Source organism: Triplophysa dalaica, chromosome 3 (genome assembly GCF_015846415.1).
Source record: "Triplophysa dalaica isolate WHDGS20190420 chromosome 3, ASM1584641v1, whole genome shotgun sequence".
NCBI classification, from domain to species: domain Eukaryota; kingdom Metazoa; phylum Chordata; class Actinopteri; order Cypriniformes; family Nemacheilidae; genus Triplophysa; species Triplophysa dalaica.
Window position 1 is genome coordinate 19,336,978 of NC_079544.1, and position 120,655 is coordinate 19,457,632.

At 38.9% G+C, this 120,655-nt stretch overlaps 7 protein-coding genes across 12 annotated transcripts; 4 read left to right on the forward strand and 3 right to left on the reverse strand.

Moving 5' to 3' along the window:
* Window positions 1–2,494: 2,494 nt before the first annotated feature.
* LOC130418499 (tripartite motif-containing protein 16-like) lies at window positions 2,495–6,299 on the reverse strand. The gene is given in 7 exon segments (XM_056744701.1): window positions 2,495–2,970; window positions 2,973–3,197; window positions 3,329–3,379; window positions 3,503–3,662; window positions 4,002–4,235; window positions 4,521–4,616; window positions 5,727–6,299. Coding segments are annotated over 7 exon segments (1,680 nt in total). The 3' UTR covers window positions 2,495–2,629.
* A 24,979-nt stretch (window positions 6,300–31,278) lies between these two features.
* LOC130418481 (NACHT, LRR and PYD domains-containing protein 1 homolog) lies at window positions 31,279–37,903 on the forward strand. 2 transcript variants are annotated; one of them, XM_056744666.1, is made up of 10 exons: window positions 31,279–31,948; window positions 32,449–32,487; window positions 32,622–34,281; window positions 35,613–35,696; window positions 35,792–35,959; window positions 36,133–36,213; window positions 36,317–36,463; window positions 36,593–36,751; window positions 36,971–37,096; window positions 37,221–37,903. In XM_056744666.1, exons 1-10 carry the CDS (start codon window positions 31,597–31,599, stop codon window positions 37,354–37,356), a joined length of 2,952 nt encoding a protein of 983 aa, XP_056600644.1. In that variant the 5' UTR covers window positions 31,279–31,596; the 3' UTR covers window positions 37,357–37,903. The 2 variants fall into 2 exon arrangements, with proteins under 2 accessions (XP_056600644.1, XP_056600645.1); XM_056744667.1 differs by lacking the exons at window positions 36,971–37,096; window positions 37,221–37,903 and having other exon boundaries at window positions 36,654–36,752.
* A 13,904-nt stretch (window positions 37,904–51,807) lies between these two features.
* Window positions 51,808–58,760, forward strand: LOC130418484 (NACHT, LRR and PYD domains-containing protein 1 homolog). The gene is given in 12 exon segments (XM_056744669.1): window positions 51,808–51,831; window positions 52,194–52,445; window positions 52,604–52,722; window positions 52,855–53,733; window positions 53,736–54,528; window positions 54,603–54,686; window positions 54,785–54,952; window positions 55,027–55,107; window positions 56,583–56,729; window positions 56,841–56,999; window positions 57,243–57,356; window positions 57,458–58,760. Coding segments are annotated over 10 exon segments (2,751 nt in total). The 5' UTR covers window positions 51,808–51,831; window positions 52,194–52,445; window positions 52,604–52,652; the 3' UTR covers window positions 57,714–58,760.
* Window positions 58,761–59,116: 356 nt separating this feature from the next.
* On the forward strand, window positions 59,117–66,226 carry LOC130418480 (NACHT, LRR and PYD domains-containing protein 1 homolog). 2 transcript variants are annotated; one of them, XM_056744665.1, is made up of 12 exons: window positions 59,117–59,380; window positions 60,119–60,370; window positions 60,748–60,798; window positions 60,890–62,618; window positions 63,408–63,491; window positions 63,791–63,958; window positions 64,134–64,214; window positions 64,348–64,494; window positions 64,599–64,757; window positions 65,055–65,177; window positions 65,271–65,386; window positions 65,776–66,226. In XM_056744665.1, the coding sequence occupies exons 2-12, from the start codon at window positions 60,178–60,180 to the stop codon at window positions 65,811–65,813; spliced, it is 2,889 nt and encodes a 962-aa protein (XP_056600643.1). In that variant the 5' UTR covers window positions 59,117–59,380; window positions 60,119–60,177; the 3' UTR covers window positions 65,814–66,226. The 2 variants fall into 2 exon arrangements, with proteins under 2 accessions (XP_056600643.1, XP_056600642.1); XM_056744664.1 differs by having other exon boundaries at window positions 59,117–59,372.
* A 3,474-nt stretch (window positions 66,227–69,700) lies between these two features.
* LOC130418509 (tripartite motif-containing protein 16-like protein) lies at window positions 69,701–72,885 on the reverse strand. The gene is made up of 6 exons (XM_056744717.1): window positions 72,235–72,885; window positions 71,894–71,989; window positions 71,477–71,710; window positions 71,208–71,367; window positions 71,064–71,123; window positions 69,701–70,868 (listed from the first exon to the last, which is right to left on the reverse strand). The coding sequence occupies exons 1-6, from the start codon at window positions 72,823–72,825 to the stop codon at window positions 70,348–70,350; spliced, it is 1,662 nt and encodes a 553-aa protein (XP_056600695.1). The 5' UTR covers window positions 72,826–72,885; the 3' UTR covers window positions 69,701–70,347.
* Window positions 72,886–73,029: 144 nt separating this feature from the next.
* Window positions 73,030–98,897, forward strand: arhgap12a (Rho GTPase activating protein 12a). 4 transcript variants are annotated; one of them, XM_056744676.1, is made up of 18 exons: window positions 73,031–73,472; window positions 82,295–83,014; window positions 89,718–89,963; window positions 91,576–91,674; window positions 93,208–93,339; window positions 93,622–93,708; window positions 94,074–94,142; window positions 94,767–94,828; window positions 94,953–95,034; window positions 95,133–95,231; window positions 95,342–95,440; window positions 95,659–95,761; window positions 95,865–95,984; window positions 96,117–96,215; window positions 96,516–96,593; window positions 96,901–97,035; window positions 97,117–97,222; window positions 97,618–98,897. In XM_056744676.1, the coding sequence occupies exons 2-18, from the start codon at window positions 82,364–82,366 to the stop codon at window positions 97,790–97,792; spliced, it is 2,442 nt and encodes an 813-aa protein (XP_056600654.1). In that variant the 5' UTR covers window positions 73,031–73,472; window positions 82,295–82,363; the 3' UTR covers window positions 97,793–98,897. The 4 variants fall into 4 exon arrangements, with proteins under 4 accessions (XP_056600657.1, XP_056600654.1, XP_056600655.1 ...); XM_056744677.1 differs by having other exon boundaries at window positions 73,033–73,472; window positions 89,721–89,963; XM_056744679.1 differs by lacking the exon at window positions 91,576–91,674 and having other exon boundaries at window positions 73,030–73,472.
* A 358-nt stretch (window positions 98,898–99,255) lies between these two features.
* zeb1a (zinc finger E-box binding homeobox 1a) lies at window positions 99,256–118,837 on the reverse strand. The gene is made up of 11 exons (XM_056744756.1): window positions 118,722–118,837; window positions 108,721–108,876; window positions 108,413–108,460; window positions 107,330–107,476; window positions 107,015–107,217; window positions 106,767–106,872; window positions 105,494–106,608; window positions 104,922–105,437; window positions 104,256–104,807; window positions 103,918–104,092; window positions 99,256–102,689 (listed from the first exon to the last, which is right to left on the reverse strand). The coding sequence occupies exons 1-11, from the start codon at window positions 118,777–118,779 to the stop codon at window positions 102,124–102,126; spliced, it is 3,642 nt and encodes a 1,213-aa protein (XP_056600734.1). The 5' UTR covers window positions 118,780–118,837; the 3' UTR covers window positions 99,256–102,123.
* Window positions 118,838–120,655: the final 1,818 nt, after the last annotated feature.

Genomic DNA, 120,655 nt, shown 5'->3' on the forward strand with positions numbered 1-120,655 from the left:
TCTCCCTTACCTGTCTAAAATGCTAGAAAAGTAGTGTCTACTATATGATATGCACGATAAATTTAAGCAAGGCAACTTACCTCTACTTGCTCCCCGGGCGCTGCATAATAGCTGCCCACTGCTCCTTGTGTACGTGTGTTCACTACTCTCTGGATGGGTTAAATCCAGGTGTCAAATTTCGGTCATGGGTCACCATATCTGATAAATAGGTCACTCTCACTTCACTTTCATACATAGACATACAGGCGCACACACACACACCCACACACAGACATACACACTATTTAACACATAACACGGCGTTTGCATTATCATGTGATAAGAAACTCAAAATCTCTAATTTGCCCCTACTTGTTATATTTAAGATTACAAAATAATAAAAAAGACTGTAAAAATAATTTAATGAATATAATCATATAAATCTTGATTATATTAGACAATTATGCGTTAAATTAGTGTCAGTTTGCTTTTAAATAAAATCTTTATAATTTCTGCTTGTGTGACAGTCAAAACCGGCAGACACAGTTCATGGAATACAATGTAATTGTATTCCTTATATCATTGAAGATATAAAACATTGGCTGACTAGTAATTTCCTTCTTTTAAGTTCTAATAAAACAGAAATATTACTTATTGGACCAAATACACATAAACAGAATATTTTGGATTATAACCTGCAAATTGTAGGCTGCACTGTTACACCAACAAATGCAGTTAAAGTCCTTTAGGTGCTATATTAGACCATAACCTGTCATTTTGAAATCATATCTCAAAAGTCACAAAAACAGCCTTCTACCATTTTACAAATGTTGCCAAATTGCGAAATATTCTATGTGTTACAGACGCACAAAAGCTCATGCATTTGTGACCTCAGGACTTGACTACTGTAATGCTCTACTTAGTTGTTGTCCTGCATCAACAATATACAAACTACAGTTAGTTCAGAATGCAGAGTTCTAACCAGGTCAAGAAAATACAAGCACATAACCCCATTTTTTCATACCTTCACTGGCTACCCAGCATAAACTCCAGACTTTTGATAACACCTAGAATAACTAAATCCACCAAAGAAGTAGAGCTTTCTCATACGTAGCACCTAAACTCTGGAATAGCCTTCCCGATACTATTTGAGGGTCCCAGTTTAAATCCAGATTAAAGACACATCTTTCAGCCAGGCATTCACTTAATGCATAATATGCTAATAAGAAAAATAAATGAATGAACAGCGGCTACAATAAATATTCTCTTTCTTACCTCCTCCCCCGCCTCGGGATGCCCATCCAGTCATTTACGTTAAAGGAGTGTTACGATCTAATTCTTAGATCACAACAAAGTAAGGAGACGCCACACAACCACTGCTTAAATCATAAGATTTATTTAACTTAAATAAGAATTATGAAATGTCAAGTGATCAGTGTAAATGTATGTCAGCATGTAAATGTAAATAGCAAGTTCAAATGATATCAGTTCAACCAAACATAAACAACTAAAGGTCCAAATCAAACATAATCGGAGAAATAAATCACATGATGATGACTCCAACGAGGCTATGCGTCTCCCGTAACCCACACATCCCGTCAGCTCTCCGGTAGTCTCAATGACATAGATGTTAAGCTATGTTGCGTATAAATGATTTAAGGTTAAAAATGCTCTATTTTCCACATACCGTACATGTTTGTATCTCATCTTTGCCCCGCCTCTCTGAAACAAGCAGATTTTTTACAAAGCTCATCGCTCGGAAAAGCGAGATGTGCTATGATTGGCCAGCTAACCAATGCGTATAGTGATTGGTCGAATACTGCAAGCGTGTGATGGTAATGATGAAGCATGTAACGTCTCTTACCATATTTGGAACATCAGGTTCCAAATTAATTTTACTGACAGGTGCGCCCACCTTACTTGGGTATACATTCGGGCGATCTTAGTCAAATCATACCACGAACTGACGTAGATTTGTGGGGGGAGTGTTTAGACGAGGCATTTCAGGCAGGTCTGGGTGATCAATCTCTTTTGGATATAATGCATCTTTTCGTACGATACTTAAATATTTGCAATTGCATGTGTCTAATACATGCATGTGCAACTAACAACACGCCAAAGACACAGAAATACACGTATTCGCGTCATATGACCCCTGTAATAATACAGTCCACACACAATCAGTCATTTGGTTCCTTAGCACTTAAACATCTTTCCTACCCATAATGCTTCTCTCATTTGTTTGTATATTTCTTCAAGTCAGCGCCTCTTTGTTTAATAAATGTTTATTTGTTAAGATTTTAAATATACTGAATGTTTGAATGAGATGGCATACAAATGTGAAATAAAAATATTTAAGTGGGCAAATGAATGCCTTAAACCAGCACATCATATGGTTTTAATTATTTGTTTTGAATTAAGCAAATAATTGGCTTTTACAGAAATAACTATAAATACTATTTGTGCAGATGGTCTTGTTTATTCCCACTTTTACATTACAGACATTGATTAAGTCAGCTAATTTATTGAATTTACACAAATAGTCTTACAATTTATTTTACTGACATGAGTTAAGTTACTATTGATTGGAAAATAACAAACTTCAACATTTCACTCATTCATCATGGATGATAGTAATTGTCGATCAGTATCATTCTGATTCTGAAATATTCACTTTGTTAATTTCACAAAGTTTTACTTTTGACAACAAAAACAGTATAGTTGAATAATCCAATCTAAACCCAGGATAGAGAGGTTGAGTGAATGTGGTGTGGACTCTGTGTATGAGGGTCATTGTGTCAGAGACGCTGTAGAAGGACAGAATTCCTGCACTTTGATCCACATACACTCCTATTCTAGAAGATCTGGAAACTGCAGGGAGTTTAGTCTCAATGTTATTGTGCCAGAAGGAATAACTTGAGTGAGAGCAGTACAAACTCCAGGATTGATCATTTCGTCCAAAAAAACAATCATCACCCCATCCCTTCTGCTGATGCTCTTATATGACACTGAAATATCCACCCGACCACTCCACTCAACCTCCCAGTAACAGCGTCCACACACACTCTCTCTACACAACACTTGAGGATGAACATTAAATTTGTCCGGATGATCAGGATTGAGCTGAAGTGCGCCAGTGTTAGTAATCACTCTGTTTCCCTCAGACAGACAGAGATATTTATACGCAGTGATATATTCCATTGTGAACCGAAAGGAATCTGAAAATAAATTATGAAAATGCTTTTGAAATGTCTTTATTTCAGTGCCTTGTTTGAGATTATTAGTGTGTGTGTGTGTGCGTGTGTGTGTGTGTGCGTGCGTGTGTATACACTTTAAAATTGCAACTTACGCTGTAGGAACTCCTGCCTGCTTCGGGGACCAATTATTTTAACATTTGACACTATGGAAACAACAAATAGCTTCAGTTGCAGTTTTAAGAAAAATAACTTGTTTTAACCTCTATTTCTCAATCTTACAAGATGACTAATGCCTCTGTAAGTATAAATTAATTATTATGTTTTACCTCTACCAGAGATCTTTTTTATCGCTTTTGTGCAGAAATTCTCTAATTTCTCTCTCAAATGAGACACCAATTTTCCTACTTCTTCAAAAGAGGGGAGAGAACTGACAGTGATGTTGAGTGAGTCTGTAGATCCAGGAGGAGCAGAGAGAGACTGGAAACTCTAAGACAAACAACAGAAACATTGGTCACACTTTAATTTAAGGTCCAATTCTCGGTATTAATAAACCATTAACTATGACTTTTGCCTCAGTAAACTACTAGCTTGTTGTTTATTAATAGCAAGTAAGGTAGGTGTTAGGTTTAGGTACTAGGATTAGGGAAGTAGAATATGGTCATGTCGAATATGTGCTTTATAAGTACTAATAAAAACACCCAATATGCTAAAAATAGGCATCTAATACGCATCTAGTTAATAGTAAGAATTGGTCCCTATACTTAAGTGTTACAGAAACATTTAATACAAAAATAGCTCTTGTTCTGTTTTTTAGATCTCTGTTACCTGGAGGAAATGGATGTGATCATCTGTGTGTAAAAGCTGCTCCAGCTCAGCATCTCTCCTCTTCAGATCATTCATCTCCTGCTCAAGATGTTTCAAGATTTCTTCAGCTTGACTCACTTCAGCCTTTTCCTGATCTCTGATCAGCTGTGTCGCCTCAGAGCAATTTATCTCAATGAGAAAGATCAATTCAGTAAAGATCCTCTCACTTTCCTCCACTGCTGCCTGAGCAGAGCACTGTTAGGAGCGAGAAAGAGAGAGAGAGAGAGAGAGAGAGAGAGAGAGAGGGGAGCCTCGTAAATCCATTCATTCAGCTCTTACTGGTCCCTCACACATTCTGTTACATTTACATTTACGCATTTGGCAGATTTACAATGCATGATACTATACATTTGTATCGGACTATGTGCAATCCCTGGGATCGAACCCATGACCCACTACTCACTAAAAGACTGGAGGAGAGTGCTGAGTGTGAAACATCTCTTCCAGCAGTCAGCAGTTGATCTTCTGATCAAAACTCACCTTATAAGTCACTACAGCATCTCTCAGCTCTTGAAGATCCTTCTGTTTCTCCTGAATTCTCTGCTGGTATTTCTTCTGTGTTTCTATCAAATGGCTCTGCAAATTAGCATCAAATTAACACTTAAATTACTATTTAAACTATTTATTTACTAGAAGCAATTGCATGTTTGTCTTGTTTAAATGTGTCTTTGCTTAAAGCTGTTAGGAAATGTTTGCCAGCTCATTCAGTCTTCGCGATTAATGATAAGCGAAAGTTAGCTTGTTGTCCTTGAAGGAGCTCAAACCCCGGAGCTCAGTTCGAGCTCCGAGCTCAACACCTCCCTTCCCTTAGATTTGACAGAAGGAAGAGTGAGGAGGCGTTGGGGATTAGGAGAGATGCCAGAAGAATCGTAACTGGAACGGTAAGGGGAACTGTCCTTTATTTACTCTCGGTAATGATGATTGACATAACTGAACGATTAGGCTCCTCCCCCATCAAGCTGCAGTTTTTATGGGAATTAACATGTGATGTTATTTATATTAATACTGTTGTTCTTTATTGATTCATGTTTTCACCTACTAAATCAATTATTTGAGGGAATAAAAAAAAGTTTTTTTGCAACATGTGAAGTTTAGACACATTTATTACTTAAGCCAAACATGGTTCAGGAATCTAAATACAAGCCTGGTGAAGTAATTGCATGACTGCACAGATGTATTTGACTGCTCAGATTTACATGACTGCGCAGATATATTTGCACATATATATGACTTCCGGTCTTTAAGTATTGTTGGTTGCTAAAGGTGCCTTCCAATGGGATTAATGATAGTGGAGGTGTCTTTTTATGATCACAGATTTTAGCATTAACTTAAAATAAAACATATGGCAAGTGAAAAAATGTGATATATGCTTTTACGCTATAGACCACTTTGGAATATGTAAACAATGGTGGACAGTCACCATTAGGAACAGGAAGTGGGCGTGTCTAGCAGTGCGAAGAAGTTCAACTATGCAAATTATGAGCAATTTTCAGGAGCGACTATGGGAGTAAAGCAGTAGTGTATTTGAACTCAGTGTAAATAGACACTCTGAACATTTCTTTTTATATAATATTTTACCAAATGTCCAGCATATTTAAGCAACAATTAGAATATTCTACATCTACTGTATATAGAAACTAAATTAAAATTAGAGCAGGCCTCCAGAAATGTAATTTTAGATCATACCTCTTTTTCAGTCCGTTCTACTCCAGCGGATACAGTTTCATGGTCTTTGTGAATATCCATAATACAGAGTAAACAAATCAATTGTTGGTCGGTACGACAGAAAATATCCTGCAGTTTACGATGCTTAGAGCATATCCTCTCTTGGAGTTTTTCAGAAGCATCCATCAGTTTGTGTCTTTTATGTTCAAAGAGATTTTTATGTTGTTCCAGATGATTTCGACAGTAAGAATCAAGACATTCAACACAGAACTTAACAGCCTTGCGTTTTCTCCCAATGCAAACGCCACATTCCACATCCCCAGGTCCAGCATTACAGTCAACAGTATTAGCAATCTGGAACTTCTTCACCATGCTAGCAAACAACACATTCTTACCTAAAACAGGTCTTGGATTGAAGGTCTGTCTGCACTGAGGGCAGCAGAATCTCTTCTGATCATCCTGATCCCAGCAGTCTGTAATACACCTCATACAGTAACTGTGTCCACATGGAATAGTCACTGGATCCTTCAGTATATCCAGACAGATTGAACAGATAAACTGATCCTCAGACACTGAAATACTGGCTTCTGCCATTTCACTGAACACGGACACATACAGCAGTTTAATAACAGTGAAGATAAAGAAACTGACAGTGACCAGTAGAATCACACCTTCGCTAAGCAGGAAGTAATGTTAAGTTTTGTTTTCAATAAACTGAGCTAGGTGTGGTTAAAAGAGCACTAATGAAAGAGAAAGAGCGAGAGGTTGACTTATTTCAACCAATATTTATTTATTTATTTATGTTATAAGTTCTATTTAAGTTCTTATTGAAGATTCATCTTTTAAATGAATGTTTGATTAATAAAGCTCGGGAGGAACATAAGCATATAATCAGCCCGCTGGTCTATCATCAGCGATCACCTATCAACTCGAGCATGCGACCTCATCGCAATTATCTCGGCTGGATCACCATCAGCAATCACTGCATCAAGCCGGACGCTCCGGTGGGCTAATTTAAGCCCATTAATGAAAGAAGCTAATCGGTCATACACAGACGCTGCTTCATCACTTGACATCCCTTGGGCTGCGCGAGAAAATGCAGAAGAGCAAGCTCACTCCGAGTCAGTCTATAACGCATCTGGGGGTAGGTTTCGGAGATGCGCGCTCGCCTCTCTCCAGAGCGGACGGAGTCCATCGCTTCAGCTCTACATTTGCTCAGGCCGGGTAAGTCTGTCCTGTGAGGGAGTTTCAGAGGCTTTAGGGTCTTATGGCATTGGCGGTCTGCCATCTGGGTTTTCTGCACAAGCGACCCCTACGGTTTTGGCTGAAGCCTCGAGTTCCATGGATGCATGGTCCTCGGGTCGAGTCCAAGTCCCGGTTACACTCAGCTGCCTTAGTGCCCCGAGTCCGTGGCGCAGCCCGAGCATGTTCAGTCGGGGAGTTCCCCTGGGGCTGGTGATGAGACATACAGTCGTTATGAGGGATGCGTCGTCCTCGCGAGTCAGACTCGCGTGATGCTAACGCTCAGAAAACGGTTTTCCCGGTAAGGGTTTTGAGGGCTTACATTGATCGCATGGCTGGGTTTTGGCAGTCTGAACAGTTCTTTGTTTGTTTTGGTGGGGGAACTAAAGGTCGGGCTGTCTCTAAACAGAGGCTCTCTCACTGGGTGGTGGACACTATCACCTTGGCGTGTGAGAGTCAGGGACAGGACTGCCCCTTTTGGTATCAGAGCTCATTCAACTAGGGCTATCCCCTCTTCGTGGGCCTGGTCTATGGGCACTTCTATTCAGGACATATCCTGTGCGACTTGCTGGTTCTACAGATTGGACGTGTCCTCTTTAACGTCTCAAGTCCTCTTGGTGAGTGCTGATCGCTCGTTATCTTCTACATTATAATCACTTATGTTACACAGTTTGTACCGTGTTGCTGATAACTCTGTGATTAGTGTACTTTTATGTTCACCGTTATATCCTACTAGGATTACTTGCTGGCTCTTACTGTTGTGGTGTCTGCCCTGTCTCAGCGCAGCCCGTTGCATTTGTTGGGATTGGATGCAAATTTGGCAGGAGCCCGATCTAGCAGTTCATTGGCCTGTTTCAGTGATCTAGGAGTTCATTGGCCTGTTTCAGTGATCTAGGAGTTCATTGGCCTGTTTCAGCCAATCAGCTGTTGACGCTCAGGGCGACCTCGCGAATGGTTTAATGTGTATACTTATCCCATGCTTGGTCTGTTTAAACTCTGTTTGTCTTGCTGATTTTGCTTCCTCTCACGGCAGGATTGTACTACCTTTCCAAATGTGGTTCTCCCCTTTTTGACCGCTCTCGAAAGGGACCGTCTCCGGTCAGTTCCCTGAGAAGCGGGAATGAGACATTGCGTAGATCGCCGTGTTCGCCGCTCATCACCTGCACAGTGATGTTCTCACATAGATTCTGAGGAATTGTGGTTAGTATTTGCATAGTGTGGCATGATTTGCGACAATTGGCCAGTTTTTTATTATATACTTTTTTATTGAGATAACTCAAAACAAAATCAAAAATATTTACAGAAATATTCTGATCTCTTTTACATATTAAAGGTAGAAATAAGAAAATAAAGAAAAGAGAATAAAATAACTTTACAATAACTTATACAGAATGTGGAAAAACAATATCCAATTAACATGTTAAAAAAAAAAAATATATATATATATATATATATAAAAAAAAACTGTATATACATTTATAGAAATAAATATACATAATCTCATAGCTAAATAATAATTGGCCCAGGTTGATACAGAGAACTTATATAGTACAATTGTGAGAATTAGGAAAATACGAAATGTATAAAAATGTAACAGAGACATAGACAGGTAAGCAGGGTAATGATACTTTAAATGTAATGTTGTCTAATCGCCTTCAACCACATGTTCCTTAGATCTAAGTTCAAAATAAAGGATACAAAGGGTTTTCAAATATTCTCAAAATATAAAAGTTTCCCTTTTAAGGTATATGTTATCTTTTCCATAGCTAAACAGAAGGACATATTGTTGATCCACTGTATAATAGACGGCATTTCTAATCTTTTCCAATACAAAGCAATTAAACGCTTAGCCTGAAGTATGCCTATGTCAATCAATTTATGGATTGCTACAAAGTACAATAGGGTCTGGATACTCCAAAATAAAAATCTCTGGATCCATTGGAAGATTTACTGAGACCACTTGGTAAATTAATGCTGCCACCTTCCTCCAAAATTCTCGCACCTTAGGGCAACTCCACAAACAATGTAGAAGAGTACCTTTGTCAATTGAACATTTAATGCATGTGTCTGGAATATTCAGGTTTATTTTGTTCAAACTCACTGGTGTAATGTAAGTTCTCATTAACCAGTTATATTGTATCAGTTTAAGACTGCTATTGAATGTTTGCAATTGTGCTTTCACACATATTTCCTCCCACTTGATTAAAGGGATGTTTGATTTTAAGTCCTCATTCCAACGACTCAATTTATCTTACAATGATTCCTTAGAATTTAACTCTAACAATATATAAAACTGAGATATTAAGCCTTTAGACTGTGGGTGTTTAGAAAATAAGTTTTCCAGAGGTGTCTTGGTAGGTTTTGTATGCTTTTCACACGGATTAGAAAAAATATAACTTCTAAGCTGTAAAAATTTTAAGAAATGTTTTGGGGGGATATTGAATTGTGCTACCAATTCTGAAAAGGACATTAAATCTTTTTCCTTATATAAGTCTTTGTGACGGGTGAAGCAACGACACATACACCTGAAGTACAATATACCATCCCCGAATGGTCATTTATTGAAAAGTATGGTGACTGTCAAAACTATCTGTAGGGTTGTCCCGATGCGGGCTGGCGTAACATCTCGGGGGGAGTAGCTTTCCTTCCTCTTCCTGAGGCGTTGTAAGAATGTCTGCCTCGATCAGGTTACTTCCGGGTTCCTAGATAAGCGGTGCTGCCGGTCGTTAAGCGTCGGCTCCTGTAAAGACAGAGAAGATACTGAAGTCAGTAGCATTCAGCTCTGAGGGAGACGTTGCTCACCTTCCTCTGTTTGAGAAGCGGCTTTTGTAGCCACTGAGAATTGGCGTCAGGTGGTATCGACCGGCAGCTGTGCCGAGCTGATTGTCTCCGTCTCCGTGGCGACGCTGATTGCGCCAGGCGGGGTGACTCGTCACAGTCCTCAATTGTTTTCAGTCCTTTATCATACCAAAGTTTAAATCCAGAATCCATGCTAGCGGGTTTAAAATATTAATTTCCCCATATTGGAGTAAAACATGATAAAGTATTGGACTGACCTAAATATTTGTGTAGGTCAAACCAAACTTGAATTGTATTCAAAAGAATCGGATTAAAAGATACCATCTCTTTCCTTTTCCTGATATTTTTTTGTCACGTCCGGACGGACAGAACCCAAACGCAGACAGTAAAGCTGGGGTTAAACAATATTTAATAAGACACAAAACAATAATCCCACGATGGGGCAAAACAGAAACTAAATAATAAGTCCAAACACGAAGGGAAACAGGAATAATGCAATACAGATGGTGGAGACACGAAGGAGTCAGTGACATCGACAATATACATTTGACAATGAACCGACAAACAGTAAGGGAATGAGGGACATTAAATAAGGAGAAACTAATGAGGAGAGATGACAAAGGGACCGGGACGGGCAGGTGACAAGACTTAACAATGAGTACAACTAGCTGGAAGAGGCACAGACAGGTGAGGGAAATGAAACACTAATGTGACGCTAGACAGAGAGACAAGGGGGCGGAGCTACACGGAAGACACGCGGCGAAATGTCATAACAAACCGCCACGTGTCCACACAAGACGAAACACACACACACAAGACATGATATTGTCACGGCTCTGTCCCCAATGCCCGAATACTCATGACAGGAAGGACAGGACCGTGACATTTTTATATCTGTCGAGTATAGATAAAGATTAAGGGGCAAGTTTGATTTTATAAAGGAGGATTCGACATCCAACCAAGGAGTACTTGCTTCAGAAGAAAAGTAATGTTTTTAATAATATTTATAAAAACTGGATAACGCCAGATTTTTACTGCCGTTATCCAATAAGACTTCAGAAAAAGTGTAAAAGGGGAGGGGTTTCAAATGCAGTGGGTGGCCAGGCGATCCCTTAGAGATAGGGGGAGAAGCTCGGTCACTCGAGAGGAGCTCAGAGTAGATCCGCTGCTCCTCCACATCGAGAGGGGCCAGCTGAGGTGGCTCGGGCATCTTTTCCTGATGCCCCCTGGACGCCTTCCCGGTAAGGTGTTCCGGGCATGTCCCACCGAGAGAAGACCCCGGGGAAGACCTAGGACACGCTGGAGGGACTATGTCTCCCGGCTGGCCTGGGAACGCCTCGGTGTCCCCCCGGAAGAGCTGGAGGAAGTGTCTAGGGAGAGGGAAGTCTGGGCATCCCTGCTTAGACTGCTGCCCCCGCGACCCGGCCCTGGATAAGCGGTAGAAAATGGATGGATGGATGGACTTCTCTGTAAGAACATCAGGTTTTACCAGAAATGCCACTTTCACAAAGTTTCCAGGGTCTTTCTCAAGGGCACCACTAATCACTTATCTAACATATATTCTTTGTTGCAATCTAGACTCTTAATAGAAGATGTAGACTTGCCATGATCCAGAATAACAGTTAATTGCTGAAGTTCATCTTTCAAACCGAACAGCATGGAATGCAATACTCATCAGGTGCTCTTGCTACCTTTAAATAAGTTTATTCTACTGTTATTAGTAACTTTTATTTACATACGGTTATTCTAGAGAAGAAAAAAGTGTAATACATGTCAATTACAATCTTGTATGTATTTCTCAATTTAGTTGTAGGACAATCTGATACTTTTTTAATATTCATATTCTCTTCTCTGACTCAGATGCTGTGAACAGGTGTAGCCAAAATGCAACAGATTCAGACTTTGAAGCAATGGCGGAACACCTTAAGCAAGCTGGGGGTGGTGGATATAAAAATGAGCCACAACTTTCACCAACTCTTAAGACATTTTTTCAACCATAATCCAGTATTTTGCTGTTTACTTGTTTTATGGCTGTTTTAACAGTAATACTAGACTGTAAGGAAATAATTTTGTAGTGCCATAGTTCTGACTTCCATGCATCAATGGTGGAACACATGAATTAGAAGAAGATTCCTGGAAGAGCTGGTGATCGAGAACCAAGAAAAGGAGAGTAAACATTTTGGAAAAAAATGGAAAGAAGTAGTTACATATGTGTTTACTATAATAAAATACTTTTGTTATTTTCATGTTTAATTAATGGCTGCTAAACATCAATGTTAAACTCCATTGCTATCGAGATTCTACTTTTTTTCCTTGTTTGAATAGTAGCTGTCTAACAAATGGAAGACAATTCAAAAATGTGATGTTAACTATAAAATTGTTAACATGCACTAGGACCATTCCAGTCCTAGTGCAGGCTCTAGTCCTGTCCAGATTGGACTACTGCAATGCGCTACTGGGTGGACTTCCAGCTTGCACAACCAAACCTCTAAAGATGATCCAGAATGGTACTGAAGAGAATTCATGGTACCTTGCACACGCTGAAGCTTCCCAGTACCTGCAGAAGCAAAACAGCCCCAAAGCATGATTTACCCCCCGCCATGCTTCACAGTAGGCAAGGTGTTCTTTTCTTCATAGGCCTTGTTCTTCCTCCTCCAAACATAGCTATGATCCATGGGCCCAAACAGTTCTAATTTTGTTTCATCATTCCACAGAACACTATCCCAAAACTTCTGTGGTTTGTCCACATGACTTTTGGCATACTGCAGTCGACTCTTCTTATTCTTTGGGGACAGCAAGGGGGTGCGCCTGGGAGTTCTGCCGTATTGTCTGAGCAGAAACTTCAGTACCCACATCTGACAAATCTTTTCTCAGTTCCTCAGCAGTCACACGGGGACTTTTCTCCACTCTACGCTTCAGGTAGCGCACAGCAGTCGAAGTCAGCATCTTCTTTCTGCCACGACCAGGTAGCGTTTCAACAGTGCCCTTTGCCTTGAATTTGCGAATGATGCTTCCTATCTCTTGGTCTCTTGTCTCTTGGTATGTTTAACATCTTAGCAATCTTCTTATAGCCATTGCCCTTCCTGTGAAGAGTCATCACCTGTTCTCTTGTCTTCCTGGATCATTCTCTTGACCTCACCATGTTTGTAACCACACCATTAAATATCTAGAAGGAGCTGAGTATTACAGTCATTTTAAAGCTGCCTAATTGGTGCTTATTAGGCTTTATTGCTGCTCCCTGATATCCACAGGTGTTTTCAATACCTGATTGAAAACACTTCATTGAACCTCTGTTCTTCAGAGTGCTAGTTTTAAGGGGTTGGTAACGCTATGCAGCGTGAAGTGCTGCTGTTCTTTCTATTCCCTTAGGGGCCGTGCTGCGTCCCGCTGATTGCTGATTGGGGGGTTGGGCAATCACTATAAAGACGCCCTATTTGATGTCCGGAAGAAAAGGGCTCGCTCATACTCACTATCAGCTCCAACTGGTAGACTTGTACGTCTCGCTATACTTTCGTGGGTTGTGTTGAGAGCTGGTGGGACTTTGGTGATGGGTTTCACATTGTTTATTTTAGCGGTAGTTTAGGGTAGCAGCTAGAGGAACCGGAAGACTCACCGTGGACTTGTCTTTTGTTTTGGACGGGAGGTAGGCAAGTTTATCTGTTCCTTTAGAAATGTGTAGTCAGTGTTGTTTTTTTTGTTATTTTCTCACCATGCTCTGTTTATGTCAAAATCGTATGTTTCATTAAACAAACTTTTGGTACCTCTATGGTCTCTTTATGTGTTATGTTATACCATTCCTCTGTGCATTCAATGGTGACGTAACATATAAATGGGGGCTCGTCTACTTGGGTTTTGAAATATTAATATACATTAATATTAATATACAATATTAAATACATTTTCGTTCAGGGTTTTGGTCTGATTTTCCTTTTCTGAAAATATTTTCCGTGGTGGTCGCACTGCGCGCTGTGAGTGCGCATTTGTTTGGATCGCCCTTTTGTTCCTTATGGCCGTAGTTTTTTGGTGGTTTTTCCTTTCCCTTTTTTCTTGTTTAGGGAATTTTTTGTCATTTGAATGTTTGATTTAGACGCGTTTATTCTTGCTCCTTCACAGGAGATTTTGGTAAATGTTACACGTGATGACCTTGTTAGAATCGCTGGCCACTATAAGCTTGAGGTGAGTGGTAGCCCTTCTAAGGCTGATCTGCAGGAAAAACTTATTGAAGGTTTGCGAGAACTTGGAGTGTTTGGGAAAGTGTCTCCGGATGTATCTACGTCACCCGAGCAGGGTAAACGTCCTTTTATTGATCCTTCACCTAGTAGAGCAGCAATAGAATTGAAACGTTTACAGTTAAGGGAAAAGGAAATTGAATGGGAACGCGAAAAAATTAAGTGGGAGACTGACAGACAGACAGCACGAGAACGAGAAAAAAGAGAACACGAGTTTAGATTGAAAGATCTTGAGTTTGCGCAAGCATTACGTATTAAAGAACTCGAGCTGAAAGCCTGTGAGGCTGGTGTTTCATTCAAGTCAGATCAATTTGATATAACTCGTATCATTCGCCTCGTTACACCTTTAAGTGAGAGCGAGGTTGATAAGTTTTTTGCACATTTCGAACACGTAGCGACAACATTCAAATGGCCCAAAGAAATTTGGACTATGACATTACAATGTGTTTTCACCGGGAAAGCGCAGGAAGCTTATTCCTCACTAACTCTTGAAGACGCAGCAGATTACGATAAAGTTAAACATGCTGTTCTACATATCTATGCTCTTGTGCCAGAGGCTTATCGACAAAAGTTTCGTAGTTATTATAAAACGGAAGCTCTCACCTATGTCGAGTATGTTAGAGAGAAAGAAATGCTATTTGATCGCTGGCTTAGTTCTCAGGAAGTAACAACTTTCCAATCTCTTCATGATTTAATTATTCTTGAAGATTTTAAAAACGGTCTTCCTAAAACAGTCGCTACCTATGTTAGTGAGCATAAGAACTTGACTCCTGCTCGTGCGGCGGTGCTTGCTGACGAGTATGTACTCACACATAAGCGGGTTCCTTCTACTCCTAAATTTTTACAAAATGTTTCTAGCCCACCAAATGGCTCTAAGATGTTTAGAGAAAACGCGCCTGTTTCTGCCCGCTCGCCAGACTGGAGTTCGTCGGTATCTAACGCTACAGTTCCGACCTGCTCCTACTGTAAGAAACGTGGTCATGTTCTGGCTGAGTGTTATTCTCTTAACCGTAAAAATAAGTCTGCGAGTCAACCAGCTTCTTATCGATCAGAGGTGGGTTTGTGTGTTTCGAACTTGCCCGTAATTGGGGACGATGCTAATACTGACCGTCACAGTTTTGCGCCTTTTATAATGGATGGCTTTGTCTCTTTGCCTGGTGGGTCGGGTGAGTGCTTAAAAATTCCAGTAAAAATTCTGCGTGATACTGGCGCTTCACAGAGTTTTATCGTGCAAGATGTGTTGCCGTTCAGTGAAAAGACTGCTACTGGTGATAGTATTCTTGTACGTGGATTTGAAATGGGTTATGTTAATGTCCCTCTGCATGAGATTTGTCTGGTATCGGACTTAGTTACTGGCAATGTTACCGTGGGTGTACGCCCCTCCTTACCTATTGAAAATGTAGCAGTGCTACTTGGTAACGATTTGTGTGAAAAAGTTCTGCCTTGCCCAATAGTGTCTCAGGCATCTCTGAAAACATGTCCTGATGACTTGTCAATTAATTTCCCCGAGGTTTTTTCCTCTAACGTGGTTACGTGTGCTATGGCGAGAAATGAAAAAAAGAGTGAAATTGAGGATCAACTTAATCTTAGCGATACTTTTATAGCTCGACCTTCACTCTCTAACGACAGTGATTTACTCTTGAATTCTGTTTCATTGTCGTTTACTTCTGATGTTCCAAATTTTTCTATGAGTCGAGAGCAGCTTATTAAGGAACAGAAAACTGACCCATCTTTGTCTTCTTTCTTTTCAGAAGCTAAGTCTGAAGAAGACATTGAGCATTCGCCGTATGGCTATTTTTTACGAGATGGTGTCTTAATGCGCAAGTGGAGACCTCTTATGGCCTCAGCGCAAGATGAGTGGAGAGTTCTTTCGCAAATTGTTATTCCAGGCTCTTGTCGTGATAAAGTGTTGAGTCTAGCTCATGATCATCACTATGCGGGTCATCTTGGCGTAAATAAGACCACTGACAGAATTTTACGCCATTTTTTTTGGCCAGGGATTAAGAGAGATGTTGTGCAATATTGCCGAACCTGTCATGTATGTCAGGTTATTGGTAAACCTAACCAGGTGATTCCGCCTGCGCCTTTAAAGCCAATTCCTGTTTTGTCTGATCCCTTTGAACACGTTATTTTAGATTGTGTTGGTCCATTGCCTCAAGCAAAGTCTGGGAATCAATGGTTACTCACCATAATGTGCAGCGTGACTCGTTTTCCAGAGGCCATTCCGCTCCGAAAAATCACAGCTCCTGCCGTCATTAAGGCTTTGTTCCTTTTTTTCTCTCTTTTTGGCCTTCCGAAAACCATTCAGACAGATCGCGGTACTAATTTTATGTCCCGGGTATTTGCTAAGGCTATGCGCCAGCTTGCGGTCCACCATGTTACATCCAGCCCGTATCATCCGCAAACTCAGGGTGCACTCGAGAGGTTCCATCAAACTTTGAAAAACATGCTCAAGAGTTTTTGCCTCGAGTTTCAGTGTGATTGGGACGAAGGTGTTCCGCTTGCTCTCTTTGCTGTGCGCGAGGTAGTGCAGGAGAGTTTGGGTTTTAGCCCTTCAGAACTTGTTTTCAGGCACACGGTTCGTGGCCCTTTAAAGATGTTGAAAGAATCGTGGCTCACGGAGCCAAGGAGTGTCTTAGTCTGTCTGATTACGTGTCCAACATGCGTAACAGGCTAAGTCGTGCATGCCAGTTGGCTAAAAATAATTTAGGTCTTTGTCAAAAGAGGATGAAGCAGAGATTTGATCAGAAGGCTGTTTCTCGAAGCTTCAGTCCGGGGGATAAAGTCCTTGTGTTGATTCCTGGGATGGGTTCTGCTCTGCAGGCTCGCTACAGTGGACCTTACTGTGTGGAACGGCGAGTGAATGATTTGAATTATGTAATTTCCACTCCAGATCGAAGGAGAAAGACCACACTATGCCATATTAATCGTTTGAAATTGTATTGTGATCGAGAAGGTTCCATTTTTGAACTCAAATCTCCCTGCACTTCTACTGTCAAAACTGATGCTCGCGAAATAGAAGTGGCGCTGTCCAAGACGTGTGGTGTTGAAGTTGTTCCCTCATTGGTGGTGGTGAAAGCAGCTAAAGATGTCTCTCTGTCGGCACAGCAGGCTGATGTGGCGAGCGCCTTGTTGGAGAATGAGGGTCGTGTTCCATCTGTGGAAATTAGTGAAGGGAGAATGAAGAATTCTGAGGTTCTTAAGGACCTAGATGTAGGTCCTTCTTGATGTAGGTTCCACATGCCCAATCAAACAACATCCTTATCGCACAAACCCACATAAAAGGTTGTTGATTCAGAGTGAGGTAAAATTCATGTTGGAAAATGGCATTGCAGAATCTACTAGCAGCTCATGGAGTTCGCCATGTTTACTTGTTCCAAAGAGTGATGGTTCCATGCGTTTCTGCACAGATTTTAGAAGGGTGAATGTCGTTACAAAACCTGACAGTTACCCATTACCGCGTATTGACGATTGTGTTGATCGCCTGGGTTCAGCTGTATTTGTCAGTAAAATTGACCTGTTGAAAGGTTACTGGCAAGTCCCGCTGACACTCCGTGCCAAAGAGGTCTCCGCCTTTGTGACGCCAGACCACTTTTTACAATATACAACCATGGCCTTTGGCCTTCGAAATGCCCCTGCCACCTTTCAAAGGCTTATCAATGGCGTTCTTGATGTGTGCCTAATTGCGAGGCCTATTTGGATGATTTGGTGATTTATAGTGCCACCTGGCCTTTGCATATGACCTATCTTTCAACTGTGTTTCGCAGGCTGTCGGAAGCCAATTTAACCGTTAACCTGGCTAAGTGTGAGTTTGGCCAGGCTACTGTGGTATATTTGGGAAATGTGGTTGGCCATGGGCAGGTGCGTCCTGTCCAGTCTAAGGTTGAGGCGATTTTGAATTATCCTCCTCCAACAACCCGTCGCGAACTCCGTCGTTTTCTGGGCATGGTAGGTTACTATCGGTCATTTTGCAAAAACTTTTCAACTTTTGCCTCACCCCTCACTGATTTGCTCAGTTTGAAAGTCGCCTTCAACTGGACTACACAAAGTCATGCTGCTTTCGAGTCTGTTAAAGCTCTGCTGACTACTGCGCCTGTGCTGGCCGCTCCTGATTTCTCCCAGCCTTTTTCCATCGCTGTTGATGCGAGTGACTTGGGAGCGGGAGCCGTCCACTTGCAAAATGACGGAGATGGTCTTGACACCCGTCTGTTTCTTTTCGCGCAAATTTAATCGAAATCAGCGTGCTTATTCGACAATAGAAAAGGAGGCCCTTGCTCTTGTACTCGCCGTCCAGTATTTTGAAGTTTATGTCGGAGGTGCTGCCTGCCCGGTTGTGGTTTATACAGATCACAACCCATTGGTTTTTCTTGATTGCATGCGCAATTGTAACCAGCGCTTAATGCGCTGGAGTTTGATTCTTCAAGGTTACAGTTTGGAGATTAGACACATCCGAGGACGTGACAATGTAGTTGCCGATGCATTGTCTCGTGCTTGAGGGAAATATTATTCTAAATAAATTGTGGGATTTATATATATAAAATGTACTGATTGCACATTAGTACATGTGTGTGTATATATATATGTATTTTATTCAGGTTAACAGGTGGTGGAGGCTTAAAAAATGTGTTAATTTGTTAATTATATAGTTAATTTTGACCCAAATTTATTTTTTTTAAGGGTGAGGGTGGTACGCTATGCAGCGTGAAGTGCTGCTGTTCTTTCTATTCCCTTAGGGGCCGTGCTGCATCCCGCTGATTGCTGATTGAGGGGTTGGGCAATCACTATAAAGACGCCCTATTTGATGTCCTGAAGAAGAGGGCTCGCTCATACTCACTATCAGCTCCAACTGGTAGACTTGTACGTCTCGCTATACTTTCGTGGGTTGTGTTGAGAGCTGGAAACGAACGCTCTGCAAACAAACACCGTCTTGTGGTGCCATCCCATAAAGGTAAAAAAATCTCTCTCGCGCACCTTCTCCGGATTTGTTCCACCTATGTGGAATGATCTGCCCGCTGCTACAAGATCTGCAGATTCTGTAGCCATCTTTAAGAAACACCTGAAAACACATCTCTTCCGCCAACATCTCACTGATCTGTTCTGACTCTATTTTCTACTCTACTCTTTTCTTCTCTACCCATTAAAAAAAAAAAGTATGAATGAATGATTCTGTAAACTGTGTTAGGCTATATGAGACCAGTCTTCTTTTTGATTGCAATTATGCTTTTGTTGTACTTGTGCTGTCCCAATTGCTTCCATTACCTACCCCACTTGTAAGTCGCTTTGGATAAAAGTGTCTGCTAAATGACTAAATGTAAATGTAAAATATGCTGTGCTAAATGAAAACCCTTATTTTTGCCACAAAAGTCCACAAAACGTGTCATTGTTTGTGATGTAAATGTGATTGAAACATTTTATAGATGTTCAGGTCAGACCGGACCGATTTTGGACCTTTTTTGAACCTAAGTCAATTTAAGACACATAAACCTGAAGACATGACACAATGTAATACAACATGAGTTTGAATGTATTAAACGCATGCTTATGTTTACGCCTACATTAAGCAGCAACAAATCTAATAATAAAAGTCCAGAAGAAGACAAATTTGGACCTCCAGGGACGAGCAGAAGAGACGTCGAAATCACGTTCAGATGATGTCCGTGTAACTTTCATTTTGCAACAATTTTTCAACCGTGATGGCACGTGTCGGACTGACATCTTTTCAACGGTGATTGAACTTCCTAATGTTTGTTGGAGTGTGCTTAACAGTTTAGAGGGTGGGCTAATTAAATTATAAAATGAATAAATTCCTTAGCTAGGCAAAGTAATTTTACCGTTTAAATACAGAACAGTATCTTAAATATGTAGTTGTAGGCAGCAGCCTTCTCCCATGGGTGCACTAAGTAATAATTAATGTTAATTAATAACTTTTTTTTACATTTTAAAACAAGCCTGCATTATATGCAATGTAATGTGTAAAATGGCCTACCTAGGCATTTATAAAAAAAAAAATGAAGCAGAATACAGCAATGAACCTACACGTTGGCTACTGTAACGTCCATTCGGCATATGGTTTTATTATTAATAATATGGTTAACATATCAATGTAAATTTATTTTAAGAAAAAAATGCAAATCCACAAGCACAAGGTTCGAGTCCTTTCACTAGCCTAATCATTCCTTCTAACATTGTAACCAAAAGCAAGTAATCGACCGCGAGATTCTCGAAGAGCGGTGGGCGCGATCCCGCACTCACGCAGCGCGCATGCGCAAAGCGTGCGTACTCCGAAGTCCGTGCGAAATTACCCCAAAATGAAAAAAAACAGTAATTAGGGTCATTATTTCGTTTAGGTTTATTTCTTCATTGGATTTCCCGTTTCAAGCTGAATTAAGAAGAAAAACATAGTTTGTAAAAACACCGTAGTTCCGGTCTCATTAGAAGCGGTCGCACCTATGAAGTCAAAAAGGATTAATGGAAAGATCATAGCACCATGGTATAATAACACCACTCGCGCCCTAAAAAGAGAAACGCGTAAACTGGAGCGAAAATGGAAATAAACCCAATTAGAGGTCTTTAAAATTTCATGGAAAGAGAGTGCAAGCTGTTACAAAAAGACACTAAAAGCAGCAAAAGCCGAGCACTTCTGTAACCTCATAGCAAATAACAAAAACAGTTTTTATTTAGTACAATTGCTAAACTAACAAACAAACCTGACTTCACCTGACCTGGGTATTCCACCGCACCTTGGTAGCAATGAATTCATGAAGTTTTTACTGAGAAAATCGAAATAATACAAGAAAACATAGCTAAAACCAAACCTCCAATTGTGTCGGAAGAATTAGTTTCAACCGTCACCCAAAAAGAAAAGCTAGTGTTTTTCTCCTATAAATCAGGAAGATTTAATTAAAATTATTGCAACATCCAAACCGACGACATGCTTATTAGACCCCATTCCGACTACTTTATTAAAAGAGTTACTACCTGCTGTAATTGAGCCCATTTGTAACATAATCAACTCGTCAATTAATCTAGGACATGTCCCAGGGCCCTTTAAGCTGGCTGTAATTAAGCCTCTTATCAAAAAACCAAATTTAGACCCCAATGAACTTGGAAACTATAGACCGATTTCAAATCTCCCGTACTTGTCTAAAATACTAGAAAAAGTAGTGTCAACTCAACTGTGTACCTTCCTAAAAAATAATGACATGAACGAAAAGTTTCAGTCTGGCTTTAGACCGCATCACAGCACTGAAACTGCGCTCGTTAGAATTACAAATGACCTCCTTATTGCTTCAGATAAAGGTAACATCTCACTCTTAGTCCTGCTTGACCTTAGTGCTGCTTTCGATACTGTAGACCATAAAATACTACTAGATCATTTACACAATTATATCGGTATTCAGGGACAGGCACTGCAATGGTTCAGATCTTACTTAACAGACAGATATCAATATGTCCATTTAAATGGGAAATCGTCAAACCTTACGCAAGTAAATTATGGATTACCTCATGGATCGGTTTTAGGACCCTTGCTTTTCTCCATATACATGCTTCCCCTCGGCAACATTTTTAGAAAACATGGAATTAGCTTCCACTGTTATGCAGATGATACTCAGCTATATATCTCATCAAGACCAGATGATTCCTTTAAGCTATCCAAACTGGCAGAGAGCATCGAGGACATAAAACATTGGATGACTAGTAATTCACTCCTTTTAAACTCTAGCAAAACAGAAATATTACTTATAGTACCAAAATCAAGTAAACAGAATATCTCCGATTACAGCCTGCAAATTGAAAGCTGCACTGTTACTCCAACAAATACTGTTAAAGACCTATATTAGCGTTATATTAGACGGATCTCAAATATCACAAAAACAGCCTTCTTCCACCTTAGAAATGTTGCCAAATTACGAAATAGTTTATGTGTTGCAGACGCAGAAAAGCTTATTCATGCATTTGTGACGGCTCACGGCTTGACTATTGTAATGCTCTTCTTAGGGGTTGTCCTGTATCATCGATAAACAAACTACAGTTTGTTCAGAATGCAGCTGCATGAGTTCTTACTAGGTCAAGAAAATACAATCACATTTCCCCAGTTTTATCATCGCTTCACTGGCTACCCATTAAGTATCATATTGATTTTAAAATTATTTTAATTACTTACAAAGCCCTGAACGGTTTAGCACCTACTTACTTAACCGAGCTTTTATCACGTTACAACCCATCACGCTCTCTAAGATCTCAAAACTTAGGACTTTTGACAACACGTAGAATAACAAAATCCACCAAAGGGGGACGAGCTTTCTCATACGTAGCACCTAAACTCTAGAATAGCCTTCCTACTATTCGAGGGTCAGACACACTCTCCCAATTTAAATCTAGATTAAAGACACATCTTTTCAGCTAAGCTTTCACTTAATGCATAGTTAATGAACAGCAGCTACGCTAATTATTCTCTTTATTCTCTTTCCGCCTCTGCCTCGGGATGCCCATGTCCAGACGACCGACAGATGCCCATCCCAATTTGAGATTATGCCAGCTACAGCTGCAGACTGACTGACCATCCCAGCTCCATCTAAGGCAATTCCACCACCAGCCAAGAGAAACATGACCATCAGACCATCCCAGCTCAGACAACTACATCCCCAACCAAGAGCAAAGACGGACTATTTGTCTTATTAATAGTGGAGTTACAATATTTGGTATTAAATGCTAAATTTAAATCACATGTCACCAGTTTGAGTGCAGTTATGACACGTCAGAGTGCTTTTCACCATAGATGAAGGAAATGCACTGGCTATGCAACAGGTCTAGATTGTGTCACTGTACCGTTTTAACTGTACTACATACATAGTACTGACGACTGCTAATGCTGCTGCATACCCTGTGCTGGTGCCACTGAAACCTGGATTATAGCCTGACTACGTGCTAGAGCAAAGTGACTGCTAGAGCTGCAACATTTCCTGTGTTGGTGCCACTGACACCTGGACTACTGCCTGACCCTGTGCAAGATCGAACTCTGTGTCTCCTGTCCTCAGGGATCGGTTGGTGGCTGGGAGAGTGAAGCAAGCCTTGACTAAAGGGGGGTAATGTGCCATACTGAAGTGTATTTATGGTTTTATCAGAATAAAGCTTTCATACTTGTCCCTGTGGTGTTCGGTCTCTGACTCACATTTGCCTGGTTGTTACACTGGTGGCAGCGGTGGGACGACAGGCAATGGAGGGCAGAGAGGGACACCAGAAGGGCCAAGCAGGCCCATCGAATGTTGCCATTTCGGCGACCGTACCTTTGTCAGAAGCCACGGCTGCATCAGCAATCAGAGCTTTTTCACGCCCTATATTTATGCCAGAGACTTTCACTGGCATGGGACGGGAGTGGTCTGATTGGAAAGAGCAGTTTGAGATGGCAGCTGTGGTAAATAATTGGAATAATGGGACGAAGCTTAAATTTATGGTGCTTTCATTGGCGGGTCGGGCTCGAGATATCTATAGTGGCCTCCCTTTAGAGGCCAAGCATAGTTATGTGTTATTAAAAGATGCGTTGGACAAATGTTAAGGAACCACGTGAAACCGCAGAATGGAATCGAGTAAGTTTTTCGTCGCGTAAACGGCAGCCGAACGAAACTGTGCGTGAATTTGGTAATGTGCTTCGGAGGTTGGGGGTTAAAGCATACCCGGCGGTAGGGGCAGATACACAGGATTTACTGGCCAGAGACCATTTTATTACACACGTAGGGAATGGAGAAACTCGCATGCAGCTCCGAAGCTTTAACCCCTTACGTTAGAGGAAGCGATTAATATTGCTGTAGAATTCGAGCTCATCCAGGGATTAGAACAATGTACGGTTCATCCCGATTCAAAAGTGCGGGGGTTGCATGTACCTGAAGTAGAGATTAAAGTAGATGTGCTGACCGGGGTCGTTGATGTACTGCGGAATGAAGTGCAAACGTTGAAAAACACTGTACAGCAATGGCTGGAAGTTGCTCCACCGCTAGTTAGAAACGCACTCCTGCAGAAGAATAGCGGCGAGTCCTTGGTAACTACGATGAGCGGAAGTAGACCGGCTCCGCCGTTAGTGGGGGGGTGTTGGGAATGCGGGTGCAATCGGCATTTGAGGAGAGAGTGTCCTTATCTACCAGGAAACGGGAGGGGGCAGGCACGTTAGGCCAAATGCCTGCCCCAACCCGGGAACAATTTTGTCAATTGGCCTCACCGTTCCAGAGCTATCCTGGGGTCTATCTGGCCGCCATAATAGGTGGGTGTGATGTGAAGCTTTTGGTTGATACAGGTGCCCAGGTTTCAATAATACCCAAGCAGAGGTGGCTGACCATTACTGATGGAGGGGCTCGACTTGAGCGCCATGATGGTGTGGTCAGGGTGGTTAGTGGGGGAGAACTGCAGATTTTGGGACGTTGGCAGACTGTATGTCAGTTTGACTCAGTAGGGGTGATAGCAGAGTTTCTGGTGGCAGATGTGGAGCCACAGGAAATTCTGCTTGGTGCAGATTTTTTGTTAAAATTCGGTGCTGTTATTAACCTCGAGCAAAAGAGCTGCCGATTAATGGGGAAACAAATAACTCTTATTTTTGCTAACGATAGGGATGCACAGGTACGCGAGGTTATAGTGCACGTGGATACATCTGTTCCCCCTCGTAGTGAGGTCTTAATCACAGGGGCGGTAGAGGGGGTCGTTGATGGTTCGCAGGGCATGTTGGAGCCATCTACCTCTCTTCATGCACACTGTGATCTTTTGGTGGCTAGAGTGGTGTGTAAGGTGGAACAGGGTCTTTTGCCCGTTCGTGTTATTAATGTTACAGAGGATACTCGTATTTTAAAACGTGGAATGAAAGTCGGGACATTATTCTGTGATGCTGAGGTAGAGGAGGGAGGTGGGGATTGTGGGAATCCTATGAATACGGTGGACATGCTGTTAGATCGGTTAGGCTTACGGGAAAAAGGGTTTGGGGAGAGTGAGATGAGAGGTACTTGGTAAATTACGGCATGCGAATCTGAAGGTTAAGCCATCTAAATGTGTGATGTTTTCTACACGGGTTAGTTATTTAGGGCATGTTATAACTGCTGATGGAGTACGAACTGACCCGGCAAAAATAGATGCGGTAAAGCAATGGCCCATACCGAGAAATCAATCAGAGGTGCAAAGTTTTGTGGGTTTGGCATCTTATTACCGGCGATTTATCCAAGGATTTGCTGAAATTGCACGGCCATTACATCGTCTTACAGAAAAGGGCCGAAAATTTAAATGGGATGAGGAATCCCAGCATGCATTTGTACAGCTTAAAGCAGCTTTGGTGACATCTCCGGTTCTTGCCTACCCTGACCCGCGGAGACCATTTATTTTAGACACAGATGCCAGTAATGTGGGCATTGGGGCCGTTTTGTCTCAAGAAATAGATGGGGCGGAGCGGGTTGTGTCGTATGCAAATGGAGCGTTAACGAAGCAGGAGGGCAAGTATGCCACCACAAAGAAAGAGTGGCTTAGCTTGGTGGATTTCACCAAATATTTCAAACATTATTTGCTGGGTAAGGAATTTATGTTGCGGACGGACCATAGTTCTTTGAGGTGGTTGCATATTTTCAGGGTCTGGAGGGGCAGTTGGCTAGATGGATCGAACAGTTAGCTAACTTTCAATATAAAATTGTGCACCGGCCGGGGAAGAAACATGCTAATGCGGATGCGCTTTCACGGTTGTCCCAGTTGGATGCTAAGTGGGGAAGTGATCAAGACTGGGGTCTGGGAAACACCTCTGTTCAGGCTGTGCGTGAAGTGACTCCATCTGAAGAGAGAGAGACCGATGATGAACTGGTTATGGCACAGAGGAAGGGTAAGATTTTGCAGGTGGTAGCACAGTTACGATTGAAGGGGGAGGAAGGGTGTGTGGAAGCCCAGAACTGTGCGGAGGTGAAGGGATTTTTATCTGTTTGGGGGCAACTTGGTTTTGAACGAGCGCGACTTGTGCGTTATCCGCTGTGACGGGTTAAGCAACGACACGTACTCGTGGAGAGGTTATAACTCCCCAAAGGGATTTCTTTAATTCAACAAATGACGAAAGTTTTCTGAAGTCCAACATAAATACACCACGCGTGTGTGGTCCACAGGCGTGGGGGAGAAGAACGTCCTTCCTGTCTTCCTCCACAGGGTGGATAGCCGTCTTGCTAGACACTGTTGCTTCCCTTACTTCCGGGTTATGGGTTCACGGTCCTGCCGGTCGTAACTCGTCCGAGCCTGAGGAGAGGTAAGAGAACGGCCTTTAAGATAAGCATGTCCGAAGGAGATCTTGCTCACCTTGCGAGCTGAGGCAGACTCTCTTATAGCCGCCGAGTTGGTCTTGACTCGTAACGACCGGCAGGTGTGCCTCGCTGATCCGCTTAGTCTCCATGGCGACACTGTCTGCGCCAGAGGTGACTCGTCACACTGCCGAGAAATACAGTTGCGGTGTCAAAGGTCCTTCCAGAAGGAATGATTCCAGATGTGCTAAAGATGCTACACAATTCTATCACCGGTGGCCATTTAGGTGTGCAAAGGTTTACAGGCAAAGGTGAAAGATCGGTTTTATTGGCCTGGCTGGTTTGGGGATGTGAGGAAGTGGTGTAGGGAGTGTACAGAGTGTGCTTCTCGGAAAGGGGATGTCCCAAATCGTCGTGCCCCTTTGCAATCTACAATTGCTGCGCGGCCTTTTGAACGTGTGGCAATTGATATTTTGGGACCCTTACCTTTGACTGGTTGAAAGAATAAGTACATTGTGGTGATCGGGGATTACTTCTCTAAGTGGACTGAAGCGTTTGCCCTGCCAAATCAAGAAGCAGTGACAATAGCTACAGTTTTGTTGAGGGAGTGGGTGTGTAAGTTTGGGGTCCCCCGTAGTATCCATTCGGATCAAGGGCGAAACTTCGAGTCCACATTATTTTTAGAGTTATGCAGGTTGTTGCAGATGTATAAGACAAGAACTACATCATATCACCCGCAGTCAAATGGTATGATCGAGCGGTTTAACCGTACTTTGCTTTCTATGCTTTCTTTGTTTATAGAGAATAATCAGCAGAATTGGGACACGCTGTTGCCATATGTGATGATGGCTTATAGGAGCAGTACACACGCTACGACTGGATTTTTACCATATAAGGTTCTTTTTGGGAGGGAGATTGTTCTGCCAGTTGATGTTGTGCTGGGAGTGGGTGAAATGGAACGCTTCACATCAGTTAATTAAATATTTGGTGAAAGTAGCGGAGAGTTTGTCTACAGTAGCGGAGGCTGTAAAAATTCACCAAATGAAGGCTTCAGGGCGTCAGAAACAGAACTTTGATTTGAAAGTTTCGTATCAGGGGTATACAGAAGGAGAGCTGGTGTGGGTGAAAAATACAGCGCGTAAACGGGGGGTGTGCCCAAAGTTACAGAGACGTTTTGTGGGGCCTTTTGTTGTCCTGGAGCGTGTAACGGAGGTTCTGTATAGGATAGCGCCTCAAGAAAAGGGCACCGAGAGGGTTGTGCATTTTAATCGCCTCAAACCATATGTTTCCAACTCATTTGCAGGGGTACCGGAGTGGCTGAGAGATGAAGGTTGGCGAATGACTGGTGGAAATGCAGAGAGGGGGCTGCTGTCCGATACTGAGCGGATGTCTGACCCGGAGATGTCTCAAGACACTGAGTTGCTTCCCGACGAGGCGTTGAATGCTGGCCCGGTGCTGTCTACGGATCCTTCATTGGCTCCCGACCAGGCGGAGGAACTGATTCCACCTCCTGATTTGGCGCTGTCTGGGGATGTGTCTTGGAGTTCATTTGGGGTGGGGACTAAGGTAATTGAAGTGTACAGGTGATGCGGATTAAAAGGCTGATAAAAAGACTTGTTGGAGAGGCTGCTGTGGCTGTTCGGGAGCTCGAGTTTGGGTGACACGCTAAACGGGCGCTCGAGATAACTAGTGTCTCCGCAATGAACACAGGTTGCTAGATACAGGGGTTAATAGAGCTAGTCAGCGAGGGCCTTCTTCGTTGGTTAGGAGAGCTCCGGATTTGTAGCGAAAGCTGACGACTGCTAATGCTGCTGCATACCCTGTGCTGATGCCACTGAAACCTGGATTATAGCCTGACTACGTGCTAGAGCTAAGTGACTGCTAGAGCTGCGGCATTGGACTACTGCCTGACCCTGTGCGAGATCGAACTCTGTGTAACAACCTGCATAACCCTTTTCACACTCGACTGCAGACCTGTGAATGGACCTAACTCCTTCATCAAGTTCGCAGACGATACAACAGTGATTGGTCTCATCAGCAAAAACGATGAGACTGCTTACAGGGAGGAAGTGGGGAACCTGGCCACATGGTGCTCAAACAACAATCTGCTCCTTAACACCTCCAAGACAAAGGAGATCATAGTGGACTTCAGGAAGGCGAAAGGAGGCACACACGACCCCATCCACATTAACGGGATGGCTGTTGAACGTGTTTCCAGTTTTAAGTTCCTGGGGACCCATATTTCGGAGGACCTGTCCTGGACCACCAACACCTCATGCCTGGTCAAGAAGGCTCACCAGCGTCTCTTCTTTCTGAGGACACTGAAGAAGACCCAACTGTCTTCAACTATCCTGGTGAACTTCTATCGCTGCACGACAGAGAGCATCCTGACCAACTGTGTCACAGTCTGGTACGGGAACTGTTCTGTTGCTGAGCGCAAGGCACTGCAGCGGGTGGTGAAAACAGCCCAGCGCATCACAGGGACTACACTCTCTTCCATTGAGGACATCCAAAAGAAACGCTGTCTGCGTCGAGCGCGCAGCATTCTCAAGGACTCCTCTCACCCCGCTCATAGACTGTTTACTCTCCTGCCTTCCGGCAGGCGCTTCAGGTGCCTCCGGACAAGAACCAGCAGACTAGGAAACAGCTTTTTTCCCAGAGCTGTTTCATTATTGAACTCTGCTCCCCACTGATTCCACTACCCCTCATAACTTTAACTTTAATGCTGCTATTACATTGTTTACATTGCACTACAGGGCTGCCATGCATGACTGAACTGTACACACCATTACTTCATGTATCTGCTCTATCGGACTGTTTACACACACAGCATCATTTGCACTCTATACTGCTCACTTGCACACCAGGAATATTACACTCAATGCTCATTTGCACTAATGAACTACTCTCATAACTAGATTAACCCATCTAGTGCACTGTAACTTTCATAACTGCATTACCTCATCTACTGCACTGTAACTTTCATAACTGTATTACCTCATCTACTGCACTGTAACTTCAATAACTGCACCAACTTCTCTACTGCACTGTAACTCATCTATTGCATTACTGCATCTATTGCATAACTAACTGCATCTACTCATCTATTGCACTATAACTTCAATAACTGCATTAACTCATGTACTGCACTGTGACCTTAATAACCGCATTAACTCATCTACTGCACTGTAACGTCAATAACTGCATTAACTGATCTACTGCACTGTAACCTTAATAACCGCATTATCGCATCTACTGCACTGTAACTTCAATAACTGCATTAACTCATCTACTGCACTGTAACCTTAATAACCGCATTATCGCATCTACTGCACTGTAACTTCAATAACTGCACTAACTCATCTACTGCACTGTAAATGTATAGCTGCATCTACTCATGTATTGCACTATAACTTCAATAACTCATGTACTGCACTGTACCTTTAATAACCGCATCAACTCATCTACTGCACTGTAACTTTAATAGCTAATGTCTGTAACTAATGCACACTCAAATCACTTGCACTATTGTATAGTCTATATTGTTATCTGTTCATAACCACCTGTACATTAATGTTCACAGTATATAGCCTTCTGTTTATATTGTTCATAGTACATACCGACTGTCATATTTTCATAGTACATGCCCATTGTATAGTATTTTCCTAATATTGTATTCTGTATTTATTCACACTGTATATCCTGCACTTGCTAATTGCACTTTTGGTTAGACCTAAACTACATTTCGTTACACTGTACTTGTATATGTGTAATGAGAATAAAGTTGAATCTAATCTAATCTAATCTAAAAAAAGCTGGTCAGAGCACTAACTGACTCAATTATCCGACTATGCCTGGACCAGGGCCGGCCCTAGTATTTTGGGGGCCATAAACTGAGGTCCCCCATCATCTAATGTACACAACATACTATCCTCAGACAGATTATATCACATTACAATCTGACAATGTCAAATTAACAACACAATATTATCCCTTTACACCTTTCCTGTAGCTCAGTGGTTAGATCATGTTTCTTTTCTCATCTTCTTTCCTCTTCTTCCTCTTCTCTGCACCAGACTGATAGTGCCGCCTTTTCATTTTTAATCTTTGCACAGTTTAAAGCTAACGCACATGATGATTGACACTGACACAACGAGCAAGAACATTAAATTTTTACGCACGGCAGGGGCCCCCCTAGTGGCCACGGCCAAACCTACGTGTGCTATCTTGGTAGCTGCCGTTTTCGATTCCCATTTGATTCCCAGTTTTACTACAGATTTTAATTTGTTGTTTAGAAATTTACACATTTTTCATGCAATACAAATATTTAAGTATTTTTAAAGAATACTGTGAGTATGTTGTAAGTGTAAATGACAGGCAAATCTCTAGAGAGCAAACGTAACTATTTTTTCTTTACTTTCTAATGTACTCACATGTCCTATTGTTGCTACATCTATTATCTTCCCATTTAATGTTTAATGCATGTATGCTATAGTGCCGACAGCTGTTTAATATCTGTAACCGCTTTAAACAGACGTCCAAGTTTAAAATATGCTTTATACATGCAGCGTTCTTCACGAGCACAGTCGCACACTCTCACAGCCCTTCCCAACATACAAAGTGGTGTTTGATAAACACTGGCCTACACCCATAAAAGCTGAAAACACACAGATGAAGATAACTTCCTGTTTCTCATGCAGGTTTGGGCGGACAAACTCCTCCACTACATTTAGGTCGAATTCGCATCTACTAGGAAGACTTCCGCGACCTTTAAAGTTAGATGCGGGTTGCGCGGTTTTATATCTGTTTGAAAAGTTGCTGTACTCGAGTCTCCTTGCGCTTTTAAAAATACTTTTTTAACATGAGGTTGGGAAAATCTATTTTCATCTCAAACATTTTGATAAACTATCCCAAAGTCCAAACCAGGGTTTTCAAAGGGGCCTCACATTTACGGTTTAATTTTAAAGTAATTTGATAAAAAATAAAAGTTAGGCATCAGTAATAAATGCATGCAGTAATTATTTCAAGAAGGGCCTTAAGGAGGCGTAACAGTTCAGCTGAACCTTGGATTCAACACACAATAATATGTATTAACTAATAGCTGGAATACACAACTTTTAAAATCTGAACAGATTTCTTTTAACTAGATGTAATAACACACTAACAAATCTGCAGACTGGCACAGACTTTCTGCAAGAAGTCCAGACTGAAAATCTGAGCAAAAGTTTGTATTTTAGCCTTAAGTCATCCCTTAACCATGTCTGTACTACAGTAAACCCAGTTTAACTGTTGTATTTGTAGTTAAACCATACCCACAAATGTACCATTGTCTCACTACAGTTACCATGTTCTTACCATGATTTTCCACCTAAAATTATGCTTAAACTGCGGGTAATTTTTGGAGGAAGATATTATGTAGTTAATTTACCAGATTATTGCAATACCTATCCATCTTTGTTATTAATGATCCACCAGGTGCTCAGTTTGTGGACTGCTCACTGGGCGACACTCGTTCAGAGGGTGGGCATAGCGGTGATGCCAATAGCAGATGAGCTTTGGTCAAATAAAATGCTGGGAAGCGAGTCATACAGCAAGATCAAAGCAGCTGCTACCTACCAGGAGAAAATGAGAGTGTTGGGTGACGTCTTGCACTCCGGAGGAAACGCTGTTAAATCTGCTTTTTATTCTGGACTGGAAAAGCATGCAGCGTGTCTGCTTAGAGATCTGAGTAAGAGCACTTCTTAAAGATGTCTGAAACAAATGATTCAAATGTGGCCCGGTTAAAGTGCCACTAGGGGGTTACTTTAATAGCGAAGTGGAAGTGATCTGTTGCATGTGCTGTCAAGTGAACAAATTTCAACCGTGTAGTATACTATATATTAAATACATGTGTACATATATGGAATTGTTCATCCAAAAGAGTAAATTATTTTAATGTCACATTTACTTGCCGTCATGTTGTGATAAATCTATAAGTTACTTTTTACCTATAAATTACAAAAGGCAGAATGTGAATGTTAAAGAACATGAGTTTGAAACAACTTGAGGGTGAGTAAATGACAACAGTTATTAATGTTCGGGCAGCCTATCACTTTACAGGTATAGTTCACCCTAAAAATGGCACAAATGACATAAGTTTTTCTCATTTCCAGTTAAACTATTCTTTAATGTATGCATAGGATCTATACTATCTAAATAAATATATTAATAGTCTTAAAACCTTCATAGGCCTCAACCCAACTGCTGAATGTTATCTAGAAAGTTTAGGTGAGTGTTTACTGTATCTTATCTTGTTTATATTTTTATCTCTGATGCTTAGACATACCTCTTAAAGAACAGTGCTCACCAAATCATAGGACATTCATCTTTTATTACTAATGACCTTCATGTGTTTTGCACAGATGAATATAAGAAGTGGATCCAGAGGGAATATGAGTTTGTGACAGAGTATAACTCACTGCCTGGTGAACATGTGCTGCTGTCTGAGCGCTACATACAGCCTCTGATCGTAATGAGACACAGAGAGAAGAATGAGAGAACACAAGAGTTGTGCTTTAAGGGAGAGGGTTTCCAACAGTTCATAAGCTCAGAGAATCATGCAGAGAAGGGAAACAATGTCCTGGATGCTCTTTTCAGTGCAGATAGTAAGGGAATCTGCCCTGCTGCTGTCATTCTTCAGGGAAACTCTGGGAAAGGCAAATCCTTCACAGCACAAAAGATCATGTTGGATTGGGCATCTGTATGTCTCAGCAGAGAAAACTTTGATTGTGTTTTTCACTTGAAATGCAAAGAACTGAACCAGATATCTGAAGAGCAGAGTTTGGTGGAGATCTTGAGCTTCAACTCGAATTTGAAACCCGATCAGATCTTGCAGATCCTGCAGTCGTTACCAAAAAGAGTGCTGGTCCTCATCGATGGATTTGATGAACTTAAATTTTCGCTTAGTGACGCATCCAAAAAGTCGCTACCCAACAATCTGTCTGAAAAAGCTCCACCTGACGCATCACTGACGGCCCTGTTGAGAGGTTGCATTCTGCCAGAATCTTTCCTGCTGGTCACGTCCAGATCTACAACCACAGACACTTTGAGCGCTCTGCTTAAGAAACCTCAGCGTTTTACTGAGATTATAGGCTTCTCTGAGAGGGAGGTTGAGGAGTATTTCCAGAAGTTCTTTCAGGATGAGGAGCTCTTCAGGAATGCTTATGAGTCTGTAAAGGCAAATGAAAATCTGTTCACTGCCTGTTCCAGTCCTGTTATCTGCTGGATCATCTGCACAGTTATCAGAGAAAGATTCAATGATGGTGCAGATGTAACAAACATATTGGAAACAACAACATCCATATATGTTGGCTTTGTGTTCACTCTACTGGAGCATCACTGTCAGGGATTGAGTGAGTCTGTACCGACCCTACTGAAGAGTCTGGGTCAACTAGCAGAGAAAGGGTTGCTAGAACGACAAGTTCTGTTTGATGAGAAAAGTGTGAAAAAAGCAGTTTCAGACCAATCTGGGAGTCCATTCCTGGGCAAGTTACTCTTTAAGAAAAGAACCCGACAGGAGACGATGTTCAGCTTCATGCATCTCAGCTTTCAGGAGTTTTTTACTGCTCTTTACTATGTGCTGGATGAAAAAGAATTTGATTGTAAACTAACAAAGTGGTTCCACTCAGACCTTCCTGAATATCATTTTTTCCCGGTGGTTCAGTTTCTCTGTGGTCTCTGTAATAAGGAAGTGAGTGGCTTGCTCAAGGAAACACACAACGTATCTGTCCCACCTTCTGTACAAGCACAGTTGAAGGAATGGATCCTTTATTTCAGACCAACACATTATTTGCGCTATATTCTCCTATGTCTCTATGAGCTTCACGAGAAGGACTTCGTGCAGGAAGCCGTTGAATCTTGGCAGGAGATGGACATGTCTTGGGAAACTCTAAGCAGGACTGACTGCTGGACGTTGGTGTATTGCCTTGAGTGTTGTCCTCACTTCAGAAGACTGAATCTTAGTTTTGCAGCAGAAGAGTTGAAGATGCTTCAGTCTGTGCTGTGCAGAACTCCAGAACTAAAGTGAGTGTGAAAGTCCAAAAAAGTCTAATGTTGTTATTACACAATACAATTGATGGGTATATTGATGGTCAATAGTCTGATGGACTGTTTTTAAATAATCATTAGAGCGTTTTTAGCAGAAAGTACAAATAACACTTGTTGGGTGAATTCTGGTTAATTCCGAATTAAATTGCTCAGTTGTTTTACCTGGATTTTTTCTTCTGCAAAAGGTAAAGATAGTTTTCACTGGAAACATACGGCCCCGTGTCATAGACTTGCAGAATCCGTACGGTCACGTATTGTATATACAGTATCAAGGTTTTTTTAAATCATTTTCAGTGGATCCAGTGTGGATTTTATGTACAGGAATACAGAATGACTAAAAAAGGAATACAGATATTTACATTCGATTTTGACTAATGTCTACATCAGAGCCTTTGAGAGCGAGAGTCGCGTCAACTCCATAGACTCCAATGAAACAGTTCTTTCACTGCAATGGCGGTTCATGGAGCCTCTCTCGTAATAATTAATAATAATTCATTACATTTATATAGCCCTTTTCTGCCTGGGCACTCAAACATTGGCACATTTTACATGGTAAGGGGATATCTCCTCAACCACAACCAATGTGCGGCATACACCTGGATGATGCGGCGGCAGACATATATTGCTCCAGAACGGCCACCACACACCACACACCAGCTTATTGGTGGAGAAGAGACAGGTTTTTAACCGAACCAATTGGTATACATGCAGATGATTAGGAGGCTATGATGTTTAGAGTCGAAAGGGGCAAATTTGGCCAGGATAGCGGGATTACACCCCTGCTTTTAATCGAAGGACATCCTGGGATTTTTAATGACCACAGAGAGTCAGGAGCTCGGTTTAACGTCTCATCCGAAGGACGGTACTTTTTGACAGTTTAGTGTCCCAGTCACTATACTGGGGCATAAGAACCCACACAGAACATAGGGTTAGCACTCCCCGCTGGCTTCACTAACATCTCTTCCAGCAGCAACCTAGTTTTACCAGCAGTCAGCGGGAAACCAGTCTTGGGCTACAGGGTGATATGGCTGCAGGCATAGAGCTCCAGCAAAACAGACCAATTGATCTTAATTTTCACCACATTTAAAGACGTAAGGTGTTTAATGAATAAAAATATGAAGGAAATAAAGAGTTAAAAGAAAAACATATCACTCAAAATATTCAAACTCCCTCTCACAGGCTGTGATCTACATCAGATTTTTTTAAACTTAAAGTTTAGTTCAACCTCTTCTTCGTTCTGATTCAGACAGCAATAACAGTAAGAGTTGTAAGAACACACTAAGTGTTTTTATTGACTGTTTTCGTAGGCTGGATGTCCAAAACCTTGCGGACACAGATGTTTCTGATTTGATCTCAGCTCTTGGAGAAGAGAAGTTACTGAGAGCATTGCGGTAAAGATGTTTATGATGAGCAGAGAGAACCTAAAGTATCTGATATACATTATGTTGAGGTGTCTGTTATGAATACACTATGTATAATTTTTCAGACTAGACAGCAAAGGTCTATCAGATCAAAGTGTTCGGCAGATTCTTCATGCTCTACACAAACAGAAGACTGTGGGTGGACTTCAGATTGCCGTGAAGAACATCTCAGCTGACACTGTCCTCCTCCTGACAGACTTCATACAGAACATAGAGAAATGGGATGAGATCGGGTATAAATAGCCACAGAAACATAAAATCATCTCATTCTGTTCATTTAATTATAAATGTATTTAATTAACCTTTAAGCATTTAATTATAAATGTATTTAATTAACCTTTAAGCACATAAGATGATCACTGGTTATATATATATTAATATATTGATTGTTGACTCTGATTGGCAGTTTATGGACAAATACAGATTGCACGAATCCAGAGAGTCTCTGCTCAGGTTTACAACTTTTTAACACAGATGGAATATTTGCGTAAGGATTTCTGTCAGATTTAAGTCTCAATCAGTTCCTATATGATCTGTGTAATGTTATATGCTCTTCACTAATAAGTGTAACTTCTTCACTTGATCTACAGGTTGCATGCGGTGTGGTTGTGTTTAACGCCACAGAAAGCACCATCACTGTCTGAAATCATTTTGAGATATCCACATTCAGAGAAGTCCAGTATGAATCTGAAGAACTTCTTACAAGACTTCCATGATATAAACTGCTTAACGGAAGAGTATGTTTGCAAAACTAATTCTAATTTTCCATTACACACTGTTTGTATTGAAATAACATTTAAAGTTTATACTGTAACTTCTGTCCCTTTACTGTCTTTCTACCCGCTCTTTCTTTTCTATATCTGTAGAAGTGCAGGTTTTGATCAACTGGTGAATTCTCTGTTGTCTCCTTTCTTCTCTTTGTCTGAGTTGACTGTGATAGTTTCTGCTCCTCTCCTGACTGAGAAATGGGCGTCCAGAATTATCTTCCTCATTCAGTCCTGCAGCAGCAGTCTGTTATTATGCGTGTAAGAATTATTACCTATTTGTTTAAAGTAAAGTAGGTATGTGTTTGGTATTTGATTTCTGTTTGTGTATCTGTGGAAAAAGTAATAACACTTATACAGCCAGTCAATTGGACTACTTTATTTCATTAAAATCTATTTCACTGCTCCCTAGTTATAGAATCACTCAGTTGTCTGCTGAATCTGTTTTTGAGAATATGTGTGCATTTTTGTTATATACAGGATATTTAAAGCTGGTTTTCTGAGCTCTGATGGTGCAAATTGGCTTCCTGGTCTTTTAATGGAGGAGGGAATCAGATTGCTGCAAGAGTTCCCTAAACATCCTTGTTGTACTCAAGTCATTGAAGGGTTTGTAATTTACATTTTCACACATTTCTTTTTAACATAATTTAACATAATTTAACATAATTTAACATAATAACTCAATGTAATCTAGTACATGTGTGGTGATTAGTGCTGTGTTTCTGTAAAGACTCAGATGCTGTAAATCCACTGGCTGCCCTCACCAGACTGATAAGATAAAAGAAATCGACTGCAACCAGAGTGTGGACATTGTTATCAGTAGGGCAAACTGTACAGAAGACTGTTCTGATCAGGAGTCCACTTAAAAACGGGCAGTAACTTTGTTGAATTTATGTGATATGTTGTTATTTTAAAAGAATGTGTGTTGTGATGTCACAAGGCGTGTATGATCTTATATCAGCCCTATTGGAACGATAGACAGATTCATCTAATAAGATAAAAAAATCATAAACTGTTGTGCCCTATAAAATGCAATAATTATATCTGCCAAAATAGTGTCTGAAAAAACATGAATACTGATATTTGTAATAATATTTTGGACAATACTTTACATTGTTGGCTATTTTTTTGTAATATAAGATCATTTAGAGTTCCTCTGATATCCTTTGTATTTTTGTAATTGTGATAATGTTTATATTGATTATTTATTAAAAAAATGAACCGGCAGAGAACAGAGACCAGGGGCCGTTTCAAAAAGGATGTTTAGTGAAAACTCTACTTATATATTAGTATATAAGTATATTAACCCTCACTGTAAAAAAAAAACACTGAAAAAAACGAGCAAATGCATGGCAGCACAGGGTGCCAAACGTTTGCCATTAATGAAAATAACGGTAAAACCCCATGAACTGAAGTAACATGTTTACACAGCAACATGAAAAAAGAACATTGACCATACAGTACTACAAAATGTTTAAAACGTAATCTGAAATAACATATTTTGTCTGTATAATTGCAAATACATGCATAGACCATTAAATGTAATGGCATTATTTGACTGTAAGTTCACGTAACATGTTTAAACCCTTATTTAATAAAACATGTTTTAACTGTAAATGTAAAAACATGGTGTAGCAGTTGTTTAACTAAACATGATTTGAATGTAGATATAAATGTCATGTTGTTACCATTACTTCATAAAGCATGTTTTGACTGTAAACTGAAATCATGTTTTAATCATTATTTAACAGAGTTTGACTGTAAATTGAAATAACATGTGTTGACCGTTATTTAAAATAACATGTGTTGCCCATTTTTTTAAAAAATTGACTGTGATGGAGTTGTTACCATTACTTCATAAAGCATGTTTTGACTGTAAACTGAAATCATGTTTTAATCATTATTTAACAGAGTTTGACTGTAAATTGAAATAACATGTGTTGACCGTTATTTAAAATAACATGTGTTGCCCATTTTTTTTAAAAATTGACTGTGATGGACCATAATTTTGAAAGGCATGTACAGCATTTTGATTTTGGCTTACAGATAATTTTATATGCAGTTCATGAAATGTATCTTATATGTCATACAAAAAGTCATTAGAGAAAATCATTTGTATTTGTCCCTTTTTATTTCTTCTGTTACAGTAGTTTCCATTGTAAATAACAATAATATTAAAAACTTTAAACAGTGCTACAGTACCATCATCTAAACATTGCTTACATGCTTAAAATATAACATTGACAATTCAAATTAATTTCATCATTGCATCTTCCACAAACTACACTTCGAACAGAACAATGGTCTCCAATTCAATCTCCATGTTGATGCCTTTAAAAAATAAGAGAGAAAATGATTATATTTCATACATCACATATCTATATTCATTATCATGTCTGATCAGGTTACTCTTTTTAGATGTTCTTGAGTTTCTTACATAAAAACATTATGTTTTTTTGTTAAAAATATTTGTTCATTAAATATGAAATGCACTTACAAATTTTATGATGGTCCACGACACCTTACTTCTTCTGACAGTTTAGTGATATGACCTCACCCACTGACAAGGCCAAGGGTGCACTGCAACAGCAGAAACAACATAAAACAGTAACACTTGTTGATTACAATTTTATATTTAATATTACATGCCAGCATATTTACCCAGTATGAATACCTCACAATGTCGCAGGAAATTTCCCCTTTTGCTTTCTATGGCAGACATTTTTGGTGTGACTTTGTTAAGTAGCTTTGTGTGTAAACGTGACCGTTTAGACAACATATTCTGCTGTATGAATGCAATATATAACAGAGTGACAACAAAACAATCACGGACCTCGATGTCGAGTGGTGAATGGTAAGTGTTTTAAAAAATCTGTTAACGTGTCATCCAACGTCATTTAAAAGTTAATTGGCAACAGGTGAACACAATTACAATGGCTAATCACATTCGTTTTTAATTCTTATTCTTAATGTTTCATGCAAGTTGCATTAAAAAGAACTAGGTTTCAGAATTGTGTTGTTGTTGTTTTAGAAGGTTGCTTGCCTTTCACAGTCATTTAAGAAAACTCATATGCATGGACAACGGATTTCATCTTATGAGGTTTGTTACCTTTAACCACATGGATGATGATGTATTCGTGCAAATTTTGTGATTGCTCTCTGAAGACAGTTAAGGGATATGTTAATCATCAGATCTTACACAGACATGAAGCAAATGCTCAATTTCCATGTTGCTTCCCAGAATGCAAAGTTAAATTCTCAAAATACAATGCTCTCAAAGCTCATGTTTATCGCCATCACAAAATACCACATACTCATTTTGATGATTCGACGGGCACGTTTGTTTGCAACAATACAGACTGTCAACAACTATTTACAGACATGAACAATGTCCTTTCTCATCTCAGGTCACATTTAACCAAGGGAGAGGTGGTGTGTTGTCCTTTTGAAAAATGTGACAAAAAATTCAGTTTAAGATCAAGTTTCACTGCCCATGTTTCACGAAACCACAGGACTTGTACATTTGCACAGTTACAGATTATGGATACCTTATCTAAGCAACCTTCTTCAGCATTTTTTGTTGTTACTGAGGATGAGGTTGATGAAAGTGAATTCACAGACTCACTGACGAAATGTAACGCAAAGTCATTGTACATGAAAAATCTCTGCCTGTTTTATATGCAGCTACAAGCCAAATACCTGGTGCCATCATCAACCATTCAGATGATTGTGGATGAATTCAGTGGATTAAATTATATCTGTCATCAGTACACACAGAAGATGTTCAGGGAAATACTCAAGTCAAAAACGGCCCTCTCACAATGTGATATTGAATGAGACTTTGCAAGGTCAAGATTTACATTCATCTTGTAATTCATTACTTTCCACAGAATACCAAAGAAGACAGTATTATTAGAAAATTTTTTCGTACGTGCATCCACAAAATATGTATCTTGGTCGTGATGAGAACCGAAACCAACGTTATGCACAGTATATTCCATTGAAGAACACTTTATAAACCATGTTAATAGACCCAGTGGTGTGGGAGCAGTGTGCCAAACATCAGCATGTACACTCTGGTGTGTTCTCTGACATCTGTGATGGCTCTGTATTCAAATCCATTGACTTGTTTAAGCAGCCTGAGATTACAATCCAATTTATTTTGTACCAGGATGCCTTTGAGATTGTGAATCCCCTTGGGTCAGCTAAAAAAAGACACAAAATGATTGGAGTGTATTTTACACTTGGCAACTTTGAGCCATTTTACAGATCATGCATTGATAACATTCAGTTATCACTTTTGTGTCATGAGAGAGACTTTAACTATTTTGGTCAAACCAAGATTTTTGCTAAATTGTTGGCAGATGTCAAAGAACTTGAAGAGCATGGATTTGTAACATCTTCAGGTGACATAGTACGTGCAACTATAGTGGCTATCATCGGTGATAATTTGGGGTCCCACTGCATCGGTGGTTACTCACAGAACTTCAGTACTGCCAAGCATTGCTGTAGGTATTGCTTGGTATCTCGCAGTGAACTTCAGAATGTGTGTGTAGACTTTCCCAATCGCACAGTTGAGTCCTATAAGGCGGCAGTGGAAACTCTAAGGACGACCGAAGAAAATGTTGTAAATGGCTTGAAGTTTGACTCCATGTTCAACTCTCTCAAATATTTTCATGTTGCTCAGCCTGGGCTTCCCCCATGCATTGGCCACGACTTGTTTGAAGGCGTTGTAGCTATTGATCTTGCCATTTTCTTGGAATACTTTGTAAAAAGGAAGTGGTTTTCATATACACGGCTGAACAGGAGACTTGCACAATTCAAATATCTGGATTCTGATGCTGGTTCTGTCCCCTCTCAGATATGTGAAAAAGGCAGAAAGTTAGGTGGTCAAGCAGCTGAGAACTGGTGTCTCCTCAGATTTCTTCCTGTCATAATTGGAGACAGAGTAGAGTCACAAGACCCTGTATGGCAACTGACTGTTAAATTGAAAGAACTGGTTGAGCTAGTGTGTGCTCCCAAGATTTCCACTGCACAGATTGCATATCTCAATGTCTTAATACCAGAATATCTGGAAACAAGAAAGGAGCTGTTTCCTGGTGAAAATTTGAAACCAAAACATCATTACATGCTTCACTATACGTCACTCATTTTAAGTCTTGGACCTTTAATTCGTTTATGGTCATTGAGATTTGAAAGCAAACATTCCTACTTCAAAAGAAGTGTGAGAAGAACACAGAACTTCAAAAATGTATGCAAGACATTGTCACACAACCATCAACTTCTTCAAGCATATCTTCACTCACAGTCATTTTTTTCACCAAAGCTTGAAAGTGTTGACTTGGCCACATTCTCTCCTCATTTGTACAGTGATGCTGTGTGCAAAGCTGTTGAGACAAGCTTGCTTAATGAACCAGACTTTGTTTCAACACAGGTAGAATACAAGGGTACCCTGTACAGGAAAGGAAACTTAATTTGCCTTAAATGTGAAGAGGAGTTTTCTATTTTACAGTTTGGACAGATTGAGCTGATTTTTGTGAAAGATGATGAGATGACTTTCCTTGTGACTCCCCGCCCCTCAGTGTATTTGCATGATTATGGACTTCATGAGATTTTGCCTGCGACAAAGGAATTAATTTGTGTAAATGCTGAGGAATGTCTGGATTATTATCCCTTAAATGAATACAGTTTTATGGGACTGAAGGTCATTACTCTGAAGCACAGCGTTGTTCATCTGTAAAAAGGATAAACTGTCCTGTCCCAACAGAAATGGATGCATTGTTGACTTTTATTGAGAATGTGTTCCCAAACCCTATAACTTCAAAGCTAGCCATAGAGGGTTTGAACAGCCTAGGTGTGGAGACCATAGATGACCTACAGTTTTTGAAAGATGATGATCTAGGTGGCTTTCTGAGACCGATTGAAGCAAGAAAACTAATAGCCCAAATCCCAAGTAAGTTTTCAAATTAATGGTTGTTTTTACATATACACTAGTCAACATTTGAAGCGGATCAAGAAGTTCATTAAGTTCACAAGAACAGGTATTGGTTTTAAGACAATTATTATGAAAGGTTTGATCCACTTTAAATGTTGACTTGTGTACATGCATACATTAGATGAACTGGAAAAACAACACCCCGGTCTCTTTCATTCTGTACTTTGTTAGCTGTACTCTTTACTTGTATTACAGTATGTCAATGTGTTTCTTGTTTCTGCAGTATGGTTTTTAATGCAGTTTTTTGTTTATGCCATGTAGATATTGCTTCCACTCTGCAAAACACTGCCAATGATTTGTCTGCTGAATACACTTCCGATGCATCAGGTTCACCTGCTCCTGGATGCTCAATTTCACCATCCACCTCTTCAAGTGGAAGACGTGAGTAAAACGCTGATACAACATTAAACAATCCACAAACATTTTGAAAGCAAAACATGTAATTTGTCAATTCTTGTTATTCATATACAGAGAATTTGCAATGTGAGCATGCCCAGCCTTTAGCACGCCTGGCAAACAAATTGTGCCACACGTGCAGTTTACAGAGCCGTATATGTATATGTACAAACCCGATTCCAAAAAAGTTGGGACACTGTAGAAATTGTGAGTAAAAAAGGAATGGACTAATTTACAAATCTCATAAACTTATATTTTATTCGCAATAGAATATAGATAACATATCAAATGTTGAAAGTGAGACATTTTGAAATGTCATGCCAAATATTGGCATGTTTTTGGATTTCATGAAAGCTACACATTCCACAAAAGTTGGGACAGGTAGCAATAAGAGGCCGGAAAAGTTAAATGTACATATGTACAAAGTTAAATGTACATTATTTTCCGGCCACTTATTGCTACCTGTCCCAACTTTTTTGAAATCGGGTTTTATATGTATATGTGTATATGTATACAAATCTGCAGATTTATTGTACACTAGTCAACATTTGAAGAGTTTTGGGTATTGGTTTTAAGACAACTATTATGAAATGTTTTGATGATCTTAAAATTTTGACTAGTGTAGTTTGATGGTACAAATCAAACTGTGATGGCACGGGGCCTCAAAACATTGATTTTGGAAATTACAAACATTGTGATCCATACATGTGCCACTGTGGTGATTACCTGGTGCATGAATGGCCAAACCGTCTCCAGTTGAGTCAGCAGCTTATGCCAGCGGAGTGTGAAGACTGTTGTGCATTGTTCAGAGCAACTACAGGGCCACAGTGCAGCAAATCACCAGCAACACGTTAAATGTGCCCATTTTATGCTAGTGATTTGCTGCACTGGGGTCCTGCGGTCCCTGTGAAAAATGCACAACAATCTCCCCTAACAAGTCAAGGACAAAAAACAAGTCTGTGCACCACTTTAAATGCATACTCTATATAGTGGCACATGAACAACCCACAAAGCCACATGCCATCTCTGTTTGTCCGTTATTAAACTTCAATAAATCTGCAGCTTGGGAATAGGCAATTTTGCCAAAAAAATTCAGCTGCATGAAAAGTGTTCATCCTGTAACCTGTGGACATTGGTTTATCTTCTAGGTGACAGTAGCTGTGAAACTTCGTTTTATGACCATGACTGGCATTATAGTTTTGATGTTCCATGGCAAAAAATGCCAGCAAGTTTTATGGAAAAGTTGCGACATGGCGAAAGGCCAAATTGCTCTGAGAGAAGACAGTTGGTCCGCATTGTTGCTTCTGAGATCCTGGAAGTCAGCAAATGTCCAGCAAAAAAATGTGTATCAGGAATAGCCCGACAAATGGTGATTGCATACCCAAAGTCTTCAGAGATGAGATTAATTCCCAGGTTGTAGGAAGTGGATATGATTCTCTCCTCAAACAACTGGTGTGTAGAATTGACAATTTTAAAAGAGCAAAAGCTATTAGTACACCACTTTGTGGTACTCTAGAGGTATCAACACAGAAACGAAAATTGTTATATGGTTGTATTAGTTCTGATCCACAACTGCTAGTTGGAGAAACATCCGAATTGCAGCAGGAAAAGAAAGAGAAGTTGCTAGTAATGTTTCAAAATAATGAAAGTGATGTAAAGACAATCTATGGCTTAATGACTTCTACTTACACCTCTCAAAGAAACAACATCCAATCTGGAAAGGAAACCAAAGATTTACTTGATGAGTGGCCATATCTTTTTCAGCCAGCAGGAATGAAAGCACACTTTAAAGAGCTCACTGGCATTGACATAAACAACAGCTTTGAAGAGTCTGCTTCCAGTAAGTTCAGAAGAATATTGGAGTACTTTCAATTTCAGTGCACAGAAAGAGCAAGCAGAGCAGGGAGAATCCTCACAAAGTATAGAGCTGGAGGGGATCATGTTTGTGGGGCAGTGATGTTGCTGCTAACCCATTTCAAAAATGACCAAGACCACTTTCTTGTGATGGTAGACACGTCTGTTACAAGTGATATATGCTCAGAACAGCTTCCAGCAACACCATGTATAGTAGTGTGTGGTGGGTATTATTTACTATGATCTTGCAACACAATAATTCCTGGTTTCGGGTGACCAGAACTCACATTCTGTTAAATATTATGTCTAACTAATTTTGTGTTTGTTCAAAGGAGAGAACCCACTGACAGCCAGTGTGTACATGGTAGCAGTAGACCAGATGATTGTAAATGACCATCTCTTGAGTTTTACAGAAGCTCTGTATCTGATGTTCTCTCTTTACTATATATTGAACATCAGTTACCCTGTAGAACTGGGAGCCACACTAGAATTCTTGCAAAGGTAATTCATAGACTGCATTCCTTTAGTTAAGAAGCATACAACAATTATTTAAGGATATTGTTTGTGTTGTGTTTTAAAGGTGCATCTTTAGGATAAATCCTCATAAAGGTACCAAGGTGGAAAAGAGAGAGAAAAAGAGAGCGTACTCTGTCAACCCCAGAGTATTGAGTCTGACGTCAAAAATTTCTGCATTTGACTGGGGAGAGTAACAGGTATAGAAGCTCTGTTGTCTGTTGTGCACCAAAGGACAATAATTTTTATAATTAACTCCAATAAATGTGATGTAATTGTCTGTGGCCAAAACTGAGAGTATTTGGTTAAGGCTTCTTGCTGTTTCTGCTCTTATTTTGGTTTGGGTTTTAATTTTAACTGTTTGTGTCCCCACAGATGTGGTCTTTCAGAAGATTGATATTTCGCTGAAGAACAGGACAGACCGACTTTTTGTAAATCAGTGCAGCGCTTTGTTCATTTTTATTACCTTGTGATGTGATAAACTTCAAAACTATCAGACTCCAGGCCCAGTGTTTTTGTTTATTTTAAATTGAACACATTTGTGTTCTGAAACATGCTTTATCCATTTTCCCCATTTGACATGTTCAGAATGATAAGAATCCAGGTCGACTTTTTTTTTTTTTTTTTTTAATTGAACAAATTTGTGTTCTAAAACATGACTTTTGCTGGGAAGTGTTTTTCCATTGTTTGATCTTGAAGGTTTGCTATATAATAAAAGCTGAAGTTGTTTACAGCAATACTCTGGCTACCATAATTTATTTTACATATAACATTTTACAAAAGTTTGTATTGTAGTATTTCTTAATTTTTTTTTATCATTGCTTCTGTCACAGTGTACAAAGATGTCCCTGTACATTTGGTTTAAATGGGGGTGCACGCTGAAGAAGTTTGATAACCACTGGCTTATAGATTTGGCTTTTTTGTGATTAAAAAAAGCCATTTATTTGCAATGAAAATTTAGGAAATGTTTGAAAAGTGGTAATAAGGTGCTTTATTAAGAGAAGAGTGTTTATTAAAAATAAAGTATTTATTGGGTAGGCTTAGGGGTCCGTGTAGAAGGGCTTTTATTCTCACAACAATGTAGCATCCATTTAAATTTTCTAATAAATTTAATCATTTTCACATTATTATTATTGGATCCTGTTAATCTACAAAAATGCTAAGGTGCAACTATCTGCCAATATAGATAGCATCTAATTAGTATTTACACTTACTGCAAATTTGATAATTATAGTTATTAAATGAAAATTATTTACACCTAATGTAAATAGCATCATGTCAAAATGCTGATATTGTCACTTAGTGAAAATAAAATATATCTGTATTTTTCTTAGTGTAAATAGCATCTACAGATGGTTATTTCAGATTTTGATATGGAAATCATGACTATTAGCTTACCTTAACAATAAATGGTTTTCCAGAAGTGGTGTAACAAGTGGGTTGGACAGGAGTGTGTGTTTGGATGAGGATACCAATAAGGGAAACGCATGCTCGAAATATGACCTACAAAAAAAAACTACAAAAATATGATTTTATAAACAACACAGTCCAGCGCCGGATCGCCTCTTTAAAAAGCGAACGGTAGGGCTATGTATGACATGTATAAAATCAAAAGTAGGCTAAACACTGACTAAAAATCAAGGAAACAACATAGTACATTGTGTCGGATCATCAATGAAGTTTATAAAAGATGCGCAACTTAATTGAATGTCTTCAGTGGCAAAGCCACTAGTGTGGAAGCCTCGTTTATTTGATTCTTGTCAAGTCCTTGGTTCGAATCTGTATTTTATACATTTTGGTATCACAAATCACTTCGAAAAGGCATTTATTTTCAACAAAAATGAAGTAGAAATAAAGTGTCTAATGAGTGTTTAATAAAACACTTTATACTGTATCCTGTTAATGTATACAATTACCGAGATGCGAACAGAATCTGCCAAAATATAGAATATAGCATCTAATTACTATTTACACTTATTGCAAACGATCGCGACATTTACATGATGTAAATAAAATATATATTTGTTTTTAGTGTAAATCACAACTGTTGCTTTTTGCACTTAGTGCATAGTCACTGCCTAATTCAACTGGAAAAATTTTAGCTATATTTGGTGTTAATGTATGCAGTTTTAGTGGAATTTCACTGTTCTGATGAAAATGTGATATGACTGTGAAATTCTATTGGTTTTCTCTGTAAAACTAAACATTTTTCAACTCTGACCAAAAAATATACAAGAATGTTTTTTTAAGGACAAGTCAGGATAACAATAGACAACAATTACTGTTATTTAAAGAAAAATGTCATTTTTTTGCATTAACAAATTTAAATAGTTAAAAAACAGGGAAAATGTACATAAGATGTGAAAGTTAGCATTTTTATGGAATTTCACAGTTCTGATCAAAATGTCATAATACTGTTAAATTCTACCGTTTTTTTCTGTAAGAATACATTTATTTTTTACAGTGCTGAAATGAAGGAAACTCTTGGTTTTCCGTTTCAGTATGCATGGTACTTCATTCAAACCCGAGAAAGCAGGGTAATTCAAGCCGTTTCTAAAGGAGAGGTTACTTATACACAGAGTCCGTAACACAGGGCCTCATTTATCAACAGTACGTAGAATAGGTTCTATATTTTGTCATACGAATGAAATTTAGAATGTCTGTAAGTACAATCAAATTTCAAACATAAGTACACGGTTCTTACACACTCCATTGAGTAATCATTGTTGATAATCCCACATGTTCTTAAAAGCCATGGTCATTCATGGTCATTTGCATTCAGAAACGCCCCCAATGAATCATTTATGGTGATGAAAAATTCCTTTATATATCACGTGAATGTACTCTGTGCTCTGATCCCAGCGGTCTTTGAAAACACATGCAATGCATGATTTGCTCAATTTGTTTTTTTTTGTTAATTTCATAGTTATTTATAGGAGATTTATTTTGCATGAATTAAAACGTTCAGAACAGAAACCGAATTTGCAGTTCTTTTATTTGTTGAAATTACAATGTTATTACGATTTGGTAAACCGTAATGGAAAAGCAAGAAGTCGTTAAAGAAATAATTAAATATTTGTTGTAATATTGATAAATATGCAAACCTCTTTTTGTTTCATTTTCAGTTTGTTTGAATCCTTTTTTCTTTTATATAGTTTTTCATATATTGTTCTGTTAAGTGTGTTTTACATTATGCTTTCAATAAAAGGTTTGCCAATACAACCAGCAAAATCATTTCAAATTATTTCCCATCTGTCTTTTGTAGCTTCCCACACCAATTAGACAAATGTCTAGCTTGAACTATGAATTTACTAGTTGAGTATTTGCATATAAAGGGTACACAAGGTGACACTTGCTTTTTGTAATATCACTGTTCTACCACTAGGTTTTCTGCGTAAGCATGCTCAGAGGTATGTGTGTAATTACGCACATTTCTACATATAGGTACAAATTTGTAAATCCCACACTTTGGGTGAAACTGTTCTTATGCACTCACTACGCATACATCTGAGTGTACCTACTGTTGATAAATGAGGCCCCTGGTCAGGCGGAGGTTTTCTTTGGAAAACCTACAGTTTCTTTTGAGAAACACCATGCACTGTGCTGTGTTTTACCTTTTCTGTTCTTGCTCTTTGCCCCTGTAAAGCTGCTTTGGAACAATGTACATTGTGAAAAGCGCTATATAAATAAACTTAAATTGAATTGAATTGAATCTCCTCCCCCTTTTTGGTGTACCTCATTGATTGATTCATTAATAAAGTCATCATGGCATACATTTTAATTAACACAGAGACAATCTCAGTTTCTAAAATGTCAGTAAATAATATGTCATATGCGCTTTTATACAGGATCCTGTATTTGAAGAGGCTGCATTACTTCAAACGGGATGTCGTTTCCCTGTGCATTTTTATTAAAACTGTACAACTTTTCTCTACGGTGAATTAGATATATCAAAATATATCTCATCCATTCTTACATCAATAAGATCAGAACATACTAACATACTGATCCTGAACATACTAACATCTTTAACAGGCCTAATAAAAATATTGTAAATAGGGCCTGGACCCATTTTACAAATCGTATAAAAGACACTTAGGGTGAATTGCCCTAAAGTGGGACACTGCCTAATGTGGGACAATTAAGGTGTAATGTTTGTAGCTCCCCCCTAAATAAATGAATGAAAGTGAAACTATTGGTTAGTCAAAGCTGTGGTGTCTTGTGTTCAAAATCACATGAGCTCTAAGATGTCCAGTCATATTTGAGGGCGGAGCAATCACCAAACAAAAAGCACATGGTGTGAAGACATATAGTTTTGACAAACTTGATATTAAGAAGTAAAAATTCATTTTAAACAAAGCAGTCCTGCTACTTTTTTGTCTTATGCTTATGAAATGTTTGTCCATCAAAATGTAGTATAACTTTATATGTATAAACCTTATTTTTTTTTTTTATTGAATTTCCTAGTGTTCCACTTAAGGACTCGTGGTTTCAAAAAGTGGGACAGTATGATTATCCTAATGTGGGACAGAACTTCAGTCAGTCAAAAATTTGTGGTGGAGCATGGTTTGTGGGTTAATATATTTTATATATTTTTTGCATTCTGTCATTATTTACTCACTGTCTTGTCATTTCAAACCTGTACAACTTTCTTTCTTCTGCAGAACACAAAAGCAGATATTTTGAAGAATGTTGTCAGCAACCCTATGCATGCTATGCATGTTGTTGTTGTAGCCTGTGTTTGTTAAGTGAAGTGAAAAAGTAAGAGATCAGTAAAGAAATTTTGAATGTGCATTTTCTGTGCAACTTATTTATATCATAACAACATAGGCCTATCATAATAGTTGCTTAATGTCTTTATAATAAATGCATCATATTGTATTATTTTTAGGATGTTCAAGTTTCCATTTTCAACCATCCATAGCAAAGAGCATTTTACTGTTGAATCAAGGAGAGATTGTCCTTTTCAGTGTCCCACATTAGGAAAACCACTGTACCACATTAGAAAACTACTCATTTTCTCAGATGATTTGCACAAGGAGCACAAATATGTCTATAATATATTTCATGAACGTGTTATCTGCATTTTCTTTCTTTTTTTATATTTTTTATTTTATTTTGTATTGTAAAATGGTATTGGTTGTGCATGTTATGTTTAAGCTAGACATTTCAATATTTCACAAAATGTCCCACTTCAGGGCAATTCACCTTATTGTTTCTAAGAAATAGAGATTTTATACACATACGCTTATAATTTAGATAGAAACACATTTTTAATTCAATAAATAACTTTTTAAACATTTTTAAATTAAATTCATCAGTTAAGTCCAACGAATAACATTTATTCACATTGCGACAAATCTTCAGTCAAAGCCGGAGCCTAATCACAAGAAAATAACAAAATATATCTACATCTTCTTCAAGAAATATATTATCCACATTGAGCAATGTTGTAACCTACAATATTTTTTTTATTCAGCTCTCTTTGAGCAAATGATAACATTTTAATATGCTTAAACTTAATTATTTCCAGTGCTTTCGACCAGCTAGAAAAGCCATCTTTTACAAACGCTGCATAGGATTCTAGCTAGTGTGTGGTAGATGGGAATGGGGCACGCATTTCTTTGGCTTTACAGCAAAGAGTTCATAAAATACATTGTTTTTGGAAGCATTGTATGCTATCCAGGGATATGTTTATTTCCATTTTTTTATATGTTCGAGACTTCTGCTTCCCCCTTTTGCCTTTAATTCTGGTGCCGCTGTCATTACTTGATGATGTCAACATCAACGGCTGTTCACTTGAAGAAATAGCAACAATGCTACTTCTTAGTGAAGAGATGCTAGGGTCAACTGAGGTTTTCATATTAACCTGTCCATTTGTACACGGGATATAGAGACGAGATGACATTATCGCAACCATAATGAACGATTACCCAAAACCACTGCTGTTTGCAAGGTCAACCAATCAGCGCGGCACCCGAATTTTAAAAGCATTTTTGATTGGTTAAAATTGATTGAGAAACATATGCCATTTTCCCGTGTGTGCTCGGCAATTTCCGTGGGTGCTCGAGCCCCGGAGCACCCACAGGATCGGCGCCCATGCTGTAAAGTGTTTACAAGCCCATACATGACCCGAATGTTTTCTGCTGTGCCAAAGATTCTCACTCTACAGTCTACCACACATATAAAAGCTGAAAACACAGATGTTGACTTCCTGTTTTGGTTCGCCTCTACGACAAACTCAAGGAGTACGACAAACTCACATTTTAGTCAAATTCGGATGTGAAGACTTAAGCAGATAAAGACCTTCAAAAGTTAAATGCGGGTTACATGGTTTTATATCTTTGTTATTAAAGTTTCTATACTCGAGTCGCCTTGCCTTGCACTTTGAAAAGTTATCGGACTGATGTTTTTTGGGTCATTTTCCGGACTACATGCTATGCTGAGCATGGTTATAGTTTCGTAGGTGCTTGCATCACGAAATATGAAATATGTGATTTAACATTTAATTTTACGTGGATAATTTCAGACAATTTCGCCAAAGAAACAGTTTTGTTGTGAGACATGGATTATGAAGAAATTCGTAAGTAATATACCTTTATGATAAATTACTTTAAAAAAAGTTAGGTAATAGCACTGTGAATGTCAGTGACTGTAATAATAACTTACAAGTTTGCTCTGTAACATGAGGTTGAGAAAATATATTTTTAGATAAACAATCCCATCAGTTAAACACTGTTTGTGTAATTGTAATAAACCTTCAAATCGTAAGCAAATTTTTCTGTGGTTTTCACTGCTGTATAGACTCATTCACAAAAATACAATGTTTAGAGCTTAATAGCATTTAAAGGAAATGATTTACAGACACAAAACTAAATATACAGTGCTCATTATATTATGTAGTAAATGACCATGATTATTGCCATCTTTGTTATGATTCACCAGGTGCTCAGTTTGTGGATGCTCACTGGGCGACACTCGTTCAGAGGGTGGGCATTGCGGTGATGCCAATAGCAGATGAGCTTTGGTCAAATAAAATGCTGGGAAGCGAGTCATACAGCAAGATCATAGCAGCTGCTACCAACCAGGAGAAAATGAGAGTGTTGGGTGACGTCTTGCACTCCGGAGGAAACGTTGTTAAATCTGCTTTTTATTCTGGACTGGAAAAGCATGCAGCGTGTCTGCTTAGAGATCTGAGTAAGAGCACAAATTATTAACAAATTAACAAATTTCAACCATGTAGTGTACTATATATTCAATACATCTGTTAATAAAAGACATAGTCCATTTAAAAGTGTTAGTTCACATGAACGACAAGAGGGTGAAAAATTAATGAAAGATTTTTTTATTTTTAGGTGAACTATTAATTGAATGTATGAACGTAGGATTACAACATTATGTTAAATGTACAAATACGTTAAAACCTTTACAGGCAGCAACATACCAACTGCTGAATGTCTTGTAGAAAGTTTAGGTGAGTATTTATCAATTTTTTTATATATTATTTATCTCTGACGCTTAGACATATCTGTTAAAGAACACTCCTCACTAAATTATTGTATATCCATATTTTTTTCACTAATGAGCTTCATGTCTTTTTGCATAGATGAATATAGGAAGTGGATCCAAAGGGAAAATAAGTTTGTGAAAGAGTATAACTCACGGGCTGGTGAAGATGTGCTGCTGTCTGAGCGCTACATACAGCCTCTGATCGTAATGAGACACAGAGAGAAGAATGAGAGAACACAAGAGTTGTGCTTTAAGGGAGAGGGTTTCCAACAGTTCATAAGCTCAGAGAATCATACTGAGAAAGCAAACAATGTCCTGGATGCTCTTTTCAGTGCAGATAGTAAGGGAATCTGTCCTGCTGCTGTCATTCTTCAGGGAAACTCTGGGAAAGGCAAATCCTTCACAGCACAAAAGATCATGTTGGATTGGTCATCTGGATGTCTCAGCAGAGAAAACTTTGATTGTGTTTTTCACTTGAAATGCAAAGAACTGAACCAGATATCTGAAGAGCAGAGTTTGGTGGAGATCTTGAGCATCAACTCAAATTTGACACCAGATCAGATCCTGCAGATCTTGCAGAGGTCACCAAAGAGAGTGCTGGTCCTCATCGATGGATTTGATGAACTCAAATTTTCATTTGGCGACGCACCAATTAAGTTAACAGCATCTGTATATCTGCATAAAAAAGCTCCAATTGAGGCTTCTCTGACGGCCCTGTTGCGGGGTTGCCTTTTGCCCGAATCTTTCCTGCTGGTCACGTCCAGATCTACAGCCACAGACACTTTGAGCGCTCTGCTTAAGAAACCTCAGCGTTTTACTGAGATCATAGGCTTTTCTAAGAGGGAGGTTGAGGGGTATTTCCAGAAGTTCTTTCAGGATGAGGAACTCTTCAGGAATGCTTATGAGTCTGTAAAGGCAAATGAAACTCTGTTCACTGCCTGTTCCAGTCCTGTTATCTGCTTGATCATCTCCACAGTTATAAACAAAGACTCTGTGATTGTGCAGATGTAACAAGCGGTCTGGAAACAACCACATCCATTTATGTTGACTTTGTGTTTATTCTGCTCAAGCATCACTGTCAGGGTTTGAGACTGAGTGAATCTGTCCCGACCCTACTGAAGAGTCTGGGTCAGCTGGCGGAGAGAGGGATGATGGAACGACATTGTTTGTTTGATGAGAAAAGTGTGACGAAAACGGTTTCAGACACTGCTGGAAGTCTTTTCTTGGTCAAATTCCTCTTTAAGAAAAGAACCCGGCAAGAGACGATGTACAGCTTCATGCATCTCAGCTTTCAGCAGTTTTTTACTGCTCTGTACTACGTGCTGGATGAAAAAGAGTTTTGTGGTAAACTAAAAAGGTGGTTCCAATCTGAATGGCATGGATATAATTTTTTACCTGTGGTTCAGTTTCTCTGTGGTCTCTGTAATAAAGAAGTGAGTGACTCCCTTAAGGAAATGCACAATATATGTGTCCCACCTTCTGTAAGAGCACAGTTGAAGAAATGGATCCTTCACAATAGCCCAACACGATTTTCTTTATGGCACTTGATTCTTCCAAGCCTCTATGAGCTTCATGAGAAGGACTTTGTGCAGAAAGCCATTGAAGTCTGGCCTGAGATGGACATGACATCGTTTCCTCTGAACAGGACTGACTGCTGGGCATTGATGTATTGCCTGGAGTGTTGTCCTCACTTCAAAACGCTAAAGTTATGTTTTGCACCAGATGAGTTAAAGATGCTTCAGGCCGTGCTGCACAAGGCACCAAAACTAGAGTGAGTGTGACATTTTTAATTTTAAAAACATTTTTAGAGTTCTGATTTTAAATGGACCGATTTTGTTTTCAAAGGCTGAATATCCAAAATCTTGCAGACACGGATGTTTCTGATTTGATCTCAGCTCTTGGAGAAGGAAAGTTACTAACAGAGTTGCGGTAAATACTTTTATGATCAGCACAGAGCATTTAAAATATCCAATATATTTGATGATGTGTTTATTACGAATATACTCTACATCTGTGTGATTTTACAGACTGATGGGCGAAGGTTTGTCAGATCAAAGTTTGATGCAGATTCTTAATGGTCTTGGTAAACAGAAGACTGTGGGTGGAGTTCAGATTGCAGTGAAGAACATCACAGCTGACACTGTCCTCATCCTGACAGACTTCATACAGAACACAGAGAAATGGGAGGCGATCAGGTAGAAGTAACTTCAGATGTGTATGCTTTTATTTTTGGTTGTTAATATATTGACTTTTGAATCTTGATTGGTAGTTTATGCACAAGTGTGCTTTGCAGTAATGCTGAGAGTTTCTGCTCATCTCTTCATCTCCTGAACACAGATGGAAATCTTGTGTAAGGATTTCTCATCAATTCCTATTTGATCTGAGTAATGTTATTTATTATAGAAATTACTACTAAATACTCACACAATTGACCTATCGGTAGAGAACAGTTATTTCGTTTTGTATGCAAGCATGGGATCGCTAAATTTATTATTAGCTAGTTTCGCTGAAGTTTTTAACGTTGATGATATTGACGTTCTGCCGATGAAATCTGTAACCTAACAAGATAGTTCACCCAAAAATACAATTTCTCTCATGAATTATTCATGAGCACAAAGAAAGAATTTGAGCAATTTTCAGTTCTGGGACATCATCCACTACCATAGTAGAAAAAAATTGGATGGTATATTTCTTTGTTCAGTTGAGCAAGAAAGTAGATATTTTGAAGAATTTAGAAAAACATATAGTGGGCACCTTTGACTACCCTTTATTTTTTTTTACTATGGTAGTCATTAATCTAACGGAAATGAAAATTGCGAACATATGAACATATGATATTTATTAAATCAGGGATGCGCCAATTTGTACATTTTGGCCAATGACAATAACCGATATGTCTTGAGCATTGGAATCCGAGAAATGATATATCGGCCGATAGAGGACCTAAATATTAATACAACATTTTCTGAAAGTGAAAATTATCTCCCCCCCGGAAAATCATGTACGAAGTCTAACTTTTAAACTTTTCTGGTTTCATTTTCTTTACTAACAAGTAACAGATGTTCTCCCAGAGCAACTCAGAAAGGTCTTCTAAATAGCCAAAAGTCTAACAGGTCTCAAGACAGAAAGTATTTAGACAGCAGTCAGCTTCAAACAATACGCTTTTGTTTCAATAATTTAATCATTCATATATTTCTACACATACTACATCAACAATGTTTTGCTAATGGCAGTAAGTGAATGATCGTGACAGAAAGACAGTACTGTACAGGAGCAACGTGCAGCTGAAGTGATTCAACCAGAGGAAAGATTCATCATTAATCGGCTTTAATATATCGGCCTACATTTTTATTATCGGGCCGATACGATAACATTAAAACGATTGTTTATCGGCCGATACCGATATGGCCAATAATTTATCGGTTATACCTCTATAAAATAACTTTAAATTTTATACAGGTATGAAATTATATGGGGACGAGTAAATTATGACAGAATTATTATTTTTGGGTAAACTGTGACAACCATATTTACATTTATGCATTTGGCAGATGCTTTTATCCAAAGCGACTGACATTGCACTTTACATTAGTGTCTGACTATGTGCAATCCCCTGGGATTTAAGCCATGGCATGGCATTGCTAGTGCCATGCTCTTTCCACTGAGCCACAGGAAAGCTCTTTTCTGCTCTGTTTTGTTTGGGTTTAGGCAATTAAATAAATCAATTCCATTCCCCATCTGCGTTCGAGAGGAAGGGCTTACCGATAGGTCAATTGCTACACAAGCTCTTCTCTAACAAGTGTTACCTCTTCACTTATTCTACAGATTGCATGTGGTGATGTGGTGTTTAAAGCCGCAGAAAGCACCTTCACTGTCTGAAATCATTCTGAAATATCCATGCTCAGAAATGTCTGGTATGAATCTGAAGAACTTCTTACAGGCCTTCCATGATATAAACTGCTCAACCGAAGAGTATGTTTGCAAAACTAAACCCACTTTTCCATTACACAATGTTTGCATACATAATACATACTTTAACTTCTCTTTGCTGTCTTTCTACGCCCTCTATCTGTATATCTGTAGAAGTGCAGGTTTTGATCAACAGCTGGATTCTCTGTTGTCTCATCTCTCCTCTTTGTCTGGGTTGAGTGTGATCGTAATTTCTGCTCCCCTCCTAGCTGAGAAATGGGCGTCCAGAATCCTCTTCCTCATTCAGTCCTGCAGCAGTCTGACATCACTCAGGTAAGAATGATGTGCTCTTTACATTGTGTATGATTTTGGTATTTTGTTTCTGTGTATGTAAGTGTGCAGGAGCAATAACACTTTTACAGTCACATCCAACATTTCTTTATTAAGTGCTTTTTGATGATTAAAAGTGAATTATTGTACTTTTTAAGTAAACTGTATTTCACTGCTTGTGGTTACAGCATCACTCAATGGTCTGCTGAATGTTTTTGAGAATGTGTGTACACTTCTATCATATAGTTTTAATGCTGGCTCGTTGAAGGATAATGATGCACCGTGTCTTTTAATGGAGGAGGGAATCAGATTGTTGAAAGAGTTCCCTAAACATCCCCAGTGTTCTCTTAACATGAAAAGGTTTGTAATTTACAGGTTCAGACGTCTCTTAAGATTTTTAACATAGTTAACTCAGTATAATCTAGTACAGAAGTGGTTATGTGGGCTGTGTTTCTGTAAAGACACAGATGTGAACCCAGTAACTGCTGCCGTCATCCGACTGATCAGATCGAACAACTCGACTGCAACCAGAGTGTGATCATTGGTATCAGCAGGGAGAACTGTGCAAAAGAAATCAGGTCGAGCTGCCGTTTGATCTGGCACTTTAGAAGCTTCTCGGGCTACAACCACACACTTCATGCTTTAGGTATTTGTGCTATTCGTGGAGTGCAGTTCGATCGGTGTGTGGTTCCATCGGGAGTACTTGCAGTCCTCTGACTGTGCTGATGAATAGCACGATGGGAAAGAACAACACAACTTAATGTTTTTTCATCTCGCTTGAGTTGTTATTGAGAAGAATTACAGAATAGAACAGGAACATGTAAACTTTATATTATCGTAAAATGACTCCAGATTATGTTTCTCTGTCATTTCATTAGCACCAATCTTCTTATTTCTTGACCCAAGTAATACTGTTTCTGGCGTCATATCACATCACCCATTTGTTTTTATAATCTCACTGTAACTCTACAACCTCCAGGCTCAAAGAAACTCATATTTTAATAATAAGAAAAAAATGAATGGCTGTCTTGGCCATATGGTATTTCTTTCTGGAAACAAATGTTTTTGTGGTGTTTATATAGTTTTAATGCACACCGGGAGTGTTCAGGTTGAGATGTCCATTTTTTTTTACTTTTGATTAGTTTTTTTTATATTAAAAAGGTGTGCATTATACCAGACACCTACATGTCATCCCCTTGAAATGCTATTGAGCTTTAAATTTTGGTATATTTTCTGCATGAGTCCATGCTGTATTGAAATACATGGCAATATTTACATATGATTTGGCAGTTTACTTATGTCGATATAAAAAAATCGATCCCCTGAAGTTTTCTGTTTTTTGGGTAATGTTTTATTAATGTTTAAGGATCTTTTCCTGAACCCAAACCAATTACTGTTTGATTTATGTAACATGTAACATCTATCAGAAATCACTACGAAATCACACATTTGCTACTCTTTAGATTCTACAAAAATGTTCAAATGTACTGGATAAATAAACTTGATTTATCCGCTAGAAATAATACATGTGCATTTCTATAACTTTTGACTTGACTAGTAACTGTAAGTACAGTGACAGTAGCCTATATCTCGAAGTGTTATTTCCTTTATGATGAACACTGAACGTCTCACTGTTGTGCTCTTTAACAAGATTCGTTATGTCAGGTTTGTACATGAGGACTGTTTGTGTCTGATCTACTGATCTAGAGTTGACGAAGACAGATCTCACTGTAAAGCTGCTGAAGTAAAAGAAGATCCAGAGGTTCAGCAGTCATCCCACATGTAATACGATACTCAGCTTTGTAAACATTATGACTTGAAAACATCAGACACTATTAACCATAACATAATAAAACACTATTAAATCCTTCTGGAATAAGACTCGAAACACTACTTTACTGTTTTTTATGATGGTGAAGTCTTATTGGTTTTGTTTTATTCTTCATCAAGGGTGGAAGTTATAGGCCTACATATACAGTTATATGCAACATTTTATAATGTTATTCTGTTGAGCAGTCTATTATATGATCTATTCTACACAGTATACACCCATAAACACAGATGACGTAATAATGACGTCTTGTGTCGCCTGTGGGCGGAACCAGAGGTCTGGGCGCAAAAACTCCTCCGCTACTGTAAGGTCAATACAGTCGGATCTACAATTAGAAGACTTCGGTAGATAATGACCTTTAAATGTTAAAACAGGTTAAGCGATAGTCTCTGTTTTTATATCCATGCTGTAAATGCATTGTTTTAACTCCGCATGCTGGGAGACATCGCGAAATACAGCTGTGTGCTTTTAACGTTTCGTTTTCCTTGGAAAATCTTAGACGACATTCCCGAAGAAACGCTTGAGAGACATGGACCGTGACGCAAGTAATAGAGTAAAATACTTTAATAATAAAACAGACTTTTATCATATTTATACAGTACAAGTGACAACTAAACCTTACGACACCCGGTGAATCATTGACTGTAAGACAACAAGTTTGCTAGATATTAAAGGAACATTCACTAAGGTTTTTTGTGAAGAGTGAAAGTTTAGCAACCACGTTTTGCGGAAGATTGGTTACCGTTTTAGTGCATATCATGAATAAACTGAAATCGCTGTTGTAGTTTTAGTACAAATAAACAAAGAATGACTACAGTTGAAACTGGGTTAAAGGGATTGTTCATCCACAACTTAAATCATAACTTTTCACCCTTATGTTTTTGAATCTTGTACAGGGCTGTAAGTCAGTGAAACCCAAGAAGATATTTTGAGAAATGTCTCAGTGGTTCATACAGTGGAAGCCAGAAAGTTGTTTGGTTACTATTTTCCTTCAAAATATCCGTGTTTTGCGGAACCCAGTAATACATGTCACATTTGTTCATTTCAGTTTTCATTTTTGGATGAACAATCCCTTTTTTAAAAGGATGGCAATTGAATGTCCAAAGATCTTGAAATGGGGCCGCCAATTACTGTTTAGTTTCAAAGTATTTTAATATATAAACGGAGTAATCATTTCAACCAGGGCTAGAATGAGGACGCTAAAGTTCAGCTAAACATTGCAGTAGAATAGTATAGTAAACTACTGTAATTAAAGAAATGTCCATCTATCTTTGTTTTTTTTGTCCACCAGGTGCTCGATTTGTGGACTCTAACTGGGCGACACTCGTTCAGAGGGTGGACAAAGCGGTGATGCCAATCGCAGATGAGCTTTGGTCAAATGGAATGATGGGATGGGAGTCATACAGTGAGATCAAATCAGCAGATACCAACCAGAAGAAAATGAGAGTGTTGGGTGGAGTCTTGCAATGTGGAGGAAATACAGTTAAATCTGCCTTTTATTCTGGACTGGAAAAGCATGCACCGTTTCTGCTTAGAGATCTGAGTAAGAGCACTTCTTAAAGATGGCGGTCACAGGGAGCAAAGTTTCAAAGAGGCAATGTCATAGTGCCAAAAGTGGGTTATTTTAGCACAAAATAGTACCTGTGCTCACAAGTAAAGACATTTTTATGAAGCATACTATATATTTATACATCTGACAATGGAAGATTTAGTGTAACATTTTTTAACTTAAGTTACTTTCTTCTGTAACAAAAAGCAGACTGAGAGCCTCAGCCTTGAACTTTTGTTTCACCTCTTGTTCTTTAATAGAAAAAGAGGAGTCACTTATGTTACGTTATATGTTTTGGCAAACTATCTCAAATATCTATGGCATTGGATCTGTAGTCGTTTGTTTAATATATAATGTTAAAACCTTCTCAGGTACCGACCCACCAACTGCTGTAGATCCTGATGCTATAGCAAAGAGTCTCGGTGAGTTAATTTTTTTTAATCTTTGATAGGCTTACCAGAATCATAGGACATATTTCTGTTTCTCACTAATGACTTCATGTGTTTTGCACAGATGAATATAAGAAGTGGATCCAGAGAGAATATGAGTTTGTGACAGAGTATAACTCACTGCCTGGTGAACATGTGCTGCTGTCTGAGCGATACATACAGCCTCTGATCCTGATGAGACACAGAGAGAAGAAAGAGAGAATAGAAGAGTTGTGTTTTAAGGGAGAGTTTTTCCAACAGTTGATAAGCTCTAAGAATAATGCAGAGAAGGGAAACACTGTCCTAGATGCACTTTTCAGTGCAGATAGTAAGGGAATCTGTCCTGCTGCTGTCATTCTTCAGGGAAACTCTGGGAAAGGCAAATCCTTCACAGCACAAAAGATCATGTTGGATTGGTCATCTGGATGTCTCAGCAGAGAAAACTTTGATTGTGTTTTTCACTTGAAATGCAAAGAGCTGAACCAGATATCTGAAGAGCAGAGTTTGGTGGAGATCTTGAGCATCAACTCGAATTTGACACCAGATCACATCTTGCAGATCCTGCAGTCGTCACCAAAGAGAGTCCTTGTCCTCATCGATGGATTTGATGAACTCAAATTTTCATTTGGCGACACATCTATAAAGTTAACAGCATCTGTATATCTGTATAAAAAAGCTCCTCTTGAGGCTTCACTGACGGCCCTGTTGCGGGGTTGCCTTTTGCCCAAATCTTTCCTGCTGGTCACGTCCAGATCTACAACCACAGACACTTTGAGCGCTCTGCTTAAGAAACCTCAGCGTTTTACTGAGATCATAGGCTTTTCTGAGAGGGAGGTTGAGGAGTATTTCCAGAAGTTCTTTCAGGATGAGGAACTCTTCAGGAATGCTTATGAGTCTGTAAAGGCAAATGAAACTCTGTTCACTGCCTGTTCCAGTCCTGTTATCTGCTGGATCATCTCCACAGTTATTAAACAAAGACTCTGTGATTGTGCAGATGTAACAAGCGGTCTGGAAACGACCACATCCATTTATGTTGACTTTGTGTCCACTTTACTGGAGAATCACTGTCAGGGTTTGAGTGATTCTGTACCGACCCTGCTGAAGAGTCTGGGTCAGCTGGCAGAGAGAGGGCTGATGGAACGGCAAGTTTTGTTTGAGGAAAAAAGTGTGAAGGAAACAGTTTCTGATCCATCTGGCAGTCCATTCCTGGGCAAGTTCCTCTTTAAAAAAAGGACCCGACAAGAGACGATGTACAGCTTCATGCATCTCAGCTTTCAGGAGTTTTTTACAGCTCTGTACTACATCTCGCTGGATGAAAAAGAGTTTCTTAGTAAACTAACAGAGCGGTTCCACTCTCCCTGGCAAAGCTACGGTGTGCAGTATTTGGATGAGAACTGTCCACTCAAGTATGGCTGCCCTGAATTTAATTTCCTTCCTGTGATTCAGTTTCTCTGTGGTCTCTGTAATAAAGAAGTGATCGACTTGCTCAAGGAAACATACAAAGTATCTGTCCCACCTTCTGTACAAGCACAGTTGGAAGAATGGATCCTCTTTATTAGCTCAAATAGAGACTATAACTTTTTACCCTTTATTCTCCTCTGCCTGTATGAGCTTCATGAGAAGGACTTTGTGCAGAAAGCCGTTGAAGCTTGGCAGGAGATGGACATGTCATGGGATACTATGAACAGGACTGACTGCTGGGCATTGGTGTATTGCCTGGAGTGTTGTCCTCACTTCAGAAGCTTGAATCTCAATTTTGCAGCAGAAGAGTTGAAGATGCTTCAGCCAGTGCTGTGCAGGACACCAAAACTAGAGTGAGTGAGTCCCAAGAGCCATAGATTAAAAAAAAAGTAATATTCGATATATAGATGGTGTACACTTTCCTGTAGCTCAGTGGTAAGAGCATTGCGTTAACAAAGCAAGGTTGTTGGTTCGATCCCAGGGGTTTGCACATAGTTAGAAACAAATGTATGGGATATTGGATAAAAGCGTCTGCCAAATGCGTAAATGTACACAACTATTTAGTTGTGTGGGTACTGTTTAATTCAAGACTTTTTGACGTTAAGATGACAGATAACTAAGTTTTACTTGCTTTATCCAACTAACATAATTTAATTGGAAACGATAATGCCCAATAACATAGGCTTAAAGAAATGATATGGTCAATATACAAACCAAAAAAATAAGTTTTGTTTTAATTCTTGTCTTGTTCTACAGTGCAAATATCTAAAAGAAAATCCTTAAATTAAAGGGAAAGTTCACCCAAATGGAAATTCTGTCATTATTTACTCACCCTCTTGTCATTTCAAACCTGTATGATTTTCTTTCTTCTACAGAACAGAAAAGAAGATATCTTAAAGAATGTTGTTAACCAAAACAATGGCGGTACCCATTGACCTGCATTGGTTTTGTTTCTAAACAATACAGTTAAAGTGAATAGGGCCCAAGGTTGTTCAATTACCAACATTCTTTAAGATCCCTTTAACAACTTTAAGATCTACTGCTATATTAAAACATATATTCCAGACAATTATTGCAAATGTTTCTTGCAAGCTCTTGTCATGCTGAGTTAGTGGTTTGTCAGGGTCTGTTCTTTGTTTTAGGTTGACAGTGCAAAACCTTACAGATGCAGATGTTACTGATCTGATTTCAGCTCTTGGAGAAGGAAAGCTACTGGGAGAGTTTCGGTAAGCACCAAACTTGTATTTGCCTTTAAAGCTCCTTTGGGTTAGATTAAATCATCAAGATCTAATATTTGATGGTTTATGGTAAACATTTAAGTCATTTATTGGACTAAATTATTTGGCAAAAAGGAAGACTAAAGGAAATCAGGTAATCAAAATACAAAAAAAAACGGATAACATTGATAGCAATTAGCAATAGCAATTATTAAAATTCATTGATTCTTTCTTAAAGTAATATTGTAGCTCTTCCCTTGCACATGTGTTGTTTGTAATTTCTTGACGCTTGTATGTGTATTCTACAGACTGAACAGCAGCGGTCTGTCAGACGAAAGCATGAAGCAGATTCTTCATGCTCTACACAAACAGAAGACTGTGGGTGGACTTCAGATTGCAGTGAAGAACATCACATATGACACCTCCCTCATCCTGACAGAATTCATACAGAACACAGAGAAATGGGAGGAGATCAGGTAGAAATAACTCAAGAAACACAAATCGTTATTCTGCTCCTTTAATTACGAACTTATTTAATAAACAAGATAATCATCAGCTGGTCCATTGCCAGGCGAGCTGCTAAAATCCAGTGTTAATGTTTTAACATTTACAGTAGATATTAAAATATTAAATGTTGATTCTGATTGGCAGTTTAAGGGCAAGCGCTGAATGCAATGATGCGGAGAGTCTCTGCTCATCTCTCCGACTCTTTAACACAGATGGAAACCTTGTGTAAGAATCTCTTTCACACTTTGCTTTCTATCTTATATCTTACACTAATTCCTTACCTCCTAAAATCAAAAGTACGGGATAAATAAGACTTGTGAATAAGATTTTGCTTTTCTTATTTACCCTTGACCTACAGGTTGAATGTGTTGAGGTGGTGTTCAAGCCCACATAATGTACCATCACTTTCAGAAATCATTCTTCAATATCCACGCTCAGAGATGTCCAGTATTAATCTGAAGAACTTCTTACAGGCCTTCCATGACATAAACTGTTTAACTGAAGAGTATGTTTGCAAAACTAATATCACCTTTCCACCTTTATTTGTTAAAATTACACCTTAAGTTTATACTCTAATATTCTGTCCTACTTGTTTTTCTGTGTCTGAAGGAGGGCAGGTTTTGATCAACAGGTGGATTCTCTGTTGTCTCATCTCTCCTCTGTTTCTGGATTGAATGCGATGAATCTCTCTGCTCCCCTCCTGACTGAGAAATGGGCCTTCAGAATCCTCTTCCTCATCCAGTCCTGCAAAAGTCTGAAAGGGCTTAGGTAAGGATTATTGCTATTATATTATTTGCTATTATTGCTAAGTGTGTACAGTACAGTATTTGTGTGAAGACAGAAAGAGAGAGAGCACAGTAACACTATTACAGTCACATTCAAAATGGATGTATTATATTTGGCCGATTCTTGATAATTTTCAGTCAATTCTTTTAGCTCACAAATTCATCGGGCTACTTTCATGTTATTATTTTTATATTTTGTTTCACTGCTCCGTGTTTACAGAGTCATTCAATGGTCTGCTCAACCTGTTTTTGAGAATGTGTGTGCATTTTTGTCATATAGCTTTAATGCTGGTTCATGGAGCTCTGATGATGCAACGTGGCTCCCTGGTCGTTTACTGGAGGAGGGACTGAGGTTACTGAAGGAGTCCCCTAAACATCCTCAGTGTACTCTAAACATTAAAGGGTTTGTAACTTGCACATTCACACATCTCTGAGGCTTTATCATGATTACATCAGTTTGATCCAGTACAGAAGTGTTTGATGTGTTTCTGTAAAGGTTTAGATGCAGTAGATCCACAGACAGCTGCACTCATCAGACTCATCAGATCAAAGAACTTGACTGCAACCAGAGAGTGACTTTTATATTCAGTGGGGAGAATTATACAGAAGAAAGTGAGTTATAATTAGGAGTAAATCCACTTTTAGTGTGAATTGCTCTGATCATTTAAATTAACATTAATTTGTGTGATACGTTGCTGCTGTATAAAGTGTTTGTAAGTACCTAGTATCGATTTAACATTTCTTGTCACGAGAGTCACTGTGCTTGTCTGCTCGCGTATTGGCACTAGACATGAAACCATTTATAATAACAATAATATAGGAAATATTTTAGATATTATTTTTAATTGTTTGATAGTTTTTTGGTAATTAGGATTATTCAGAGTTCCTTGATTGTGTTTAAAATGGTGAATGCTTATTTAAAAGCATATCAGATTTATAAAATGATTCAACATATTTCTTAATTATCATCGTATTGATTTTCATTTTTGTTCCTGTCCCAGTTTCTCCCAAGATTAAACTTTGCGACATTTTGGGATGAATCAACCCAATTTGAATTCAGATGGAAGACACAAAATAAGATGGAAAAAGGAAAAGGTTTTGGGTATTCTGATGGAAAGACACTGGGTGCCTCTCAACACTCAAATTGATGCTTCCTTGTTGCCTTGTTCCAGCCGTTGAACCTGAAACTGATCTACAGCTTCTTTGACACAATGACACTCATCCACAGATTCCACAACACATTACCTCAACCTCTCTACCCCGGGTTTAAATAATAAAAAATAAAAATCTAAATGAAACATCGTTTATAGACAATGAGACTGTGACATTAATATTAAGGAGCTGGTACAAAGTTTTAATGTTTTTGGTCCATGATTAATCTGTAAAAGTGAGATGAGTTTCAATAAATAATCGATTCAGTAGCTGAATTTGTGTCAGTAAAATAAAGCAAGACTTTCTTGGTGTAAGTATTAATTAATGACTGTAATGTAATAGGGAAACTATGAATGTAGAAACCACACAGCAGTCGACACCATCAACACAAATAGGCCTAATATTCTATTCCTAATATTATTCTATATATATATCTGCCATCATAATTTATTGCTTATTGTTTTGTGAAAACAAAACAAAGGAAAGCATGACAAATGTTGTGTTGTTTTATCTAAAACACTTTCTTATTTGAGTAGTTCCATTTCATTAGTAGTTTTAACTCTAAAAACATTCAAAATCTTTTTCTGACTAAACATTTTTTGGGGAGCAGAGGTGTCTCATTATACCGGTATTGGATGTTAAATCCATGATTACTGATTATCTTTATGTATATGCTCATCTTTATTTACACTGTTTTCTCACATCTTGTTGCTCCCATTTCTTACAAGAGCACATCTTATTTCTTATTTGTGCATACTCCTTTCCTTTGTTCCTTAGCCCCACCCCCTTCGGATGCAAAGATAAAAAGTGAGGATGGAGGAATGAAAGCAAAAAACACAATAGGTTGGTTTCACGTGACGTCACGCTGCTGCATCGCGAGAGCGCGAAATTCAGATGGAGGGCAGGAAGTGAAATAGCTGAGGATCTGCCAGTGCCGTCTGAAAAAATGCCAATGTTTTGTGTAGTGTACGGATGCTCCAATCGTTCAAACCGAGAAAAGGGAAAGGGATTTTACAAAGTACCAAAGATTGTCAATCATAAAGGTGAGAAATATAAAAAGCTCACAGAACAACGCCGTAAAAAGGGGATTTTTAACGAACGTCTGCGGTTGGGAGGAGCAGAGTCTGTTAATGCCCGTGTCTGCAGCGACCACTTCGTCGGAGGTATGTTAGCTAGCCAATTAGTTTTTTGTGTCTGTGTTTGTATAGCCTTAGGTTGTCGTTAAATGTTCATTTACTTAGTAATGATTATTAAGTTACCGGCAGTCTAATATGGACTTCATTGGGGCTTTTTAGGCTGCCCTAGCGCTTTGGGTGACCTTGAGTCGGTAGATTGGGCTCCGACGGTCAACCTAGGGTACCAAAAAACTAAACCCAAATCAGAGGCGTCTCTTAAACGAGAGCAGAGGATGAAGCTCAATGAAGACCAACAAAGACGGTCGGAATGTTCTTAGGCTATGTTGGATCTCCAACAGACAGATGAGAGCCCGGATCTGACACAGACAGCCGAAAGCTCCAAACCGCAGCAGCCAGCTGACAACAACCCACAATCAGAGGGGATCAGTGGGAATGGAACATTAAAGGATCAAGGTGACCAGCATTATTATTAATTATTATTAATTGTTACAAATGTTGAATGTTGTAAAAACGTTGTAAAAAAAGATTACTTCACATAATTAATATTAACTTAAATCAACCTGTATAATTGGACCAGAAAACTTGCATGTTTGTAAAAAGGTTGTTAAAAAGATAACTTAACAGCAATTCGTATAATTCATATTCATGAATTATGTAATTATGCTCCCCACTGATATGTTGCAGGCTATGTAGATGCCGGATGCCAGACTGCACTTACAATGGATGACATTGAGAAGATGGAGGATGTTCAGAGACAAAACACAACAGAGCTGGGAGATCTTCGAGCCAAAGCAATGGACACACAGTTCAACAAGGAGTCCTTTGGAAAAAAAAATGAAGAAAAGACAAGGGGCTCCCAAACTTCTTAGTTTTAATTCCGATTTTTTTAATTACAAACATCACCATACTGTACAATTTCTGATTGGTGTTGCACCCCAAGGCTATGTCACTTGCATATCTTGTGCCTGGGGAGGGAGAGTCAGCGATAAACAGATCACAATAGAGAGTGGCCTCCTAAAAAACCTGTTACCTGGAGATATTGGCCTAGCAGACCGTGGGTTCAATATTTGTGATAGTGAGGGATTTTACTGCGCTTCACTACAGATACCTGCATTTACCAAGGGAAGAAAACAGCTGTCAGCGTATGAGGTGGCAGACACAAGAAAAATAGCGAATTTGCGTATTCATGTTGAGAGAGTTATCGGTTTAGTCAGAAGAAAATATCAGATTCTGCCCATAGAGCACATGGCCACAAAACAAGGTTAGGCACTAGCATTGATTGACAAGATTGGGGTTATTTGCTGTATCTTGTCTAATCTTTCGGAGTCTGTTGTCCCATTGGAGTAAGGAGGAGGGAGAGATAGGGATAATAATCAGTCAGTCCAGTACCTGAGCCCTCACACATGTAGTGTCCAATACCTGAGCCCTGCTTCTTGGCTCTGATGATAAGTAAGAGGACAGGGAGTAGTAGTACCTGAGCCCAGACATGTATCAGTCTGTTAATATGTTTTCAACAAGTGTAATCTAGTCCAATTGTACTGGCTATATGTATTATATAAAATGGATTCTAATCTGTTGTTGCACACCGTGTTCTTATTATAACAATTGTTGAAAAATCTAATCTTGTAAATAAACCACCATTTATAATTCTGTCTTCTCAATGGCATTTATTGTTTTCATTTATATTACATAAAAAGCCAGAACCACACAAAAGTCAAAAAAGTTGTACGCCTCCAGTAGTACGATGTCTGAAGGACCAGATAGTTGGTGATGTCAACAGCCTCCACTGTCGGCAAATCTTCAAGTTCGACCGAAAACTCACTCATCTTCATGAGGAACGGGTCACGTCCCACATATCGGTTTACTAACTCCTTGTATCTATTTCTTGAAACTGGTTTAAAATTCATACAATAGGGACTATCCGCAGCGGTTTCCACCATAGACGTATTCTCCATGTTTACTTCCTGCCCTCCATCTGAAATCGCCCCGCCTTCGCGCGTCATAATAATCACGTGACTGAAACCCAGCTATTAGAACATTCTTGCTTTCTAAACAAAAATCAGTCTCTATTATCAAATACCAGAAAGTACAACAAATTAAGATAAACATATTAACCAAATAAGAGAAGTCTTAAAAATAGTCTATGTTAAAAACATACCTAAGTAAATGTATATGGCATATGTCAAATCTCAAATATATTAGGATTAAATATGTTACCAAAATAAGTGTACATTTACAATGACATCATGCTGAAAATTGAATATGAAATGACCCTCTGCTATGATCCATATACACTCAGTTCAGTCTTGTGTCTGAATGAGCAACTAGAGTCATAACAGCACCTGCTACATCAGCACCTTTTTACATGAAATAAACATTAAATCCGTATGATCAGAATACAGCTGCACTGTGCCAGTGTGATTTTTAATAAGACAGATGTGTTTATAAACTGAGGAGAATCAGATAGAAAAAACAATCGCTGTAAATAAAAGGAAAGTTTATGTTGTAACTATCTAACTGTTATTGAGCTCAGATGTGTGTATAAGTGGCAACATGTCTGTGTGCCTGAGTACATGTGTGCTTGTTTTCAGTGCAACACATATTGTACAAACTTCTGCCTAAGTAAGAGTAGTCTGCACACTTTAAACAAACAAAAAGTAAATCATTTTATTTTAAATATGCATGTGTATAAAAGTGTATTAAAACAAATATAAGAGCAGTTCTTTCTTATTCAAACCTTAATATCACTAGGTTTTTTTTTCCAATCACAAAATAAATGAATTAACTTGACATTAACCCATAAAATAGAAAAAACAAAGATGAGATATCTAATATTTTAATTATTCTTCTAGATATCAGAAATGGAGAGAAAACTAAAGCTTTTGATAGAATATCCTGTGTTTGCGTCTATTTCCCCTGAAAAAATGGCTTGAAAATCTCACAAATGTATCTATTAGTTTCTCAACAATGTCACATACTGAGAGAACAACTTTGTCAAGTCTGCAAGCAAAATATAATATTAAAGATTACAATACCATTTCTCATCAAATGTACCCAAATCTATAATATTTTACCTCTAAAATCTACATTCATTTAACAGCTGCATCCTTATCAATTGTCTAATTTGTTTATATTTTTATTTCTCATAAAAAGTATTAACTTCATTAGCTCTCCAAAGGTCTGAAAAAGCAACATTTTCCCTTGGATATTTTCCTATTGGAGAGGAGAGCGATTAAGATTAAGATTACTCTGTAACTCTCATTTGTGGAACCCCTGGACAATATATTAAACTACATCACATAGTTTTATTTTTGATCCTTTACGCACTTCAAACCCAGGATAGAGAGGTTGAGTGAATATGGTGTGTACTCTGTGGATGAGGGTCATTGTGTCAGAGACGCTGTAGAAGGACAGAGTTCCTGCACTGTGATCCACATACACTCCTATTCTAGAAGATATGGACATAACAGGGAGTTCAGTCTCTTTGTTTCTGTGCCAGAAGGAGTAACTGGAGTCATAGCATGACAAACTCCACGACTGATCATTATATCCAAACACAGTCTCATCACCCCGTCCCTTTCTGCTGATGCTCTTATATGACACTGATATATCCACATCCTCACTCCACTCAACCTCCCAGTAACAGCGTCCACACACACTCTCTCTACACAACACCTGATAATAACTATCAAATCTGTCTGGATGATCAGGATACGGCTGGATTTTTCTAGTGTTAGTAATCATTCTGCCCTTCTCAGACAGACGTTGATGCATTGTGTTTGGATCCAGAGTGAACTGCCGATAATCTGGTGAAGACAAAGCAAATAACTTGTATGTAAATTAGAAAATAAGAATTTCAGTAATTAAAAGAAAACATCAAGTCTTATTTAGAGGTTTTTCAGTATATACATTATGTTTTTAAGAAAAATGTAAATGCATGTAAAATTGTTAACATCTTGAATTGCAAAAACGTAAATTGATTGTTGTTAGTTGAGACTCACATCGTTGGAACTGTTTCCTGGTCACGGGTTTAGGGGTGGGAATAATCTCAGTACACATTACTATGGAAACCAATATACATTTTCAGTAAAATTGATTCTGAAAATAATTATATTTAGATGGTGATAACAAAATATGTTCTTTACCTCTGTCAAATATATGTTTTGTGTCCTCTATGCAAAAAGTCTCCAGTTTATCTCTCAGATGGGACACATGCTTCGTTACATTATTAAAAGAGAGGCGAGAACTGACAGTGAAACTGAGTGAGTCTGTAGATCCAGGCGAAACACAGACAGACTGAAAACTCTACACAGACACAAAGAAAAAAAACAGAAACAATTCATAAAAATACAATCTCTGCTAAACATTCTCTTCTGTTCAAATATCACTGTTCTGTTTTTCAGATCTCTGTTACCTGGAGGAAATGGATGTGATCATCTGTTTGTGAAAGCTGCTCCAGCTCAGCATCTCTCCTCCTCAGATCATCAATCTCCTGCTCCAGACGCTTCAAGAGTTCTTCAGCTCGACTCACTGCAGCCTTTTCCTGAACTCTGATCAGCTTTATCATCTCAGAGCGACTTCTCTCAATGGAGCGGATCAGTTCAGTAAAGATCTTCTCAGTGTCCTCCACTGCTGCCTGAGCAGAGCACTGTTAGGACACACAAAGTGAAAGAGAGAAAAGCATTAGGATCAGCTCTTACTGTTTCCTCACACAGTCAGTTACACGCAGTGGACTTCACTGGGACTGTAAAGTGCTTCAGCACTGGACTCCTCACTGAGTGTGAAACATCTCTTCCTGCAGTCAGCAGTTGATCTTCTGATCAAAACTCACCTTATGAGTCTCCACAGCCTCTCTCAGCTTCTGAAGCTTCTTCTGTGTCTCCTGAATTTTCTGTTGGTATTTACTCTGTATCTGCTTCAGTTGTTTCTGTTGGAAATTATGATACAAGCTCATATTAAAATCACATAATTCTGTATTTAAGTCAAAAACTGTTTATATTAACCATTAATATTGTTATTCTAGGTCTTGTGTTCTTAAAGTAAAAAGAGATGTTTGTAAAAACTATTTTTGTAGCATTTTATAGTGGTTCAGTTTCTATTCAGGGACAATGTAGAAACATTTGTAATAGAGCATTAATGTTGGTATAACCATAACAATCTGTGATTTCATACCTGATTCTCAGATCTCTCTGTTGCAGTTGATACAGTATCATGTTTTTTGTGTTCATCCACCATACACAGATAACATATACAGCACTGATCTGCACGACAGTAAATCTCTAAAAGTTTATCATGTTGAGGGCAGATCATCTGCTGTAGTCGTCCAGTGGCATCAATCACTTTGTGTCGCTTTCCAGAGTGAAGTTCTTCATGACGCTCAAAATGATTTTGACAGTAAGAGCTGAGACACACCAGACAGGACTTGACAGCTTTGTGTTTTCTCTCAGTACAGACGTCACACTCCACATCTCCAGGTTCAGCATAACAGAGATCAGGACGAGCAGCTTGTAGTTTAGTGTTCTTCAGTTTCTCCACCACTTCAGCCAGCATTGTGTTTTTACCTAAAACAGGTCTTGGAGTGAAAGTCTGTCTGCACTGAGGGCAGCTGTAGACTCTCTTCTGATCATCCTGATCCCAGCAGTCTGTAATACAGCTCATACAGTAACTGTGTCCACAGGGAATAGTCACTGGATCCTTCAGTAGATCCAGACAGATTGAACAGATAAACTGATCCTGAACCAAAGGAACACTGGCTTCTGCCATATTACCACACACATATACAGTAGCTCGATATCGGTGAAAAATAAAAAACAACACAAAGAAATCGACTCCTTAGATCATTAGTCACACCCTGACTAAGCAGGAAGAAGAGATCAGTTTCGATTTCGATGAACTTATGTGGGCGTGGCTCATATAGATCCCAAGTGAGAGAAGGTTGTCAGAAAGGCGACACATAAAACTACTTAAAGTTACAGAAGTATCGGTGCTTTTCCATCATCATTCGACACATTTTTTATACCGTTTTGATTTTTAATAAACTAATATGTTACACAATTATATTGACACAATGAGTGTTACTGCACAATCCTCTGTTTTTTGTAGTTTGACAGCGTGTTTATACCGCAATTTCCTCTGTGTGAATTATTGAGAGCGTTTCCCATCTCTCGCCTCACGATGGCGTCAGAACCCCGTCAATCATCCTTTCACACTCCAGGAAAGCTCACAGTCACCGGCTCAGGTAGGAGCGCGTGGGAAAGCAGCCGCGGGAGTGCGCGTGTAGGGAAGTTCGCTCGCGCCGCTGCTCAGGAATCAGGAACTTCGACGCTCAACTCCTTAACGAGACCAACGAGTCTCATAGTTCACGGATTTTTCAAGCTTTCATCCATGAAACACCTACCGCATCGTTTCAGGTACGTTTATTTCTCGGCAAGGTGCATAAATGTGTCCGGTTAGAGGTGTTTCATTCGGTTTGATGGAGATTTGTAGCGTGTTAGCAGATTAGCAGGTAGGAATGAGAGCGAACCAGTTTCCTCAATTCTGCTCAATTTCTTCGGCGGAAATAAACGTACAATATAACCATTGACGCTAGATTTAATGAATACAAAAACGTTTTTATACGACGTTTGTAAGAGACATAAAGAGAATCAATAGCCAAGAGTGTCTGTCACAGGTAAACCCCCTGAGAGAAGTAAGTTCACCTTTTGAGTTTTCAAAGTTTTCCTTTTAAAGGGTTTACGTTGTTCCGTTTTTATGTGTTTTTTTGGAGTTTTTGGGCATTTCCGATTCTTGCTGGAATCGGTTTGATTTTAATGTTTGTTACTTGACATTTGACATTGCTGTGTCATTGCATGAAGTATGTGTATGACGTTATATTGCACTTTTATGCCGTGTTTTGAGGAATGTGACATGGAAATGACACGTTTTGCGATATCTAAATGGACACTGGCAAAGGGATGATAGGTTTTACGTGCTGTCATTCAGTTAAATGGTCTTAAATTGCCTTTCTTTAAATTCAATTATGGGTTTTATAATTTATATAGATTTGCCCAGCATGCTTGTGTTTGTGTTATAAGGTTTCTGTGGGTGTAACTTCTGTCACATGCTTTGGTCTTACATGCGTTACTGTTTTTTTATTTGGCTTTACTTAACAGAAACCTTCATCTTTGTATAAATATCTTATATTTCATTCACTGCAGGTTTCCTATGTTGTATGTTTGTGTAATGAAGGGTGTTGTATAATAGTGTGTTTATTTTTGTCTGTTTGTCCATAGTCAGTACTGTGAAATGAAAAACTGTGACTCATCTGATCCCTCATAAAGAAGCTGGTTTTGTCTGGGTGAATGAAATTTGGCTGCTTCAGAAGCATAAAAGAAAGCTTTTGATGTCTGTCCCATAACTCTGTTCTCTCCCTCTCATTAAAGTGATAGTTCACCCCCCCCAAAAATTCAAACCTTTATGACTTTCGTTCTTCCACAGAAGCCAAAAAGGATATATTGAAAATGTTGTCACTGCCACCAATTCACTTGCATTGGTTTTGTGTCCATACGATAAAATTGAATGGGTGATGCTGCGGTTCGGCTACCAACATTCTTCACAATAGCTTCTTCTGTGTTTTGCTGAATAAGGAAAGTCACACAGGTTTGAAATGAAAAGAGGTTGAGTGAATGATAACAGAATTTTGATGTTTAGGGACATTACTTTCATATAAAAAACCCACAATATGTACTAGGGCTGTGTATTGGCACGTGCCTCCTGATATGATACATATCATGATAGATAGGTCATGATACAATCGCTATGCATTTCGATACGATACACATTTGCGATATATTGGAATAGTATTAATAGAAAATGTAAAAAGTAGAGCTAGAAATACGCCATGCTGTGCAGCACCTGGGGTTTTCTGTAAGGATATGTGTTGAAACATCCTTAGCTCTGCAGAGCGCCCATGATGTGCGATGCATTGACCTTTAGATAAGAGGTTTGGGTTCACAAACTGTGGACTGCGCCCCTCAAGTGCGTAGCACAGGGGAATAAGATGGGTCATGCAAGCCACTTGGCTGTTGTTAGCATTAGAGTTAAGACATCCGTGCTGCATATGCGCTGGTGTCACATCCGTGGAAGCGCAATAAATGTCATTGTTACTTTTTGGAAAAAACTTTTTGTTTAATGCACTGCAGTAGCCAAGTGACTTGGTGGGTCATGGCTTGCGAAGCTTACAAATAGCATTTATTTGATATAACTTATCACTCCATGCCTTTTTTCAAAACCAAAGCACACCCACACATCAACTCCGAGAGCTCGAAGCGTTCTTCCTTTATTTTCCGCCATGCTCGCTTCCACTTACTTTTGGCCGTATGTATATGACATGAATTAATAAAATGTTGTGATAGTAGAGTTATCACTATCGATACACTGCTGTACATTAACTTTTTTGTACATAGAGATGGTGATACAGAGGTTTGAAGTTTTGTAGCACAAGCCAAACAGTTTTACAAGTAGCACAAGTATAAAACGTCTGTTACCATATTTAAAGAAACAAAAAGGCAACTTATCACATAAATAGACTGGTTAACAACAAATGATATTAATGTTATATACAAATGGATCAATTAGAGCCATATCATTTTTAGTTACCTATTTTTAATTGTTCTGTGTTGTCCATTTTTTGGCCTATACTATAGTATTTACTGGGCCTTTAGTAAACTGCAGTAAAATTTGTCGATAATATAGTGTTTTTGAAGCTTACTATAGTAAATATAAAGTATTCTACAGTTGATCAATTTACAACAAGAATACTACAATTTGCTTGATCAAATCCTAGAAAACTACAGTACTTGAAACTGCTTGAGTTTCAGTTTAACTAGTTCAGTGGCGATAGTTTTTCTCAAACAGTGAAAGCTGTTAAAGGCGGGATGTCCAATTTCTTATAGCCATTGTTGATGTTCAAATCACCAAAACAGACACACCCCTACCCCCATCTTGAGCTTTCATCAGCGCTCGGCTCGACTAATGTCCATCCTGTGCACTGTGCTCCTTACTGCTGACTGGCTACAAGGTTGTTTTGGTACTCGGCCCAACTTTGTCTAAACAAGCGTAATTCAGAAATCGAACAACCTTTAAGTGCACCTGAAAACTCTGGACAGCTAGGGGTGGGGAAAAATCGATATGGCGATTTATCGCGACATTTCAGCCAGCGAGACGCTACCGAAACTCTGCCACCAAGTATCGATTTTTTTCAAATACAAAAGATCGAAATTCATACATACACTGTGCTTACCAGAAAGGCAGTACCCACATATTTCATGTGGTGATGCTCCCAGATTACGGATGGTCAGATGAACGGAAATTGTAATTCACATCAGAGAAGAAATACGAGCATAATGGCAGTCCAACAACAAATTAGAGATGCTCCAGCGTCTTTTAAATCAAAAGTTTGGGCACACTTTGGATTTCGTAATGAATGTAAATAAGTAGGCATGGTTAACTCGGCGCTCTGCAAATTGGGAGTACTCTTTTGACCTTCTTTCAGAAAAGCTTTAATAGTTTTTATAAAGTTCAACTTTAGGCGAGCATAGGCGAAACTTGTGTTGAGATGCACGATGATGCTCATAGCGTGAGCGCTTTGACGGGACGCGCTGCAAACCCCCGTCTTGGGAGACACGTGTGGAGTAACCAGTGACTCACAGTCCAAAGACAATCGCAAGAATAAACAAACCTAAAGACAGAGTGTCGAAAACACAACATAAAAATGCTCATCTAATAGATCCTTTTCCCTTAATTTACTGATGTAGTGATGTATTGTTATAGAATTGCAAAGCGATATTTCGATTATAGCAGAATTGGCGCATTGTGATATTATCGGTATGGTAAGCCCTGTAATATCGGTATCGATTATCGAATCGTATTTGGAGGTACCCTGCGATTCCCACCCCTACTGGACACTCTGGGTAGCACTGGACATGATGTTCGTGTCCTCATACAGAGAGCCACATACAAATCCATGAGCGTCATGCTTGAAGCACGTTAAGGTGTGCAACACATTCACTTAGGCACGCAGAACCTGCAGAAAAAAATCTGTAATAATCTATTCTCACCCGTCACTATGCTGTAAAGTGGAGTTACGTGTAAATTAGCATTTTCGTGACGTCTTCACGCTGTACTTGCGTTTACCCTCTGAAAATTCTATATTTGAATGCAACGGCTTGTTTATATTAATTTATGTTTCTGTTGTTAGACATAAAATGATAATTACAGACAAATGTGTATGTTCATATGTCCAGTCAGTAACAATGACAAGTGCTTGTAAATGGTGTTTTGCACTCACTCACTCACTCACTCACTCACTCACTCACTCACTTACTCACTTACAACAAGTAAGCTGTAGTTTGATCATGAATGTGCTGCTTCACTCACTGAACAGAGAAGACGTAAAAAGAGACATTTTTACACTCACTGAAAAGTAATGTTTATCCAAAAATACGCTAGTCTCTTTTCAATAGATAAAGGCTATATGAACTCAATGCAGCTGGGAATTTCAATTCTAAAAATGGTAACAAAGTAAATTAGCAGTGCGGCATGGATTAACGTCACTCACAAAGTTTTGGCCCTTCTTTCTAAAGTCACCGTGCAATTAAAAATGATAATACAAATTTTCTTGCACAGCATTGCAGTGGGATTTAACCATGCACATCATTTTTTTGTTAAACACATTGGTAACACTTTACTATTAGGTGCTGTTAGATAAAATACTAAGCATTAGCTAACAATGAACAATTTAATTTTTCAGTATTTATTAATCCTTGTTAATAGTTCATGTAAATACAGTTATTCATGTATGTTCATGCTTCATGGTGTAGGGAGTCATGAACTGGCCTTTTTTATTAGTTATACTTTTGTTTGCGGTCTACCTCTGACGTTCATGTAGTTTTTACATTCAAATACATCAAAATCAATAAATAAAGTAACAGGCTATTTTCTACCCTGGTTTTGAGGCCGGCGGGCCACAATAAAGACATGGAAGTTAACGCCCACTGCTGTGATTGGATAACAGTTCCAAAAGACAGCAGTGTGCCATGTGATGTACATTTCTGTGTGTCTGTTTGACAAGCTACCTGCATAGTTGGAGCTTTCTGTAAACTTGGTTAGACAAGTAGGTTTACCATAATCAGGACATATAAAGCGGTCTCTAACAAACCAATAGCGACGCATCGTACATATATTTTTACTCCCACAATGTCCAACACATAAACACAGCGCGTATCAGCGGTTTAGTTTAAACTGACAGACAAACCTTTAGCCAAAGATTATGTCGCTATGGTTACCAGTTTGTCAATCATCACACATGCGGGAGTGTGTACTATGTGTACATGGCTTAAATCATTCATGAACCAGTGGGTGGGGCTAGAGAAGTAGTCGTTGATATTCTTCTGTGGCGACGATGTTCAACCTATCAATGTCATTGATATGTACATTCCAGGACCTGGGTTCGCTGGGCCTGGTGTCAATAACAGATGTAATTTCTGTAACAAGGACTACTTCAGTTCTCACACTTGCAGGATAATCGTTTGAATACGATTAACTTTTATACAACAAAAGCTCAGGTTAAATTTCTTAATTCATGACACATTTAACAGTGACAATGTTGATTATAATAATGAATTAGTAAATGCTGAAATTAACATGAATTAATGTTTATAAATGCTGTATAAGTATTTTTCATTGTTAGTTCATGTTAGCTAATGCAATAACTTATTGTTAACACATTGCACCTTATTTTAAAGAGTAACTAATTAATTTGCACTTGTAAAGATTAAACTCCTCTCCCCCTTTAAACTACAACTGTAATGCCTGAAAAGAGGTAGGACTAAACTGACTGTCCAACGAGGACCGGTAGTGCAATAGGCCAATTTACAACAATCCATTTAATTAGGGGAGGTAGACATGTAGTCTTTTTTCATTTCGAAAGCCGTTTCACTCTGATGAGCATCACAATACGGAAAAGAAGACAATCGCAACTTCTGTTTCATGGTGACTTTAATTCCTCTGATGTCATCACTCAGGCGTGTGTTCAGTTAGCTAGTGTTAAAGCGAAGTTTATACTCGAGCGTCGGACCTATGCAGTAGCCTCTACAACGTAACCCATATGTCGGTTTTCATTTATACTTCTACGTCGTTGTCCGCGTCGACAGGCAATGACCCCTAGGCATCAGTGTCTACGCACGTGTTGCTTGTGTAACCAAGGCAAGAGCCGAAGAAGAAGCAGCTAGTTTGAGAAGCATTAGCAATGATAACGGCAAGTAAACAGTCAATTTTGTTGCAGATTTAATACAGAAGCACAAATATTTTACTTGGATAATTCATTCGGAAATGCGTTTGAGTAAACATGACTCTATCGCATAATTTTTTGACCTGAGGGAGGGGTTAAAACAGACCAGCCCCAACGCATGTGTGGGGTGCGCATTGAGTTGACGCGTTGTGACATTTTTGGAGAGGTGCGCGTCAGGCTATGGCGTAGGGTACACGCGGCTCTGCGTAGGTTACTGCGTAGGTCCTACGCTCAAGTATAAATTGAACTTAAGTTGCGATGTTCTACGATCAGTGGCTGACCAAAGGATTATTTTCACCAGATTTTATTGTAGAATTGATTCATATATAATTTTCCAAGGTACAAAAGACGACCACAGTTGTGCCTATACATGGAAATTTTATAAAGATCCATTCATAAGAGAAAGGATTACAGTAATGTTGAGTCACATTCTGTGGTGAACAATTTTCTGCTTGCAGTGATTATGCTTTGTGCATTTATCCAAATTATAAAAGGACAATGACTTCCTGTATCTAAGGGTGGCAGGGCTCACCGATAGGTCAATTGTGCAGTATAACTACCGTTGACAAATACCCTAGCAATTCTTTTTTGCAGCGGGTTAAGTGGAAACTCAGACAATTATGTGATTTTTTAACTATTGGTCTTGTGCTGTTGAACAAGCTTTCTTGTGGTTGCTTTTGTTTCTGCATACTTGTGAAGATGTATACTGTACTAATATATTAAGTTTTGAAAAGAAAGGAAATGCAGCTGCGGTGAATGTATGTAGGGTGAGTAGAGCGTGTATGTTTAAGCGTATAGTTTACATTTACATTTTTATGCATCTTTTATCCAAAGCCATTTACATTGCATTGTACTATACATTTGTTTCTGACTATGTGCAATCCCCTGGCATCGAACGCATGATATTGGCATTGCTAGTGCCATGCTCTAACCACTAACCACAGGAAAACTAGTTTAGGATAGTTCCATCAAAGATACAAATTCTGTGATTTTCTCACACTCTAGTTGTTCGAAACCTTTGTCATTTCTTTGTTCTGTTGAACACTAAAGAAAATATCTTAGAAGAATGTGGAAACCAAACAGTTTTCTGCAGCATTGACTAGGCCTGTCGCGATAGTCGATAAATCGATTAATCGCACAATAAAAAAAAATTACCTCGATAATTTTTACGGCCGCGATAATTTAATTTGCATACTTGTTTGTTATTCGCAATTTAATGACAACTCTCGTTTCCTTAGCATAGGAGAAGTGAACCCTCTTGTCAGTTGCATTGTCTTTTGTGTGGGGAGGCGGCTCTTGTCAGTCACATGGACATTGTGTGGGAAGGTGGGAGTGTTTGAGGCGACTGCAGAGAAGAGCGAAAAGACGAGACGCAAGTTAAGACATGGAATTGGTTTCAAAGCCAAACGCGACAGCTGCAGTGTGGGAGCACATCGGATTCAAACCAAATGACTGTGGTGAACCACTTAACATGAGCAAGCCGGTATGTCGCATTTGTTTTAAAACAGTATCGACTAAAACCGGTAACGCAACAAACATGCACATGCACCTAAGACACAATCATCCGTTGCAGTTTTCCCAGATGGGAAAAAAAAAAGCTACAACAGACTTCGTCTTCCCGACAGTGCACCATAACTGGGGCATTTAGTCGACAAACAAAGTACAAACAGGACAGTGCAAAATGGTGTGCACTCACCGACAGTGTAGTTCGCTTGATTGCTAAAGAGATGCTGCCCTTTGGTATCGTCGAAAAGCCGGCATTTCGACCAATGCTGCAAACATTTGACAGCCATAAAATCTCTATCTCTCTCTCTCATCATTGGTGTAAATAGACTGCAATTCACTTTTTTTGCTGGAGAAATTATTTTTCAAAAGTTTTTTGCATATGGCTTGAGGCTTTTTTGTTTGTTTGTTTACAAAGGTCCTAACAGGCAGTTTTACCTGTTATGGAATGCATGTTGCGCCTATTGTTTAATATTTTTTGAAGTGCAATTTTGTTTACATCCATTTTATTTATTGTTTTTGGTATTTATTCAAGTGCATTTTTTGTTAACAGAGACTGAGTGTCCATTGCTTTTATTGTTTTTGGTTGTTTTGTTCATTGTTATTGTGGATATTTAAAAAAAAATTCCATTTTCAGTGTTAAATAGTCTTTGGAAATAAATGTGTATTGAATTTTGAAAGGTGAATGTGCATTATTATGCCATTATCATTATTCTACATGAAAATGGTCTCAGATCGACAATATTATCGTTTATCGCGATAATTTCTTGGACAATTTATCGTCCAGCAAAAAAAATTATCGTGACAGGCCTAGCATTGACTACTATAGTAGTTTTTTGACAGTATATTCATTTTTGTACAAACTATCCCTTTAAAGGTGTCACTTGTAGAAAATGACTGCAGTACCATTTTTGTTTATTTAAAAATTTCTGAGGACGACTGTGGAGACTTAAAGTGTGTTCATTTACCTTAAACCTTTGTTTCAAAATCCTTCAGCGAGAGTGGTTTGTTATGCTTACAAATAAGTTTATCATATTTGTTTGAGCTTGTTATACATATTGAAAAACGATTAAGTCCCTTCAGTAGAGGACCACGCTGGTCCAAAAAAATTCTTCTTTCAGTTTTTTCAACTTTTGAAAAAATATAACAAACAGAACATTACCGAATCAAAATGTTAATCCAATATCTTTAATAATATATGTGAAATAAAAGAAAACTGAAACTGGAAATGCTTCTGTACAAGTGTTTAGATTATGCAAAGGAGTCTATGGGTAGTTTATCATAATTAGAACATTGGGGACTGGATTTGCAGGCTCATAGAGTTAGTGAAGACAGTCGAGTCTTGTTTAAGTGTGGTGGATTAAAGTATTAAAATAAACTGATCTTCTTTTTCTTTTTTAGCTGAATCCATATCAACATTTCACCTCATCATGCTCTTCCTCTGATATTGACATTTCACCTCTGGCAGCAATGGCGGACCGTACTTTGGCTCCAGGTCAGACTTACATAGAGGTAGAGCATGATTATGATTACAAATCTAAAGATCGTTCGATCACGATTAAACAGGGAGAATGTTACCTGTTGATGAAGAAAACCAACGAGGATTGGTGGCAGGTACGCAAGGATGAGAACAGTAAGCCCTTCTACGTCCCTGCACAGTACGTGCGAGAACTACGGCGGGCTCTCATGCCCCCTTCCAAACCCCTCCCGCATACAGTGCCCAGCGCTGGGGCCCGTGTGGGAACCATTCGGCCTACTGCCCTGGAGATCCCGAGATCAGATGACAACAGAAAGAGCCCGTGTCCCTCGCCTACCATTGGGCATACTGCGCTACTTCCTCCCAGGGATGACAGAGGCAGCCCGAGCAGCCCTACGGGGACGGTCCCACATCTACAGAAAAACACATCCCAGGGCTCGCTGCCTCGGACCAGAGCGGAGTCCCCAAGTCTCAAAGCGAATGGAGAGAAGGAAAAAAAACGAGAGTTGGAAAAGAGGGAACGAGGAGTGGAAAAAGGTGCAGTTCAGGAACAGTTGGCAGGAGAGGGTGGTGACTCGGATAAGAATCGGAATGACTCTGAATCCGGGGAAGAGCTCAGCAACAGTTCCAATGACAACCTACAGGTGAGACTAACAGAATAACGTCACCAATGTATTTCCCTTTTTCCAAAACACTTATTTGACCTCCGTCTATTATTCTTTTGACCTTCTTTAAGAATGTCAACTATGTATGTGATTGCACCACATTTCTAGTAAATGTTAATATGGCCATCTGTGCACTAGTTCTGCTTGTTTTCCTCCATTTGTCGACATCCAATAACACTATTTAATTAATACGTTGAAAATTTACACTAAAGTGGTCACTGGAGCCTCATTTCAATTACTTCATGCAATGTCTTATGATCATTTCAGCCAAGACAGATCTTGCGTAACCTGGTCCTCTCTCACACTTTCACATGGAGTCACACTGCCTCCCCTCTTTCTAAACCATTTATTTTCTTAATTTCCTCCCACAGTTTTTCTGCCTTTCCTCTTGCTGTGTCATCACATAATTTCTGCCAAACAGCACATATTTTGTCATTCTGGCATGTGTAGGATGACGTGAATGTGTTATTTTGAATGCTGAACTTGGTTGACGCCAGCAGTTACTTCTTTACTTTCCGTGCTGCCATTGTTTTTCTTTTCCTCTGTTATGGGCTGTGTAATATGTATTGTCAGCTATGTAGAGAAGTCTGACCACCAAGGGCATTCGCTTAAACATCAAAATAGGTCTTTGCCTATTCATTTCGTTAGACTACTCCAAGCCATTGGCGAAAACTCTTTGAAACTTTTAAAACCAAGCAAGGTGTGTTCTGTTTATGTGAATCTGTCTGTTAACTTGTGTGACCAAAGGTCGCTTCGAGGGAAGTTGAAGGATTTCATGAACGGCATACCATGTATGTCTATTTTTGTCCCTCTCTGTCTTCATCCTCCGTCTGTGTGTCTCTCATCTGTTTCTCCATATCACCCTGCTAACACGGGAGTTTGATAGTTGAAAGCGAAAACTCTTTTCACATTATCATCAGAATTGCTGTTTGTGTGGAAGCAGAAGGATTGTCTCTACGTTTGTATGAAGATTTACTTAATCTCTCGGAGAACAGAGGGATGTGTGAGAGAGAGAGGGGGTTTGTGTCGGGATGTTCAGCGTGGTGTGACTGTTGAATGGGAGGGGCGAGGAAGTGTTGCTGATGTGTGTTAGCACTGTGTGAACTGGCTCTAGCATCCTGTATCCTTCAGCTTCAGTATCAGAGTTGCTTGCGGACACATTTTTCGCTTTAGGATATTCAGTCCTGAACAGCACTGCAAAGACACACCATGTACCCTGAGGGACCGGTAAGACACGCACACTCCTCCTGGTACCCTATGTTATTTTTGCATTTACCACAACCATACTTGTATAGACAGTAAAATACTTATCATAAATATATTTTTTCTGTCTCTTGCAAAGTTTCTCTCTTCCCTCTTTCCCATACCTTTATGTTACAGGAGCATTATGATCCACCCCTCATTTCTCTTAGTCATGCAAAGGCAGATGTGCTGATGTGTGCATCACACACTGTCACACAGTTCTACACATACACAAACAAACACACGGCAGTTGTTTTCAAAAGAAACACACAAAGCAGGAACATGATGTGCTTGTATTAGTGCCTGAGGTACTGTGACTGTGATGTGCATGTGTTAAGGTTGTGTTGAAATGAAGTGTTTGCGTCTTAGCATTGTTGTTGTTGTTGTTGTGTGTGAGACAAAAAATTATCAGTAGGTTTAGGATAAAATATTCAGTTTGTACAGCATAAAAATCATTATGCCTATCGACTGTCCCCACGGTGATGTGTGTAAAAGATGTGCACTGCTGTATTACATAAGCTCTGCTACATAACAGCTCGGTGGACAGCTGGCCTAGCGAAGACACACACACACAATAATAAGAATACACTTGTGTAACAAATTTACACGTGGAGTGGCGCTCCACATGGATGCAGAATGTTTTTTACATTTGGCTTTTCCTTAAACAACTGGAAAAAAGCCATTTTATTTCTGAAACTTCTGCCGTGATACAGATGAAATGCATAATCTGTTTCAATCTGTTTGCTCTGTCATCAAATCGCATGATATATATCAAGGTCCCGACTCCCAATGAATTAACAATTTACCTTGTTTATAAAGATTTACGTTGTCATCTGTGGAAGTCTATACAAAAATAAAATCTCTAATTTAATTTGATTTGAAACCTCATTGTGCTCCAAAGTAGTACATTTATTATGATGAAGTTATTCCTTGACATAAATATGTTAGTGTATCCCATTTTAATTCTCTTCCTTTTAGAATCTCTTTCAGTGAGCTCACGGTTTTAAGATGTGGAATTGAATTGTCTCGAAGATCCTGAAACTAAATCATGTCCCACATCAGTGTATTCAGTGCTTGATCTGCATTTTGAGTTTTAGAGTGTATCTGAAAAAGCAGTTGTTTTACCTTTTAGGATTTTTGCATTTTCAGAAATAGATGGGTTTTTTGTTGTTGTTTTTTTTCAGTAGGCAGACGACAAAAACAGATTTTTCTTCATAAAAAGTGGAGCTTTCCAGGACTAGTCAGCTAGCTGTGACTCTGAGTGGATTAAGCTTTAATCATGACGTGTGTGTGTGTGTGTGAGTGTGAGTGTGAATGTGGGATCTTGGAATGATCTCTGATGACCGGCTTATGGTATACATTGCACAGATCAGCAAAATGACTGAGATGAATAAAAACTGTGCATGATTGTTGTTCAGAGATGACCCTTTTGTCACCAAGAGGTACAGTGACAACATAATTAGATAACTAGGTTACATGTTTTGTGATGCATGCTGGGATACCTTGGTTTATACCTCTGGATTATTGTAAATTTCATTCAAAAAGTTAGGACGAAAAGTTTCTGGACAATTACTTTTGCACGTAATTTATCGTAGACCCGTGAATGAGGAGTTTGCTATCTTTCTGAGCATTAGACTTATTGGATTTTATGTTGTGTTGTCTCTCACACTCTCTTACACAGTCTTTTTCTTTTATTTGTTTTTGTTTTTTCTTTCGTGAGCAGTAGAAGTGTGTTCCAATTACAGGGAGACGTGTAAGCTTTGGACACGTCTGAAGGAGTGACTTTAGGACATGTTGCCACACAGTGTTCAGAAACACAGCGGTGTATTGCGGGAAAGAGGGATTCAAAGTGAAGCTCACCTTTACCTTGCATCCCTCTTTCCTGCAATACACGGACAACATTTGGTAGAGAAAAAAGATAAGATGGAAACTCTGCTGTTTAGAAGGAGAACAAATAGCCAGGTCAAGACGAGAGAACCAGAGGGAGTTATAGAGAAAGAGAGAAAAAAACAGAGGGAGTTATTGAGGTACCATTGCCTGCTTCTGCTTAACAGGGATTGTGTTCTGACATGATCACATACTCTTCCTCATTCCAACACTCACACCATCTTACCTACAATCCTATTCACATACCTGCACACAAACACACATGTAAAGAGATATTCTTTGTACCTGTCTTTCTGTAGCCACGGCTTTGTGCACTACAAAGATTAATGCTGAACTGTGTTCTGCTTTTGGCTTACATTGATGTTGACTTACTGTAATGCTTGATTTTGATACCATTGTGTCATGAGCTGTATCAAATTTTTTATTAAGTACAGATATTGTGTAGCTATAAATGAAGGGCTTCAAGTGTGATAATAAAACTAAGACTGCGGAGGAATTGTTATTTTTGGTGTTTTTTTTGGACAAGTTTTGTAGTCATGATTAGAGCTTTAGCTATTGCAGCAATGGGTTTGTCAGAGAAGTCGTGGTTATTTGTATATTTTCATGACCTCGGTTTTATGATGAGAAGGCTGCCAGTTTTTTATATGAGTGTTCTCAGGTCCTGCCCTTTGTAATGCGAATTCACAAAACAGGGTGAGCATTACGCCACCTGCTGGCTATTCCATGTTATGTCTTAGTCTGATTACTTTCACACCCAGACTCTGTAATGCTGTAAAAGGAACAGACTTTAGTTATTATTTATTACTTTATTATTATTATGGAGGCTTACGCAACACTGCGGTTTAGGGTCACCTTTTTTATATCTCTCTCTGCTTGTCTGTATATTGATTACAGCCTGTGTTTCTGAATTCAGGTTGTCGTTTTTTTCTTTTTTGTGTGTGTTGAACTAAACAACATTGGTGTGAAAAAGTTTTGGCCCCTTCCTGATTTCGTATTTTGTTGCATGATTGTCGCACTTTAATGTTTCAGACCATCAAACTTATTTAAATATTATTCAAAAAATACACGACATGCAGTTTTTAAATGAAAGTTTTTATTATTAAGGGGGGGGAAAATCCAAAACTACATGGACCTGTGTGAAAAAGTGTTTGCCTCCTAATCCTAATAACTGGTTGGGCCAAGGTTTTCAAACATGAACCGCCTTTTTAAGGGTCAAGCCACAGCATCTCAATAGGATTCAGGTCAGGACTTTGACTAGGCCACTCCAAAGTCTTCATTTGTTTTTCTTCAGCCATTCAGAGGTGGACTTACTGGTGTGTTTTGGATCAGTGTCCTGCTGCATAACCTAAGTTTGCTTCAGCTTGAGGTCACAAACATTCTCCTTCAGGATTTTTTGCTAGACAACAAAATTCATGGTTCCATTCATCACAGCAAGTCTTCCAGGTCCCGAATCAGCAAAACAGCCCCAGACCATCCACTTTTGAGGATCTTTTGGTCTTCTTCACTTTGTCAGGCAGGTCCTTTTTAAGGGATTTCTTGGTTGCCAACAGGTTTGGCAGTATTCAGGCATGGGTATGGCTAGAGAAATTGAACTTTGATAAACCACAGTCAAGTTAAGTTTTAATATGGGGGGGCAAACACTTTTTCACACAGGTCCATGTCGTTTTGGAATTTGTTTTCCCTTAATAATAATAATATTCATTTAAAAACTAGATGTTGTGTTTACTTATGTTATCTTTGACAAATAATTAAATTTGTTTGATGATCTGAAACATAAAAGTGTGACAAACATGCAAAAAAATACGAAATCAGGAAGGGGCCCAACACTTTTTCACACCACTGTATATGTGAAGTGAACAAATGGTTGCCTCAGGCTCCATCTTTTCATGTGCCATTACATTGTTTCTTTTTTAACAGACACAATGGGGTGTTTTTACAACAAATTACAATGTTATTTTTTCACATTTTTTTGTTTTTCTTTTCTTAATCATTTAAAAAACCTGCCGGAGCACGTGAGAAGGAGAGTAACTGTCCGCATCCTGTGTTACAGCAGGTTTTGCCACTTGCAGTTTTAGGATCAGTTCTGATTTAATACTAAGAAATGGTAACAATCCATGTAATCGTCTCTTTTTCTACAATATACTGTTGTCTTATGCTAAAAGGAACAGTTAAACCTTAAAATGAAAATTCTATCTTCATTTACAGAGAAAGATATTTGGAAGAATGCTTGTAACCAAACAGTTCATGGCCACCTACACCTAGATGTCTACGTTCTTTTAAACGCAAACAAAGATATTTGAAAGAATGTAAAAAAGCAAACTGTTTTGGGGCACTTTTGAATCCTATCGTAAGTTTTCCTAGTATGATAGTCAATAGTGGCCAAGAACTATTTATTTTCAAGCATTCTCCCATGTATCTTTATTTACTTAATTTATACAGATTTGGAACAACTGGAGAGTGAGGAAATTATGACAGAATTTTTATTTTCAGATGAACTGTTCCTTTAACTTCTTGCTTTCATCCTGTCATGACTGAATGTAGTCGTAGCAAGTTGTGGTGATAAATTAAAAATGGCTTCATGATTGTTTATACATCAAGCTGGTTCAACACCCAGCATTGATCTCTTCTTTGGACAGTATTATTCTATCTCTAATATGGTCACACAGAAATATCATCTATTTAATATTTGCTTTATACATGGAGTTCTCTCTGCATTACTTGGGCTCATTAGAGTTCCGACTCTTTTTTTAAATTGAAGACCCATTACACTCTCCAGTTTCTCGAGGTCACAAGTTTTTTTATCTGACAATGATACATGCTGGGATGCATAGTTCTGTGCAATCACTCCTTGTATACCCCATTTATTTGCATTGTAACTTTATTTAATTGAACTTATTGATGATAAACCCTCAATAAGAAACCTCATCATGTCAGACCTGTTTCTCGCTTTCCCTTTAATGTGCTTTGTCATAATTGAATTATTCAGGAGGCTGTTGTTGTGTAACGGTCCTGTTTTACACTACTGACATCTTATGGACTTCACCAACAGGATCCCATTACTCACTTTTTCTTGGACTCATACATAACTACATTCAAGTATTTGTGCCAACCCAGTCCGTGTTTTTCACTCAGTGGTCAGCGCTTTGTTCTTAAATATCTATGTGGTGCAGGTTGTTTTAATTTGTGCCTTTTCTGTCCGTTGTAAATCTTATTTAAAGGCCTTGTTGTAGGAAGTGAACATTCAGGTGTGTGTGTGTTTGTTGAAAGGGTTTGGAATGTGGTTGAGCAGGATCTTCTATAAAAAGTGACAAGTATCTCTCTCTTTCTGTAAGACAAACAGTTGGTCTCTGTCTCTTTCATTCTATTGTTATTCTACCTTAAAAATCCTATCGGTGGTTTACAAAAATGTAAACAAACCCAAGCAAACCCCTTTAAAAAAAATGAATAGCGCTTCGTCCAGTCTAGCCTGCAAACTTACTGGATTTAATATCCCTTCATTAGGTTTGATGTTTTTTTTTTGTTTTTTTCTTTCTTTTTCCGTTCTCTGGTAAAGCAGCAAGGTAGGCCAGACTCTCCTGTCTACACAAACCTGCAGGAGCTAAAGATCTCTCAGTCCTCCAACCCTCCGCTGCCGTCATCCTCTCCGCTCCACAGCAATGGCGACTGGGAGACTCACAAAGACCAGAACGGCAGATACTTCTACTACAATCGCAGCACGCAGGACAGGACCTGGAAACCGCCACGGGTGCGGGACAGCCTCACCAGGAAAGAGGAGAAACAGGAGACAACTGAAGCTGAGGTACATAACCAAAACATCTTCAATGCACATAAGACACACACCTGAATGTTCACTTCCATTACCACATAGGCACTATGAGGGGTGTTTTAGCCTTTCATCAGAACTTGGAAGCTTTTCATAAAATGGGAAATTATACCTTTAATTTCTATTAGAGTCTGATGCCATTGTTTGTGCTAAAATTGCACAAACACATTCTATTATGACATTGAAAACAGTATTTATACCAATTGTTTCAGTATTTATATTGGCATGTTGGTATTGATGTATCCTTTGTTTTAAATGTACACATTTATGTATTTGAAATGAAACAATTGGCTTGCTAATGGATAAACAGTTTCCCTCCATTCGTGACAAAATGTTTTCACTGGCCGTGACAATTACATAATGGGATAGCTCGACTTTTTCTTAACCCGAGCTCTATGCATCGTAAGCATTTCTGAGGGATTTGGTTCTGTTGTTCTTTGGGCGAAGTGATGATTCTTTCTCTTCTGTCTTGTATCTCTTTTCCTTGTCTCACTTCTCATTACGGATTTAACTCTCTTACTTTTCTCTCAATCTTTCTGTATTTCTTTCTCTTTGTTTTCCACCTGTGATTGGTCATGGGGAAGGCTCTGTCATCTGAGGAAAACTGTCTGAGCAGCCAATCAGATAGCCAGTACGGTTCGCCCCCTATTGGCTGGTCTGAGGAAATGGATGAGCGTGGATATATGTTTTATGTGTCTGACTTTACTAAGGAGAAGGTACTGTTTGACTAGACAAACATAACTTCTGTTTGTTAATCTACTAATGACAAGATTCACATGTCCACAAACACTTTAAGGGGTCATATGATACGGCTAAAATTAATATTGTGGATTGTTTTAGATGTAATGCAATGTGTATACACACGATTTAGGGTTAAAATGCTTTATTTTCCACATACCGTGCATGTTTGTGTCTCCTCTTTGCCCCGCCTCTCTGAAACGTGTAGATATTTAACAAAGCTCATCGCTCTGAAAAGCGATGTGTGATATGATTGGCCAGTTAACCAGTGCGTACTGATTGGTCGGATAATGCAAGCGTGTGACAGAAATGTAACCCCTCTTACCATATTTGGAACATAAAGTTCCAAAGCAATTGAACTGACGGGTATCCCCACCTTACTTGCGAATGCATTTGGGCGGTCTTATTCAAATCATACCACATACCGCGGGGTGTGGCTACACGAGGCGTTTCAGGCTGGTCTTGGTGAGCATTTGCTTTTAGATAGAATGCATCTTTTGTTCCGACACTTACATTTTTGCAATTTAAAGTGTCTAATACATGCATGGGCACTTATAACACAGCAAAGAAACAGAAAAACACATATTCACGCCATAAGACATTGCATTATACTATATATTTGTTTCTGAATATGTGCGACCCCTGGGATCAAACCCATGATCTTGGCGCCATGCTCTAATCACTGAGCTACACAAAAGCCAGCGGAAAGCCACAGAAAACACTTACATATTTAACAGATGCTGTATGTGTGTTCCGGGATCAAACCCACGACCTGCTACCACAATGCTCTACCAACAAAAGATGTATTTTATTTGGAAACACTTATCATGCTGTATGTGTTTGTGTATAGTGGCTGCGAAACACGGATGAGCGAGGCCAGCTGTATTATTACAGTGCTGATGGCTCCCGGTCTGAATGGGAACTGCCTAAAGTTGGCCTCAAATCACAGGTAATGATTCAAGTGCTTACCAACATTAGAAAAGCTTCAATTTCGTACTTAACAGTAACTGTTAGAGATGTAACCAGGGCTTGACATTAAGTGTTGTCATGTGGTTGTCATTCGGACAGTTAATTTGTCATTCACTTGTCCGAGTACAAAAATTACTTGTCCAAAGATAAAACAATTATATATCATTTGAGTTATAATATAATATAATCACTATAATTGTTTCGGATTTCGATTGATCAAGTTTTCTTCTAAGCATTTTAATTAGTGTCCGCTTTTGCAGCCTGAATCTGGTTAAAGGCCTACTATCCGTGACTGCTATAAAACAAAGGCAAGAAGATATTAATATTAGTGTTAAGACTGTAAGTTAACTTTTTTTGCACATAGCACTGGTGCTAGAGAGGCTTTAAGTTTGGTAGCACAGGCCAAACAGTAGTAGTTGTCACAAAAATATATGCAAATGCAGTTCATCATTATTAGGCAGGTAACTGACAAAAGAAATGTTACATACAGATGGATAAATTAGAGACACATCATTTTCAGTTTACCTAATTTTGTTTTAATATTTCTAAGTTCTGTGTTTTTCTGTTTTTACTATACAATAGTGGTATATTTGTCCACATAAATTACTGTAGTATATTGTAGTATTTACTATAGAAACTGCGGTAAAATTCCTAGATACTGTAGTGTTTTTGAACTTTACTATACTATACAGTGTTTATCAATTCACTACAAGGGCACTACAATTTTCAATAGCAAATACTATAGTACACAACAGTATTTTTGTCTGAGTGTTCAATTTAACGTGACTTTACTTTGACGGGCTTGAGTTTTTGTGTGTTTGCCGATAGCTTCACTCAAACAGTAAAATGCTCATAAAATAAACTCTCAGAGCAACTCTGGAGATATATTTCATGTGTTCTTATCCTCATACAGTGCAGACGTAGATAAATCCGCGACCATCACTCGTGTTGTATGTTAAACTGTGCAAATTTTTCACTCATACATGCAGAACAGCCAGATGACATTTAAATAACAGGATTCCACGTGCACATCTAGTTACATACACTCAAAACAGTGCACAATTGATTATTGTCACACACAAATAAGCACAAGCTCCAGGGCCGGCCCAGCCTCTGATGGTGCCCTAGGCAAGATTTTAGATTGACACGTTCGTGAATGTACACTGGTCTGTTACTGCAGGGACATTTCCAAGAGCTCTTACGCATCACAAACCAAACGTGATTGGTTGCTTCACCTGTCAAACTTTTGGCCTTTTGGGCGGGCCTTGGCCAAGTGAAAGGGGCTTTAAGTTCCAGACCTTCAGTATCTCGCTGCACGAGACTACATCCCTAGTAACTGTGAAACCCTGTTTGATCTAAAACAGTTAATCCTGGTTTCAGTGCCCTGTGATACTTATATGAAAGCGCATGCATGAGGTAAATGACATTCAGTTAAAATGTCTGCTTATTTGCTATAAATGATTGCCAGTCCTAATGATTCCTATTCTTTTATCTCTTGTCCCTTCTGTTTTAGTCTAAGCACTCCCCTCTGCTGCCAGGGGGCGGAGACAACCACAAAACCCGTAGTCTTGACCGGAGATTGCCAGATCCTATTCCAATCAGTAGGTCGAGACACAGCACGTACGCAATGGATTGCAATGACAAGGTACACAAATGCACAGACACGTACCTAAGTTCTGCACATCACTACCCCCGTTTAAAATAAAGTGGGTTCACACAGCAGACAATGACAACACCTAAGCTTATTTATTCATTTTTATTCATTTATTCTATTCAGCTATCAAACTGTATGCCAATTCTGAAACAAGCACCACTCAAACGTCAGTGCTACTGATAAAAAAACTGAATTCATTTGGTTGTTTGTGATGTAACAAAATCCCGCCCAAGGTTTGGTCATAATCTTCACGTTTGCTTTTATGTCTAAAAGAAGTTTAAAAAGAAGTCCACCAAGGACCGGCGAGTCCTCTCCACAAGTCGCAAAGGCACCACTCGCTCTCACCCCTATAGGCCACAAGTCAGTGCAGCGCCACCCATAAAACCTCAGCAACCAATCATATCGAATTAAATCCTGCATGCGCACCTCCAGAGTGATTTCTGAACATGCCTTGGACAATGTGGATCCCAGTAATGTTGCATGTTAAATTACGGTCACATTTATCAACCTGCTTAATGCTTGTTTATCCTTATCAATCACAAGTGATAAATCCTGCATGTCGATTGATGTTTTGCCTGACATTAATCGGAGTTTGATGGCAGTGATATTATACTGTTTTGACACATCAGATTACTGCAATAATAGGTATTTGTTGGTTTATTACAGGTGTTTCTAGATTTGCAAATAAGTTTACATAAATTACAATTTATCATTCTTTTGTCTAGGAATCATCCAAAGCAGGCTCACCGGACTCCGACTCTTCCTGCCCCTCCTCTCCCAAACCCCCCCACTCTGTTAGTATCAACAGCATCAATCTTTTCTGCCAATGTCTCATCCTGCCCCTCAACTCGTACCTTTTTATGTGTGTCTTTGTTTCCCTGAGTGCTGACTGTGCTTTGTGCTTTTTGTATTTCTCTCTGTTTGTCTGCGTGTGTGCCATAAATGAATAATGAGGATGTGTGTTAATGTGTTAATACAGTCCATAAGAAATTATATATGTAGGCTATTTTGAAGAACTTCTTTGTCGTGGTGCATTCATTTTGAATTAATTTGTGTGGTCACAGGTGTGTTTAATGGTTATAAATTCCTAATGTGTCCTAATCCGCTTTGCACTGGGGTTGTCTAATCCGATTTAAGTAGTGGCATCTGTTTTATAGGCTTAATTTGCTGGTTGTGTCTCCTGTGCTGGCCCTCTTCTAATATAAAACATGTTTACAGTCACATAATCACACTATCAAACAGGCCTGAGTATGTTTTTAATTCTCATGGTGGATAAAATTTTCATTCCTGGTCTCTCTGTTCTCTGCTTATTTGGGGACTGCTTTCTGCCCATCATACTTCTGCTTTCTGTTTTGATTTGTATATTTGTGTCCACTTTGTCATTTCTCACATCTGTTTTTTATTCTTATTCCTGACAGCCTTCAGAGAAATGTGGCACTTTAAACATGACTAAAATCACAGAACATGGCAAGAAGGTCAGGTGAGTAAACATAAGATGCAGATGGAGGGAATTCATTCAGATGAATGAGTGAATAACCATGATGACATTCTCTGAGTGTTTGTGATGATCCAACTGGTTTCTTTGTCATACGTCGTTCCCACAGGAAGAACTGGACCTCCTATTGGACAATTTTACGGGGTTCTTCATTGCTGTTTAATAAGAGCCAAGGGGGCGGAAGTGGTTGGGTGAGTGACAGTGGATTCCTCATTACTAGTAAAACACATGTTTTACATGCATATTGTGTTTTGAATGTGTGTCTTCATGCATCTCTACTTCTGAACAGTTTGGAAGAGAGCAGAAGCTGGAGTTCAGTGTGGATCTGAAAGGAGGATCAGTGGATTGGGCATCTAAGGACAAATCAAGCAAGAAACGTGTTTTAGAGGTAAGTGGTTTTAAGACTGGTACACAGACTGGATTATTTAACTTTAGACGTGTGCTTTCTTAGTTTATGAATTCTAAATAAATTTTGGTCAATTTGATGTGTCGGTGTAGCTGAAAACTCGGCAGGGCATGGAGCTCCTCCTGCAGTCAGATATTGACTACTGCATCAACGACTGGCACAAATGGCTGACCGAAGCCGTAAACACACACGTGAGTACAAACACACACACACAAAAACTTTCTTCCAGTTACCTGTGCAGTCAGTGTTTCAGATTTTAGGTGTTTATGCTAACGGAATTTCAAGGTATCTGACCTTGAATAAAATTCTCCATTATTGACAAAACTAAACAAATAAGTAAAACTGAACATAGAATGTATTCTCAGAGTTTAAAAGATGCGTGCGTCGTGTGTGTGTTCATGGGTTACAGGCATGGGAGTCTGATGAGGCCATTGAAGAGGACATGCCAGAATCACCTGACCCTGAGAAGCATGACAAAGACAAAGAGCACAGAGACTCCAAGAAAAGCAGAGGTGTGTGTGTGTGATTCTGTGTTATTTGTTACCTTTAACTTTCAGCAATTGGCATGTGAACTGATCATTCCTTAAATGCACTTCCTGACCTGTGATGCTTTAGCTATGAAGAACTCCATCAGCATGGATAATTCAGACCAGAAGCTCAAGAAGACGAAGCTAAAGAAGTTTCTCACACGCCGACCCACTTTACAGGCCGTCAAGGACAAGGGCTATATTAAAGGTACCGCACTTGAGCTCATAAACACATACAGTATCTGGTGGACATGGGATACAGTGCTTTATAAAAGTATTGTTAATTATAGGTTGTGTTCATTTGTCCTTTGGATTGTCCTCTTTCTCTCGCTCTTTGTAGATCAGGTGTTTGGGTCCAGTTTGAGCAGTCTTTGTCAAAGAGAGAATTCCACCATTCCTCATTTTGTGTCACTTTGTATCGATCATGTGGAGAACAACGGTACATTTTCGTCTAACTTTCCCCTAATGACTTAATTGACTCCTACCACCAAGAATGAAATCACCCCTGTTATTACTGAAAATTGCCTTCATAATTCTATTATCACTCATCCCACCCCAACTCAGGTCCCTGTATTTCCAATACATGTTTTACAATGTTTCTCCAGATTTAATAAGATGCTTTGATGATCATATTACTTGCAGTAGCAATGGTAGCCTAATGATGGCTTTTTAAGTTGCTGGCTATAACCTTGCCATTACACATTTTGATGTGTTTTTGTGCTTTTTGTCTATACTGTAGGGTTAGGAGTGGATGGTTTGTACAGAGTCAGTGGAAATTTAGCCATCATACAAAAACTGCGGTTTGCAGTTAATCATGGTGAGTCCTGTCTGCCTTCACAGCTTCACTGATAGCACAAATAGTGGGAAATATAATTATAAACTTGGTAAAAGTAAGGTTAAAATCAAAAATTGGAATACCTATGATTATGTATATTCTTTTATAATATACTGCATATTATGTTCTCAAAATAAAAAAACATCAATTACAACTTCATAGAAAAAATCTTTGACATTGATGATTTGCTCATCATGTATCTCTATTCATTTTTATTAATCATACAGTAAATGTTTTTGTTGAGTATCTGATGACTGTGATTTGGTGTTTCTCTTGTTCAAACAAACAGATGAGAAGTTGGACTTAGGAGACAGTAAATGGGAAGACATTCATGTGACCACTGGAGCCCTAAAGATGTTTTTCCGTGAACTACCTGAACCTCTGTTCACCTACACTTTCTTTAATGATTTAATCACCACCATCAGTGAGTGCAGACAAATCACACTTCCTGCTATATGTTGTAACGTTAGACACATTTAACACATTTGTGTGCATGATTTTGTAGAAATGGCAGATTATAAACAGAAAGTTCAGGTTGTCAAGGATCTGGTGAAGCAGCTGCCACGGCCGAACCATGACACCATACAAGCGCTCTTTAAACACCTGAGGAAGTGAGTAAATCGAGACTGTCTGAGGATGATAATGAAAGCCATTGCTTTGTTTAAAAGCCAGACATGTTTAGTTGTTGATAAAAAAATGCATAAAACGTTTAATCTCGCTGAAAGAAAATGGTTGTTTCAGGTCCATTACATAATTTGCTAATGAGATCCAAGTTGTTCATGTATCATGTGTTGTAATATGAGAGTTTGCTGAACCTGTTCATGTACATAAGTGCTATGTATGGCAATATGTAAAATATATTAGGGTGTTATATTGCATGATTCGATCACTTTTGAAAGTATTTGTTTACAACAAATCATGTTTTGACAACTAAGTGACAATAAGATACTCAAAAAATAAGATCTGTCCCAAAAAAAACTTATACTTTCTCTAATTCTGTTTGCAGAGTAATACAACACTCAGATGAGAACAGAATGACCAATCAGAGTGTAGCAATCGTGTTTGGCCCAACGCTCCTGCGGCCGGAGATGGAAACCGCAAATATGGCGGTGCACATGATCTACCAGAACCAAATTGTTGAGCTCGTTCTTATAGAATATGAAACTATATTTGGCAGGTAGGTCACACCCACAGAGACACTTTGACCGACCTCATTTGGCCAGGACTGCTGAAGACAAACAGCCCTCGGAACATGTTTTGCTGTGTTTACATACTGTAGGACTGCACAATTTAGAAAGAGGTCCGCTCATTTTGGCTTCAGCGAAAAAAAACTTGTCCAATATCTTCATTGGTCTAAGTGTTGGACCGTTTATATGGATGTAATACATATATCCGTTCCCATTGGACTACATCGTTTTTGGACCGTATTTGGATTAATCGCATTCTCGTTTGGAACGACGAGGGCATACGGAGATTTTCTGACTGAAAACAGCATTGATTGAGAAAGAAGTTTGATGCTTTTATTCTAGATTTCCGTTCTGTAAATATTACATTTAAGTTAGATCTTGGAACAGCACACCGAATGAGTGACACAATGGACATGGAAATGATTATATTATATAATTAATAATAAATCTCCAGGATGGATTACGTTCTGCTCACGAATGAACTCTGACACGACCACTGCTGAGATACACTGGAGTTGCTGTGTTTAACATTCTAAGACTGAGTTTTACAATACGCTTAATCATTTGTCAGTCTTGAGGTTCTGTTGATAATTCAATATCAAAGAAAGTGTCTGGACGTACTGCTTAGTTCATGCTGTATGTTAGTGTATGTCGGGTAAATTGAGACTGCATTTGCTCTCTTTCCGCTTTCTTGGAAAGAAAGTGGAGTGAAATGTGCGTGTGACACATTTAACCTTCAGAGGATACATCCATCCTGCCTCTGTTCCTCACATCACCCAATAATGCTTAAAAAACGTGTGTTAAATATAGTATACAGAGCTGTAGACTCAAAGGTGACAGTCAGCTCTGCAAAGATTATTTGTTCTGGTAACAGAGAATACTTTTGGTACTCTGTTGTAAAAAAAATGATGGTACTGAGTTTATGTGTGTACTTGGTGAGTTAGAGTACATGGAGGTGAAATCAAATGTATTAATATTGATAAAAATGTTTTAATATCAATTCAGAGTTAACACAGATGGTTATTAAGTAGCTGTTCTTGAAAGATTATGCTGCACTTTGCAGTTTTGTCTTGCCAGAATAAATTTAATATAAACTGTTTGTTTGGTTTTAACTTTCAAAGTTTCTCCACCAGGGACATACCAAGTTTGCTTTGTTTTTACAATGTGTGGGCCAGTCATGTTCTTCTGAGGTAAATTAATGCAGAAGATAGAATATTACTGTAATGCTCCTTATATCAAACGGTTCGATTTTACATCAGATATTACATCACATATTCTCTGTTGCCAATGGTAACACAATTATAATCACATTGAAATGGAAAACCTAATGATCACATCAGTGGACGCTCTGTGTTGAAATTGAATTGTCTTGATCATTTGGTGGTTTAAAGCATTTTGCCAAAGCAAACATCGTTGTGTCAAGTTAAATATATGTACATAAAATAATTATGAACTACTTGATGGTTCACTTCATTTTATTATATGGGGAATCATAAAAAGAAACAAAGGAAGACAAATTCTACAAATGATGGATTCATCTTCCCCTTTTGGGAAATATGACACACACACACAATGCAAATTTGGCACAAATGAAAACACATGGAGATAAAATGAGTTGACTTATTTTGGTTTCAAAATAGCAATTTTAACACCAGTACAACAATATGAATTCATGCTCTTTTATCACAGGTTTAAGGGTCAGTTATGATTTTTTACTGTAAAGTTGCTGAAGAAGTGGGTTTGACCAAACTGGCAATGAGTGCAAATGACTTCATTATTACCTTTCTGTAGTAATATAAAGTAACTTAAAATTAAAAAACTAACACTGTAAAGTTCAGCTTCATATTCATGGTATAAACTCCTTCGTGGCACTGAGATCAATTCTAAAATATATCATTGTGTTAAACTACAGTATTGTGTATTACACATGTAATAAATAAAGCAATACAAAAATAAGAAGTATCTAAAAAATGAAACATTTGTCAATGACAATAATACTGGTGGTAAACACAATATACACATGCATAAACATAAAAAAAGAATAAACATTAAGCAATACATTGAGATTAATAATACTGTAATGTTTGCCCAAACAGTCAACTAAAAACATTTGAAGTCTATACACATATTGCAAGTGCTGTTTTCATTCTGCACTTATCTAGCCATTTTTGCTTTCCTATAATCGAGTGTATCTTTCCTGCGCGCTGGCTTTTAGATGCAATATTTTATTTCGGCTGTCAAGCCTCGAGCCTTATTAATCTTAATCTAAATCAGTAACTTGAAGGGAAATTTTGGCTCTAACTGACAAATACTGCCCACACTAGCACACACTTTATCTATACAATCCTATGATTCATACCCTTGATGTATATTGGGAGAAAAAATATTCTTTATCTTACTACTAATTTGTAATAATTGCCTAGTTCAATTACTTGTTTCAACTCGAGGTGTCGCATACAACAAAAAAGTTGTGAAATGCAGAAAATTCCTTAATGTACATGTTCTTATCAATGACATGCAGTTACAATTTACTGGGTTTGGTTTAATACGGCTTTAAATATTATATCTTATTTCAACAATACAGTTCATTTTGTTGACAATAATTGTGTTTGAGTTCACAAAGGTAAGCTTAAAGAGGATGAAAGACTGTTTGCTTTAAAAACAATTAACATTTCTTAACACTGAAACACTGAACAGCTAGATGATGTGCCATTTTGATTATCACAGATAGAGGGCAGTGTCACAAACTTTTTTTTACAGTCTTTGTCATCTGTACTTCTTGACAATTGGCTGGGATTTATCTCATTTAATTTACTTTATTTCTTGGCCAGCTGACTAAAAGTCTAGATTGTCTGTGGAACACTATATTAACGTTGTGAATGACATTTACAGCTTGGCGGTCTTGCATAAGGCTATGGGTGTGCAGTTCTCTAGATCATCTACTATAAACGACGGCACACAGACTAATATTACAATAGAAAGCCAAACAAAGGTCAAAGAAATAACACATAAAATTGGCTTTGAGGTTGACACAACAAACAATTTCCCTGACTGAAGTTTTTCTTTTTCTTATAATGTCATGATTATGTACTTAAGTTTAGAGAACCTTCTATAACAAAACATATTTTGGTGATTTATTAAAACAAATGAATTTGAGAACTGTTTTGGAGTGCTTTATACAAAACTGAATTGGTAAAACCCTTTTTCAGTTTCGTCAATGTACAGTTTAAAAGCTATCAGGAAAATGATTCATTTGGAAAATGACAAGACGCATTCCTGTAACCATTTTTTGCAATTGCTAATTTAAAAAAAAGTCTCCGTATTTATAGATGAGCTCTCGATGGTGAAGTGCAAACTAATTTCCTTCATAAGGCAGACAAACAGTCCGGTGGGAAAACAAGGCAATGCCAACAACAGCTTGCTTGTTTTAAATAGGTAAAAATACTGAATGGTATCTTAAACTTGAGGCATTACGTATCTGTTAGTGAATCTCACACAGAAATGTCCGGGTCACATTTCACCCCAAAATAAAGAGAAAAAGAAGTGAAAACGTTAGGACAGCAGATATTTTGCATTGTGACGATTTTCATGACAATATTTCCCTAATACTCCCAATTTTCATTTCTGTAATATGAATGCAAATCATCATCCTCTAACACCCTTTGCATTAATACATGAATTAAAATAATACAAGTAAATACATTAATAAAATAATCTGTATTAGGACAGAAAATACTTGATGTATACTTAAGATGTAATTTGCAATTGGATTTTTAACTGTCATGAATGTTTTACATTTCAAAAACAAAAAATAACAGTCCTTATAACAGGCTGAATTTGTTGAATTTAAAAATTCTTTAGTTTTGGGGGTAAAATGTGTTTCTTGACAGTTCTTGTGAGATTCACACCTGTGAGTAAACCGGTTATACCTGCAGTGCGGATTTTAGTTTTGTTTCTCAAAACTCTAAAATACTGATTTCGTAAACTTCATTGGCAAGTATAAAAGGTATAGAAATCTGACTGTACAGAGAATAAAACCGGAAAAAAGTAAAACATGAACACTGATAAATCGACATACCGGGGCGATTCAGTAACACAACCAAGCAAACAACAAACTTCAAAGTCCCAAGAAGTCTATTTACGTTGGACTTTCTTTCTCTTTTTCCTTGTTAAAGCTGAATATTTCTTTAAAACAAGGAACATATTGTTTGTGAATCAGGCACACCTGGGCTTTATACACAGTAAAGCGCTGAAACAGTTTCCATGGCAATCCGGGGATTGTATGTGATGCTGAGAAGGTCACCATGTCCTACGTGACAACTCCTTCAGTCATTTTGTTCCTCTTCAGTTGCCATCTCTGCATTTTCTTCATGATTTAGGTCACCTTCAATGTAGCCTGATTCCTCCCTTGATTCCTCAGTTTCCAAAGCGTCCTCCGTTTCCATAGTTTCCCACACTTCCTCTTCCTGAGTGTCCACCTCCATCGTCGTTTCTTCTTCCTCTGTATCTTCCTGTGTATTTCCCTGCTTTTCCTCTCCCCCACTTTCCTCCTCCTCATCATATTCCTCCCCTATTCGAACCACTCTGATGTCGCTCATGTCCAGACCGGATAAATCCTCTTCCTCCTCCCCATCGCTCTCTCTGTCGTCAGAGTCGAGATGAGAGGGTGGCGTGGGGGTACTGTTCGGGTCTGGATGCTCATTGCTCTCTTTCTTACAGTAGGAGTATCGGTGGTTCATGTGCTGAGAGTAAGATCCAGAGTGAGAGAACCGTTTCCCACACTTGTCACACTGGTACGGCTTCTCTCCAGAGTGTAGTCGCGTATGCTCGATCAGGTGGTGCTTGTGTTTAAAAGCCTTTTGACAGATGCCGCATTCGTATGGTCGCTTTCCTGAAAACGGTAATGATGGTGATGTTTGTAAGCAATGGCAGAGATATGAACAGGTACAGTGGCCCCAATGGATACACTTTCAAAACCGTGTGAATGGCATGGCATGCATTAGATTGCCAAGTATGTGAAAGGAATAGTTCACCCCAAAATTAAGATTTTCATTTGATTTGTCATCATTTGTTCACCCCCCAGTTGTAACAAGCCTGTATACTTTACTTTGTTTTACTGTACGCAAATGAAGATATTTTAATTAAAGTTTGTTGCTGAGCTCTTTTGGATCACAATTGACTCATATTGTAGTCTTTTGTCCTACTATAGGAGTCAATGGTGACCGAAAATGTCTTAGTTACAAACCTTTATTAAAATATCTTCATTCTGCGTTCAGCACAACAAAGTATCGTATACAGGAGGGTTTGCAAATTATGACAAAATTGTAATGTTTGGGTGAACTATTCCTTTAACATTTTTTAATCCAATATCTAACGTAAAATAACAATTAACAGTTCTTTTACAGTAATGTTAATGTTTCTTTCAAAAAAGATGTTGTAAGTGAGATAAATTATATGTCCGTATATTGAACAAACGTTAATAAATAATTGTTCAAAACACGATTAAGAAATGTAGGTCATTTAGAAATATGGTATTCTTCATTGTCATAATGGTAGATAATTGAGCGTTATTGTTTCTTCTATTTTACTCTATTTTAGGGGCTGTGTACACCAAGGCATTTATTTATTGTTTCCATTGGAAACGCCGCGTTTTTGAAAGCCTGAGCAGCTGGTGTTTTTTTTTCGTCCATGCTCAGTGCTGGTGCTATGCATTTTTCCCATGTTCAGCGCCAGCGCTCTACCGGGCGCCCAGAGTTGAAAAATGCTCAACTTTGGGCAGAACACTGTTCCTGCAGGGGGCCACGTAAAAGCGCCTCGGTGGATACAGCCCCTAACTGTTTTTCTTCCTTTTGCAGTTACTATTTCTATTTTCTCTTAATTTAATGTATAAAGCCACTTTTTCAAGTTAACACAGGCACAGTTTATTATTTAACTTTAGATATATACATTAAGTGTGACAACAAAACGTTTCCAAATGTATCTAAAGCTCATTACCTCAAAACCATTGATAAATTTGAACTTTTATTCTGGAAACTGTAGCGTGCATCTTGAACAGCACATTCTGTGATCTAAAAACTTTCAGAACCCACTGCAAATGAAGAATGCATAGTTGTACATACCTGTGTGCTCATACTTATGTCGCAGCAGCGAGCTGCTCTTTTGGAAGATCTTGTCACACAGATTGCAGGCATACAGGCCACCGGAAATCTTCTTCCTCTTTTTCTGGACAGATGAGGCTTCGTCATTCTGGTCCTCTTTCGCTGACACTGAGTCAGTCGTAGCATCTGTTACTTTCTGATTGAGACAAGGAAGTGAAAAAGAAGTGAAAAGATCATCAGGTAAAGCATTACATTGGCAGGAACAAATTCATAGATTTGAGTCCCAGCGACAAATTAATGCGTAGTGTAATGTAAATTAGTCAGACTTGAAAGGAAAATATGATTTGATTTGTCCCTACCAGGCAACTGCTGAGTACCACCATCCCCTTTGTGTTCACAGCGGTGCTGTCGGTCGTCTTCACGTTGGAGTTGTATGTATACGTGAGCTGAGGGATGAGGATAGTCTGTTTGTTACCAGAGACCGTAGCACCAATGCAGGGGGCATGGCCTGGCTCTGCTATGGCAACCAGTGTCTGCAACGACGTTGCCATGATGTTTAACGGACCAGAGCAGGTCTGCGCCACATAGATGGTGTTGCCAAGAAACTCTTGTTTTTTGAGGCAGGTGAGATTGAGCGGCTCCTTTTGGGCGGAGATTGGCAGCTTGGTGGTGACGTTGGCCTGAGCGGGGCTGGATTTAGGAAGCGAGAGGTCCAGAGGCTCCGACTGCAACTCCTCTTCCACGTCTTCTGTCTTCACAATGACTTTAAGATCTTCGGTGGACACGCTGGTCGGAGAAGGGACAGGAGAAGGACTGGCGCTGTGGAGTCCATTTTGGAGCTCTGTTGAGGTGTTATCGGGGGGACTAGCAGGAGTGCAGGTGTCTTGAGTTGAGTCACATGATGCTCTTTCCTATAGAAGTAAGGATTTATTAACAGAGCACATTTTGAACTGCACAGGGAGTGCTAGACAATTCAGAAACAATACATAAATGCATAATTAGATAAAAATTAGTTTTGTACTCACTTGGTTATTATTTTTCTGTTTTTTTTCACCCTGGAGCAAGATCCTCTTGGAACGCATCCTCAGGTACCACTTGCTGACTGCCTCTAAAGGAAGTCTAACCTTCTTCGCAACCTGAGACAGCTGCTCCTCCGTCGGCTGAGGGTTCTGACTGTAGGCCTTGAGGAGAGGAAGGAGACGTTCTGCCGCTCCACTTTTATCCTTATCTAGTAGAGAGGTGAGAGAGATCGTTGTAGGCGACCCTTTGGCGTCACCGTTCAGACAGTCGATGCCATTACGTTTGCCTGGGCTGTTATCGCAAACCAGACAAGTGGCGTAGTTATGGAAGTTATCTCCGCAGGCAACACCGCTGTGAACCGTTCCAGAATGTGAGACTGTCAGCTTATCTTCCACCGTTGTTTGTTTCCCTTCCTCTTCATTTCCATCGGTGTGTACGTCCTTCTCTCCGTCTGCATCCATCTCTGTCTCAGGTTTGGACGGAGATTCAGGTTCGGTTTTAATTTTTATGTTTTCAACTTGCTGACTTCTTCCAAGGAAGTATTTTCTGTTGTCTCTTTCTCTTCTGGTGATATAACCATGTTTACAGGGTTTTCTGAGGTTGAGGTCATCTCTGTGGCTTTGGTCTCCACAGCTAGAGTTCCCTGCGTGTTGGGATTGCCAACAGCAACCTGACGAACCACCAGGCTTTGCGTCCCATCAGCTCTTCTCACTAGCAGAAGAGTTTGCTGGGTGAACTTTGGTTGTGCCGCGCGTGCCTGGACCAACCTGGCAGCCTGCGCAGGTGTTATCTTGATGATGGATGCAGGTTTGCTGGAGTTTCCGACTTGGATCGGTCGAACTATACTAACCTGTGTAGGTTTTGGACTAAGTGATGTTTGGGTTTCAGTCACATTGGACTGGGATAAAAGACCCTGCGCTACGTTTGGCTGTATAACATCAGATACAGTATATTTAACCTGTGCCGTATCAGTTTGCTCCTCAACAGGCTCTGTCACAGTTGACTGCTCTACAACAGACTGTGATGTTTTTGCTTTTGCTGCATTTCTAAGTTGTGGTTCTAGTTGGGGGTTGTAGTTAATAATAATTTTGGCATTTCCATCCTGGCCCACAACTGGCACAGAGAAAGCAGAAATCACTTGTCGCTGTTGGTGCGTTTGTAACAGAACAGCTTGCGGCTGCGTTGGCGTTGGCGTCTGAACTTGGCCTATGATTTTGGCATTTGTCCCGTTCACGTTGGTGCTAACCAACACTGGCCGAGCACCATTACCGTCCATCGCTGCATTTATTGCGTTTTGCAAGTCACTAAGGTTGATGCTGAATGGATGGACTAGCCCGAGAGTGGGCACCACCAAAGTCTGAACAACACCTTGCGGGTTTGATGACTGAACAACTCCATTGGTGGTAGTGGGCGTTGTTGACACAGGTTTGGTTTGATGCTCAACAGGCTCTTGTTTGATCTGCTTAAGGGGGAGTTGCTCCTGTAAAGGCTTGTTGGTAACATCCACCTTCTCTCTCAGGAGGATGGGTGTAGGGCGAGAGAGCATTAGAGTTGTTTTTACCCCTGGTGTGCGGGCCAAGCCGTTGACTGCGGACGTCACACTTGCGCACTTCTTACTGCTGATGTGAGAACTGTAGGACCCCGAGTGGGAAAAGCGCTTTTGACAATTTGAGCACTCATATGGCTTTTCACCTGGATTAGAAGAGAGAGACAATATCTAGTCATTGACAGTATTTATCTTCATTGTAATTAATGATGAATCATAGTAAAATATTAGTTGCTATTCTTAAAAGGAATTCTTAAGTCGTTTTTCGTTCATTTCAAAAGAATTATATCTGCATGCAACTGACCGCTGTGAATGCGAAGATGTTCTTTCAGATGATGTTTGTATTTGAAGGCCTTGGAGCATTCTGTACATTTGAACTTCCTGTTTCCACCTGACTGAGAAATATTGCGCTGAAAAGAAAGAAAGGTGCATGAAGGAACCGAGCAGATGGTTAAAATGCGACGTTTTAGCAGCGACGGAGAACAAAAGGTCTGTGCAATTTCCCCAGCCAGAGGTGTGAATTTCACGATGGTCTGAGAGAGGGTGTCTTACCTGCTCCCGGATGTGTTTGTGTGCGGTCATGTGACGGACCAGCTGTGTGCGGTAGGTGAAAGTGTAGCTACACAGCGAACAGCAGTAGTTGTCCTCGCTTTTCTCATGCCGGAGTTTAATGTGTTCTTTTAGAGAGGTTTGGCGCTTGTAACCACGGGAACAGTGGGGACAGGTGTACATGTGAGAGAATGCGTCGGGAGTTCCTGAGGGAGAAAGAGAGAGGGACTGTGAGCCAGAGTGTTTGCACAGTTCATAAATAAACTGTAGAGGGGAGACAATGATAAACGGAATGGCAGAGAAGAAAGGTGGAGGTACCGTTTTCATCGTGGACTCCTCTCTCTGGAGTGCTCTGAAGCTCATCTGGGGTATCTGAGTAAATGGCCTTCATTTCTGCCTGCTGCTGTTCCTCAGCGGTCACATCAACATCAGCACAATCATCCTCCTCATCAGTGACACACTCCTCTTTCAAACACACACAGCAAGTTTAGATTAACACCAAACATAAATGTCGTTCTCCAGCAGATGTTTATATCTCAGCTACTGCTAACACTGAAGTATTCTATATTCTTAGTAAAGCTGTGATTTTCTTTTTACTATGAAGTAGGACTTTTTATATATTTGTAATGTGTTAACTGTTGTCAGTGCATCCTTAGCTTAAGCATCAAATAAACTTTTAAATATCTATGTATAAAAACACATTATTTTCCACTGAAATATTACCGCTGCAATCTGTAACTTTCTTTGATTCATAATGTTAAACTAAGCTTAAAAAAAGAAAAATACCAAAAATAATTTCTGTTGAGTTGGATTTTGCAGGAAATTTGACGTCATTTGACATTAAACCACGATAAGATAAGCATGTGAAATAACCAGCATTTTTGTTTCAAACCGAGTTGGCGACAAAGAGTAAAAATTTATAGATTTCAATTTCAGATGAAACCTGCAGCGGGTTAAAATGAGACTGCAAAAGGTACCTTGAATTTAAATGCCTGATAGTACTATGTTAACGTTTGATTTATTAAGTTTATTGTCTTTACATAGGACTGGGTTGTGGGCATGAAGAATTGTGAAAACTAGATGAAACATTAAAAACGAATATTGACAAGGCCAGAGATATTAACTCATACCTATTCCAGCTATGCACTCGTAATACACTCTCACAGTCAGTTCAACACTTTCCATGATAAGCTCAGCTAACTGTCCAAAACAGCCAAACCCCCACCCCATCCTTTGTTATCAGGTCAGATGTGTGGCCTGGTGGGTAACACATGTGCTCTGACAGGTTAGGAGCCAATATGCATGTCACATCCTGTTCTCATTTTCCCTCTTCAGCCTATCGGTGGTGCTGACCCATATGGGCAGAGATCTTAGAGCTTGAGTGGTTTGCTTTAGACTGACCTTTGACCCTTATTTCTTGTATCGAAGCATCTGGCCCCAGGCTACCATCTGTTAAATGTAAAAAAAAAAAAGTTTTGAATCAATATACAAATTTGCCACATAATATTACAAAGAAACTATTGCTTTTGCTGCCACAATTTAAAAGCAGCTTTTAAATAATATGTATTTTGAAAAGTGCTATACAAATAAATGTGAAATTAACTATATGTATACAAATACATTAATTGTGTACATGTTTTGAGGATCAATTTAGTATAACAGTTGATTTGTTTTACATTTGTTTCATTTTATTTAGTTTGTTTACTCACCGTCTTGGCTGACCGTGTCTTGTTGTGAAGTTTTGAGCTGTAACACTGGGGGCTTTTGGCCGGGATCATCGTGAATACTGTCCTCCTCTACAATGTGCAGTTTGTCTTCATCATCTGAATCTGAGGTCGCCTCTGGCACGCTTCTTAAACTCCTCACTGCAGGTACATAAGACAATGACCTGTTCAGTTTAGCAGCAGATGTTTATACAGTTTGTACTTCAACTTGGTAACTGTATGACTTAATGCGTCGGCCATTTGTGACATTGAAAAACAGTTGAAGATCTTTAGGAGAGATGTGTAGGAGATATGTAATATTATTTATGATTCTATGTGTATAAAGTATATAAGCTAGGGGTGGGCGATCTAGAAAAAAAATTTCATCAAAGATTTTTTCCAGATAGATCACGATTCACGATTTTATCGCGGTTCTTCTTCAAGTTGGTTTTAAGACTATTTTGCAAATTAAAGGGGCTTCAATACAGCCAGACTAAGTCCCCATATAAAAATATACTCTTTACCATTTATATTTTGAAGAATATTTAATCAAGTTAATATTTAATGCAAATGCAAGACCATAAATCAGCTGTTTTGTTTTTCATCTTGTTGCGGAACTCGGAGTAAAGCTGTGGAATGGACGTGGAGGATAAATATTTTTGGCTGGGTATTTCGTAACGTGGATCTACGACTTTGAGCAGTTTTTTAAAGCCCTCATTTTCCACAGTCTTTATGGGAATCATGTCTTTGGTCAGGTAAAATGTGACCGCGTCAGTGACATCTTTCCAGCACTTGTTCATTCTGTCATACGGATACGGAGTTCCTTTCTCAAATGGTTCTTTCGCTAAAGTCGTTGTTTAAGGGTTTTAGTTTCCGTATGCTTGGTTGTACCTGATTTACTCGCGTGGGATCCCTTTATAATTTGACTGTCGGCATACTCTTTCAGTCCCTTTATTTTGAGGTGGTTAAAAAGGTTCGTTGTGTTGCCTTACGACGCTCGAATCTTATCATTGCCACATTTGCAAATAACTGTTGTTTGGGCCGTGTCAGTTGGGGAAAACCCAAACCATTTCAATATTACTGATGTAGAATTTTTTTTAGGGACCAAGTCCTCCGTGTTTCCCTCCATCTTCACTGACCGCGTCACTTAATCTTACTGAATTCACAAGCAACGTATACGAGCTTGTTTACATGGCGCAATCTATCGCAAGTATGTTGACGAATTCTATAGAACAGCACTATATAGGACGATTTAACGATTTTCCCGAAAAAGTGGATCGTGCAGTCATTTTAATCGTTCACGATCTAATATCGTCATATCGCACACCCCTAATATAAGCACTTTAAATTGATGCAAAAAAGTAACAAGGACATGCAAAGACACAGTCGCATCCCTGAGACAACAATATATGCACCCATACAATCAAAGGTAGTGTTTGTGCTTTAAGACAGGAAGTGGGATTGAACTATTTTAAGATCAGTTTCCTGCTGCACAGAAAGTCGTGTCTACCTGCTGTGTGACATCATTACAGGAAGAGGGAGTGTTTAAATGTTGTTTAAGTATTTTAATATTAGCCTAGATACGACATTGAGCGAGTGCATGAGTCTTCAAATGTCTCTAGATGTTAAACAAGCATGAGGTACTGGAAAACTCATCTGTGTGTGTGTGTGGGTGGGGGGGATATGATAAATGGCTCCAGATGTGCAAGTATCAAACGGGTGTGTTTTTGAGTACACACAGATTGAACAGGTTTCATTTATATGGAACTCATTTGTTTTCTTCTGGTGCTTTAACAACTGGCAGAAATAGAAGACGGAAACAGGAAGTGACGTAAAGGTTTTCAGGTTATGCAAAAACAGTTCCTGTTAAAGCTTTTTGTTCCCTCACATTTGTTGACGCCATCTCATTTAGCAAATCTGTGTATGTCAGAACGAAAACATTAGTAAAACATAGGAGTACTTTCTATGTATAGACAACAACATAAACAAATGTTATGTGGTCCAAACGTAACGTCAGGGAGACCTCCGCAAAGAATCAATAACTGGGAAGTAGTTTTATCTTAATTTAATACAGTTATATACAATAAAATGTCCATATAAAATAACATTTTTTTTTTTAATTTATAAGCAAACACAGACCGTGTGCGTCCTATGAAACGGTGTATTAAACATGCCAGAAAGGACAGGAATGTTAAAAGAGGAGCAGGACTAAAGGGAAAACAGCTATTTCTTCACATACAGATGGAAATTCATTTAAGAACTCTCTCTATTCTTACAGCTGATTCAGATCACTGCTGTATATTTGTCCCATCCTGACCGTATAAGTCCACAGGACGGGAGAAACCTGCTCAAAACACAGAGGTCTGCTGCTGGAGGTTTGTCTGTGCTGTGTAGTGACTGACTGTTTTCTGATTTATAAATGTACAATGTAACGACATCAAAAATCTCACTGTACAATAATACCTCGGTATAAAGTCAAAGGTGAGATATTTATTCAGATTTTTAAAGTTACAAAAGATGACTTGGAAACATGCCATACGTCCTCTTTTCTTTATCCTCTAATCATAACTGTTGCTTAGAGGTATGAATTATAGTACGAGATGGGTCAAATACCCTAAAAATCTCTTAGAAAATAAAATAATTGCACAAGATGGATCTTGCCAAAGATAACATCTATAATTTTTTCTAACTTTCTTTATGTTAGGCCTGAAAGACTTATCGTTTCATACAGTCATTTGACCACGATACTATTGAGACAAATTTGCTATTGCGATAACACAATATCGATAATATTGCTACATCCCTATCGATTACTGTTTGTTTTAGTTTGTTACGGTATATCTCATTCCTGCAGAGGAACTAGCTTTCATTATCATTTATATCAGGTAGTCTACTACACTACATTAATTCAAAACTGGACAGTTTAGTTTGCAAGTCTTCATTTGCTAAACTTAGCTGATTTAAAGCATGCAATGCAGAGATCGCTCTGTTTCTGTGATTAACAACAACTTTTGCTGGTTCTTCACATAAAGATATGAATACTGTCTAGTTGGAATATTCAAGAGCAGTAGAGACTTGTTTATGGTGCATAGTTTTCTATGTCCTTGTTTTTAAATTGTATGAGAAGGTACATCAGGATCATTCCTCACAAATCTCTCCCTTGGCTATTACCCAAAAATAGTACATCATGTGACTTTCTTTTCTGGGTGAAGTTTATACTTGTTTGGTCTTCAGGGCTGTGTTTATATTGCAATTGAAAACTGTTTTGGCAGGTAACTATCCCAGTGTGACATCGTCACCACAATCAAGTCACCTATGGGAATATTTGATCATATTTCATTTTGAGTACTGGACAGGTATAAAAAAAGAGTACCTGATTAATTGGGGGCGGAGCATTAGAGGGGGTGGGGTTTGTCCCTCACTGTGGCAATGAAAAGTTGAATTACAACACTGATACGAAAATGTATGTTGAATAAACTATGACAAGATTGAGGAAATAATCAATACTAATAAATCAAAACTTTAAGATTATTAAAAACTTACTATCAATGTTTCTGAAAATAAACAGAAATTCAGAAATTCTGTGCCCACTGGATGCAGCGGAAAAGAAAGAAAATATTGACTATGGCTGCACAATTACTCGAAGAATAAATCGTAACAAATATGTAATTATGTAAACCGCGATTACAACTGTCGGTTTTTAATGATTGTTCGGAGTCGAATCTGGGCGGAATCTTTGACAAAAAACGTTAATTATCTCAGCTGTTTAATCAAAATGATACATTTTTTTAAGAAACCTACCCACATCTACGAAGTGATAAAAATGAACAAATGCAGATAGAAGAATACAGTTTCTTTTGTTTAAAAGCTGAGACTCTGTTCTTTCATTTGACATATTGTTTGTCCATATATTCTTTACAGAAAATTTACCGTGAGCCATTAAAGTTGAGTGAAAATGTTAAAAAACGCTGGCGTAGGCTGGCAACTTTTTTTTTAAAGAGTCTGGCAGCGAATAAGTTAACACTGTTTGAAGTGCAGGGTTTAAAAAGCTAATAAACACATCAGATAAGAGATTTGTCATTCCCTCCCGCAACCACTTCTCGCAAGTTACCTGCACATTATACAAATGCCAGGAAGACGTTGATAGATTTGAAAAAAGTGGCGAATTACTCGACAACTACTTATTATAGTCTATTAGAACGATGGAACCATATTTGAGTCTATACTGTATCAGAAATAAGGTATTTCAGGAACACAGCTTTTTTTGGATGTTTATGTGTATATTATGCGTTTGTTTAATAAAAGCAATAATAAAACAAAAAAACAATTAAAATGTAAAGGCTAATAATCAAAGTAAATAATCGCAATTCCAAGGGGAATAATTGATAATTCTGATTTTGTCATAATCGTGCAGCCCTCATGTAGACCCAAACGATCATAGTTTCATTTGTCGATCGTCGCTGTCGCATCCGAGTACTTGTGCCAATCCCAACCCTGCCAACCCCATTTAAGTGCCATTTTCTTGAATTAATTATTTGGCTAGTTTAATAGTGCAACTGCTATCATATACACATACACAGACAAAATGACTTAACATAAGACACATGAAGTGTACTGATTTCAGCAGCACCGGACTTTCAAGTTCTTTTTGCAGGATATAAAACTGAAACAGTCTGGAAAGACAAAAACAACTGTTTACACTGCCTGGCCTGTTTGTGAGAACAGTACACCCACAACAAACATAACATCTTACCACCATAACACACATGCTCATTTACCAAATCTTAAAACACAACAACAATTCGGGAAACCACATCGATAAGTCAGAAAACACAACGACAAAATCCAAATCAGTCAAACCGGAAAAGGTAGGTATTTTGTTGGAATGGGATAGCTGCCGCTGATTGGATGAAACTCCTGTCAATCAAGATATCCAGGACGCTTGCAAGAGACACACAATACAAGCATATACCATGATGTGTACTTTAATCTGTGTCCCTGTGTTTATATTTATAACTAAAACAAACGATCGCATCAGTCACTCTCTCACCATAACGACCAGGGAAACAGCTTAGAGTTCATTATACATATACTTATATTGTCCTTATCTTGTGAGAGGAAAACGATTGCGGATGGTACACAGTCAATCGCCTTTCAGCTGCACTATGCGTGCTGCTCAGGGCTCAAGCCACGCATGCATTCAGTGTGACACGCAAATACTCCTAATGCAAGATGAGCCCCTTTAAACTTTATTAGCAAAATGTGGCTTTTGAAGGTTTATCAATGAATATGCGCTGTATCACTTATGCATGTCCTTTCTCATTGTAACATTGAGCATCTGGATATCTTGATTGACAGGAGTTTCGTCCAATCAGCAGTAGCTATCCCATTCCAACAAAATACCTACCTTTTCCGGTTTGACTAATTTGTCGTTGTGTTTTCTGATTTGTTGTTTTGTTTTTTGACTTATCGATGCGGTTTCTGACTTGTCATTTTGTTTTCTGTATTGTTGTTGTGTTATATGATTTGCTATTCTGTTTTTAGATTTGATATTGTGTTTTCAGATTTCTCATTTTGATTTTGGGGGGTTTATTTTGCTTTTAGATTTGTTTTTAGTTTTGGGATTTATTGTTTTGTTTTGTACTTCCCAGCCACCGTACTTTTTTCATGACACGCTATTCGAAATCATAAGTCATGTAACATACTGCACAAAAACACTTACCACAACTTCTATTTAGCAATAGTCTTGAAAATTATTATAATTTTATAGATGTACTAACTGACAATATTGACCTCTAAAATGTCGCAAAATTGGGTTCCATGCTATATATATATATTCTTTTTAACGTATTTGTTATAAATACCCGTTATACATCTTTATTTTTCAAAGTGCATTTTAGTATTTTTTGTTGATTTGTTACAGGAGGATCTCACAGTGCTCTTGGACAGTATACTCCAGTAGTCATCCGTTAGTGTGGAAGTACATGTAATCATTTTATGCACAGAGACATCTCCATTATTAAGAATAAGGGCTAAAAGTCTAGTGTGAGGTTACACTTTTTTTAGCACGGCCAAAAGTATGAATCATTTCTGGTGACAAACATAATCATTGCAGATTTATATTAACTCTAAATCTGGTTCATAAATCAAATTATTGGTTGAAAAAGGTGTGTTTTTAAAGTGATTGATTATCATGGAAAGACTTTTATTATGTCAGTGTGTGTTTGTGTTTATATGCTCTGTGTGTGTGTGTGTGTCTTGGGACATAATCAATTTAAAGTAGCTTGGGAGCAGCAGTGAGATGACTGTTTTCTATACAAGGCGTAATAGAGGCATAATATACACACTGTGTGATCCACATGAGACAAATAAAACTACACTAAATACAGGTGCATTTTCTATCAATCATGCATGAAAACATATTCAAAACCATATGTCTTAAAGAATACTAATGATTCAAAACAAGTTAAATATTAAGTCATCAGCATTTGGGTCGTCATTTTGGTAACATATTAAATATTCTGATCCCTCGTTGTTTTAGAAGCCATGGTTATACAGTAAATGACTTGCAATGGAAAGGAAGGAGGCCAGTCCAATGTTAAAATACACACTTATTGAAAACATAAATTTAACTTTACTGACTAGAAAGCTGTAATATTGGATGTACCTTTCAGATTTTATTACTAACATATTTATCACACAAATAATTATGTTGACACTATCTTTTAAAATGGCCATGTATTCGAAACTACTAGACATTTTAGCAGACATTTTGTGGATTAGGATTCATTTTTAACTGGCATGGAAACCAGAATATTACTTGTAATTCACACAGATTTCCTCCCTACACCTTCCCCCACCCTTAAAAGAAGAAAGAGAAGGACCCTCCTCTTTACCCTGAGAAGCGTTCCCCCTGCTGTACAGAGAGGCAGCAAACCATTGGGAAAGATTAGCATGCTAAAAGAGATCCCCAGCAGTCACAAGTCCCCCCCAACACACACACACACACACACACATTGAAATGTAAAAAGCTCCTTGATGGCCTCACATTTCCCTTTTCCATTAACAGGGAACTGTAAGTACTTAATTCTACAGGTGTTTGTTTTGTTGTCTTTACCTGTCATTCGCATGCATACACCTCACATTTACAACTTGCATTAACATGTGCATGACACACACACACATCGGGGGGGACAATATGCATAATTTTGCTCTATCTGAACACTATAGAGAAGCACAAGAAAGACTGCAAAATCAATCTGCTAATCTGTGAGGATCTCTCATTCCCAGGAAAATGGCATCTATGGCTCCTTGTTAAAGCACCAACAAAATTATTGCAAGACATCAAAAATATGTAGCACGGACTCTGAAAACAGTACTTAAGGCTCAATTTAGATTTGATCATTTCTATCTATAAAAAAATCTATACAACGACAAAAAGCTTAGGGCTGTGATTTTTTTTTTGTTTGTTTATCAGTTAAATCTCTGTTAAAAGTCTAGGTTTCTTATTTTTAACACTGTTGAATAGTGATGATCTCAATATTGACATTCTCAATACATGATTTCTCTCATAATAATCAAGCAGCCCTAACAAGCATCACAAGTTTGATTTCAACCATTAATTTTAGTATAATTTCATGGCCTCACACAGATATTTAGGTTATATTTTCACAAAATATTCTTTTGATTGTATGTAGTAAACCGTAATTCACCAAAATTGACTAGCTGGGTTTTCATAGGCAGCAGGCAAGGTCACATTTAACTTGTTACTTTAAACTGTCAGTGCTTAATATTAAAAAATATTTATATTCGGCACCAACCAATCAACCTTCCAATCATTAAACACTGGTTGAAAAAAAAGAAAAACGTTAACGTTACCTTTGTTTAACAATCCTTGTAATAATACAGTCGTGTTATCCTTCCATCATTCACTGGGCCATAAAAATCCAAAACATTAATCTGAACGGATCAAGCATCAGCAAACAAACACCTCAAGCACAAACTCATGCAGGATCTCTGTTGCGCCTTTTATATCTTGCATTTCTCTAGAAACATGTCTCACTACCTGAACCAATAGAATGGAGCCCAGGGTGGATCCAGGCGTGACGTCATTTCCGTGTCGCTCGACGTGTAGTAACGCCCTAAAATCGTCTTGTGTATATGTCACATGCGAGCTCTACGGAGACACAGCTGCACTTAAAACGAAAATAAAATTCACTGTGTTCTGCACGTGCATGCTTCCTGGCGGTCACGTGAGTGACGCCGTCTGTTCTTTACACATCCGCGCTGTAACCTGTTCACCAACCTGCCCGCTGTGCGTTATTACAGCATCTGTAAACTATTCATCCTGATTTAAAACAGTCATAAACATTGAAACGTATTTAATAGCCGGTGAACCACGAGTGTAATTTCTCCACAAATACAGAAACAGTGAATCAGCGCCTCTGGACCAGTCCGTGCAGGGATCTGCTGGTTATCTTTGTTTCCCCACAAATAAATGTAGGTTGAATATGATCAGGCTCGTTAAAATGGCTATAATACAAGCAGTCGTGTGTGTAAATATGTTTTATTTCAAATGCGTGTCAATGAAAGCACCTACGAAGGTGTTTCGTCACCTATCCTACCTGGCTCTTCTCCGACATGCGAGCGCAGCCGCCCCGCCCTCACTGCAGCAAATAACGGTCCACACCGCCATTACGTAAATACCTCACGGAGATATAACGGAAATATTTAACGGAAAGCAACCCAACAACCATCTCTTGTGCTAAAACACTCCTTACAATACACTTCACAGCCTTTGCAACTACACGAAAATGAAAACAAACAAAACAATCCGCGTTACAGCAAAGCCCAAAATGTCACAATACTGAAAGCATGAGAAAAGACAGAACGTTCGTCAGTTTGAGCCGCAGTCACACGGGGTGATGTAAACGATGCAGGTCGACATGTACGTCTGCCATCAAACACCATCATTTCTACCTGCACAAGTTGCCATTTGCCGTGGCGTGCGCTGGGCGCCTCGTTTCTCTCGCGCAGATCACGTTTCGCGCACCGATTTCCGTTCACCGGCCGTGTATTCGCTGCTCTGAAGACGGGAGGAGTGCGACGAACGGTAAAAGAGGACATTTGCTCGCTCCGTTGTCTCCTCACCGTTCAGGTAAACACGTTGACGGCTCCTGAGCGCATGACGTCGCGGGCGGATCGGCGCTCGATGTCATACGCACGCACGGGCAGGAAAAGGTAACGTTAGCGGCGCTCGTAAGCGAACAGTGAACTGTGCTACAGGATTACCGGTGAGGTTATTTAAAGAGAAAGCGACATCAAACCACAACTATTCGTGTTAGGGGGGTGGATCAAGCGATCGGCTCTGACAACCAATGTCAAAAGTCTGTACGAACAAAGTAGAATAAAACCTTACGACCAGAATTTAAACCTTATAAAGACATGAACACAATTTACAGAGCCCACATGCCCTTGTGTGGTCTGTTCATAACTTGTAAACACTAAATAAATCCACACTATCAGCTGGTTTGTGTTATATTAAATCTGCGAGTAAAGTAGGTTAACCCGAATTATGACAACGTCATATTATAAATTGGCATCAGACAAAAGTATAAAGTATAAGTAATTTCTCCCAAAAAGTATTTGTAGCATAAGATTTGAACGAGTTAAAAGAAAACACTGTTTGGTTTCACAAATGTGTGATTAAAACAAACTCGCTGAGTGACTAAATTCTGACTTACACTAAAGGTTTTAAAGTAGCATTCACAGTTAATGCAGCTAATGCACCGAAACGAGTGAAAAAAACATGCGTCCTTCCGTATAACGGTCCGGGTAAACTCAGGTATAACGGTGCAGCACACTGGGACAGCCTACTCTCCCACTCCACTACTTACAAAGTCACTTTTAAACTCCACCAAAGGTGAACAAACCATCCGAAGCGACATTAAAACAACTTCTATTTTGTGTTGTTGACTGCACTGTCGATTTCAGTTTGTGGGACTCACCGCTGCTGTGTCGTGGCTGTGTCTGTTTTCTGCGCTGGCACCTGGGGCCATCCGCCATGATTTTTGTCTAAACGCAGCCTTGCGGAGTGAGCCCCCCTCTCTTCCATTACCCCTCCCCATAACAGCCCCTAGTCTGCACCTGGTTTACGACATTCTGCTTTACGACATCACCTTCTTAAGCAGTGCGAACACCTCTCTAAAACCCCTCCCTGTTTAGGCAGACGGCATCCTTTTCAAAACTACGGTGCTGTTCTCTATCAAAATATATAACAGGCACTTGACGTTTATTACATTAAAGAGTTGGGGAACATGAATGTATATATCGACATTTTTCGTCGTGACGATGAGCACGTTGTCATATAAGTAGCGCCCCCGACTGGCAGGGAAGTCTGATGACGTAGCTTGTTGCTGTGTTACTGCAGTGCGAAATGTTAATGGGGTGAACCCCACGTAGGTCACATTTCTCCCCGAGTCAAAATAAGATGGTGAAACCTCTTGCATAAAGAAAATTAAAAATTAAAATATTTTTTTTCATTGTGTCATTCGTTACTGTTAAATCCCAAAACGGTCGTTATAGCAAATATTTGGTACGATGTGTGCTGTTTTATTTTAAGTAGATCTGTAGTGAACTGTAAATGAGTGTATACACAGTTGAGAGGTTTGCGCAGTAACAATCTGCCATTGTTTAAACTGTAAAGTACAGATGTGTATCATTATCATCATGTGCCCATTTGAATAAAAAATATATATATGATGAATAAACTTGTATCATTTCTCTATCCCTTTGTGTCTGTCTGTTAGCCGTCCCGTTATTTCAGCAAAAGTCTTGATTAGGCCAAACCCCCTTTATAAAAGAACACTTCTGCCATCTGCTGGTGGAAATAACCTTTTGCATCCTGAAGCACGCTCCCTAAACCATTTCGAGGGCCACGGTGACCAAATTATTTACACAGATTGTCTGCGCCACATATATGTAATAAAATATGAGAGGAAAAAACATTTCTTCATATCGTTTTATGTTACATATTACGAAAGATTCCAAATGATCACGTGGGTTGAGTGTAATTCAGATTATTCTATAGATCAATAGGTCACAGAATGTGTGTGAGTCTCAAATCCAGAAATTGACCTCAGATGTACGTCAAACTAGTCAGCGAATTCCAGATTAGTGATGGGAAATCCAGCTCTCTTCAACGAACCGGCTCTTTTGCTTTGGCTCCCATAGGCTCTTTGGCTCTTACTTAGTATCACCTCATATTTTAGCCCAATTTTCAATTGTGGATGCTTTCAGTTTTATTAAGCATTTTGTATGATGCTTTTCATAAAATATTTTTTTTTTGGCCTTTTTTGTTATGAGAAAAATACAAAAGTCCTAATTTCTAACATTTTTTATATTGAATTCTGTGACATCATTGACGGCTGGAACAATAATTGAAGCTAGTCAAAGGTCCCAGAAATGTTTGTTTTCCCAAATTCTTCTAAATATCCTTCTTTGTGTTCAACAGAACAAAAACTATATAATATTTTTTTCGTACTATGGATGTGGATCATGTCACAGATCTGAAAATTGCTCACATTCTTACAAATATATTTATTTGAAAACAACCTGAGGGTGAGTAAATGATAACAGAATTTTAATTTTTAAATGAACTTTAAAACGGGTTCTTTTTTCGTCTTTCGCTCATTTCTTACAACACACTTACACTTAAATCCGGCTCCCCCGCCTCTCTCTGTCGCTCTATACCAATACACTCCCTATCATCAGATCGTGTTCGCCCTTCCTTCTTTCGCATAATGTTATAATCGGTCCTCCAATGTGATTGGCCGTATGGTGTGCCCATCCAAATATAGTTCCACCCTACCTGCGGCATTAGATTCGGCTCTCCCCAATGGGAGTCAGCTCTTCTCGTTCGCTAGAAAGAATCGGCTCTAGA

Coding starts and splice junctions, on each gene's coding strand:
- LOC130418481 (XM_056744666.1), top strand. CDS start 31,597: ATGCTTAAACTGCGGGTAATTTTTGGAGGAAGATATTATGTAGTTAAT. Junction 35,960..36,132: donor GAGAAATGGGATGAGATCGG/GTATAAATAGCC, acceptor TCTGATTGGCAG/TTTATGGACAAATACAGATT. Junction 36,214..36,316: donor AACACAGATGGAATATTTGC/GTAAGGATTTCT, acceptor CTTGATCTACAG/GTTGCATGCGGTGTGGTTGT.
- LOC130418480 (XM_056744664.1), top strand. Junction 63,959..64,133: donor GAGAAATGGGAGGAGATCAG/GTAGAAATAACT, acceptor TCTGATTGGCAG/TTTAAGGGCAAGCGCTGAAT. Junction 65,178..65,270: donor TGTACTCTAAACATTAAAGG/GTTTGTAACTTG, acceptor GTTTCTGTAAAG/GTTTAGATGCAGTAGATCCA.
- LOC130418509 (XM_056744717.1), bottom strand. CDS start 72,825: ATGGCAGAAGCCAGTGTTCCTTTGGTTCAGGATCAGTTTATCTGTTCA. Junction 71,124..71,207: donor AAAACATATATTTGACAGAG/GTAAAGAACATA, acceptor TGGTTTCCATAG/TAATGTGTACTGAGATTATT. Junction 70,869..71,063: donor CAGGAAACAGTTCCAACGAT/GTGAGTCTCAAC, acceptor TGTCTTCACCAG/ATTATCGGCAGTTCACTCTG.
- arhgap12a (XM_056744676.1), top strand. CDS start 82,364: ATGGCGGACCGTACTTTGGCTCCAGGTCAGACTTACATAGAGGTAGAG. Junction 93,340..93,621: donor CAATGGATTGCAATGACAAG/GTACACAAATGC, acceptor TATGTCTAAAAG/AAGTTTAAAAAGAAGTCCAC. Junction 94,829..94,952: donor GAACATGGCAAGAAGGTCAG/GTGAGTAAACAT, acceptor TCGTTCCCACAG/GAAGAACTGGACCTCCTATT.
- zeb1a (XM_056744756.1), bottom strand. CDS start 118,779: ATGGCGGATGGCCCCAGGTGCCAGCGCAGAAAACAGACACAGCCACGA. Junction 107,477..108,412: donor ACAAGAAATAAGGGTCAAAG/GTCAGTCTAAAG, acceptor TGTGTTTGAAAG/AGGAGTGTGTCACTGATGAG. Junction 106,609..106,766: donor ACATCTTCGCATTCACAGCG/GTCAGTTGCATG, acceptor CTTCTAATCCAG/GTGAAAAGCCATATGAGTGC.